Genomic DNA, 130183 nt, shown 5'->3' with positions numbered 1-130183 from the left:
GTGCTGGTTGGTGCCTTGCATGGTTTCCACTTTCCACCGCCATTGGTGTATGAATGTGTGTGTGTGAATGGGTGATGGATGCACAATCTATGTAAAGCGCCTTGGATAAAGGCGCTATATAAATGCACCATTTACCACTTCACCACTTTTCAACCTACCTTCATATAATTGGTCGTCACTAATGTTCATGATAACATGCCACCATTGTTTTTCCTACTTTGTCTGTGTCCCATGGGAGAGCTGTGGGCAGTTCAGAAACCCGTCCACCAGTGACGACATCAATGGGGAATCCAAGCTAATAGAAACTACAGGCTTTCTATTCCTGAAAAGTTGCAATGTGATAATGGAAGCCATTGTTCCCACAATAATACAAATCTAAACATTTATTTAAATGTTGTTTAAAAAAAAAAAAAGCCTAGTGATGATGTCACTGGTGGACAGGTTGCTGAACTGCCCACAGCCCTCCTATGAGACACAGACTGAGTAGAAATGAACATTAGTGAGGACCAATTACAGTATATGAAAATAAGTTGAAAAGTGGTGAAGAAAGAAAGATACAAAGCTACAAATAAGATCAACTGGCTTCAACTTCAGATACAAAGCGACAGCTGTGAATATTTGTATGTTTGCATCTGCCTGCATTAGAATGGCTCATAGGTTTGCAACTAGTCTAGGGACAATTTAAATGTGAGTAAAACAGGATGGATGGGAGAAGAGAAAAAAAGAATAGGAGAGAGACCACGACCAACGGACTGCCTACTATGTGAGTTGGATCTGGCTTGTGGTTACTAATCTATCCCTGTCATTTGTTACCATTTCCCCAAAGCTTGGTGGCAGAAACAGATAAAGCCAGTCAAGGAAAAGAGAATGAATTATGGTCTCACTCAAAGAATATTTAAATGTTAAACCTTATTTTGGTTCTAAATATATAAATATACTACAACTGTTTCTGCTTCTGCACTTTCTTAGACAAGTGGACAGTGTGTCTTAAGTATATGTAATGTTGATATAGCTAAATCGTTCTGTAGTCACACCGATTTTGCAGGGCATCAATCAGTATATAAAATCAAGAGAATGGTAACTGGTTCACAGCATTTGTTATGCAGTGCATATATATAGAATACTTGTATTGGCAAGTAAAAAAAAAAACACCATTCTGCTTAGTAATTAAATGAGTACACAGAAAAGCCTCAGTATTAATTTATCCATTTGTAACTTGAGTGTACATGATGTGTTTACTCTCATACGTGTTTACTCACATACAGATGTTTATATAAATGCAAATATATTTTTTGTTTAATGTAGCATGATGAGACCTAATTTAGGGTCTAAAGGGCTTGCATACTGTACCTGAACTGTACATGTTGTACCCTAGTCAGTAACGGACAGGGAGTGTATGAGTGCCTGTGCCAGCAGCAGGTGGATTCTTCTAGGGTCTGTGGCCTCAGTGATAAGTTATCAGTCATCCACCAGTGCTAAGAAAGTGGCCCCAGCCCTACTCCCCATAATTTATGAACATTTAACACAGTAGCCTACTCAGTGGCTTTATACACTACTGTGTTGTATTTCTGTATTAGTGTTTGTACAGTAACTATAGATAATTTAGATTATATTTGGAGTAAAAGAAAGGACAAATATTAAGGACAACATTAAGCCTCAGTAATGGTCTTCCATTCTTACAATACACTGAATGGCAGAGAGAATCTTAAATAGTACTATCTTTGCACTGTTTGCATTGATTATTCGCTACAGAGAAGCAGTGTGAGATTTGGATTTGGTCTCTTTTCAGACATGCATTTAGATGCAACAAACCGTGTTCGGCATGTAACTATTATGGCTGACGGTACCTGTTACGAATGTTATGAATAGACAAAGTGAGTAGTAGTCACCTGCTTACGGTAAAACAGTCCCAACAGGCTCAGAATGTCCCAGACTGCATACCGGCACATACGTTCTATGTATTATTTAAAAATATATATTTAAAGCTGAATCAGTTATGCACACTTTTTTGTCCAATTTGAATAGGGCTGATCTGATAAATCAAATTGTCTCCTTAAAATAAACATTAAGCCTTTTAAGCGCCATTGTCTGACTTTTGAATCAACTAAAATGTCCTTTTTAGTAGGCCAAATCTGGACCATGCAGGCTTTCTGATCAGGCTTTCTGAACATTTGGTTAACATTTGTTCATTTCAGTTTGCTTAATAGATTAGCTTTGATACCATGAAACAAACAACACTCTAACATTGGTGTGTTTTTGTGATATGTAATTATTGCATATTGCAACACAGCACATTGTGGGCTTCTGGAATGGCAAATTTTGCCATTTCTGAACATTTTTGGAAAAGAGGATTATTATAGCGTGCGTGCATGTGTTCACCGTTCACGTGAATACGCACATGATTGTTTGAGGCCAGGTTTTTGTTTATCAACTGATAACATCACACTAAATATAGAGCCTGGCACAAGAGTTGCATTTAAGTTGAATGTTTTGTCACCTCAGCTTAAAGGCAAATTTGCATGCCCAGTGCACCTGATACTATTAGACTGTCAAATTCAATTATGTGACAAAGACACTATTATAGACTGTTACAGACCACTACTATAGAGGAACTCTCCCCACAGAAGCTGTAGAGATATTGTACATGAACTGGGAATTCTAATCTAACGTACACTTCATAACCAGATATGTTATACATTTTATTTTTAACAAAATTTAAACAGATCATATTGTACAAAACATATGCACACATTTTGCTATTACCATTATAAAAAAAGTTTTTCTTTGTATTTACAAAATACAGCTAAACACTCCCATATACTGTGTTACATAATGCAACAAAGTCAGCCGAGTGATTTCAACTTGACCTCAAACAAGTAGGCTGCTTCAGCGAAATATGCCATTTGCTGAAATATAGTTATAGAAAAATAACACAGATTCTTGATTTAAAATCACCTCTTTCCTTATCACACCCTATACAAAAATATGGACAAATTCACACAAATAATTGGCAAGCAAGGAAGTACTGACTCCAAAAAGTGTTCGGTAAAATAAATCCTGTCTCCTGTTGTACTCACTGGGATTTTTGTCCCCAATGATGCTTGGTGCATAGTAAAATGAATGATGCTGGATGCACTGTTAACCACTTTCAACCCGGCATCCCTATTTTGGACATTATAGCCTGTCATTATTCTGGGCATGTCCCGATGTGAGCTTGTAGGTTGGCTATTTAGTACAAATCTTAAATGATTATGGTTGGGCTTGTCCAGTCATCTCACACCAATGTGGGCACCATGCCAGCATTGGGGTGATGTGTATATGACAAAGTAGCAGAGGGATGCAGGGAGGATGGTTGTTGAAGCAGGTGTGAACTGTGGCTGTAGGGAAGCAGGGAACCTGGGCCAAACGAGAACTGCCCAAGTCCACAGTTTTCATCCAGAGGTGGTGGTGGCTGAGTCAGGTCTGGGTACGGCTCCGGCAGGGCATTCTTCCTGTTCTTCTTGTTCTTGTTCGATACTTTCCGGTTCCTTGTTTGAATGCCATCCTTCTTCATAGTAAGAGGTCTGTTTACCTACATATGTAAAGGAAGGAATTAGGTTTCCACTTTCTACATTATCATTGGGAATGGAAAACAGAATCAAGGTTTATCAATGCCGTGGTTGGTTTTCATGTGTAACTGTGACCGATAGACTATAGACTATAGACTATAGACTATCTATAGACTATAGCACCATTCCATAAATAGACACACTCACGTTGTGTAATTTGAAGTAGAGTCCACAGGCGTTACACACAGGCTCCCCACTGGCATTACGTCTCCACAGTGTTGTCGTGCTTGTGTGACAGTTTGCACATAGCGTACCTGCTCGCTTGCTGACGATCTGAAAAACATAGGACAATTAGGAGTCTGTAGCAAAGTCTGTATTTATTTTAAAAAAAAATATATATATATCAATTATGGAGCTCTGAAATGCTGTTTTCTAAATAAGTGCGGTCTTAACCATATCCACACCAGTTCTCATTTCCCATTTTAGATACTAATCATGTTATATTGCGCCATACCAGTAGTGTCTCATTGTTTACATACCAGTCTTTTCTTTGGCCGGATCAGGGGTCTGTTTTGACCGTTCATCTTGTGGTACAGTCCGCAGGCATTACACAAGTAATGGCCCGTGCCATCCCTGCGCCACAGAGGGGTAGCTGTGGCTCCACAGTTGACGCACTCTCTGGCCTCTGCCAGAATAAAAAATCAAACATTTATTATCCTACAAAGTAAAAATATGGAGTGTTAATATCACTGTATGAAAAAAATCCCCTTATACGGGCCCAGCTCAGAGAAATGGTAAATACAAATGGTAAATGGTGCATTTATATAGCGCCTTTATCCAAGGCGCTTTACATAGATTGTGCATTACATTCACCCATTCACACACACATTCATACACCGATTGCGGCGGAAGCCATGCAAGGTACCAGCCAGCACATCGGGAGCAATTTGGGGTTCAGTGTCTTGCCCAAGGACACTTCGACATGTAGCCAGGAGGAGCCGGGATTCGAACCACCGACCCATGGATCATTGGACGACCTGCTCTACCTCTTGAGCCACAGTCGCCCCAAATGACAAATGACACTATGTTTTTTATTGTGTAGGATTTCAGTATTGCCCAACCAGTCATACACCATGTACAAATTACAAACACCAATATTGACAAAATAGTATTTAGTCATATACTGTATAATTATGATAAACCTTAGTGTGTTTTCACCTGGTGGGGATAGTCTCATCTTGTTGCGTAGTTTGGGCGAATAGGATGGGTTCATCCATGCCCCCGGGCTGGAGTAGAGAGAATTGTAGTCTTGCGGAGAGGTCATGTATGAACCGTAGGTGCCCAGCATATGTGAGTGAGGAGAAGGCGTGTACACGCCTCCAGGCCCAGCTGAGGTAAGATTCAGAAAACTGCTCCCTCCCCCGAGTGGACTCAAGCGCTCAGCCTTCAACGCTTCCTGAAACTGGGGGCTCTCCTTGCCCTCTCTGCTTGGCGAGGAGTATCCATCTCTTGAGGCACTGAAGGATGACATGGCACTGGTAGTGTAAAGGGATGTTGGAGTTTGCGAGTGAAGAGGAGTCTTTGTCAGAGGCATGTTACTCCAAGTGGAGGTTGCCGGGTTGTAGGGAGAACTCAGAGAGTGGCTTCCAGGCCCATCTAGCCACTGCAGGTTGCTTAAGAGCGATGGTGAAGTGTACACCTGGCGAACTGCAGGAGAAAGGAACAGGATACAACCATTGATTTTAAGTTTTTTAAATTCATTCATGAAAGTATACTTGATGAACAGTGGTGGATGGAATAAATGGATGGAGATAAATCGCACCACAGGTGTGAAATGTACCCATTCTACGTACTGTGAAATAAAATGTTCAATCAATCAGGTGGTGGTAATGCTGACCTGAGCTGTGTCTGTAGGCAGATGGGCCTCGGTTATGGCTGGGGTTTGAGAAGTAAGAGGGCAAGCTTGTGTAGTCCATGTCAGCATTGGAGAAGAAGACCTCTCCATCATCTCCTGGTGGTAAGAGACTGGCCTCAGAAGAGAAGCTGGCCAGGGGGTCGGAGCCGATCAGAGCTGGAGACGCCCAGTGGGACTGCTCTGAAGAATCCTCCATGTTGACAGCCTGGGTGGGACAGGACAGACACAATGGGAGAAACTTGCCATGTATTTGGTCGGAATTTTAAATTACCGGTAATCCTATTAGAAACACCTTTACGAGACTGTAATAAGGTTAATAAGAAAAGTGCAAATTAAGATGACTAAACATGATATTGTACAATATGCTGTGTTTTTATTGTTAGCTATTTATACTGTTGTGGTTTCTCGGTGAACTGTGTCCAGTAATATGTAGGCTATATCTGTGCAATGTGTTTTGACAATAACTTTAAAGCAAACCACATACTGTAACTTCAAGTTTATCAGAGATGGGGTCTCTTGATAGGATTCTTTAAACTTCCTTTGTAGGATCCTCATTTGACTGTGGCTGACAGAATGACCTAAAAATAAATGCCCACGTGCAATGAGCACTGATGGAACTGTCACCAGGGCACTTTATTAAATAGGTATGTCTATTTAAAATGTCAGAAAACCCCAAATGTAAATTTAGGAAATGTGAAACTATAAGAATACCACAGCACTCAGATTTGTGTTTATGTATGGACATGCTGTTTGAGAACCTAGAGCAAAACTAAGGTGTGTGAACTGTAAATATTCATATCAATAATAACCTAGAGACACTTTCCCCAAAGAATGTTTCAGACAGGAGGAGAAACACCACAGAGCTCCTTCAACTAATTCATCTCTTAAACCCGATATGGTTTGAGTCCCCCAGGGCTCTATATTAGTGTCCTATTTGTTTTCAGTTATTGTGGGCAAGGCTTTAGCTGAAAACAGCCGATCGACAAGCTCACAATGCATCACAGGGTGCTGGGGTTTAAGTGGTTAAGTACATTTGGAGCTAAACTTGGAGATAACCTGAAAGATCTGCTGAAAACGTGATGCAGGAATTTCATATTAACCAATTCATGTAGGATACATTCATTTGGATAAATCACGATAAATAATCAATAAGTTAAATCATCTTATGTTTAAATGCTAAATGGCCACAGGCATGAATAGTATGCTTGTTATCTAACTTTTGGAAATTATGAAATAATCAATGAAAAAAGAGTAGGCAATAACTATCTATCAATCTATCTTGTTTCCTATCTTTATTAATTTGTGATAAGAGGGAAATGTGGAAGCTGACGACTTCTGAAAGAATCAATCAATAATATACCAATAGATCCAGCACCCTGATAGAACACAAAAGAAACCCTAATCTGATCTAATAGTAGAAAACAAATTATGGAAGGAAAAAAAGCCCCAAAAAATAAAGAAAGCTTAGGTCTCAAGTGCAATTTGGCTCAAATAAGGTTTAATAATAACTTCAGTCATCAAATAACAGTCACTGCCACTCATATCTGTAGAACTTACAGTCAATCAAGCAATAAACAGCCTTGGTTGATACAAAGCCCTCACAGTTGTAGGTTTCAATCTTAATCTGATTCCATTTTTCCCCCCAATTTATTTCCAAGCAAGGAGGAAGACATGGTAACATTGGTAACACAGGAGACAGTGAGGTAGCACCTACCTGAGCAACTGCAATAAAGGCTATGCGAAAGATAAGCAAGGTATGATCCTGATGGATGCTGACTTCTCAGATGGTGGGAAACACTGCTTCAGTCTATCTCGGTATGGAATAATGGACAGAATAACGTATGCCTAGTACCCCCACCAATAACCAGCTATGTTGGGTTAGGAGTAAGGCCGTGGGAGGGGTTGAAGGGAACATTTTAAATGACACACCTCTTTGGTCCTGACATAGCAAGAATGAAGTTGAACGCTCAATTTCAAAATATTGCTCCTCTGCTCTAACTTTATGGTTACGGTAGTAATGATAACACAGATATCTCTGATTATTTCTAGAGAGGAAACACATGCACATTAACAGGATACTAGCGCCAAACACAATTACACAAGTTGGAGATCCTACTTCTCAAATGATGCAAGCATTAGATGCTTTTCTGTTTAAAAAGCTATAATCAGATTTGATTATTCCTGAGATAGATGTGGACTGGAACATAACCCCTTTTCAAGCATGCATTGCAGTGCAGTGCAGCGTTCAGGATGGACAATTTTTTGTCTGTTGATGAACATGCATACAGTCCCTGATAAGACAAAGCCTGCATGGAAAAAAGTTAGATGGGCATTTGAACAAAGCAAATATAAAATGCAAAGACTCAATTTCTCTGTGGTCCCACAAAGCTTAGAATGGAAGACAGTAATGCAAATCAGGAGAGGTGCTGCAATCATGGAGAGAGATATGGTCTGGACACTGCCAGGCCCCACACAAGCCTGACTGTAACAGACATTTGATAGTCAAAACAGGTCCCTAACTTTCCTCTCTCTTTGTTCATATACAGTTTTCAGGGAAATTAGGAGAGAGTAAAGTCTAATGTATGCTTTGTCACGAGTCACGACGGTGTCTGAAAAAAGAAAATCGGTTATTGTCCGTGAGTGACAATGTAGTGCAAGTGCAACAAAGTGTAAATTACACTAAGCAGTAGAAATAATTGAACCCTTTCTTTTTCAAACAGCAGCCGTTGTCAAATTAGGAGAGCTCGTTTGGGATGAATGTGAGGGATCAACAAACTGCCTCCGTAATAATTTCCTGAAGTACTGCATATTACTGCTATACACATAACTAATGCTATTGTCAATACCTATATATATCTATTCTGTCTGTTTGTGAGAAAATGTGTTCAGTAGAGCCTCGATAGTACTTCAAGAGTGATAGAAATCCCCTCTGTCAACTCGGTTAAAGACAAAGAAAAGAGTAGATAGGGGGACGCAGCCAACTTCTCTGTGCATATGGACAGCTGGGTGGCACTCTATGAGCGAACTGTTCTGCTCTGATAAGAGTTTATCAAGATGAAAGGAAGAGGCCAGGAATTACGGGCCTGTCATACACAGCACCATACAGACAGACAGACATACAGACATGGGGGACATTAATGTTACATGTCACAGACGCAAAGACACACACACACACACACACACACACACACACACACACACACACACACACACACACACACACACACACACACACACACACACACACACACACACACACACACACACACACACGATCAGTACGTATATGTATGAGTTGTACATACATGTACGTTATGTACAACTCACAAGTTTGGTTTATTAAATACATTTACAGAGGTGAAACCATTTAAGGTGATTGAAACGGATGTACATATACGTACTGTACAGGAGCATAACTTCTGTATAAATTGATTTTGGGGGATTGTGTGTGTGTGGGGGCCTTTGGGGTCAGCTCTCCAATTCCCAAGAAACATGCTTCTGTGTACACGGCAGTCTTATCTCTGCACTACAGAGTTTGCTGAGCCATTCTCAGACTGCAGTATACACCCACGAGCTCGCTCTCTCTCTCTCTCTCTCTCTCTCTCTCTCTCTCACTCACTCACTCGCACGCACGCACGCACGCACGCACGCACGCACGCACGCACGCACGCACGCACGCACGCACGCACGCACGCACGCACACACGCACGCACGCACGCACGCACGCACACACACACACACACTTTTACCTCTGTATTTACATATGGCTACATTTCTCTTTCCATATCCCCCTAGTTCTATTCCTTCTGCTTTCTCAAAAGCTAGAGTTTGCAGTCAACATAGTGTTACTAAATTAGTAATTTGTATATTTGTTTGTACATATTGCAAACTATTTCGTAAGTACAGCTCAAAAACTTTTTTTGTGTAAAACTAAAGCCTAATTTTAAATACTAGAGCGGTGCCCGTTGGACTCGGAGCCTCTACAGCAGTGCCCGTTTGGCACTGGCCTACTTGGAACGATACAAGTTGGAAATGCATGCCCCACCCAGATATTATATCTGTGTCCCTTTTATGCCCATATATGGAGGTCTTTGTCAGGCATGCCCAAATATGGAGTCTATGCAGACATCAGAATGATGTCAGAACAGGCCAGCTCCATATATGGACACTGGGCAGGGCTCCTGTCCGGGCAGAGGCCTTTTTAAGGCGGTTCTGGACAACCGTGGGTCCCACCGACTCGACACCGGGCACTGCACCCCCTGTAGTGGGGTGGAACGTGTGTGTCGAATTTGAAATCGGTGGGACGAATGGTTCTCGGGTTACATGGATTACAGACGTATACGTACGTACGCACAGACAGAGACTTGGTGCATTTATAGTTAGATAATTGTCTCCACCAGGCCGAAGGCATGGGGAGAGAGTATGTTTTGCACTCTGTCCGTGTGTGTGTGTGTGTGTGTGTCCGTCCTTCCTTCCTTCCTTCCTTCCGTCCTTCCGTCCGTCCGTTATCAGCTAATCTCCGGTACCGTTGGCCCGATCCATGCCAAACTGTGCACACACACTCCATGGATGCCAACGATGAACCTCTGCCCCAAATATTCCTCAACGGCCTGTTATAGCGCCACCATGAGGCCGATTTAGGCAAAACACATTTCTGTAGATTACCCGTACACATTTTATCCATACATCACACAATTCGGTATAGACTATCTACATAGTCATGTGACCAACACGGATTTGCACCATTTCCCATCTTCCATCCTGATTGGCTAATATTGGCTTCCAAAGCTCACATGAATGGTCCGTTTCGAACAAAATGCCACAAATCACAAAAACAGTGTGCAATTTACGTGAAATTATACACGCACATTTCCACTAGGCCGAGGACGACATGCCACACATTATTTTCCAAATCAGCCTCATGGTGGCGCTATAACAGGCCAATTCCTGTTTTTAGCTATAACTGCATCAATCTGTATACAACTTATGTATGCGCACTCCCTAGAGGCCATGGAAAAACATTTTCCCTGCATCCCTCCACATCTGCCGGTTATAGCGCCACCATGAGGCCGATTTCTGCTAAACACATTGCTTATGTTAGTCGCACAGATTTCATCCAAATCTCACGCAAATCGGTACACACGATCTCTGTAGTCATGTGATCAAGACGAGTCTGTTGGATTTCTCAGATTCTACACTGATTGGCTAACATTGCCTTCCAAAGTTTTCAGGAGTGGCCTGTTTCGTTCAAAATGCTGCACATGTCCTGCTCATCCAGAATTCTATCCTCAGAGATGCTATGAGTGATCTGGCTCTGCATTTCCTCAACAAAATGAAGAAAATTGTTGCAAAAAACAAACAAACAAAAACACATGTTTATATTACTCCTAAACATTTTGCCAAACATCACACACAGTCCTATCCTCCTGGTGGAGACCTGTGCCCAGAAGGGCACTTTTTCTAGTTCTACAATGTTCTACAATATTAGTTATGCATGCTTTCATTGATTGCATTTAACGATCTGAAGCTTATATTCTTGATAAGTTCATTACTTGCGCAAGCAGAGAGCGCAAGTACTGTGGTCGGCTGGATCAAAAGTGGTATGCATGGTATATGCGTGGTTATAATTGGCTGTTGATGGTGACGTACTTAAGATATGTTTCAATGTTGGGTGGGTAAAAGGTAACCTATGTATGTATGTGCGTGCGTGCGTGCGTGCGTGCGTGCTTGCCTGCCTGCCTGCCTGCCTGCCTGCCTGCCTGCCTGCCTGCGTGCGTGCGTGCGTGTGCGCGCGCGCGCCTGCCTGCCTGCCTGCCTGCCTGCCTGCCTGCCTGCCTGCCTGCCTGCCTGCATCTATGTATGCATGTATGCATGTATGCATGTATGTATGTATGTATGTATGTATGTATGTATGTATGTATGTATGTATGTATGTATGTATGTATGTATGTATGTATGTATGTATGTATGTATGTATGTATGTATGTATGTATGTATGTATGTATGTATATGTATGTATGTATGTATGTATGTACGCCATGTATGGCCTACTTGTGTGCAACGCGCAAGTTGGCCCCCTGATTATTTGTCCTCAATGCTCACCTGCCTACCACTACCAGTGATATCATTGATGGGGAATCAAAGCTAATAGAAACTGCAGGCTTTCTATTCCTGAAAGTTAGCTTGCTATAATGAAAGTCATTGTTCTCGCATTAATAATGCAGTAAGGCACCCTGAGGGCACGTGCACGCATTTGCCTGTGTGACAGCAGACTGCTGGGTGAGCGCTGGCGCTTTGGCATGGGGGGTCAGATCAACATATGGAATGAATTCTGTACTGGCCATATACTGTATGTGTGTCTATATGAGTGTGACCCGACCCCAATCAGCATCATCCACAGGGGTCAATAGTGTAAACAGCAGGGTCAAAGGTCCTACTCTAAACCGACACACGGACAGACGGACGGACACAGAGACAGCCATGTAAAGGAGCAGTGTGCACCGCTCAAAAAAAGAAAGTTACCCTAACCCTGACACTTTAGACTTACCACCCTCTAGTGGTGAACAGAGAAATTCACCAAAGTTAGCTACAATTATGCTGAAAAATCACACACACACACACACACACACACACACACACACACACACACACACACACACACACACACACACACATCCCCACTTTAAGGAATTAAGTATAGGCTATACACTATAGTATTGACGTGCAATGGAATCTAAGCTATTGAATGAAAATGTATAGTTTAAATAATTGTTTTTATAATTACAAATTAGGCCTACATAATTTTTATGTAGGCTGCATAATTAAATTGCACTACCACTTTAATACACATGTGATAATGTAGCCTACAGAACTTCCTCGTTTACGCAACCCGACTTTGTGACTTTACTTTGTGACTCATAGACTAGCCTACTGTACACAACACAGTAGCACCTTCTTGTTCTTGCACTGAGACGTCGAAACCTCCAATAATGACTGAATGGAATATTCATCCTATTCGTCTGAAAGTAATAGTCATTGGGAACTCAGGGTAAATCAATTGACCTTTTTAAAAGTATGAATAATGACACTAATGATAAACTTTCTATGTTCTGTTCTGTATGACATTTTCTTGGACGTTCCTTTTTCCCTGATTTATAGTCTCTCTAATCTAGATTCTAGAGAGGGAAATTAGGGAAACAATTAATAACTTTCTTGAAATTAGAGATGTAATCTTGTTATGAATGAGGCACATGTTTCAGTTTATCAAAGGGTGTGTGTGTGTGTGTGTGTGTGTGTGTGTGTGTGTGTGTGTGTGTGTGTGTGTGTGCGTGCGTGTGTGCGTGTGCATGTGTCCACTGTGTGTGCGGCGCACAGGGTGGGAAAGTCCTCTCTAATGAACAGATATGTAAACCACCGCTTCACCAACATGTACCGATCCACCGTTGGAACTGACTTTCTCCAAAAAGAAGTAAACATTGGAGGCACCACCATCATCCTGCAGGTGGGCTACTTCTACACGATTTTAAAACCTGTCTGTGATAGCCTGATAGGTGCAATGTTCTGTATCAGTATCATCAGTGTTGGGAGTAACTAGTTACACACAGGCGCGCGCGCGTGCACAGTGACGCGCGCACACACACACACACACACACACACACACACACACACACACACACACACACACACACACACACACACACACACACACACACGCACAACACGGTCAAATGTAAACTGTGTATATATTTTGTGTTGTATTGTTCCACTACATTTCATAATGATATTTGCCACAGAACAACACAAAAACCTTAATTTTTTAGTTGTATTATGCCTTTTTTTAATAAAGTAAAGTAACTAGTAACTAGTTACTTTCATAATTTAGGAACTAGTAAAGTAACTAGTTACTTTAAAAAAAATAACTTGCCCAACACTGAGTATCATACACATCTATATATCTATACATATATCATCATATCAGTATCAAGAGTATCATAAGGGGTTAAATTAATTTCGCATGGAATGTGGAACGCCCTACGAACAGCCGTTAAGAAATGTCATGTGAATCCCTAGCCTCCTTCAAAACCGCAACTGCCTTTTCTGGTTTTATCCAAGTTTTTGTATTGACCTGTACCTTCCTTACCCATTCTGCAATCTGTTAAAAAAAGTTTAAATCATTCATTATATCAATCAAGAAAAGGTTGGGAACCGTTGGTGTATACTAGGAAAAGGAGGGGGCCAAGTACAGACCCCTGAGGGACCCTGGTCAATGAAGTCAACAGGTTGTATCAGGCACTATGACCCTTCAATGTGATTGTTGATACTACTTTGTCTCTCTGACCTAGATTTGGGACACTGCAGGCACAGAAAGATTCCAGTCCCTGGGCACACCCCTTTATAGAGGATCCCACTGTTGTGTCCTAGTATTTGATGTTACGTCAAAGCTGTCTTTCTCTGCTCTGGACATGTGGAGGAAGGAATTCCTGATCCAGGGAGATCCCCCCGATGCAGCGAACTTCCCCTTCATTGTACTGGGGAATAAAACTGACCTGAACCACCGTGAGGTCTGTTCAAAATAGCCTACACAAAAGGTTTAGTTCTACCATAACCTGATAGTTAGAGCCCCAATTCTTCTGTGTTCAAATTTCTTCATCGGTTATTAAATGACTTGCCGTGACTTGTGCCTTTTATGCACAACAGTTATACTTGAATGTTTCCTGTTGCAGGTGTCTCACAAGCAAGCACTGCAGTGGTGTGAAGAGATTGGTGCGCACTACTGTGAGGGGAGTGCCAAGCTAGATGACCATGTGGAGAACACATTCATTAAAGTGGCTCAGGCTGGTCTACAACAGGTAAGTCAGACCTGAACAGATGGATGACTCACAAACCCACTATGTTTAACATGTTTATTTTTGATGATAAAAGATACATTACTCCCTACAGTACAAAAAACACACATTGGAAAATACAGGACATTTCCAGATAACCTGCAAACAGCCAAGGGAAACTCACAACAACTGTGAGTGCTGAGACCAGCACCTGTCCCAGTGTGGGAAGAAAAGTTCTGAGACCTCGGCACAGCGGATGATGACCTATCTAACAAGGGTGCAAAAATAGTGACCCAGCAAAGGTACTGAGGAAGGAAAGGACACATTTGTATATCACATGGAGAGGAACAAACTCATTAAATGTTTTTTTGAGAACCTTCAGTTTATGGTCTAACTTAAGGCATCACTACTTAAATACACTGCTTTTGCATGCATGTCTAGTTTTGTTCAACAGACACACTGACACGCACAAAATTATGAATGCATATGAAGAGAATTTTCAGTATAGAAATAAATCAGGAGAAATCGCAAGATACCCCCATTCAAAACATACAGGTACACACGTCACAGTTAGCTTGCACACCCATCTGTAAAATACAGAGCCGTGAAATAAGAAAAAGAAATGCAAATGTATTAAATGAATTCACATACATCTCATAATTCGATGTGGGAGTCTACCAATAGAATTTGTAAATTAAAAAATAAAAAAAGGGCGTAAAACCACATTCATGAATTAATAAAACGGGACAAATTTAGATGCATGGGGGTTGAGGGGGGCCGTTAAAGAATTGAGAATTTCCTCATTGTACTCCTTAGATTTCCACGTTTGGCAAACGCTAAACAACAAAAGTATTGAGCAAGTTGTGGTAAACAAAGTAAAAGCTTTCCTCTCGCTACATCCACTTCAAAGTTCCCTTCTGTGCTAGAACATCTATGGTCCTAGCTGGAGCAAATACAAAAGGCTCTCTTTCACTCTTGTTAACGAGAAAATACAACCAACTGAACGAAGATTTAAAAGTAGGGTGGCTATCGCAACACAGCTGACCCCTCTTCCCACAACAAACTACAGGGATGAACAAGTTTTTAAAAAGTGTTTTTCGGTTTTTATACTTTTAAAATGCACACTTAACATACAGAGGAGAGAAAAAAAAAAAGCTTAAAAAATACAAAAATAAACTACACAAAGATCTGCATCATTGCTTGCTAATTTTTTGGGAAGATTTTGCAAGATATTTTGTGTGTGTGCTGGAAGTCTCAGTCCTAGCAAAGTCTGTCATTCGTTCTCTACAAATCTCTTCTTCCTGTGTCATTTCTTCTTTTGTCCACTTCATAGCATCGCCCAGCGGTCCTCATCTTGGGGGTAAAAAGCGCACAGTGATGACATACCAGGAGACTGGAAAACTCCAGTACAATGTCTGTACAGAATTGGGTTCTTGATCAAGCAAAAAAAATAAAAAAGGAAAAAAATAAAGATGTCCTCCTCTCTTTGAGGACAAGTGCTTTGTTTTGTTTCCATACTGATTATTCCTCTCATCTAAGCTAATGCCACCACTGCTTTCAGCACTGTACATCCTCATGTAGTCTTTCTCTACAGCCCCCAAAAATACAAAAAAAAAAAAAGTAACATTAAGCTCAGGCTGGCTCCCAGTTTGTGAAAGTTGTAAATGCTTCTCTACACTGCTCAACTACTGTAACTAGCGAAAAATAGATATTTAAAAAGATGGGAGGGAGGTGTGACTGAAAAGGCTATAATGTGCTTCTAAGATTGTGTTGTTCTGGAAATAGTTATGACCAACAGAAAGGGGAGGGGTTTATCTACAAAAAAAAACATCTCAGATTTGACTTTTCATCTTGGTTCCCCGCTGTCTCCATGGCTGGATGGATCTTAGTCAAGGTTGAGGATGAAGGATGAAATTAGGATGAGGATGAAGAGGATGATGGTCAGTCCTCCTGGTAAAAGGACAGCAAGTGGAAAAGGGGACAAGAGACTTGGAAAGGGATGTGGGGGTTGGGGGTTCTGGCCAACCTCACTGGTCCGTCCTTGCTTTCTTTAGACCAGTAGCCTTACTGCAGAGACAGGACAGAAACCAAATTAGGTTCAAATTATTAATCAGTGTCAACTTACATTTTTCAATGTGTGCAATTTAAATCAAAACTAATAAATACTTACGCATCAGGGGAGGTGCGTGGTCTTTTGGGGGCCGGTTTTACAGAGGCAGCATCTTTTCCAGACTGTAAAGCATAAAGATGAGTCCATAAACAATGTTCTAGTGATGATGCCTTTGTCACCAATGACCAATCCAGAAGTTACTTACAGTACATCATAGGATCTCTCTTTAAATCTAAGAAAATAACCCCTGTAGCAAACAAAGGCGGCTGAATAAAAATGTTAAGACAAACAAACTGTTAACACTAATGCTTTCAACACGTACTTGACTCAACAGTATTATACGTAAGTGCAATGTGAACAGGTGTCCTCACCTTGCAGCCATCGGACTTGGGTGGATGGGCCATAGCCTTTTTTGTTGCGGGCAGCAATGCGGAAAATGATGGCTGGCTTGGTGGTGTAGGAGGACTGCACCAGGCAGGAGGGGTTGGGCCCGCGGTACACACGCATAAAAGCCAGCTGGGCTGGTGTTGACGCCTTAGCCTCGGTAGTCTGGTTGCTCTGGATGGCCAGGTACACAGAGTACTCTATAATCTTTCCTGACGTCACAGAGGGCGCCCAGGTCAGGTGGGCCCCAACTGGGCTCTGTGGAAAGTCAAGAAGCACTTTGTTGTCAATTAACACAAGGTACTTGAATTTTTTATTTGTTGCCTATTCCTGCTAGGATGCAAGACATCACACTATTAATCAGTCATGTTGTCACCATGATCAGTACAACTACATCGTCTTCCATTTTAATATTGCTCACCTTGCTGATTTTGATGGCGCAAGGTGCACCTGGGAAGCCTGGTAGACAAGTCTTAAAAGCTGAGATCTCAGAAAAGGTCCCGCGACCGCACGCGTTGATGCCGGCAACACGGAACTTGTAGGCTGTGCCAGGCTGTAGCTTTTTCTTCATTTGACCGTAGTCTGGTATGACACCAGTGTCATCCTATCATGTAAAGATTGGAGAGTGTTAAGTGATTCTCTTGACAAATCATGTTTCCATCTTCCAAGTATGAAAGGAACAATGTGCAATGCACTTACATCTCCGTGAGAGTCATCTGATGGCACATAGAAGAACGTGGCCACCATATTTGTCACCTTGACGATTCCAACGTCAAACCACTGGTTCTCTTTCTTCACAACTGGTTTCACTGGGGCTGGCTGAGGGGTTTGTTTCTATATACAAATAAAAAGGCAAGTTATTTACCTTCTTTCTCTTCTAATAAACCAGTCAGCAGAAGACAGATTAACTGGATGACTCACTCCTCCCTCGATGCCGTTGGCCACTTCTGCAAGAGCGGCTGCTGCTTGCAGTTTAGCTGGACTAGCCACCGATACAGATACAAATGTGCTTGATGGAGCTAGGGCTGTGTAGATAAGATAAGAGGAAGGAATCATTCAGAAAGCTGTATGATCAACAATGAAGGCACAACACGGTTACAGGTAAAAGTGAGGTGAAACTCTTATTCATGCTGGCCTTCAGGAAAAAAGGAATATAAAATACGCATAAAGTACTAGACAGAGCCTTACTCTGAGCTGTTGTACGGAAAATACCAGACAGAGGCAGAGCCTTACTCTGAGCAGTGGTACGGGGCAGCAGTGACGCCACAGCGCTGGTTACAGCCGCGGCCATCTCGTTGTGTCCATTGCTCTCCACAGATGGATCATTCAGGCTGTCAGCGGGGGCGAGACCCTCTGTGGGCAAGCTTGCGTCGACGCTGGCTTGCTGGGCGGCAGCCTGAGCCTCCTGGAGCTGCTGGACCAGCGCTGCTAGCTCCTGCTGGGTCAGTACGATAGGGATGCTTGTTGGCTGCTGGCTCTCCCCACTGGAATCACCTTCATCTGGAGATGCAGACAACATAAAACCTCTCAAGATCATGAAAGACAAACGATGAGTCATCTATGAAAAATGGCCCAATCCTTGGTGGGGTCATTATCTCCGCCCGACCAGGTCGAGATTTGTGCTCAGATTGCACTTTCCTAGTATTATTTAGACCACAAAATGAACGTGACTTAAGGTAGTTAAGTACAAAATCATAAACGCTCTTCACCAAGTTATTTGAACCCAAATACTATACAACTTCGCATTAGTTCACATTCTTCACTTAATACGTCAATCACATTTTCTGATTTCACTTTGACATTGTGGTCAACTTGTAAAGAGCACATTAAATGTGCAAATTAAGCATGAAACATTTACATGATGCATCATTAAAACAGATTTTATAATTAAATCTTTATTCAATTAACTTTCTATCCATCGATTAAATCAAGCACTGGATTAGCCGTTTCACACGATCGGGGAAGAAAAAAAAAACGTACTCATGACGGCTTGTTGAGCTGCCTGGAGGACTGCCTGGATAGCCATGGCCTGGGCTTCTTCAGTGGCAGCTGCCTGAGCTGCTGCTGCCGTTACAGCCAGCTCCTCATCCGACAGCCCTGTTACCATGATGGTGGCCCCTTGGCCCTCCGACATTAGCTCCGAGGGCAGGTTCAATGCAGTAGCAGCTGCCGCCTCTCCCTGGAACAGACACATTGACATTACAGTTCCAAGTCAGTTTTTTGTTTTGCTTTGAAAGTTAGATTCAAGACTCATGTTCACAAATAGCATTTTCTTTATAAATGGCTGTATAAAGTGTGTGCACCTCCGCTTGTGTCTCCATAGCCGTGGGTGCTTCTTCTGCAGCTGCCACAGCGTCTGCCGACGTCTCGGCCTGCATGGGCTCTTCTGTGGTGCTTTCTGCAGAAGTCACTCCCTCTGCAATTGATGAAATAGACTGGGGAGGGAAAAATGTAAATAAAAAAACAACTGAGGAATAGCAGCGTAAACCTCAAACTATATCGACAGATACTAGGATTACCGAACTTCAACTTTTGACGCATTTTTACTGCCCGTTCAAACAAAACTTTCCCTTCAGCCCAAAGACAGGAACCATATGGGTTGGAGGTCGAGTTTCTGTTGTTCTAGAAGGCTAAGAGCATAGTCACTAAATGCACACAAATCAGATTTCTGCAATGTGAAAGACTTTTCCTCATCTGTCAATTAACAATTTATCCAAAAGATAGGATTAGCATCAATATGATTGGCATTTAGAGTCAGATGCAATAAAATACTTTAAACCCCAAGACTTGATTTCTTTGGGTTAAACTAAACTGAGCATGGGTTTGGCTGTGGTATAAGGCCTCATGGCGTTCTTACAGGTACAGGCGTAGTCGACTTTGAAGACTGGGTGACAGTGGTGATGGCCTTGCCCGGAGCGTTTGTAGTTGGGCTGGTTCCTGCTGCAGTAGTCTCTGCACTGCTGGCACCGGCTGTTCCCTCTTCATTTTGTTGAGCTACAGAGATGAGAAATGAAATGCGTCAAATAGACAGCACTGTGACTTTAAGGTTCACAGAAGAGATCTCAGAGTTTGCTAGTGACTTCTTGCCTTTTCAAGCATGGGAAGTCTGCCACGTTATTTCAGTGGAGTGCAACGATATAGACAAGCATTTAAAATACCAGGAACTCAATAACAGTGATAGGTAAATGCTAACTTTTAGCTTAACCCCCTTACTGTTTTCTCCTAAATACTCTCAAAACACATATCGTCGCATTTTGCATCGTACACATCATGCTACTATGGCACCAGGGAGACTGACAATTCTCAAAGGCAGTGTAAATGACAGCCAACGAGAGATCTCAAAACATACTCCGTCTATAAAATCAAATCTGAAAGTCTAATTTCACTTCTGAAGAAAAGCTATTTTTTTAATGTTTTTATCCCACGATTTTGCAACCCAGTGTCAATTATCTAATGTAATCCTGGGCGCTACACATCCTCTGCCAACCTGGGGAGGCAGCGGACAAACCTCATGCTTCCCTCTATGCATGAGGAGTCCAAGCTGCTTCTTTTCACCTGACGGGGGGAGTTTCCCCGGCCGGACGTAGCGCGTGGAAGGAACACGTTATTCCGACCAGTTCCTTTCCCCTCCATCAGGCGCCCCGGCTGGCCAGGGGGAGGTAGTTTAGAGAACAGGATTACTGCATGTTTTTGTGAGGGTACCTACCCTAGGGGACACAGGGAGAACATGCAAACTCCACACAGAAAGGCCCTTTCGCCAACCCCGCCTCAGGTATGGGCACTGATGACACAGAGGAGGGAACACGTCCCCAGCAGGAATTGAACCCAGGACCTTCTAGCTGTGAGGCGACAGCACTACCGACTGTGCCACCGTGCCCCAGAACATAGTTAATTTGACAGTCACATGCTGTACCTGTGCCCTCGCCCGTCTCCATATTGCAGGTAGCGGTGGTGGCTGTGTTGGTGGTTCCTGTCTCGTGGGTTTCACAGGGAATGTTGGAGCAGACCGCTCTCTTTTCCATTCCTGTCTCTGTGCTGGTGGTCTGGTCGCTTCCCATGCTGGAGGTGGATGCGGATGCGGTGTTGGTAGTTCCCGTATTCCCATTGGTCTCGCAATGCTGGTTGGGTTGCCCACTCTGCGTGGTGTCCGTCTGGCCAGCGGGACCCATGTTGGATGCAGACTGGGTAGAAGTGTTGGTGGTGCCTGTCACATGGGTCTCACATGGGGGGTTGGAGCACACCTGCTGCTCCCCACCCATGTTGGCAGAGGCTGTGGTGGCTGTATTGGTTGTCCCGGTTTCGTGTGTCTCACATGGGGGGTTGGAGCACACCTGCTGCGCCCCACCCATGTTGGCAGAGGCCGTGGTGGCTGTATTGGTTGTCCCGGTTTCGTGAGTCTCACAGGGTGGGTTGGAGCACACCTGCTGTACTCTGCCCATGTTGGCAGAGGCTGTGGTGGCCGTGTTGGTTGTCCCGGTTTCATGAGTCTCGCAGGGTGGGTTGGAGCACACCTGCTGTGGTACGGTACCCATGTTGGCGGAAGCCGTGGTGGCCGTGTTGGTGGTTCCCGTCTCGTGGGTTTCGCAGGGCGGGTTGGAGCACACCAGGGTGACGGTCCCAGAGCCCTCACCAGAGCCTCCGGCCTCTGTGGAGCTGGGCTGCTCAGAGGTGGGCGAGGCCAGAATGGAGACAGGTAGGTCCTGTACTGGCTGGGCCTCAACGCCACTGGGAGTGGTGATAAGAGTCACCTGTGTGGGCTGGTTCTGTGAGTAAAGAAGGCAGGAACAATGCAACGGTTATATACATCAGTTTCACTACAAGGAATATCACTACACAAGTTTCACTACAAGGAATATCACTTTAACACATGAATGGCACAATTGTTTTGGTTCTGTGCCTTACTCAATAGCACTTAGCAGGCACTGTAGATGCAGTACCAACAACCCCTCCAATCACCAGTTTATAGCTGAAATGCACCCTTCCTGAGGGTGCAAGTTGTTACCTGCACAGACGAGGGAAGTGCAGAGGTTGTGTTTGTCACTGAGACAGTGATGGCAGTGGGGTTGATGACCTGGCGGGACAAGGTGGCGATGGTGCCCAGTGTTGTGATAGGGGTGGCCAGAGAAGCATTTGCACTGGCCACACTTCCACCTGCCAGGCTAGTGGAGACTGTACCAGTGACTGTCCCCAGAGTGGTGGAGACACCTAGATGATGATGATTTTACAGATGGTATTAGTATGGACAAGCCAGAACACATGGTTTATCACAATCACCAAATCACAAATTGCAAGAATTTCCTTCTTACCTTTGACAACTAGGGTAGTGACCGTGGGCTTAACAGCAGATACCGACACTGGTGTGACAAGTCGCATTCCACCCACTGTGCTCATGGGCACAGTGCGCAGGATGGTACCCGGCTGTCCATGAGCACCTTTCAAACCCACCTAGGGACACCCAAGAAAACTTTAGTGCCAGAACAATGAGGGGGTAGGAAGTCGAACGGTTGAACCTGCAGCTTAACTTTTTAACTGTCAATGAAATATTCAATCAATCAAAACAATAACATAATATCTGTTGGCATAAATCAAAGCTGTTGTCACCAATAAACATATCCAAATGCTAAATGGTGCATTTACAGTGCCTTTCTCCAAAGCGCTTAACAATGTGCAATTGTGCATTACATTCACACACAGACTGCTTGCTACCTTGTAGCTAGACTGTGCTACAAGAAATGTCCAGTGATTTTTTTGCACAACATATTTACAAGTAGGTCAAAACGGGAATAAAGTAAAAAATAAATAAAGGAAATCTACAATTTACACTAGTTCTACTTCCACAACCAGGGTCCTAAACTACTCAAAAAGACATATCTATAATATTTGAAAAGACTGGAGGTTGCGGTTTTCTGGGTATTGTGAGATTTTGCATACCTGAGTCAGTCCCTGCTGGCCAGTGCCAAATTTTGGCATGGTGGTGATGATTTTGCCCGGTGATCCAGACGTCATCATCTTTGTGGTGAGGATTGTGATGGGCGTCCTTGTCCCTGCAGAGCTTGTTATACCTGGACGGAGATAACCCATTAAAATGAATTGTTGAATGCAATATTGTTATCACCACCCATCTACAGTATTGCTCAAAGCACCAATACTGTACTAGTGACTTGTATTGCAGGACTTTATTGGAAATTGCTGTACAAGGTGGGACAATTAACTTAAAGTTTAGGCAATTCATATACCAACATATCATAATGAAAATGTCTGATATGAACTTTTTAATCTCATTTCAGTAGAGCGTTGCCTTAACAATTTGTTCAGGTCAAGGCAAGCAATCATTTTGAACTTTTAAAGCTGCAGTAAACATTTATGCCCTTTAGCAAGCACTAAGTAGGTCTTAACTGGATAGATTTAGTCAAGACAGGGTCTAAGTTACAGTGGCCTCCCTGTTAAATCTTTAGCTATTTGATGTACTAGACCTGTACTTGCCCGTTGGCCACCAGCCTACTTGAGAGCGATGCAACTTGGGAACCTAATAATACCCGCTGTCAACTTGTCGTTTTAACTATCTGTCTGTGTCCCACATGGAGATCTCTGTATTTGTCTGTCTACCTGTGTGTGAAGAGCGCAAACTGACTGTGAAAAGTGGAGTGGTTAAGTAATCAATTTGCAGGTGTGGGGTTGCCATGGCAATCAATTGGCTGAGGCAGAGGCTGGAAATTGCACAGGTGAGGGGATTTAGGCTGATTAGGCCCACTGGCAGAGCCATGTACCGATCCACCATTGGAACTGACTTTCTCCAAAAAGAAGTAAAAGAAGAAGTAAATTGGAGGCACCACCATCATCCTGCAGGTGGGCTACTTCTACACGATTTTAAAACCTGTCTGTGATAGCCTGATAGGTGCAATGTTCTGTATCAGTATCATCAGTGTTGGGAGTATAGTTACACACAGGCGCGCGCGCGCGCACACACACACACACACACACGCGCGCGCGCGGACACGCACAACGGTCAAACGTAAACTGTGTATATATTTTGTGTTGTATTGTTCCACTACATTTCATAATGATATTTGCCACAGAACAACACAAAAACCTTGATTTTTTAGTTGTATTATGCCTTTTTTTAATAAAGTAAAGTAACTAGTAACTAGTTACTTTCATAATTTAGGAACTAGTAAAGTAACTAGTTACTTTAAAAAAAATAACTTGCCCAACACTGAGTATCATACACATCTATATATCTATACATATATCATCATATCAGTATCAAGAGTATCATAAGGGGTTAAATTAATTTCGCATGGAATGTGGAACGCCCTACGAACAGCCGTTAAGAAATGTCATGTGAATCCCTAGCCTCCTTCAAAACCGCAACTGCCTTTTCTTGTTTTATCCAAGTTTTTGTATTGACCTGTACCTTCCTTACCCATTCTGCAATCTGTTAAAAAAAAGTTTAAATCATTCATTATATCAATCAAGAAAAGGTTGGGAACCGTTGGTTCCGTAGGAAAAGGAGGGGGCCAAGTACAGACCCCTGAGGGACCCTGGTCAATGAAGTCAACAGGTTGTATCAGGCACTATGACCCTTCAATGTGATTGTTGATACTACTTTGTCTCTCTGACCTAGATTTGGGACACTGCAGGCACAGAAAGATTCCAGTCCCTGGGCACACCCCTTTATAGAGGATCCCACTGTTGTGTCCTAGTATTTGATGTTACGTCAAAGCTGTCTTTCTCTGCTCTGGACATGTGGAGGAAGGAATTCCTGATCCAGGGAGATCCCCCCGATGCAGCGAACTTCCCCTTCATTGTACTGGGGAATAAAACTGACCTGAACCACCGTGAGGTCTGTTCAAAATAGCCTACACAAAAGGTTTAGTTCTACCATAGCCTGATAGTTAGAGCCCCAATTCTTCTGTGTTCAAATTTCTTCATCGGTTATTAAATGACTTGCCGTGACTTGTGCCTTTTATGCACAACAGTTATACTTGAATGTTTCCTGTTGCAGGTGTCTCACAAGCAAGCACTGCAGTGGTGTGAAGAGATTGGTGCGCACTACTGTGAGGGGAGTGCCAAGCTAGATGACCATGTGGAGAACACATTCATTAAAGTGGCTCAGGCTGGTCTACAACAGGTAAGTCAGACCTGAACAGATGGATGACTCACAAACCCACTATGTTTAACATGTTTATTTTTGATGATAAAAGATACATTACTCCCTACAGTACAAAAAACACACATTGGAAAATACAGGACATTTCCAGATAACCTGCAAACAGCCAAGGGAAACTCGCAACAACTGTGAGTGCTGAGACCAGCACCTGTCCCAGTGTGGGAAGAAAAGTTCTGAGACCTCGGCACAGCGGATGATGACCTATCTAACAAGGGTGCAAAAATAGTGACCCAGCAAAGGTACTGAGGAAGGAAAGGACACATTTGTATATCACATGGAGAGGAACAAACTCATTAAATGTTTTTTTGAGAACCTTCAGTTTATGGTCTAACTTAAGGCATCACTACTTAAATACACTGCTTTTGCATGCATGTCTAGTTTTGTTCAACAGACACACTGACACGCACAAAATTATGAATGCATATGAAGAGAATTTTCAGTATAGAAATAAATCAGGAGAAATCGCAAGATACCCCCATTCAAAACATACAGGTACACACGTCACAGTTAGCTTGCACACCCATCTGTAAAATACAGAGCTGTGAAATAAGAAAAAGAAATGCAAATGTATTAAATGAATTCACATACATCTCATAATTCGATGTGGGAGTCTACCAATAGAATTTGTAAATTAAAAAATTAAAAAAGGGCGTAAAACCACATTCATGAATTAATAAAACGGGACAAATTTAGATGCATGGGGGTTGAGGGGGGCCGTTAAAGAATTGAGAATTTCCTCATTGTACTCCTTAGATTTCCACGTTTGGCAAACGCTAAACAACAAAAGTATTGAGCAAGTTGTGGTAAACAAAGTAAAAGCTTTCCTCTCGCTACATCCACTTCAAAGTTCCCTTCTGTGCTAGAACATCTATGGTCCTAGCTGGAGCAAATACAAAAGGCTCTCTTTCACTCTTGTTAACGAGAAAATACAACCAACTGAACGAAGATTTAAAAGTAGGGTGGCTATCGCAACACAGCTGACCCCTCTTCCCACAACAAACTACAGGGATGAACAAGTTTAAAAAGTGTTTTTCGGTTTTTATACTTTTAAAATGCACACTTAACATACAGAGGGGGGAAAAAAAAAAAGCTTAAAAAATACAAAAATAAACTACACAAAGATCTGCATCATTGCTTGCTAATGTTTTGGGAAGATTTTGCAAGATATTTTTTTGTGTGTGCTGGAAGTCTCAGTCCTAGCAAAGTCTGTCATTCGTTCTCTACAAATCTTCTTCCTGTGTCATTTCTTCTTTTGTCCACTTCATAGCATCGCCCAGCGGTCCTCATCTTGGGGGTAAAAAGCGCACAGTGATGACATACCAGGAGACTGGAAAACTCCAGTACAATGTCTGTACAGAATTGGGTTCTTGATCAAGCAAAAAAAATAAAAAAGGAAAAAATAAAGATGTCCTCCTTTCTTTGAGGACAAGTGCTTTGTTTTGTTTCCATACTGATTATTCCTCTCATCTAAGCTAATGCCACCACTGCTTTCAGCACTGTACATCCTCATGTAGTCTTTCTCTACAGCCCCCAAAAATACAAACACGCACACAAAAAAAGTAGTAACATTAAGCTCAGGCTGGCTCCCAGTTAGTGAAAGTTGTAAATGCTTCTCTACACTGCTCAACTACTGTAACTAGCGAAAAATAGATATTTAAAAAGATGGGAGGGAGGTGTGACTGAAAAGGCTATAATGTGCTTCTACGATTGTGTTGTTCTAGAAATAGTTATGACCAACAGAAAGGGGAGGGGTTTATCTACAAAAAAAACATCTCAGATTTGACTTTTCATCTTGGTTCCCCGCTGTCTCCATGGCTGGATGGATCTTAGTCAAGGTTGAGGATGAAGGATGAAATTAGGATGAAGAGGATGATGGTCAGTCCTCCTGGTAAAAGGACAGCAAGTGGAAAAGGGGACAAGAGACTTGGAAAGGGATGTGGGGGTTCTGGCCAACCTCACTGGTCCGTCCTTGCTTTCTTTAGACCAGTAGCCTTACTGCAGAGACAGGACAGAAACCAAATTAGGTTCAAATTATTAATCAGTGTCAACTTACATTTTTCAATGTGTGCAATTTAAATCAAAACTAATAAATACTTACGCATCAGGGGAGGTGCGTGGTCTTTTGGGGGCCGGTTTTACAGAGGCAGCATCTTTTCCAGACTCTGTAAAGCATAAAGATGAGTCCATAAACAATGTTCTAGTGATGATGCCTTTGTCACCAATGACCAATCCAGAAGTTACTTACAGTACATCATAGGATCTCCCTTTAAATCTAAGAAAATAACCCCTGTAGCAAACAAAGGCGGCTGAATAAAAATGTTAAGACAAACAACAAACTGTTAACACTAATGCTTTCAACACGTACTTGACTCAACAGTATTATACGTAAGTGCAATGTGAACAGGTGTCCTCACCTTGCAGCCATCGGACTTGGGTGGATGGGCCATAGCCTTTTTTGTTGCGGGCAGCAATGCGGAAAATGATGGCTGGCTTGGTGGTGTAGTCAATGTGGGCATTGGAGAGACTGGAGGACCGCACCAGGCAGGAGGGGTTGGGCCCGCGGTACACACGCATAAAAGCCAGCTGGGCTGGTGTTGACGCCTTAGCCTCGGTAGTCTGGTTGCTCTGGATGGCCAGGTACACAGAGTACTCTATAATCTTTCCTGACGTCACAGAGGGCGCCCAGGTCAGGTGGGCCCCAACTGGGCTCTGTGGAAAGTCAAGAAGCACTTTGTTGTCAATTAACACAAGGTACTTGAATTTTTTATTTGTTGCCTATTCCTGCTAGGATGCAAGACATCACACTATTAATCAGTCATGTTGTCACCATGATCAGTACAACTACATTGTCTTCCATTTAATATTGCTCACCGTGCTGATTTTGATGGCACAAGGTGCACCTGGGAAGCCTGGTAGACAAGTCTTAAAAGCTGAGATCTCAGCTTTTTTTGCGGTCCCGCACGTGTTGATGCCGGCAACGCGTAACTTGTAGGCTGTGCCAGGCTGTAGCTTTTTCTTCATTTGACCGTAGTCTGGTATGACACCAGTGTCATCCTATCATGTAAAGATTGGAGAGTGTTAAGTGATTCTCTTGACAAATCATGTTTCCATCTTCCAAGTATGAAAGGAACAATGTGCAATGCACTTACATCTCCGTGAGAGTCATCTGATGGCACATAGAAGTGCGTGACCACCAATTTGACGATTCCAACGTCAAACCACTGGTTCTCTTTCTTCACAACTGGTTTCACTGGGGCTGGCTGAGGGGTTTGTTTCTATATACAAATAAAAAGGCAAGTTATTTACCTTCTTTCTCTTCTAATAAACCAGTCAGCAGAAGACAGATTAACTGGATGACTCACTCCTCCCTCGATGCCGTTGGCCACTTCTGCAAGAGCGGCTGCTGCTTGCAGTTTAGCTGGACTAGCCACCGATACAGATACAAATGTGCTTGATGGAGCTAGGGCTGTGTAGATAAGATAAGAGGAAGGAATCATTCAGAAAGCTGTATGATCAACAATGAAGGCACAACACGGTTACAGGTAAAAGTGAGGTGAAACTCTTATTCATGCTGGCCTTCACGAAAAAAGGAATATAAAATACGCATAAAGTACTAGACAGAGCCTTACTCTGAGCTGTTGTACGGAAAATACCAGACAGAGGCAGAGCCTTACTCTGAGCAGTGGTACGGGGCAGCGGTGACGCCACAGCGCTGGTTACAGCCGCGGCCATCTCGTTGTGTCCATTGCTCTCCACAGATGGATCATTCAGGCTGTCAGCGGGGGCGAGACCCTCTGTGGGCAAGCTTGCGTCGACGCTGGCTTGCTGGGCGGCAGCCTGAGCCTCCTGGAGCTGCTGTTGCTGCTGGACCAGCGCTGCTAGCTCCTGCTGGGTCAGTACGATAGGGATGCTTGTTGGCTGCTGGCTCTCCCCACTGGAATCACCTTCATCTGGAGATGCAGACAACATAAAACCTCTCAAGATCATGAAAGACAAACGATGAGTCATCTATGAAAAATGGCCCAATCCTTGGTGGGGTCATTATCTCCGCCCGACCAGGTCGAGATTTGTGCTCAGATTGCACTTTCCTAGTATTATTTAGACCACAAAATGAACGTGACTTAAGGTAGTCAAGTACAAAATCATAAACGCTCTTCACCAAGTTATTTGAACCCAAATACTATACAACTTCGCATTAGTTCACATTCTTCACTTAATACGTCAATCACATTTTCTGATTTCACTTTGACATTGTGGTCAACTTGTAAAGAGCACATTAAATGTGCAAATTAAGCATGAAACATTTACATGATGCATCATTAAAACAGATTTTATAATTAAATCTTTATTCAATTAACTTTCTATCCATCGATTAAATCAAGCACTGGATTAGCCGTTTCACACGATCGGGGAAGAAAAAAAAAAAAACGTACTCATGACGGCTTGTTGAGCTGCCTGGAGGACTGCCTGGATAGCCATGGCCTGGGCTTCTTCAGTGGCAGCTGCCTGAGCTGCTGCTGCCGTTACAGCCAGCTCCTCATCCGACAGCCCTGTTACCATGATGGTGGCCCCTTGGCCCTCCGACATTAGCTCCGAGGGCAGGTTCAATGCAGTAGCAGCTGCCGCCTCTCCCTGGAACAGACACATTGACATTACAGTTCCAAGTCAGTTTTTTTTTTGCTTTGAAAGTTAGATTCAAGACTCATGTTCACAAATAGCATTTTCTTTATAAATGGCTGTATAAAGTGTGTGCACCTCTGCTTGTGTCTCCATAGCCGTGGGTGCTTCTTCTGCAGATGCCACAGCGTCTGCCGACGTCTCGGCCTGCACGGGCTCTTCTGTGGTGCTTTCTGCAGAAGTCACTCCCTCTGCAATTGATGAAATAGACTGGGGAGGGAAAAATGTAAATAAAAAAAAACAACTGAGGAATAGCAGCGTAAACCTCAAACTATATCGACAGATACTAGGATTACCGAACTTCAACTTTTGACGCATTTTTACTGCCCGTTCAAACAAAACTTTCCCTTCAGCCCAAAGACAGGAACCATATGGGTTGGAGGTCGAGTTTCTGTTGTTCTAGAAGGCTAAGAGCATCGTCACTAAATGCACACAAATCAGATTTCTGCAATGTGAAAGACTTTTCCTCATCTGTCAATTAACAATTTATCCAAAAGATAGGATTAGCATCAATATGATTGGCATTTAGAGTCAGATGCAATAAAATACTTTAAACCCCAAGACTTGATTTCTTTGGGTTGAACTGAACTGAGCATGGGTTTGGCTGTGGTATAAGGCCTCATGGCGTTCTTACAGGTACAGGCGTAGTCGACTTTGAAGACTGGGTGACAGTGGTGATGGCCTTGCCCGGAGCGTTTGTAGTTGGGCTGGTTCCTGCTGCAGTAGTCTCTGCACTGCTGGCACCGGCTGTTCCCTCTTCATTTTGTTGAGCTACAGAGATGAGAAATGAAATGCGTCAAATAGACAGCACTGTGACTTTAAGGTTCATAGAAGAGATCTCAGAGTTTGCTAGTGACTTCTTGCCTTTTCAAGCATGGGAAGTCTGCCACGTTATTTCAGTGGAGTGCAACGATATAGACAAGCATTTAAAATACCAGGAACTCAATAACAGTGATAGGTAAATGCTAACTTTTAGCTTAACCCCCTTACTGTTTTCTCCTAAATACTCTCAAAACACATATCGTCGCATTTTGCATCGTACACATCATGCTACTATGGCACCAGGGAGACTGACAATTCTCAAAGGCAGTGTAAATGACAGCCAACGAGAGATCTCAAAACATACTCTGTCTATAAAATCAAATCTGAAAGTCTAATTTCACTTCTGAAGAAAAGCTATTTTTTTAATGTTTTTATCCCACGATTTTGCAACCCAGTGTCAATTATCTAATGTAATCCTGGGCGCTACACATCCTCTGCCAACCTGGGGAGGCAGCGGACAAACCTCATGCTTCCTTCTATGCATGAGGAGTCCAAGCTGCTTCTTTTCACCTGACGGGGGGAGTTTCCCCGGCCGGACGTAGCGCGTGGAAGGAACACGTTATTCCGACCAGTTCCTTTCCCCTCCATCCGGCTGGCCAGGGGGAGGTAGTTTAGAGAACAGGATTACTGCACGTTTTTGTGAGGGTACCTACCCTAGGGGACACAGGGAGAACATGCAAACTCCACACAGAAAGGCCCTTTCGCCAACCCCGCCTCAGGTATGGGCACTGATGACACGGAGGAGGGAACACGTCCCCAGCAGGAATTGAACCCAGGACCTTCTAGCTGTGAGGCGACAGCACTACCGACTGTGCCACCGTGCCCCAGAACATAGTTAATTTGACAGTCACATGCTGTACCTGTGCCCTCGCCCGTCTCCATATTGCAGGTAGCGGTGGTGGCTGTGTTGGTGGTTCCTGTCTCGTGGGTTTCACAGGGAATGTTGGAGCAGACCGCTCTCTTTTCCATTCCTGTCCCTGTGCTGGTGGTCTGGTCGCTTCCCATGCTGGAGGTGGATGTGGATGCGGTGTTGGTAGTTCCCGTATTCCCATTGGTCTCGCAATGCTGGTTGGGTTGCCCACTCTGCGTGGTGTCCGTCTGGCCAGCGGGACCCATGTTGGATGCAGACTGGGTAGAAGTGTTGGTGGTGCCTGTCACATGGGTCTCACATGGGGGGTTGGAGCACACCTGCTGCTGCTCCCCACCCATGTTGGCAGAGGCTGTGGTGGCTGTATTGGTTGTCCCGGTTTCGTGTGTCTCACATGGGGGGTTGGAGCACACCTGCTGCGCCCCACCCATGTTGGCAGAGGCCGTGGTGGCTGTATTGGTTGTCCCGGTTTCGTGAGTCTCACAGGGTGGGTTGGAGCACACCTGCTGTACTCTGCCCATGTTGGCAGAGGCTGTGGTGGCCGTGTTGGTTGTCCCGGTTTCATGAGTCTCGCAGGGTGGGTTGGAGCACACCTGCTGTGGTACGGTACCCATGTTGGTGGAAGCCGTGGTGGCCGTGTTGGTGGTTCCCGTCTCGTGGGTTTCGCAGGGCGGGTTGGAGCACACCAGGGTGACGGTCCCAGAGCCCTCACCAGAGCCTCCGGCCTCTGTGGAGCTGGGCTGCTCAGAGGTGGGCGAGGCCAGAATGGAGACAGGTAGGTCCTGTACTGGCTGGGCCTCAACGCCACTGGGAGTGGTGATAAGAGTCACCTGTGTGGGCTGGTTCTGTGAGTAAAGAAGGCAGGAACAATGCAACGGTTATATACATCAGTTTCACTACAAGGAATATCACTACACAAGTTTCACTACAAGGAATATCACTTTAACACATGAATGGCACAATTGTCTTGGTTCTGTGCCTTACTCAATAGCACTTAGCAGGCACTGTAGATGCAGTACCAACAACCCCTCCAATCACCAGTTTATAGCTGAAATGCACCCTTCCTGAGGGTGCAAGTTGTTACCTGCACAGACGAGGGAAGTGCAGAGGTTGTGTTTGTCACTGAAAAAAAATCATTAACATGGTGAAACACATCTTGATGACATCATCAAGATGTGTTTCACCATGTTAATGATTTTTTTCATAATTACAGTTCTAGGAAACACAGAATAGGGGGACTTTTTTATTATTTCCACACAACAGCTCTAAGGCATATTAATGGCATAGTAAAATGTTGAAAATGGGTGGTTTTCCCCTTTAGCAATGTGCAATTGTGCATTACATTCACTCACACACAGACTGCTTGCTACCTTGTAGCTAGACTGTGCTACAAGAAATGTCCAGTGATTTTTTGCACAACATATTTACAAGTAGGTCAAAACGGGAATAAAGTAAAAAATAAAGGAAATCTACAATTTACACTAGTTCTACTTCCACAACCAGGGTCCTAAACTACTCAAAAAGACATATCTATAATATTTGAAAAGACTGGAGGTTGCGGTTTTCTGGGTATTGTGAGATTTTGCATACCTGAGTCAGTCCCTGCTGGCCAGTGCCAAATTTTGGCATGGTGGTGATGATTTTGCCCGGTGATCCAGACGTCATCATCTTTGTGGTGAGGATTGTGATGGGCGTCCTTGTCCCTGCAGAGCTTGTTATACCTGGACGGAGATAACCCATTAAAATGAATGGTTGAATGCAATATTGTTATCACCACCCATCTACAGTATTGCTCAAAGCACCAATACTGTACTAGTGACTTGTATTGCAGGACTTTATTGGAAATTGCTGTACAAGGTGGGACAATTAACTTAAAGTTTAGGCGATTCATATACCAACATATCATAATGAAAATGTCTGATATGAACTTTTTAATCTCATTTCAGTAGAGCGTTGCCTTAACAATTTGTTCAGGTCAAGGCAAGCAATCATTTTGAACTTTTAAAGCTGCAGTAAACATTTATGCCCTTTAGCAAGCACTAAGTATGTCTTAACTGGATAGATTTAGTCAAGACAGGGTCTAAGTTACAGTGGCCTCCCTGTTAAATCTTTAGCTATTTGATGTACTAGACCTGTACTTGCCTGTTGGCCACCAGCCTACTTGAGAGCGATGCAACTTGGGAACCTAATAATACCCGCTGTCAACTTGTCGTTTTAACTATCTGTCTGTGTCCCACATGGAGATCTCTGTATTTGTCTGTCTACCTGTGTGTGAAGAGCGCAAACTGACTGTGAAAAGTGGAGTGGTTAAGTAATCAATTTGCAGGTGTGGGGTTGCCATGGCAATCAATTGGCTGAGGCAGAGGCTGGAAATTGCACAGGTGAGGGGATTTAGGCTGATTAGGCCCACTGGCAGAGCCATGTACCGATCCACCATTGGAACTGACTTTCTCCAAAAAGAAGTAAACATTGGAGGCACCACCATCATCCTGCAGGTGGGCTACTTCTACACGATTTTAAAACCTGTCTGTGATAGCCTGATAGGTGCAATGTTCTGTATCAGTATCATCAGTGTTGGGAGTATAGTTACACACAGGCGCGCGCGCGCGCGCACACACACACACGCGCGCGCGCGCGGACACGCACACCGGTCAAACGTAAACTGTGTATATATTTTGTGTTGTATTGTTCCACTACATTTCATAATGATATTTGCCACAGAACAACACAAAAACCTTGATTTTTTAGTTGTATTATGCCTTTTTTTAATAAAGTAAAGTAACTAGTAACTAGTTACTTTCATAATTTAGGAACTAGTAAAGTAACTAGTTACTTTAAAAAAAATAACTTGCCCAACACTGAGTATCATACACATCTATATATCTATACATATATCATCATATCAGTATCAAGAGTATCATAAGGGGTTAAATAGTAGGAAAAGGAGGGGGCCAAGTACAGACCCCTGAGGGACCCTGGTCAATGAAGTCAACAGGTTGTATCAGGCACTATGACCCTTCAATGTGATTGTTGATACTACTTTGTCTCTCTGACCTAGATTTGGGACACTGCAGGCACAGAAAGATTCCAGTCCCTGGGCACACCCCTTTATAGAGGATCCCACTGTTGTGTCCTAGTATTTGATGTTACGTCAAAGCTGTCTTTCTCTGCTCTGGACATGTGGAGGAAGGAATTCCTGATCCAGGGAGATCCCCCCGATGCAGCGAACTTCCCCTTCATTGTACTGGGGAATAAAACTGACCTGAACCACCGTGAGGTCTGTTCAAAATAGCCTACACAAAAGGTTTAGTTCTACCATAGCCTGATAGTTAGAGCCCCAATTCTTCTGTGTTCAAATTTCTTCATCGGTTATTAAATGACTTGCCGTGACTTGTGCCTTTTATGCACAACAGTTATACTTGAATGTTTCCTGTTGCAGGTGTCTCACAAGCAAGCACTGCAGTGGTGTGAAGAGATTGGTGCGCACTACTGTGAGGGGAGTGCCAAGCTAGATGACCATGTGGAGAACACATTCATTAAAGTGGCTCAGGCTGGTCTACAACAGGTAAGTCAGACCTGAACAGATGGATGACTCACAAACCCACTATGTTTAACATGTTTATTTTTGATGATAAAAGATACATTACTCCCTACAGTACAAAAAACACACATTGGAAAATACAGGACATTTCCAGATAACCTGCAAACAGCCAAGGGAAACTCGCAACAACTGTGAGTGCTGAGACCAGCACCTGTCCCAGTGTGGGAAGAAAAGTTCTGAGACCTCGGCACAGCGGATGATGACCTATCTAACAAGGGTGCAAAAATAGTGACCCAGCAAAGGTACTGAGGAAGGAAAGGACACATTTGTATATCACATGGAGAGGAACAAACTCATTAAATGTTTTTTTGAGAACCTTCAGTTTATGGTCTAACTTAAGGCATCACTACTTAAATACACTGCTTTTGCATGCATGTCTAGTTTTGTTCAACAGACACACTGACACGCACAAAATTATGAATGCATATGAAGAGAATTTTCAGTATAGAAATAAATCAGGAGAAATCGCAAGATACCCCCATTCAAAACATACAGGTACACACGTCACAGTTAGCTTGCACACCCATCTGTAAAATACAGAGCTGTGAAATAAGAAAAAGAAATGCAAATGTATTAAATGAATTCACATACATCTCATAATTCGATGTGGGAGTCTACCAATAGAATTTGTAAATTAAAAAATTAAAAAAAGGGCGTAAAACCACATTCATGAATTAATAAAACGGGACAAATTTAGATGCATGGGGGTTGAGGGGGGCCGTTAAAGAATTGAGAATTTCCTCATTGTACTCCTTAGATTTCCACGTTTGGCAAACGCTAAACAACAAAAGTATTGAGCAAGTTGTGGTAAACAAAGTAAAAGCTTTCCTCTCGCTACATCCACTTCAAAGTTCCCTTCTGTGCTAGAACATCTATGGTCCTAGCTGGAGCAAATACAAAAGGCTCTCTTTCACTCTTGTTAACGAGAAAATACAACCAACTGAACGAAGATTTAAAAGTAGGGTGGCTATCGCAACACAGCTGACCCCTCTTCCCACAACAAACTACAGGGATGAACAAGTTTAAAAAGTGTTTTTCGGTTTTTATACTTTTAAAATGCACACTTAACATACAGAGGGGGGAAAAAAAAAAAGCTTAAAAAATACAAAAATAAACTACACAAAGATCTGCATCATTGCTTGCTAATGTTTTGGGAAGATTTTGCAAGATATTTTTTTGTGTGTGCTGGAAGTCTCAGTCCTAGCAAAGTCTGTCATTCGTTCTCTACAAATCTTCTTCCTGTGTCATTTCTTCTTTTGTCCACTTCATAGCATCGCCCAGCGGTCCTCATCTTGGGGGTAAAAAGCGCACAGTGATGACATACCAGGAGACTGGAAAACTCCAGTACAATGTCTGTACAGAATTGGGTTCTTGATCAAGCAAAAAAAATAAAAAAGGAAAAAATAAAGATGTCCTCCTTTCTTTGAGGACAAGTGCTTTGTTTTGTTTCCATACTGATTATTCCTCTCATCTAAGCTAATGCCACCACTGCTTTCAGCACTGTACATCCTCATGTAGTCTTTCTCTACAGCCCCCAAAAATACAAACACGCACACAAAAAAAAGTAGTAACATTAAGCTCAGGCTGGCTCCCAGTTAGTGAAAGTTGTAAATGCTTCTCTACACTGCTCAACTACTGTAACTAGCGAAAAATAGATATTTAAAAAGATGGGAGGGAGGTGTGACTGAAAAGGCTATAATGTGCTTCTACGATTGTGTTGTTCTAGAAATAGTTATGACCAACAGAAAGGGGAGGGGTTTATCTACAAAAAAAACATCTCAGATTTGACTTTTCATCTTGGTTCCCCGCTGTCTCCATGGCTGGATGGATCTTAGTCAAGGTTGAGGATGAAGGATGAAATTAGGATGAAGAGGATGATGGTCAGTCCTCCTGGTAAAAGGACAGCAAGTGGAAAAGGGGACAAGAGACTTGGAAAGGGATGTGGGGGTTCTGGCCAACCTCACTGGTCCGTCCTTGCTTTCTTTAGACCAGTAGCCTTACTGCAGAGACAGGACAGAAACCAAATTAGGTTCAAATTATTAATCAGTGTCAACTTACATTTTTCAATGTGTGCAATTTAAATCAAAACTAATAAATACTTACGCATCAGGGGAGGTGCGTGGTCTTTTGGGGGCCGGTTTTACAGAGGCAGCATCTTTTCCAGACTCTGTAAAGCATAAAGATGAGTCCATAAACAATGTTCTAGTGATGATGCCTTTGTCACCAATGACCAATCCAGAAGTTACTTACAGTACATCATAGGATCTCCCTTTAAATCTAAGAAAATAACCCCTGTAGCAAACAAAGGCGGCTGAATAAAAATGTTAAGACAAACAACAAACTGTTAACACTAATGCTTTCAACACGTACTTGACTCAACAGTATTATACGTAAGTGCAATGTGAACAGGTGTCCTCACCTTGCAGCCATCGGACTTGGGTGGATGGGCCATAGCCTTTTTTGTTGCGGGCAGCAATGCGGAAAATGATGGCTGGCTTGGTGGTGTAGTCAATGTGGGCATTGGAGAGACTGGAGGACCGCACCAGGCAGGAGGGGTTGGGCCCGCGGTACACACGCATAAAAGCCAGCTGGGCTGGTGTTGACGCCTTAGCCTCGGTAGTCTGGTTGCTCTGGATGGCCAGGTACACAGAGTACTCTATAATCTTTCCTGACGTCACAGAGGGCGCCCAGGTCAGGTGGGCCCCAAATGGGCTCTGTGGAAAGTCAAGAAGCACTTTGTTGTCAATTAACACAAGGTACTTGAATTTTTTATTTGTTGCCTATTCCTGCTAGGATGCAAGACATCACACTATTAATCAGTCATGTTGTCACCATGATCAGTACAACTACATTGTCTTCCATTTAATATTGCTCACCGTGCTGATTTTGATGGCACAAGGTGCACCTGGGAAGCCTGGTAGACAAGTCTTAAAAGCTGAGATCTCAGCTTTTTTTGCGGTCCCGCACGTGTTGATGCCGGCAACGCGTAACTTGTAGGCTGTGCCAGGCTGTAGCTTTTTCTTCATTTGACCGTAGTCTGGTATGACACCAGTGTCATCCTATCATGTAAAGATTGGAGAGTGTTAAGTGATTCTCTTGACAAATCATGTTTCCATCTTCCAAGTATGAAAGGAACAATGTGCAATGCACTTACATCTCCGTGAGAGTCATCTGATGGCACATAGAAGTGCGTGACCACCAATTTGACGATTCCAACGTCAAACCACTGGTTCTCTTTCTTCACAACTGGTTTCACTGGGGCTGGCTGAGGGGTTTGTTTCTATATACAAATAAAAAGGCAAGTTATTTACCTTCTTTCTCTTCTAATAAACCAGTCAGCAGAAGACAGATTAACTGGATGACTCACTCCTCCCTCGATGCCGTTGGCCACTTCTGCAAGAGCGGCTGCTGCTTGCAGTTTAGCTGGACTAGCCACCGATACAGATACAAATGTGCTTGATGGAGCTAGGGCTGTGTAGATAAGATAAGAGGAAGGAATCATTCAGAAAGCTGTATGATCAACAATGAAGGCACAACACGGTTACAGGTAAAAGTGAGGTGAAACTCTTATTCATGCTGGCCTTCACGAAAAAAGGAATATAAAATACGCATAAAGTACTAGACAGAGCCTTACTCTGAGCTGTTGTACGGAAAATACCAGACAGAGGCAGAGCCTTACTCTGAGCAGTGGTACGGGGCAGCGGTGACGCCACAGCGCTGGTTACAGCCGCGGCCATCTCGTTGTGTCCATTGCTCTCCACAGATGGATCATTCAGGCTGTCAGCGGGGGCGAGACCCTCTGTGGGCAAGCTTGCGTCGACGCTGGCTTGCTGGGCGGCAGCCTGAGCCTCCTGGAGCTGCTGTTGCTGCTGGACCAGCGCTGCTAGCTCCTGCTGGGTCAGTACGATAGGGATGCTTGTTGGCTGCTGGCTCTCCCCACTGGAATCACCTTCATCTGGAGATGCAGACAACATAAAACCTCTCAAGATCATGAAAGACAAACGATGAGTCATCTATGAAAAATGGCCCAATCCTTGGTGGGGTCATTATCTCCGCCCGACCAGGTCGAGATTTGTGCTCAGATTGCACTTTCCTAGTATTATTTAGACCACAAAATGAACGTGACTTAAGGTAGTCAAGTACAAAATCATAAACGCTCTTCACCAAGTTATTTGAACCCAAATACTATACAACTTCGCATTAGTTCACATTCTTCACTTAATACGTCAATCACATTTTCTGATTTCACTTTGACATTGTGGTCAACTTGTAAAGAGCACATTAAATGTGCAAATTAAGCATGAAACATTTACATGATGCATCATTAAAACAGATTTTATAATTAAATCTTTATTCAATTAACTTTCTATCCATCGATTAAATCAAGCACTGGATTAGCCGTTTCACACGATCGGGGAAGAAAAAAAAAACGTACTCATGACGGCTTGTTGAGCTGCCTGGAGGACTGCCTGGATAGCCATGGCCTGGGCTTCTTCAGTGGCAGCTGCCTGAGCTGCTGCTGCCGTTACAGCCAGCTCCTCATCCGACAGCCCTGTTACCATGATGGTGGCCCCTTGGCCCTCCGACATTAGCTCCGAGGGCAGATTCAATGCAGTAGCAGCTGCCGCCTCTCCCTGGAACAGACACATTGACATTACAGTTCCAAGTCAGTTTTTTTTTTGCTTTGAAAGTTAGATTCAAGACTCATGTTCACAAATAGCATTTTCTTTATAAATGGCTGTATAAAGTGTGTGCACCTCTGCTTGTGTCTCCATAGCCGTGGGTGCTTCTTCTGCAGATGCCACAGCGTCTGCCGACGTCTCGGCCTGCACGGGCTCTTCTGTGGTGCTTTCTGCAGAAGTCACTCCCTCTGCAATTGATGAAATAGACTGGGGAGGGAAAAATGTAAATAAAAAAAAACAACTGAGGAATAGCAGCGTAAACCTCAAACTATATCGACAGATACTAGGATTACCGAACTTCAACTTTTGACGCATTTTTACTGCCCGTTCAAACAAAACTTTCCCTTCAGCCCAAAGACAGGAACCATATGGGTTGGAGGTCGAGTTTCTGTTGTTCTAGAAGGCTAAGAGCATCGTCACTAAATGCACACAAATCAGATTTCTGCAATGTGAAAGACTTTTCCTCATCTGTCAATTAACAATTTATCCAAAAGATAGGATTAGCATCAATATGATTGGCATTTAGAGTCAGATGCAATAAAATACTTTAAACCCCAAGACTTGATTTCTTTGGGTTGAACTTAACTGAGCATGGGTTTGGCTGTGGTATAAGGCCTCATGGCGTTCTTACAGGTACAGGCGTAGTCGACTTTGAAGACTGGGTGACAGTGGTGATGGCCTTGCCCGGAGCGTTTGTAGTTGGGCTGGTTCCTGCTGCAGTAGTCTCTGCACTGCTGGCACCGGCTGTTCCCTCTTCATTTTGTTGCGCTACAGAGATGAGAAATGAAATGCGTCAAATAGACAGCACTGTGACTTTAAGGTTCATAGAAGAGATCTCAGAGTTTGCTAGTGACTTCTTGCCTTTTCAAGCATGGGAAGTCTGCCACGTTATTTCAGTGGAGTGCAACGATATAGACAAGCATTTAAAATACCAGGAACTCAATAACAGTGATAGGTAAATGCTAACTTTTAGCTTAACCCCCTTACTGTTTTCTCCTAAATACTCTCAAAACACATATCGTCGCATTTTGCATCGTACACATCATGCTACTATGGCACCAGGGAGACTGACAATTCTCAAAGGCAGTGTAAATGACAGCCAACGAGAGATCTCAAAACATACTCTGTCTATAAAATCAAATCTGAAAGTCTAATTTCACTTCTGAAGAAAAGCTATTTTTTTAATGTTTTTATCCCACGATTTTGCAACCCAGTGTCAATTATCTAATGTAATCCTGGGCGCTACACATCCTCTGCCAACCTGGGGAGGCAGCGGACAAACCTCATGCTTCCTTCTATGCATGAGGAGTCCAAGCTGCTTCTTTTCACCTGACGGGGGGAGTTTCCCCGGCCGGACGTAGCGCGTGGAAGGAACACGTTATTCCGACCAGTTCCTTTCCCCTCCATCCGGCTGGCCAGGGGGAGGTAGTTTAGAGAACAGGATTACTGCATGTTTTTGTGAGGGTACCTACCCTAGGGGACACAGGGAGAACATGCAAACTCCACACAGAAAGGCCCTTTCGCCAACCCCGCCTCAGGTATGGGCACTGATGACACGGAGGAGGGAACACGTCCCCAGCAGGAATTGAACCCAGGACCTTCTAGCTGTGAGGCGACAGCACTACCGACTGTGCCACCGTGCCCCAGAACATAGTTAATTTGACAGTCACATGCTGTACCTGTGCCCTCGCCCGTCTCCATATTGCAGGTAGCGGTGGTGGCTGTGTTGGTGGTTCCTGTCTCGTGGGTTTCACAGGGAATGTTGGAGCAGACCGCTCTCTTTTCCATTCCTGTCTCTGTGCTGGTGGTCTGGTCGCTTCCCATGCTGGAGGTGGATGTGGATGCGGTGTTGGTAGTTCCCGTATTCCCATTGGTCTCGCAATGCTGGTTGGGTTGCCCACTCTGCGTGGTGTCCGTCTGGCCAGCGGGACCCATGTTGGATGCAGACTGGGTAGAAGTGTTGGTGGTGCCTGTCACATGGGTCTCACATGGGGGGTTGGAGCACACCTGCTGCTGCTCCCCACCCATGTTGGCAGAGGCTGTGGTGGCTGTATTGGTTGTCCCGGTTTCGTGTGTCTCACATGGGGGGTTGGAGCACACCTGCTGCGCCCCACCCATGTTGGCAGAGGCCGTGGTGGCTGTATTGGTTGTCCCGGTTTCGTGAGTCTCACAGGGTGGGTTGGAGCACACCTGCTGTACTCTGCCCATGTTGGCAGAGGCTGTGGTGGCCGTGTTGGTTGTCCCGGTTTCATGAGTCTCGCAGGGTGGGTTGGAGCACACCTGCTGTGGTACGGTACCCATGTTGGTGGAAGCCGTGGTGGCCGTGTTGGTGGTTCCCGTCTCGTGGGTTTCGCAGGGCGGGTTGGAGCACACCAGGGTGACGGTCCCAGAGCCCTCACCAGAGCCTCCGGCCTCTGTGGAGCTGGGCTGCTCAGAGGTGGGCGAGGCCAGAATGGAGACAGGTAGGTCCTGTACTGGCTGGGCCTCAACGCCACTGGGAGTGGTGATAAGAGTCACCTGTGTGGGCTGGTTCTGTGAGTAAAGAAGGCAGGAACAATGCAACGGTTATATACATCAGTTTCACTACAAGGAATATCACTACACAAGTTTCACTACAAGGAATATCACTTTAACACATGAATGGCACAATTGTCTTGGTTCTGTGCCTTACTCAATAGCACTTAGCAGGCACTGTAGATGCAGTACCAACAACCCCTCCAATCACCAGTTTATAGCTGAAATGCACCCTTCCTGAGGGTGCAAGTTGTTACCTGCACAGACGAGGGAAGTGCAGAGGTTGTGTTTGTCACTGAAAAAAAATCATTAACATGGTGAAACACATCTTGATGACATCATCAAGATGTGTTTCACCATGTTAATGATTTTTTTCATAATTACAGTTCTAGGAAACACAGAATAGGGGGACTTTTTTATTATTTCCACACAACAGCTCTAAGGCATATTAATGGCATAGTAAAATGTTGAAAATGGGTGGTTTTCCCCTTTAGCAATGTGCAATTGTGCATTACATTCACTCACACACAGACTGCTTGCTACCTTGTAGCTAGACTGTGCTACAAGAAATGTCCAGTGATTTTTTGCACAACATATTTACAAGTAGGTCAAAACGGGAATAAAGTAAAAAATAAAGGAAATCTACAATTTACACTAGTTCTACTTCCACAACCAGGGTCCTAAACTACTCAAAAAGACATATCTATAATATTTGAAAAGACTGGAGGTTGCGGTTTTCTGGGTATTGTGAGATTTTGCATACCTGAGTCAGTCCCTGCTGGCCAGTGCCAAATTTTGGCATGGTGGTGATGATTTTGCCCGGTGATCCAGACGTCATCATCTTTGTGGTGAGGATTGTGATGGGCGTCCTTGTCCCTGCAGAGCTTGTTATACCTGGACGGAGATAACCCATTAAAATGAATGGTTGAATGCAATATTGTTATCACCACCCATCTACAGTATTGCTCAAAGCACCAATACTGTACTAGTGACTTGTATTGCAGGACTTTATTGGAAATTGCTGTACAAGGTGGGACAATTAACTTAAAGTTTAGGCGATTCATATACCAACATATCATAATGAAAATGTCTGATATGAACTTTTTAATCTCATTTCAGTAGAGCGTTGCCTTAACAATTTGTTCAGGTCAAGGCAAGCAATCATTTTGAACTTTTAAAGCTGCAGTAAACATTTATGCCCTTTAGCAAGCACTAAGTATGTCTTAACTGGATAGATTTAGTCAAGACAGGGTCTAAGTTACAGTGGCCTCCCTGTTAAATCTTTAGCTATTTGATGTACTAGACCTGTACTTGCCTGTTGGCCACCAGCCTACTTGAGAGCGATGCAACTTGGGAACCTAATAATACCCGCTGTCAACTTGTCGTTTTAACTATCTGTCTGTCTGTGTCCCACATGGAGATCTCTGTATTTGTCTGTCTACCTGTGTGTGAAGAGCGCAAACTGACTGTGAAAAGTGGAGTGGTTAAGTAATCAATTTGCAGGTGTGGGGTTGCCATGGCAATCAATTGGCTGAGGCAGAGGCTGGAAATTGCACAGGTGAGGGGATTTAGGCTGATTAGGCCCACTGGCAGAGCCATGTACCGATCCACCATTGGAACTGACTTTCTCCAAAAAGAAGTAAACATTGGAGGCACCACCATCATCCTGCAGGTGGGCTACTTCTACACGATTTTAAAACCTGTCTGTGATAGCCTGATAGGTGCAATGTTCTGTATCAGTATCATCAGTGTTGGGAGTATAGTTACACACAGGCGCGCGCGCGCGCGCACACACACACACGCGCGCGTGCGCGGACACGCACAACGGTCAAACGTAAACTGTGTACTGTGTTGTATTGTTCCACTACATTTCATAATGATATTTGCCACAGAACAACACAAAAACCTTGATTTTTTAGTTGTATTATGCCTTTTTTTAATAAAGTAAAGTAACTAGTAACTAGTTACTTTCATAATTTAGGAACTAGTAAAGTAACTAGTTACTTTAAAAAAAATAACTTGCCCAACACTGAGTATCATACACATCTATATATCTATACATATATCATCATATCAGTATCAAGAGTATCATAAGGGGTTAAATAGTAGGAAAAGGAGGGGGCCAAGTACAGACCCCTGAGGGACCCTGGTCAATGAAGTCAACAGGTTGTATCAGGCACTATGACCCTTCAATGTGATTGTTGATACTACTTTGTCTCTCTGACCTAGATTTGGGACACTGCAGGCACAGAAAGATTCCAGTCCCTGGGCACACCCCTTTATAGAGGATCCCACTGTTGTGTCCTAGTATTTGATGTTACGTCAAAGCTGTCTTTCTCTGCTCTGGACATGTGGAGGAAGGAATTCCTGATCCAGGGAGATCCCCCCGATGCAGCGAACTTCCCCTTCATTGTACTGGGGAATAAAACTGACCTGAACCACCGTGAGGTCTGTTCAAAATAGCCTACACAAAAGGTTTAGTTCTACCATAGCCTGATAGTTAGAGCCCCAATTCTTCTGTGTTCAAATTTCTTCATCGGTTATTAAATGACTTGCCGTGACTTGTGCCTTTTATGCACAACAGTTATACTTGAATGTTTCCTGTTGCAGGTGTCTCACAAGCAAGCACTGCAGTGGTGTGAAGAGATTGGTGCGCACTACTGTGAGGGGAGTGCCAAGCTAGATGACCATGTGGAGAACACATTCATTAAAGTGGCTCAGGCTGGTCTACAACAGGTAAGTCAGACCTGAACAGATGGATGACTCACAAACCCACTATGTTTAACATGTTTATTTTTGATGATAAAAGATACATTACTCCCTACAGTACAAAAAACACACATTGGAAAATACAGGACATTTCCAGATAACCTGCAAACAGCCAAGGGAAACTCGCAACAACTGTGAGTGCTGAGACCAGCACCTGTCCCAGTGTGGGAAGAAAAGTTCTGAGACCTCGGCACAGCGGATGATGACCTATCTAACAAGGGTGCAAAAATTGTGACCCAGCAAAGGTACTGAGGAAGGAAAGGACACATTTGTATATCACATGGAGAGGAACAAACTCATTAAATGTTTTTTTGAGAACCTTCAGTTTATGGTCTAACTTAAGGCATCACTACTTAAATACACTGCTTTTGCATGCATGTCTAGTTTTGTTCAACAGACACACTGACACGCACAAAATTATGAATGCATATGAAGAGAATTCTCAGTATAGAAATAAATCAGGAGAAATCGCAAGATACCCCCATTCAAAACATACAGGTACACACGTCACAGTTAGCTTGCACACCCATCTGTAAAATACAGAGCCGTGAAATAAGAAAAAGAAATGCAAATGTATTAAATTAATTCACATACATCTCATAATTCGATGTGGGAGTCTACCAATAGAATTTGTAAATTAAAAAATAAAAAAAGGGCGTAAAACCACATTCATGAATTAATAAAACGGGACAAATTTAGATGCATGGGGGTTGAGGGGGGCCGTTAAAGAATTGAGAATTTCCTCATTGTACTCCTTAGATTTCCACGTTTGGCAAACGCTAAACAACAAAAGTATTGAGCAAGTTGTGGTAAACAAAGTAAAAGCTTTCCTCTCGCTACATCCACTTCAAAGTTCCCTTCTGTGCTAGAACATCTATGGTCCTAGCTGGAGCAAATACAAAAGGCTCTCTTTCACTCTTGTTAACGAGAAAATACAACCAACTGAACGAAGATTTAAAAGTAGGGTGGCTATCGCAACACAGCTGACCCCTCTTCCCACAACAAACTACAGGGATGAACAAGTTTTTAAAAAGTGTTTTTATACTTTTAAAATGCACACTTAACATACAGAGGGGGGGAAAAAAAAGCTTAAAAAATACAAAAATAAACTACACAAAGATCTGCATCATTGCTTGCTAATGTTTTGGGAAGATTTTGCAAGATATTTTTTGTGTGTGCTGGAAGTCTCAGTCCTAGCAAAGTCTGTCATTCGTTCTCTACAAATCTCTTCTTCCTGTGTCATTTCTTCTTTTGTCCACTTCATAGCATCGCCCAGCGGTCCTCATCTTGGGGGTAAAAAGCGCACAGTGATGACATACCAGGAGACTGGAAAACTCCAGTACAATGTCTGTACAGAATTGGGTTCTTGATCAAGCAAAAAAAATAAAAAAGGAAAAAATAAAGATGTCCTCCTTTCTTTGAGGACAAGTGCTTTGTTTTGTTTCCATACTGATTATTCCTCTCATCTAAGCTAATGCCACCACTGCTTTCAGCACTGTACATCCTCATGTAGTCTTTCTCTACAGCCCCCAAAAATACAAACACGCACACAAAAAAAGTAGTAACATTAAGCTCAGGCTGGCTCCCAGTTTGTGAAAGTTGTAAATGCTTCTCTACACTGCTCAACTACTGTAACTAGCGAAAAATAGATATTTAAAAAGATGGGAGGGAGGTGTGACTGAAAAGGCTATAATGTGCTTCTATGATTGTGTTGTTCTAGAAATAGTTATGACCAACAGAAAGGGGAGGGGTTTATCTACAAAAAAAACATCTCAGATTTGACTTTTCATCTTGGTTCCCCGCTGTCTCCATGGCTGGATGGATCTTAGTCAAGGTTGAGGATGAAGGATGAAATTAGGATGAAGAGGATGATGGTCAGTCCTCCTGGTAAAAGGACAGCAAGTGGAAAAGGGGACAAGAGACTTGGAAAGGGATGTGGGGGTTCTGGCCAACCTCACTGGTCCGTCCTTGCTTTCTTTAGACCAGTAGCCTTACTGCAGAGACGGGACAGAAACCAAATTAGGTTCAAATTATTAATCAGTGTCAACTTACATTTTTCAATGTGTGCAATTTAAATCAAAACTAATAAATACTTACGGATCAGGGGAGGTGCGTGGTCTTTTGGGGGCCGGTTTTACAGAGGCAGCATCTTTTCCAGACTCTGTAAAGCATAAAGATGAGTCCATAAACAATGTTCTAGTGATGATGCCTTTGTCACCAATGACCAATCCAGAAGTTACTTACAGTACATCATAGGATCTCCCTTTAAATCTAAGAAAATAACCCCTGTAGCAAACAAAGGCGGCTGAATAAAAATGTTAAGACAAACAACAAACTGTTAACACTAATGCTTTCAACACGTACTTGACTCAACAGTATTATACGTAAGTGCAATGTGAACAGGTGTCCTCACCTTGCAGCCATCGGACTTGGGTGGATGGGCCATAGCCTTTTTTGTTGCGGGCAGCAATGCGGAAAATGATGGCTGGCTTGGTGGTGTAGTCAATGTGGGCATTGGAGAGACTGGAGGACCGCACCAGGCAGGAGGGGTTGGGCCCGCGGTACACACGCATAAAAGCCAGCTGGGCTGGTGTTGACGCCTTAGCCTCGGTAGTCTGGTTGGTCTGGATGGCCAGGTACACAGAGTACTCTATAATCTTTCCGGACGTCACAGAGGGCGCCCAGGTCAGGTGGGCCCCAACTGGGCTCTGTGGAAAGTCAAGAAGCACTTTGTTGTCAATTAACACAAGGTACTTGAATTTTTTATTTGTTGCCTATTCCTGCTAGGATGCAAGACATCACACTATTAATCAGTCATGTTGTCACCATGATCAGTACAACTACATTGTCTTCCATTTAATATTGCTCACCGTGCTGATTTTGATGGCACAAGGTGCACCTGGGAAGCCTGGTAGACAAGTCTTAAAAGCTGAGATCTCAGCTTTTTTTGCGGTCCCGCACGCGTTGATGCCGGCAACGCGTAACTTGTAGGCTGTGCCAGGCTGTAGCTTTTTCTTCATTTGACCGTAGTCTGGTATGACACCAGTGTCATCCTATCATGTAAAGATTGGAGAGTGTTAAGTGATTCTCTTGACAAATCATGTTTCCATCTTCCAAGTATGAAAGGAACAATGTGCAATGCACTTACATCTCCGTGAGAGTCATCTGATGGCACATAGAAGTGCGTGACCACCAATTTGACGATTCCAACGTCAAACCACTGGTTCTCTTTCTTCACAACTGGTTTCACTGGGGCTGGCTGAGGGGTTTGTTTCTATATACAAATAAAAAGGCAAGTTATTTACCTTCTTTCTCTTCTAATAAACCAGTCAGCAGAAGACAGATTAACTGGATGACTCACTCCTCCCTCGATGCCGTTGGCCACTTCTGCAAGAGCGGCTGCTGCTTGCAGTTTAGCTGGACTAGCCACCGATACAGATACAAATGTGCTTGATGGAGCTAGGGCTGTGTAGATAAGATAAGAGGAAGGAATCATTCAGAAAGCTGTATGATCAACAATGAAGGCACAACACGGTTACAGGTAAAAGTGAGGTGAAACTCTTATTCATGCTGGCCTTCACGAAAAAAGGAATATAAAATACGCATAAAGTACTAGACAGAGCCTTACTCTGAGCTGTTGTACGGAAAATACCAGACAGAGGCAGAGCCTTACTCTGAGCAGTGGTACGGGGCAGCGGTGACGCCACAGCGCTGGTTACAGCCGCGGCCATCTCGTTGTGTCCATTGCTCTCCACAGATGGATCATTCAGGCTGTCAGCGGGGGCGAGACCCTCTGTGGGCAAGCTTGCGTCGACGCTGGCTTGCTGGGCGGCAGCCTGAGCCTCCTGGAGCTGCTGTTGCTGCTGGACCAGCGCTGCTAGCTCCTGCTGGGTCAGTACGATAGGGATGCTTGTTGGCTGCTGGCTCTCCCCACTGGAATCACCTTCATCTGGAGATGCAGACAACATAAAACCTCTCAAGATCATGAAAGACAAACGATGAGTCATCTATGAAAAATGGCCCAATCCTTGGTGGGGTCATTATCTCCGCCCGACCAGGTCGAGATTTGTGCTCAGATTGCACTTTCCTAGTATTATTTAGACCACAAAATGAACGTGACTTAAGGTAGTTAAGTACAAAATCATAAACGCCATCAAAAGTTATTTGAACCCAAATACTATACAACTTCGCATTAGTTCACATTCTTCACTTAATACATCAATCACATTTTCTGATTTCACTTTGACATTGTGGTCAACTTGTAAAGAGCACATTAAATGTGCAAATTAAGCATGAAACATTTACATGATGCATCATTAAAACAGATTTTATAATTAAATCTTTATTCAATTAACTTTCTATCCATCGATTAAATCAAGCACTGGATTAGCCGTTTCACACGATCGGGGAAGAAAAAAAAAAAAAACGTACTCATGACGGCTTGTTGAGCTGCCTGGAGGACTGCCTGGATAGCCATGGCCTGGGCTTCTTCAGTGGCAGCTGCCTGAGCTGCTGCTGCCGTTACAGCCAGCTCCTCATCAGACAGCCCTGTTACCATGATGGTGGCCCCTTGGCCCTCCGACATTAGCTCCGAGGGCAGGTTCAATGCAGTAGCAGCTGCCGCCTCTCCCTGGAACAGACACATTGACATTACAGTTCCAAGTCAGTTTTTTGTTTTGCTTTGAAAGTTAGATTCAAGACTCATGTTCACAAATAGCATTTTCTTTATAAATGGCTGTATAAAGTGTGTGCACCTCTGCTTGTGTCTCCATAGCCGTGGGTGCTTCTTCTGCAGATGCCACAGCGTCTGCCGACGTCTCGGCCTGCACGGGCTCTTCTGTGGTGCTTTCTGCAGAAGTCACTCCCTCTGCAATTGATGAAATAGACTGGGGAGGGAAAAATGTAAATAAAAAAAAACAACTGAGGAATAGCAGCGTAAACCTCAAACTATATCGACAGATACTAGGATTACCGAACTTCAACTTTTGACGCATTTTTACTGCCCGTTCAAACAAAACTTTCCCTTCAGCCCAAAGACAGGAACCATATGGGTTGGAGGTCGAGTTTCTGTTGTTCTAGAAGGCTAAGAGCATCGTCACTAAATGCACACAAATCAGATTTCTGCAATGTGAAAGACTTTTCCTCATCTGTCAATTAACAATTTATCCAAAAGATAGGATTAGCATCAATATGATTGGCATTTAGAGTCAGATGCAATAAAATACTTTAAACCCCAAGACTTGATTTCTTTGGGTTGAACTGAACTGAGCATGGGTTTGGCTGTGGTATAAGGCCTCATGGCGTTCTTACAGGTACAGGCGTAGTCGACTTTGAAGACTGGGTGACAGTGGTGATGGCCTTGCCCGGAGCGTTTGTAGTTGGGCTGGTTCCTGCTGCAGTAGTCTCTGCACTGCTGGCACCGGCTGTTCCCTCTTCATTTTGTTGAGCTACAGAGATGAGAAATGAAATGCGTCAAATAGACAGCACTGTGACTTTAAGGTTCATAGAAGAGATCTCAGAGTTTGCTAGTGACTTCTTGCCTTTTCAAGCATGGGAAGTCTGCCACGTTATTTCAGTGGAGTGCAACGATATAGACAAGCATTTAAAATACCAGGAACTCAATAACAGTGATAGGTAAATGCTAACTTTTAGCTTAACCCCCTTACTGTTTTCTCCTAAATACTCTCAAAACACATATCGTCGCATTTTGCATCGTACACATCATGCTACTATGGCATCAGGGAGACTGACAATTCTCAAAGGCAGTGTAAATGACAGCCAACGAGAGATCTCAAAACATACTCTGTCTATAAAATCAAATCTGAAAGTCTAATTTCACTTCTGAAGAAAAGCTATTTTTTTAATGTTTTTATCCCACGATTTTGCAACCCAGTGTCAATTATCTAATGTAATCCTGGGCGCTACACATCCTCTGCCAACCTGGGGAGGCAGCGGACAAACCTCATGCTTCCTTCTATGCATGAGGAGTCCAAGCTGCTTCTTTTCACCTGACGGGGGGAGTTTCCCCGGCCGGACGTAGCGCGTGGAAGGAACACGTTATTCCGACCAGTTCCTTTCCCCTCCATCCGGCTGGCCAGGGGGAGGTAGTTTAGAGAACAGGATTACTGCATGTTTTTGTGAGGGTACCTACCCTAGGGGACACAGGGAGAACATGCAAACTCCACACAGAAAGGCCCTTTCGCCAACCCCGCCTCAGGTATGGGCACTGATGACACGGAGGAGGGAACACGTCCCCAGCAGGAATTGAACCCAGGACCTTCTAGCTGTGAGGCGACAGCACTACCGACTGTGCCACCGTGCCCCAGAACATAGTTAATTTGACAGTCACATGCTGTACCTGTGCCCTCGCCCGTCTCCATATTGCAGGTAGCGGTGGTGGCTGTGTTGGTGGTTCCTGTCTCGTGGGTTTCACAGGGAATGTTGGAGCAGACCGCTCTCTTTTCCATTCCTGTCTCTGTGCTGGTGGTCTGGTCGCTTCCCATGCTGGAGGTGGATGTGGATGCGGTGTTGGTAGTTCCCGTATTCCCATTGGTCTCGCAATGCTGGTTGGGTTGCCCACTCTGCGTGGTGTCCGTCTGGCCAGCGGGACCCATGTTGGATGCAGACTGGGTAGAAGTGTTGGTGGTGCCTGTCACATGGGTCTCACATGGGGGGTTGGAGCACACCTGCTGCTGCTCCCCACCCATGTTGGCAGAGGCTGTGGTGGCTGTATTGGTTGTCCCGGTTTCGTGTGTCTCACATGGGGGGTTGGAGCACACCTGCTGCACCCCACCCATGTTGGCAGAGGCCGTGGTGGCTGTATTGGTTGTCCCGGTTTCGTGAGTCTCACAGGGTGGGTTGGAGCACACCTGCTGTACTCTGCCCATGTTGGCAGAGGCTGTGGTGGCAGTGTTGGTTGTCCCGGTTTCATGAGTCTCGCAGGGTGGGTTGGAGCACACCTGCTGTGGTACGGTACCCATGTTGGCGGAAGCCGTGGTGGCCGTGTTGGTGGTTCCCGTCTCGTGGGTTTCGCAGGGCGGGTTGGAGCACACCAGGGTGACGGTCCCAGAGCCCTCACCAGAGCCTCCGGCCTCTGTGGAGCTGGGCTGCTCAGAGGTGGGCGAGGCCAGAATGGAGACAGGTAGGTCCTGTACTGGCTGGGCCTCAACGCCACTGGGAGTGGTGATAAGAGTCACCTGTGTGGGCTGGTTCTGTGAGTAAAGAAGGCAGGAACAATGCAACGGTTATATACATCAGTTTCACTACAAGGAATATCACTACACAAGTTTCACTACAAGGAATATCACTTTAACACATGAATGGCACAATTGTCTTGGTTCTGTGCCTTACTCAATAGCACTTAGCAGGCACTGTAGATGCAGTACCAACAACCCCTCCAATCACCAGTTTATAGCTGAAATGCACCCTTCCTGAGGGTGCAAGTTGTTACCTGCACAGACGAGGGAAGTGCAGAGGTTGTGTTTGTCACTGAAAAAAAATCATTAACATGGTGAAACACATCTTGATGACATCATCAAGATGTGTTTCACCATGTTAATGATTTTTTTCATAATTACAGTTCTAGGAAACACAGAATAGGGGGACTTTTTTATTATTTCCACACAACAGCTCTAAGGCATATTAATGGCATAGTAAAATGTTGAAAATGGGTGGTTTTCCCCTTTAGCAATGTGCAATTGTGCATTACATTCACTCACACACAGACTGCTTGCTACCTTGTAGCTAGACTGTGCTACAAGAAATGTCCAGTGATTTTTTGCACAACATATTTACAAGTAGGTCAAAACGGGAATAAAGTAAAAAATAAAGGAAATCTACAATTTACACTAGTTCTACTTCCACAACCAGGGTCCTAAACTACTCAAAAAGACATATCTATAATATTTGAAAAGACTGGAGGTTGCGGTTTTCTGGGTATTGTGAGATTTTGCATACCTGAGTCAGTCCCTGCTGGCCAGTGCCAAATTTTGGCATGGTGGTGATGATTTTGCCCGGTGATCCAGACGTCATCATCTTTGTGGTGAGGATTGTGATGGGCGTCCTTGTCCCTGCAGAGCTTGTTATACCTGGACGGAGATAACCCATTAAAATGAATGGTTGAATGCAATATTGTTATCACCACCCATCTACAGTATTGCTCAAAGCACCAATACTGTACTAGTGACTTGTATTGCAGGACTTTATTGGAAATTGCTGTACAAGGTGGGACAATTAACTTAAAGTTTAGGCGATTCATATACCAACATATCATAATGAAAATGTCTGATATGAACTTTTTAATCTCATTTCAGTAGAGCGTTGCCTTAACAATTTGTTCAGGTCAAGGCAAGCAATCATTTTGAACTTTTAAAGCTGCAGTAAACATTTATGCCCTTTAGCAAGCACTAAGTATGTCTTAACTGGATAGATTTAGTCAAGACAGGGTCTAAGTTACAGTGGCCTCCCTGTTAAATCTTTAGCTATTTGATGTACTAGACCTGTACTTGCCTGTTGGCCACCAGCCTACTTGAGAGCAATGCAACTTGGGAACCTAATAATACCCGCTGTCAACTTGTCGTTTTAACTATCTGTCTGTGTCCCACATGGAGATCTCTGTATTTGTCTGTCTACCTGTGTGTGAAGAGCGCAAACTGACTGTGAAAAGTGGAGTGGTTAAGTAATCAATTTGCAGGTGTGGGGTTGCCATGGCAATCAATTGGCTGAGGCAGAGGCTGGAAATTGCACAGGTGAGGGGATTTAGGCTGATTAGGCCCACTGGCAGAGCCATGTACCGATCCACCATTGGAACTGACTTTCTCCAAAAAGAAGTAAACATTGGAGGCACCACCATCATCCTGCAGGTGGGCTACTTCTACACGATTTTAAAACCTGTCTGTGATAGCCTGATAGGTGCAATGTTCTGTATCAGTATCATCAGTGTTGGGAGTATAGTTACACACAGGCGCGCGCGCGCGCGCACACACACACACGCGCGCGCGCGGACACGCACAACGGTCAAACGTAAACTGTGTATATATTTTGTGTTGTATTGTTCCACTACATTTCATAATGATATTTGCCACAGAACAACACAAAAACCTTGATTTTTTAGTTGTATTATGCCTTTTTTTAATAAAGTAAAGTAACTAGTAACTAGTTACTTTCATAATTTAGGAACTAGTAAAGTAACTAGTTACTTTAAAAAAAATAACTTGCCCAACACTGAGTATCATACACATCTATATATCTATACATATATCATCATATCAGTATCAAGAGTATCATAAGGGGTTAAATTAATTTCGCATGGAATGTGGAACGCCCTACGAACAGCCGTTAAGAAATGTCATGTTAATCCCTAGCCTCCTTCAAAACCGCAACTGCCTTTTCTGGTTTTATCCAAGTTTTTGTATTGACCTGTACCTTCCTTACCCATTCTGCAATCTGTTAAAAAAAGTTTAAATCATTCATTATATCAATCAAGAAAAGGTTGGGAACCGTTGGTTCCGTAGGAAAAGGAGGGGGCCAAGTACAGACCCCTGAGGGACCCTGGTCAATGAAGTCAACAGGTTGTATCAGGCACTATGACCCTTCAATGTGATTGTTGATACTACTTTGTCTCTCTGACGTTGACCTAGATTTGGGACACTGCAGGCACAGAAAGATTCCAGTCCCTGGGCACACCCCTTTATAGAGGATCCCACTGTTGTGTCCTAGTATTTGATGTTACGTCAAAGCTGTCTTTCTCTGCTCTGGACATGTGGAGGAAGGAATTCCTGATCCAGGGAGATCCCCCCGATGCAGCGAACTTCCCCTTCATTGTACTGGGGAATAAAACTGACCTGAACCACCGTGAGGTCTGTTCAAAATAGCCTACACAAAAGGTTTAGTTCTACCATAGCCTGATAGTTAGAGCCCCAATTCTTCTGTGTTCAAATTTCTTCATCGGTTATTAAATGACTTGCCGTGACTTGTGCCTTTTATGCACAACAGTTATACTTGAATGTTTCCTGTTGCAGGTGTCTCACAAGCAAGCACTGCAGTGGTGTGAAGAGATTGGTGCGCACTACTGTGAGGGGAGTGCCAAGCTAGATGACCATGTGGAGAACACATTCATTAAAGTGGCTCAGGCTGGTCTACAACAGGTAAGTCAGACCTGAACAGATGGATGACTCACAAACCCACTATGTTTAACATGTTTATTTTTGATGATAAAAGATACATTACTCCCTACAGTACAAAAAACACACGTTGGAAAATACAGGACATTTCCAGATAACCTGCAAACAGCCAAGGGAAACTCGCAACAACTGTGAGTGCTGAGACCAGCACCTGTCCCAGTGTGGGAAGAAAAGTTCTGAGACCTCGGCACAGCGGATGATGACCTATCTAACAAGGGTGCAAAAATAGTGACCCAGCAAAGGTACTGAGGAAGGAAAGGACACATTTGTATATCACATGGAGGAACAAACTCATTAAATGTTTTTTTGAGAACCTTCAGTTTATGGTCTAACTTAAGGCATCACTACTTAAATACACTGCTTTTGCATGCATGTCTAGTTTTGTTCAACAGACACACTGACACGCACAAAATTATGAATGCATATGAAGAGAATTTTCAGTATAGAAATAAATCAGGAGAAATCGCAAACAGAAGCCAAGGTGTGACACCTACAAGCCCAAGAAAGGGGGCGAAGCCTTGACTCTGTCCTATTGTAGCTGGCTGGCCATTACTATTATGACTGATCCTGTCCTTACTCATGTCCAATCTCAATGGTTCCCCCCCCGCCCCTGTACAAATTTGTAATGACCCTAGCAGTGATTCAGACTCATACAGTGAGTCAGTTTGACAGAAGCAAATTAGAACAATCAGGGAAACTGTATATATTTATATATATATATTTCTGTTTCTTTTATAAGTAAAGACACAAAAGGCAATCAAGAGATGACCAACATGTAAAAACAGTTTGTTACAGGTAATATAAAAGGCCAAGATGTTCTTTTTTTTTATTCTTGCTGTATGAAGGAACTAATTTACAAGTGAGTACACTCTGGCTATGTAAGCTTTCTTCCCAAGATACCCCCATTCAAAACATACAGGTACACACGTCACAGTTAGCTTGCACACCCATCTGTAAAATACAGAGCCGTGAAAAAAGAAAAAGAAATACAAATTTATTAAATGAATTCACATACATCTCATAATTCGATGTGGGAGTCTACCAATAGAATTTGTAATTTAAATAAAAAAGGGCGTAAAACCACATTCATGAATTAATAAAACGGGACAAATTTAGATGCATGGGGGTTGAGGGGGGGCCGTTAAAGAATTGAGAATTTCCTCATTGTACTCCTTAGATTTCCACGTTTGGCAAACGCTAAACAACAAAAGTATTGAGCAAGTTGTGGTAAACAAAGTAAAAGCTTTCCTCTCGCTACATCCACTTCAAAGTTCCCTTCTGTGCTAGAACATCTATGGTCCTAGCTGGAGCAAATACAAAAGGCTCTCTTTCACTCTTGTTAACGAGAAAATACAACCAACTGAACGAAGATTTAAAAGTAGGGTGGCTATCGCAACACAGCTGACCCCTCTTCCCACAACAAACTACAGGGATGAACGAGTTTTTAAAAAGTGTTTTTCGGTTTTTATACTTTTTAAAATGCACACTTAACATACACATACACAGAGGAGAAAAAAAAGCTTAAAAAATACAAAAATAAACTACACAAAGATCTGCATCATTGCTTGCTAATTTTTTGGGAAGATTTTGCAAGATATTTTTTGTGTGTGCTGCAAGTCTCAGTCCTAGCAAAGTCTGTCATTCGTTCTCTACAAATCTCTTCTTCCTGTGTCATTTCTTCTTTTGTCCACTTCATAGCATCGCCCAGCGGTCCTCATCTTGGGGGTAAAAAGCGCACAGTGATGACATACCAGGAGACTGGAAAACTCCAGTACAATGTCTGTACAGAATTGGGTTCTTGATCAAGCAAAAAAAATAAAAAGGAAAAAAATAAAGATGTCCTCCTTTCTTTGAGGACAAGTGCTTTGTTTTGTTTCCATACTGATTATTCCTCTCATCTAAGCTAATGCCACCACTGCTTTCAGCACTGTACATCCTCATGTAGTCTTTCTCTACAGCCCCCAAAAATACAAACACGCACACAAAAAAAGAAGTAACATTAAGCTCAGGCTGGCTCCCAGTTTGTGAAAGTTGTAAATGCTTCTCTACACTGCTCAACTACTGTAACTAGCGAAAAATAGATATTTAAAAAGATGGGAGGGAGGTGTGACTGAAAAGGCTATAATGTGCTTCTAAGATTGTGTTGTTCTAGAAATAGTTATGACCAACAGAAAGGGGAGGGGTTTATCTACAAAAAAAAAAACATCTCTCAGATTTGACTTTTCATCTTGGTTCCCCGCTGTCTCCATGGCTGGATGGATCTTAGTCAAGGTTGAGGATGAAGGATGAAATTAGGATGAGGATGAAGAGGATGATGGTCAGTCCTCCTGGTAAAAGGACAGCAAGTGGAAAAGGGGACAAGAGACTTGGAAAGGGATGTGGGGGTTGGGGGTTCTGGCCAACCTCACTGGTCCGTCCTTGCTTTCTTTAGACCAGTAGCCTTACTGCAGAGACAGGACAGAAACCAAATTAGGTTCAAATTATTAATCAGTGCCAACTTACATTTTTCAATGTGTGCCATTTAAATCAAAACTAATAAATAAAAATGAATAGGTACTTACGTATCAGGGGAGGTGCCTGGTCTTTTGGGGGCCGGTTTTACAGAGGCAGCATCTTTTCCAGACTCTGTAAAGCATAAAGATGAGTCCATAAACAATGTTCTAGTGATGATGCCTTTGTCACCAATGACCAATCCAGAAGTTACTTACAGTACATCATAGGATCTCCCTTTAAATCTAAGAAAATAACCCCTGTAGCAAACAAAGGCGGCTGAATAAAAATGTTAAGACAAACAACAAACTGTTAACACTAATGCTTTCAACGCGTACTTGACTCAACAGTATTATACGTCAAGTGCAATGTGAACAGGTGTCCTCACCTTGCAGCCATCGGACTTGGGTGGCTGGGCCATAGCCTTTTTCGTTGCGGGCAGCAATGCGGAAAATGATGGCTGGCTTGGTGGTGTAGTCAATGTGGGCATTGGAGAGACTGGAGGACTGCACCAGGCAGGAGGGGTTGGGCCCGCAGTACACACGCATAAAAGCCAGCTGGGCTGGTGTTGACGCCTTAGCCTCGGTAGTCTGGTTGCTCTGGATGGCCAGGTACACAGAGTACTCTATAATCTTTCCTGACGTCACAGAGGGCGGCTCCCAGGTCAGGTGGGCCCCATCTGGGCTCTGTGGAAAGTCAAGAAGCACTTTGTTGTCAATTAACACAAGGTACTTGAATTTTTTATTTGTTGCCTATTCCTGCTAGGATGCAAGACATCACACTATTAATCAGTCATGTTGTCACCATGATCAGTACAACTACATTGTCTTCCATTTTAATATTTAATGTTGCTCACCTTGCTGATTTTGATGGCGCAAGGTGCACCTGGGAAGCCTGGTAGACAAGTCTTAAAAGCTGAGATCTCAGAAAAGGACCCGCGACCGCACGCGTTGATGCCGGCAACGCGGAACTTGTAGGCTGTGCCAGGCTGTAGCTCCATTTTCTTCATTTGACCGTAGTCTGGTATGACACCAGTGTCATCCTATCATGTAAAGATTGGAGAGTGTTAAGTGATTCTCTTGACAAATCATGTTTCCATCTTCCAAGTATGAAAGGAACAATGTGCAATGCACTTACATCTCCGTGAGAGTCATCTGATGGCACATAGAAGTGCGTGACCACCATATTTGTCACCTTGACGATTCCAACGTCAAACCACTGGTTCTCTTTCTTCACAACTGGTTTCACTGGGGCTGGCTGAGGGGTTTGTTTCTATATATAAATAAAAAGGCAAGTTATTTACCTTCTTTCTCTTCAAATAAACCAGTCAGCAGAAGACAGATTAACTAGATGACTCACCCCTCCCTCGATGCCGTTGGCCACTTCTGCAAGAGCGGCTGCTGCTTGCAGTTTAGCTGGACTAGCCACCGATACAGATACAAATGTGCTTGATGGAGCTAGGGCTGTGTAGATAAGACAAGAGGAAGGAATCATTCAGAAAGCTGTATGATCAACAATGAAGTCACAACACGGTTACAGGTAAAAGTGAGGTGAAACTCTTATTCATGCTGGCCTTCACGAAAAAAGGAATATAAAATACACATAAAGTACTAGACAGAGCCTTACTCTGAGCTGTTGTACGGAAAATACCAGACAGAGGCAGAGCCTTACTCTGAGCAGGGGTACGGGGCAGCAGTGACGCCACAGCGCTGGTTACAGCCGCGGCCATCTCGTTGTGTCCATTGCTCTCCACAGAGGGATCATTCAGGCTGTCAGCGGGGGCGAGACCCTCTGTGGGCAAGCTTGCGTCGACGCTGGCTTGCTGGGCGGCAGCCTGAGCCTCCTGGAGCTGCTGTTGCTGCTGGACCAGCGCTGCTAGCTCCTGCTGGGTCAGTACGATAGGGATGCTTGTTGGCTGCTGGCTCTCCCCACTGGAATCACCTTCATCTGGAGATGCAGACAACATAAAACCTCTCAAGATCATGAAAGACAAACGATGAGTCATCTATGAAAAATGGCCCAATCCTTGGTGGGGTCATTATCTCCGCCCGACCAGGTCGAGATTTGTGCTCAGATTGCACTTTCCAAGATAGTATTATTTAGACCACAAAATGAACGTGACTTAAGGTAGTTAAGTACAAAATCATAAACGCTCTTCACCAAGTTATTTGAACCCAAATACTATACAACTTCGCATTAGTTCACATTCTTCACTTAATAAGTCAATCACATTTTCTGATTTCACCTTGACATAGTGGTCAACCTGTAAAGAGCACATTAAATGTGCAAATTAAGTATGAAACATTTACATGATGCATCATTAAAACAGATTTTATAATTAAATCTTTATTCAATTAACTTTCTATCCATCGATTAAATCAAGCACTGGATCAGCCGTTTCACCCGATCGGGAAAAAAAACGTACTCATGACGGCTTGTTGAGCTGCCTGGAGGACTGCCTGGATAGCCATGGCCTGGGCTTCTTCAGTGGCAGCTGCCTGAGCTGCTGCTTCTGCTGCTGCCGTTACAGCCAGCTCCTCATCCGACAGCCCTGTTACCATGATGGTGGCCCCTTGGCCCTCCGACATTAGCTCCGAGGGCAGGTTCAATGCAGTAGCAGCTGCCGCCTCTCCCTGGAACAGACACATTGACATTACAGTTCCAAGTCAGTTTTTTGTTTTGCTTTGAAAGTTAGATTCAAGACTCATGTTCACAAATAGCATTTTCTTTATAAATGGCTGTATAAAGTGTGTGCACCTCTGCTTGTGTCTCCATAGCCGTGGGTGCTTCTTCTGCAGATGCCACAGCGTCTGCCGACGTCTCGGCCTGCATGGGCTCTTCTGTGGTGCTTTCTGCAGTCACTCCCTCTGCAATTGATGAAATAGACTGGGGAGGGAAAAATGTAAATAAAAAAACAACTGAGGAATAGCAGCGTAAACCTCAAACTATATCGACAGATACTAGGATTACCGAACTTCAACTTTTGACGCATTTTTACTGCCCGTTCAAACAAAACTTTCCCTTCAGCCCAAAGACAGGAACCATATGGGTAGGAGGTCGAGTTTCTGTTGTTCTAGAAGGCTAAGAGCATCGTCACTAAATGCACACAAATCAGATTTCTGCAATGTGAAAGACTTTTCCTCATCTGTCAATTAACAATTTATCCAAAAGATAGGATTAGCATCAATATGATTGGCATTTAGAGTCAGATGCAATAAAATACTTTAAACCCCAAGACTTGATTTCTTTGGGTTGAACTGAACTGAGCATGGGTTTGGCTGTGGTATAAGGCCTCATGGCGTTCTTACAGGTACAGGCGTAGTCGACTTTGAAGACTGGGTGACAGTGGTGATGGCCTTGCCCGGAGCGTTTGTAGTTGGGCTGGTTCCTGCTGCAGTAGTCTCTGCACTGCTGGCACCGGCTGTTCCCTCTTCATTTTGTTGAGCTACAGAGATGAGAAATGAAATGCGTCAAATAGACAGCACTGTGACTTTAAGGTTCATAGAAGAGATCTCAGAGTTTGCTAGTGACTTCTTGCCTTTTCAAGCATGGGAAGTCTGCCACGTTATTTCAGTGGAGTGCAACGATATAGACAAGCATTTAAAATACCAGGAACTCAATAACAGTGATAGGTAAATGCTAACTTTTAGTTTAACCCCCTTACTGTTTTCTCCTAAATACTCTCAAAACACATATCGTCGCATTTTGCATCGTACACATCATGCTACTATGGCACCAGGGAGACTGACAATTCTCAAAGGCAGTGTAAATGACAGCCAACGAGAGATCTCAAAACATACTCAGTCTATAAAATAAAATCTGAAAGTCTAATTTCACTTCTGAAGAAAAGCAATTTTTTTTAATGTTTTTATCCCACGATTTTGCAACCCAGTGTCAATTATCTACATTACATTACATTACATTACAGTCATTTAGCAGACGCTTTTATCCAAAGCGACTTACAATAAGTCTGACCCATAAGTCTAACCCAAAGTCTAATGTAATCCTGGGCGCTACACATCCTCTGCCAACCTGGGGAGGCAGCGGACAAACCTCATGCTTCCTTCTATGCATGAGGAGTCCAAGCTGCTTCTTTTCACCTGACGGGGGGAGTTTCCCCGGCCGGACGTAGCGCGTGGAAGGAACACGTTATTCCGACCAGTTCCTTTCCCCTCCATCAGGCGCCCCGGCTGGCCAGGGGGAGGTAGTTTAGAGAACAGGATTACTGCATGTTTTTGTGAGGGTACCTACCCTAGGGGACACAGGGAGAACATGCAAACTCCACACAGAAAGGCCCTTTCGCCAACCCCGCCTCAGGTATGGGCACTGATGACACGGAGGAGGGAACACGTCCCCAGCGGGAATTGAACCCAGGACCTTCTAGCTGTGAGGCAACAGCACTACCGACTGTGCCACCGTGCCCCAGAACATAGTTAATTTGACAGTCACATGCTGTACCTGTGCCCTCGCCCGTCTCCATATTGCAGGTAGCGGTGGTGGCTGTGTTGGTGGTTCCTGTCTCGTGGGTTTCACAGGGAATGTTGGAGCAGACCGCTCTCTTTTCCATTCCTGTCTCTGTGCTGGTGGTCTGGTCGCTTCCCATGCTGGAGGTGGATGTGGATGCGGTGTTGGTAGTTCCCGTATTCCCATTGGTCTCGCAATGCTGGTTGGGTTGCCCACTCTGCGTGGTGTCCGTCTGGCCAGCGGGACCCATGTTGGATGCAGACTGGGTAGAAGTGTTGGTGGTGCCTGTCACATGGGTCTCACATGGGGGGTTGGAGCACACCTGCTGCTGCTCCCCACCCATGTTGGCAGAGGCTGTGGTGGCTGTATTGGTTGTCCCGGTTTCGTGTGTCTCACATGGGGGGTTGGAGCACACCTGCTGCGCCCCACCCATGTTGGCAGAGGCCGTGGTGGCTGTATTGGTTGTCCCGGTTTCGTGAGTCTCACAGGGTGGGTTGGAGCACACCTGCTGTACTCTGCCCATGTTGGCAGAGGCTGTGGTGGCCGTGTTGGTTGTCCCGGTTTCATGAGTCTCGCAGGGTGGGTTGGAGCACACCTGCTGTGGTACGGTACCCATGTTGGCGGAAGCCGTGGTGGCCGTGTTGGTGGTTCCCGTCTCGTGGGTTTCGCAGGGCGGGTTGGAGCACACCAGGGTGACGGTCCCAGAGCCCTCACCAGAGCCTCCGGCCTCTGTGGAGCTGGGCTGCTCAGAGGTGGGCGAGGCCAGAATGGAGACAGGTAGGTCCTGTACTGGCTGGGCCTCAACGCCACTGGGAGTGGTGATAAGAGTCACCTGTGTGGGCTGGTTCTGTGAGGAAAGAAGGCAGGAACAATGCAACGGTTATATACATCAGTTTCACTACAAGGAATATCACTACACAAGTTTCACTACAAGGAATATCACTTTAACACATGAATGGCGCAATTGTTTTGGTTCTGTGCCTTACTCAATAGCACTTAGCAGGCACTGTAGATGCAGTACCAACAACCCCTCCAATCACCAGTTTATAGCTGAAATGCACCCTTCCTGAGGGTGCAAGTTGTTACCTGCACAGACGAGGGAAGTGCAGAGGTTGTGTTTGTCACTGAGACAGTGATGGCAGTGGGGTTGATGACCTGGCGGGACAAGGTGGCGATGGTGCCCAGTGTTGTGATAGGGGTGGCCAGAGAAGCATTTGCACTGGCCACACTTCCACCTGCCAGGCTAGTGGAGACTGTACCAGTGACTGTCCCCAGAGTGGTGGAGACACCTAGATGATGATTTTACAGATGGTATTAGTATGGACAAGCCAGAACACATGGTTTATCACAATCACCAAATCACAAATTGCAAGAATTTCCTTCTTACCTTTGACAACTAGGGTAGTGACCGTGGGCTTAACAGCAGATACCGACACTGGTGTGACAAGTCGCATTCCACCCACTGTGCTCATGGGCACAGTGCGCAGGATGGTACCCGGCTGACCATGAGCACCTTTCAAAACCACCTAGGGACACCCAAGAAAACTTTAGTGCCAGAACAATGAGGGGGTAGGAAGTAGAACGGTTGAACCTGCAGCTTAACTTTTTAACTGTCAATGAAATATTCAATCAATCAAAACAATAACATAATATCTGTTGGCATAAATCAAAGCTGTTGATGTCACCAATAAACGTATCCAAATGCTAAATGGTGCATTTACAGTGCCTTTCTCCAAAGCGCTTAACAATGTGCAATTGTGCATTACATTCATTCACACACAGACTGCTTGCTACCTTGTAGCTAGACTATGCTACAAGAAATGTCCAGTGATTTTTTGCACAACATATTTACAAGTAGGTCAAAAATAAATAAAGTAAAAAATAAATAAAGGAAATCTACAATTTACACTAGTTCTACTTCCACAACCAGGGTCCTAAACTACTCAAAAAGACATATCTATAATATTTGAAAAGACTGGAGGTTGCGGTTTTCTGGGTATTGTGAGATTTTGCATACCTGAGTCAGTCCCTGCTGGCCAGTGCCAAATTTTGGCATGGTGGTGATGATTTTGCCCGGTGATCCAGACGTCATCATCTTTGTGGTGAGGATTGTGATGGGCGTCCTTGTCCCTGCAGAGCTTGTTATACCTGGACGGAGATAACCCATTAAAATGAATGGTTGAATGCAATATTGTTATCACCACCCATCTACAGTATTGCTCAAAGCACCAATACTGTACTAGTGACTTGTATTGCAGGACTTTATTGGAAATTGCTGTACAAGGTGGGACAATTAACTTAAAGTTTAGGCGATTCATATACCAACATATCATAATGAAAATGTCTGATATGAACTTTTTAATCTCATTTCAGTAGAGCGTTGCCTTAACAATTTGTTCAGGTCAAGGCAAGCAATCATTTTGAACTTTTAAAGCTGCAGTAAACATTTATGCCCTTTAGCAAGCACTAAGTATGTCTTAACTGGATAGATTTAGTCAAGACAGGGTCTAAGTTACAGTGGCCTCCCTGTTAAATCTTTAGCTATTTGATGTACTAGACCTGTACTTGCCCGTTGGCCACCGGCCTACTTGAGAGCGATGCAACTTGGGAACCTAATAATACCCGCTGTCAACTTGTCGTTTTAACTATCTGTCTGTGTCCCACATGGAGATCTCTGTATTTGTCTGTCTACCTGTGTGTGAAGAGCGCAAACTGACTGTGAAAAGTGGAGTGGTTAAGTAATCAATTTGCAGGTGTGGGGTTGCCATGGCAATCAATTGGCTGAGGCAGAGGCTGGAAATTGCACAGGCGAGGGGATTTAGGCTGATTAGGCCCACTGGCAGAGCCTGACCAGAGCCTTTTGTGTCTGCTAGCCCGTCTCCGGACCCCCCGGGTTGAGCTCCTTTGGACCCCAACCCATAGGGTCCGGTATCACCAAAGCAAAGCTACATGATAATTCTCAAACGCACAATGACACCGTTGCGTTTGATTTTGCTGCGCTGTTCGTGTGTGATGCTGAATATTCTGTGATATTCCAAAAGAAGCATATATCTGCTATAGGAGCCAACGGAAACATCAATGAAACTTTCCTTTGGCGCAGAAGCCGTTAAGTATTTTTAATCTTTGTCAGACCGTTTAGGCAGCTCTGAAATTCTCTCTTTCGTCCTTCCTTGTTGACATCCCATTGTACCGCCTCCAGCATCGGGGTTGGCTAGCTGCGCCTCCCTACGCGCCTCGTAGGCGCAGCTAGCCAACCGAGATGTCAACAAGGAAGGACCGAAGAGAGAATTTCAGAGCTGCCAAAATAGTCAAGCAAAGTTTAAAAACACTTAATGGCTTCTGCGCCAAAGGAAAGTTTCATTGATGTTTCCGTTGGCTCCTATAGCAGATATATGCTTCTTTTGGAATATGTCAGCATCACACACGAACAGCGCAGCAAAATCAAACGCAACGGTGTCATTGTGCGTTTGAGAATTATCATGTAGCTTTGCTTTGGTGATACCGGACCCTATGGGTTGGGGTCCAAAGGAGCTCAACCCGGGGGGTCCGGAGACGGGCTACCAGCCTGCCTGTGTCTGAACTAACAGTGCAAACAGACTGTGAAAAGTGGAGTGGTTAAGTAATCAATTTGCAGGTGTGGGGTTGTCATCATGGCAATCAATTGGCTGAGGCTGGAAATTGCACAGGTGAGGGGACTAATAGGCCTATCTCACAGCATTTCCCAGCCCCCTTTTTACGCCCCCTTTTAGAGCTAGTGGTGTTATTTTTTTTCCGGTCCATAGTCCATGTTAAAAGAGGTATTTTCACAAGCCACAAACTACCGTTTTGTAAAGGTAAGGTTTATTCTACTTATTTGAGTTGTTATACCATTGTGTTTTCTTCATATTATTATCGGTCTTTGACATTTTAACATTAGGAAATGTACTTAGATTCTCCAGAGAAAAAAAGTGTAAATGCATTATGTTAAATGAATCTACCGGAAGTGGGCGTGGAAAGCGGGCTGTGAGATAGGCCTAAAAAGATTGCCTGCCGGCGGATTACGGTCTGGAGAGGCTCAATTGTACGCCCATTTCCTACACCAGAGAACTGGTGTGGCTTTGGTACATTGACGTTCAATGCTTGAGACCTTTGACTGACAGTAGCTCTAACCAATTGCGTCAAAGAGAAAATGTTTGAACCCGCCCCCCCGGGAAACAAGATCCATACACAGCATCTCCAAACTCAAATACCACACGACAGTGTGATTTAAGTCTGGCTTATTAGCCAGGCTACACTGGCAGAGCCTAACCAGAGTCTTTTGTGGTGGTTCTGAACCGTTGATCTGACCGACTCGATACCGGGCACTGCACTCCCTGCGGGGGTGTGGAACGCGTGTCGAAGTTGAAGTCGGTGGGGCAAACGGTTCTCGAGTTACGTGCATTACAACAGTACACACACACACACACACACACACACGCAGAGACGTGGTGCATTTATAGTAGGATATTGCCATGTGTGTAGTTTGTGGCAATGTCAACTAGTTAGTTTCTGGCGACAATCTCCATGGAAATAGCTATATTTATTGCTTACCTACTTTGTGTGTAACTAAGACTCATATTTAATATACATAAACCACAATACAACTTCTCAACTCTTCATTTTTTGCATGTGGTGGAGCTGTCAAAAAGTAGAGCTGATAGATGTATACAGCAGCAGACTGCGGTGCTGATACTTTTGGGGGTCATCAGTTCGTCTCTACATACAATGGTATCAAACATATTGCTTATTTCTTGTTTAAGGATCATTTATCATCTTGTCATTACATTTTCTGCAGCATTTGTTCCCCTTCATATTAAACTAGAGTTATTATGGTTTCTCAGTGATGTACAAGGGGTGCCCAAACCTGTGGCTCCCTGCTGGGACATAATGGCCGACATGGGGATGGTCTTTATGATGGTGGTGCCCTGCTTGGTGGTGGGAGACATGCCACTAATGTTGAGGATGGTGGGCTTGTGTCCTCCTGCTTGGGAGGTGGTGATGATGGTGGTGGGCTTGCCATCAGCAGAGGTAACCAGCTTCAGGATGGTGCCAGCTGGGAGTTGACCCTTGGACTATGGAGAGAGGTGAAGGTTAGGACCGCCAATCAAATAAAAGCTGCCTTTTGCCTGTCTCAGGAGCTTTTTAAAAAGCTACCTCCCGTTTTTAACCACACTCATGCAGATAGCTGACCTGTATGAGCTGTGCGAGAGGGTTAGTGGAAGCCTGGCCTGTGATAGCTGTCTGCACTGGCTTGGTTTGTACCACAGACATCATCTTGCCAAGGTTGGAGATCTGCCGACATAGGAGAGAGACTCAAGTTCATGAGCCACCAGAAAACATTGAGGAGCACTGAACTACAACAGGAAATGTCGGTCCACATTTACTTTATTTCTCCACACACACTTCTGTAAAAGCACTTCCAAAGACCCCTGCATGCATTTGAGCGCCTCTCAGTGTAAATTAAATGTACAGACAGTGCCTCAACAACATTCCCTCTAAATTGTGTTCCCTTACCAGTGTTCCACCGCCGCCCATGGTGAGAGGGCTCTTGACCAAAGTGATGGTCTTGGTGACTCCTCCCACCACAGTGGTTACCACCTGGGCCTGTTGGGCCACTGTCACTGTACCGGACTTGTGCACAGTGATGATGGGCCTGTTGGTAGTGGTGGGAGAGGATATGGCTGTCCCAACCTGGGCTGCAGCCGACTTCAGCATTCGCGTGGCCGGGTTACTCACCTAGAAACAGTGTTGGTTTGTTAGACAATTTAGATAACGGCCAAATAATTATTTATTTAAAACTTAGATATTCGTACCATGAGTGGAGAGGCCATTTTGACTGTGGTTGTGCCGGGAGAAACGGCTACAGTTTTGAGAATGGTGGCACCCACAGGAACGTTGAGCACAGTGCCTGCTGCCGGTGGGATCTTCTGCGTGGCGGCTGCTGCTGCAGCCAAAGCTGCCATGCCACTCATCTGAGGGCTACTACCAATGGGCTGAACAGAAAAATAGCTCCCAATTAATTTACACACATCACTTAAGTTTGCATATGAATCGTTATGTGCCATTTCCAGATTCATAACAGGGGTCATGCTCTGTTGTTCATACCGATCCAGTCTGAGCAGGCACCACCATACGAACACCTGGAGGAAGTGATGTCACAGTGACAGGGGATTTCCCAGCCAGGTTGGGGCGGACAGTGACAATAGAGGTACCAGAGGCAGCCTGAGGTGCAACCTTTAAGATAGCTACAAAAACAAGAAACCAGCTTGTGAGACATGCAATGCAGACCCCCAAGAGGAAAACAATAGGTAGACAGGATAACCCATGCAGTGTATACCCATCATCTTTGTAAGTGCAAATGAGTGAACCCTGGTAAAGTACCCGTTTGTGGAAGGGTCTGAGCTGCGGGTGCTACTGCGGCAGGGGCTGGGCTCTTAGGCGCACCTGTAGGTAGCGACGGGGCGGCGCTCAAGGCTGGCGAGGTTGCGGCTGTAGCTGCTGGGATGTCATATTTTTGGAGCTGCAGCAGGTAGGTGTCTGCAGTGGAGACTGCGCCCCAGCTCACCTCCAGAGAACTGGTGTTGGCACGGACTAATTGCACCCTTGCAGGGGCATGTGGCCGCTCTGGAGAGATGAACATAAAATGAAGCAGTGTGTGATGAGGAGTTTGAATCTCTACTTGAAAATCAATACGTTACCCCTTAAAATAACTATTTTCACTCTTTGTAGATAAACAATACATTAACCTTCATTGTAGCATGTCTTGATTAAAGAAAACATATATGGTCTAATGATTCTTTATTACAAAAGTTGTGATCAGTGAGGAGTAGTCATGGTGATGACTATGATTAGCCATACAATAATTTACGACAACTGCGTAGGCTAACTGATTAAAATATACAGGAATTAAGATCAGTGCATAAGTGGAATAGTGACATTAGAATGAAATAAAATATAATCTTACACATATTAATCAATCACAATTGGGATCAAGTGTGAGTAGCAACATGGCAACACAAGCAAGTAACTTATTGGCGAAGTGACTCGCCGCAGAGTAAGAACACCACCCACCGGTTTCCAGGTACCAGAGATCCTTACAGCAGACTTGGTTGTTCCATGCTTTGCGATAACCATCACGGCCGCTCCAGACGTAGAGTCTGGAGTTGATGGAGACAGAGCAATGACCAGCACGAGCCCTGGGGATGTTATCCTCCAGAGTGTCCATCAGCACCGTCTCCCAAAACATTGAATCTATAAAAATGTAAAACCCAAGACACACTATTAATAATTCAATATATATTATTTTTGAATGACAATGTTAAAATGTGGTCCAGGAGTAGTACATCAAAATAAAATTCATTAAAAACACACCAAGGTTTAGGCAGGCAAGAGTGTTTGTGCACTTCCACTCCTTCTCGTGTGTGGCCACCTTCACGTCATCCATGACTAGAGGAACCCATCCTCCGAAAACATACATCCTGCAAAGTGGCAGATTGAAAACACTGTTAATCATCTTCTCACAACAACAGCATGGAAAACAAATGCAATGACAGAAAATCTAAATCAAATGTTCAGCAATCAAATGTTTCGGTTTCATCAGTCCTCTCACTTGTTTGTGATAGTAGTAGCAGAGTGAAGACTCCTGGGTAATGGTGCAGTACCATTTACTGTGGGTTTACTCCAAGACAGAGTATCTGGGGAAGTAGGAGGAAATGGATCATCTGAAACGACTCATGTAATCTGATACATTTTTGTTTATGCTTTATTTAACCCATTTAGGCCTGACGTCGAATTTTTAAAAAATGTCTTCAATATCCTGACAGTTTTCTGAAAAACCTTGTGTCTGCATCAGTGGTGCTCAATATTTCATGTCAAGGACCCCCAAAAATCATATGTAATATGCCTCCGCCCCCCATTTGAAAATATGTTGTTCCAGGGACCTCCCCAGAAGCAAATATTTGAGTTAAAATGTTCACTCTGTAATAATATATATTCAAAGATTTGAGGCACATTTTCACGTTTTTTCAAAAATAGCAGACATACAAGTTCATAGCGCGGCACTTGGTGCCGCGCTATGAGCTTGTAGATCTGCTATTTTTCAATAGCTAAAGTATAACATAATGCTTTAAAACACCAAATGGGGTTCCCGTCCAAAATGGGTTAAACAAAGAAATCACATATCATTGTCATCAGGTGGAAACTTTGTTTATCTCCAAAACTGTTAATTTTCAGAAAATGGAAAAAAATAACTAGTGTTCTAATAGATCCAATCCAGTGTAGTTATTTGGTTACAAGCTCGTTAATACTTTATTGGTTCAATATTTATAAAAAAAAACACAGACTTAACCACTTTCACTGGATACTTTTTCCTAATAACCAAAGTACATACAGTAGCGACGCAACACGTCTGAGCTTGCAGATCAGCTATTATTTCTATCTTTGTGACACCGTATGACAAATGTAAGTAGCCTTGGAAACCAATTGTTTCTGTAGCATGAGGCGGCTTGATGTACAAGTAAGTACATCCCCTAGACATGATGTACAAGACAAGTACATCCCCTGGATATGTCGCAAGGACCAAGTAGGGAGGCATTGAGTCGCATGTTGTAGTCTTTGGTATAACCCTGACAGGGCATTGAACCCCGACCTCCCAATCTCATTTTTGGAAAAAAAATTAAAATAAATAGTTGCAATATGGATCACCTGCCATTTTGATCAAAATGCACGAAAACTTCTACACATGAACTTTGGACCTATACGGACATGGGAAAGTATAGTATAAAACACAGACTTAACCACTTTCACTGGATACTTTTTCCTAATAACCAAAGTACATACAGTAGCGACGCAACACGTCTGAGCTTGCAGATCAGCTATTATTTCTATCTTTGTGACACCGTATGACAAATGTAAGTAGCCTTGGAAACCAATTGTTTCTGTAGCATGAGGCGGCTTGATGTACAAGTAAGTACATCCCCTAGACATGATGTACAAGACAAGTACATCCCCTGGATATGTCGCAAGGACCAAGTAGGGAGGCATTGAGTCGCATGTTGTAGTCTTTGGTATAACCCTGACAGGGCATTGAACCCCGACCTCCCAATCTCATTTTTGGGGAAAAAAAAAAAAAAATAGTTGCAATATGGAGAGATACAAACATTAAGACATACCCATGTCCTAAAATAAATTTAAAGAACAAACTTCGAAACTGTTAAAGGGGCATTCCACTCATTTCAACATTTTACTATGTCATTAATATACCTTAGAGCTGTAATAAAAAAGTCCCCCCATTCTGTGTTTCCTAGAACTAGAGGTCTGAAAAAAACCATTAACATGGTGAAACACATCTTGATGACATCATCAAGATGTGTTTCACCATGTTAATGATTTTTTCCATAATTACAGTTCTAGGAAACACAGAATGGGGGGACTTTTTTATTATTTCCACACAACAGCTCTAAGGTATATTAATGACATAGTAAAATGTTGAAAATGGGTGGTTCTCCCCTTTAATAAGACGTCTGTAAAAGACAATCGTGATACGTGCTCTCTGACTAAAAGCTGCAGCATACTTCTTGGAGAAACAAAGCTCAGTGTGGTCATACTCAAACTTACCAATGTCAAGTGTCCACAGATCTCCAAGGCGACAGCCACTCATTCCTCCATAGATAATGAGGCGAGATTTCCTGCTGGTCTTTTCTGTGTACACCACAGCAGTGTGGCTCTCACGTGGAGGAGGCAGGACTCCATATGTGATTGGTATGTCCCATCCCACCACACTGGAGCCAGGACGAAGCTCCAGAGTGTACAGATCATTCAGGTATCTAAGAAGCAAAACCAGACACAAGTCAGTCTCAGTCATACTCAATTTGCATCTCCGTACCTACATTAACAGCATGTCCCCCCAATCCCCATCAATGACACAGAAACAATTGTACCTGGGAATGTTGTTTTTGGGGTCTTCACTGTCATTGGCAAGTCCACCAAACAGGTAGCATTTGTTTCCCACAAGAGAAAAACTGTGGCCAAGACGAGGACATGGTGGGGGCCCATTTTTGGGGCTCTTTGCTTTCAATTTTTTCCATTCCCATCTGCTGGCCTATAAAACACATTCAATTAAAAGAAAAAATGTCATGCAAGGGTCTAGTACGTTCCATATAACTTACAGTTAACACAACTATGTTCTGTTAAAATCATAGTTAGAATGCTGAAATTATATAATTATTATTAAAGGACCTAGCAGTCCTGAAAGGACTTGGTCCTTTTTTGGAATTGCTATTTCTTTTCTTCCACCAAAAATAGCAGTTCTGGCTGAACCGTGCGAAATTTGGAGATATGGTAGAGGGCCATGCCAAACGGTGAGGATGCGAAGCCCACAACCATTGGCCAAAGGGTGGCGCTATATTGAAAATGCAAACTTTGACCAGGCATAGCTCATGAACCGTTTGACCGTCGGCAATGAAACCTCGACACACATATGCGTCTCCTCATGCCGAATAAGTTCTGTGCTGTTACTTTTGACCTCTGACCTCTAGATCACCTGCCATTTTGATCAAAATGCACGAAAACTTCTACACATGAACTTTGGACCTATACGGACATGGGAAAGTATAGTATGTTTTTTTAAGTGAAAAAATGAAGGTTTTATGAGCCAATGAAAATTGCCGTTTTGTGAAATTTTGTCTTTACTTTGTTCTGTTGTAGTGCCTGTGGCTTTGCTGACCTCTGCTGGTCTAAAGTGCCTCACCTGTCAATCATCTGAGAGTTCTGGCTACCACACCCTTAGTCAGCTGTTCTTGATTAGTTGCAGGCTATATAAGTGGACCTGTGGCCAGCAGCTCATTGTCTCCCAAACACCCAAACTGAACAGTTGTGTTCCCTTTTTGTTGCCGTTATTAGTTAAGTTTCAGATGGGCTGGTCTTATCCATCAGTCCCTGTTTTGCAATGCAGGATTTTGTAATATCTTTATAAACTTTTGATCTGACTTTGTGTCCTTTTATGTTAGCCCTTGGTTGAGCCAAGTTTAAAGGGCTGTAACAATGCTAGAAACTGATTTGTTTAGTGAGAAACATGTATAAAGAATCAGGTTCTTTACTCATGAATTGATAGATTATTTGATGTTGTACAACACTGATTTTGAAACAAAGACTGATTTGGACAATTGGCCTTTCAGTTCAGGTTTTGTGTGTCCTGAAAGGATTCCCTTGCATGGATGGTTCTGGTACCGGATGGTACCCAGACCTGGCGAGCCGACCCGGAACTCTGAACCCCCCCTTCACCCACAAATGTGGTAATCTGGTTCTCCAAATTGGAGAAAGAGACTGCTTTCCCTGAACTGAATTCTCTTTATTCAGACCGCAGCCATCTTGCCAGCAAGGTGATACCCAGGTGACACTTCCCATAGACAGCCCATTCATCCAAACAGAAAAGTCCTCTAATTATATTAAACAACATCAAAATCACCAACATTGCAGCTGTAGGGAAAGCTTGAATTATCCTCTTTCAATCTGTAAAGTGTTTGTTTCATAAAAATCCACCGTAGACATTTTATGAGCTACTTCCTGTCAATAAATTCCTTGCAGATTTTTTTCTAAGTGCTGGAGTTTGGAAGTGCTCGTTGACAATCACTCAACGGCCGATGCGTACCACCTGTTTTGTATGTGCACATAATGCAGGAAGCAGCAGGAGGTTGCTTTACTGATAACAAGCGCTTCCATACTGATACTTAAAAAATAATCATCTGCAAGGAATTTCTTGACGGGAAGTAGCTCATAAAATGTCTGGATTTTTATTAAGCAAAACTTTCAGATTGAAAGAGGATAATTCAACCTTTCCGTACAGCTGCAATGTTGGTGATTTTGACTGTTTAATATAATTAGCGAGGACTTTTCTGTTTGGATGAATGGGCTCCCTATGGGAAGTGTCACCTAGGTATCACCTTGCTGGCAAGATGGCAGCCGTGTGAATATCATCAATAGGAACTGAACTGGGACTTTTCAAGTCAACAACTTAAAGTGGGCCCCATTTGTTTGTTTTTCATGATTGTTCAAAGCTGTTTATTTTCTCTGAAGTTTAATAATAATTTTTCAGTTAACCTTAATCCCTGTTTCAGACTCATTTCATTGGTTTTCACTCATTGAGCTCATCCGAATCTGGTATATTTTCTGGTTTATACGCAGTCAATTCATAAATCTTTATACCCACCTTTAGTTATCCTTGTGCAACTTGCTACAAAAACAGTAGCCCCTGATTACCCAAAGATTTCCAAATCTGGCATTTATATAAGCACTAACACAACTATGCATTAATGCAACGTAACAAAAGCTTTTTCAAAAGTGTAAACTTCAACAGTGTTTATTAGCAATGAGGCACAGACCATTCACCAAAAACCTACAATAGGAAAAAAGGGAGCTTTATCCTTAGTTTACAAAAACCACACCACCATATTGTGCAAAAGGACATGCACACATGTGGTTAAAAATGTCATATTGCAAGGTATATATTATATATGTCCTTTTCAGTTCTATCTTAGATGTCAACTGCAGTATCATCTGAAATAGACAAAGATGACTACAAGCTTGTAATGTTAAATGTGTCCACTTAAGCTATTAAAAAAAATATATATATATATATCAGGTGCTGCACTGCACTAGATAGAACAGGAAAGCATGAAATGCTGCACAACTCAACCACACCCATGTGCAGTGTGAACAGAGTGAGAGGGGCATTACACACAGACTGCAATATCACCAGTGCACAATATATTAAACAAACATTTTGGTTGTAGAGACTGTCCATTCATTGAGGAAGTGTTATAATATGAACTGTTTAACATTTCAGAAATAAACTATTCAACTTTACAATTAAGACAGGTAAACAAATTAATTACCTGTAGTTCATAGAGGTCGTTGCTGTATTTTCCATACTCCACCATACCACCAAACACCAACAACCTTGTGCCATCACAAACAAAGCCATATGCAGCACAACCAGGGGGAATATCACCTCGAACCGCAGGGATAAACCACTGGTTTGTTGCTGGAGAATGAAAACAAATACAAACAATGACAAACTGAATGATGCCACTATAGGACTATGCATTTTATTGCATTTCAATTTTCAGCTTGCTTAATAGCTTTATACAACGAGCCCAACAGCTAAAGCCATACTTCTGAGTTCTGAATAGATTTCATTAGATTGACCCAATTAAACAGTATAGCACCAACATAAATCATAAATATTTGGTTAGAAACAAGCTATTGGGTTAGCAATAACCTTCACAAAAAAATTGAACAATTCATCTTTCATTTGATACATTTGTGAAATAGAGTACATGCACTGTACTTCGATGAGACGTTCATCCATTTTATTTTAGCCCGCCATTTTTAAAGTGTATAATAACATGTGTCCACTAGATGGCGGCAAGTATAAAGAAGACAGTTTAGCTGGCCTTTTGGGTCCTCTTCTGCCCATACCACGGATGTATACAAAAACAAAGCCACCCATCATTTATTTTATACGAGAAACATACAATTTACACAGTGACAGTTGGAATGCTGTCTATACTCCTTGACAAGTTGAGGATATAACGGCGATCTCACCTGTGTTATAAACGTGTAATTCATCGACAATTCCTTCGTTCCCCCCTCCAAAGACAACCATAAGTTCCTTTATAGCCACAGCTCTGTGTCCGTGTCTGGGCCGAGGGACCGGGCCGGACCAACCGAGGACCCGCTTCCACCGCGGGGTCAGAACAGAACCTGTGGTCCCAGACACAGTGGAACCAGGAGTAGACATGTCTCTGCGAGACGGGAAACATGGAAATAGAAAGACCGCTGGGGTTTAATTTAAGTAAACAACAATGATGTTGAAGACAAGTTAAACTTTTCTCTCCAGTCCACAATTAAATTTACCATCGAGACTGGGAGGCCATTGTGTGCAATTTAAAGGTAAAGCACAATACATGATAACCTAACCACAAACCAGGAAAAAACAACAAAACATTCAGGATTTGTTATCCAGAACCTCGGCTTGTGCCGATCATGTAAGCAGTGCTTTAAAATGATTATTTACACAATGATTTTGGATGTATTGTCACCCACATTGTTATTAATTATCAAACAAAACTGATTGCATGAGAGGCCGCAGGTCAGCTTTAAGCGGCTTGTTCTTTTACATGCTTAATTGAAAAAGAACGGATCTACAAGCCGTCAACGCGTAGCGATGCGCCGCGCTCGCAAGCCTGTAGATCCGTTGTTTTGGGCTGGCGACACCGTCGTATGGCGAGTCATAAATCCATTGAATCCAATCCATGGAAGCCGCCATCTTGCAACCAAACAAACCACCGCTAGTGCCAAGCCGAAAAATGGCGGAAGCGATTGAAAAAGACAAATAAATGTCAGCTCCACTAAAGACAACACCGCCAACAGCCACACAGTCAACTCTTACAGGTCATCGTCTACGTCCACGTATCAATAAACTGAACACAAGCACGACCAGGGGGCTGCATTCGTTCATTACAGTCGTTTACAGGAGACTGCTATTTTCATTTTCATGCCTCTCTGGGAGTCGCCATATTGTAGCTAGCTAGCACTGTATTTATTTCTCGTACTTTCAGCAGTTCAGTACGACCCACACACCGGTTTCAGATCATTCCACACAGGTCTGCACGGGAGCCCAAACACACGTATCGATCCTTGTCGAAAGCGGTAATAACAGTTGGAGAAATGCGTGTTTTTGTACCAACACTGCGCTAGCACTGCTAGCTGGTATTCGGTCAAGGCAATTAGCCCATGCTAACAACGTTAGCATCTGTCAAACCGTCGCCAGAGTTTACAATTAAATGCAACGGGATTAGTCTGCATCTATGCATGCACTGTATACCTGATATAAACCTGGCTGCAGCACGGAGTGCACAACGTAGCTAGATGGAGATCTAACACACAATTAACATGTTATTGTGTTTCATGCCGTCTCTGGAAGCAGCCATCTTTTCGAGTCGACAATCGGCCCTCGTCTAAACTCCCACAAGAAAAAATGGCCGGGCGGTTTGCCACAACAAAACACAGCAACTCCAACGCACGCATGGTAATATCAACGTCACACTTACTCAGTTCGATATAGTGACTGCAAAAAGATGCGTAGGGGGTCTTATCTCGAAACAATATTCCAAATTCATCCGATTTGTGAAGAAGTATCCCCTCTCATGCCTGCCTGCCTGTGGGAATGGAGATACCATTGGATGCGCCCGTGACGTCATGTAGCGGAAACGCTTTCGACTCACGGGGGTCCTTGAACCGCAAAACCTCGCCGTTGTCACGTTGGGCTATTTTATATACATATTTCATTTAGAAGCATACTGTTATACTTAATCGCGAAATCTAATATAAGAGGTTAGTTCCATACTAATCTTCCCAGAATAACGACAGATTGCTTTTTTGTTTGAATTTTGAAATTGCTCAATGTTGTTGCGTGATAATACGTCATTTTTTTTCGAGTGACGCCGAGTGACGCTGGTCAATGGTCATTCGTCACGACTATGGCCCCTGAAACTACGATTGTGATTGTTTATGACGTAGCTGACGCATCCTTGCTATCTTGGTTCTAGATGCCTGCCTGGAAGCTGCCATCTTCTTGACAACCAGAGGCGGAGGAAAATGGCAGAGACTCGGCGTCGCCCCACAGTAAACATGGCGACAAACATAGAACCGCAAACCACCACGGCCATTATTATAGTTTTAGTTTTTCTTGTATATTTACATTTATAACCATGTAACCTATTAAATGAATGTTTAAATATGAAGAAGCAGAGCCATACTAAAAGTTGAATAATATTTCAACAAGTTGTTTCAGCAATACATTGTCCCTTTCTAAATATTTTCAGTTTATAGATTTCAAATAAAAACGACCCACTCCCTATAATAAGTGCGCCCCCTAACGGATCTATTGAATTATATACAGTATAGAAAAATCAATTACAGTGTAATTACCATGTAGCCTAACTATTACATGGTTGGTATGTACATGCAGATATTGCTACAAACCAAAAGTTAGTTATAAATTAGGTGAAGTTTCTGGTAATGGAAGTTGTCTTTTTGATATAAAGTTTTGATTGATTGATTGATTGAAGTATGTATTAACAGTTTGCAGAATTACAGTACATTTCAAGCACAACTCAATACAAAAACTGTTAACCGTGGACCACACCATAAAGCATTACACTTGTTTACAATAGGGTCGTACACTTCTTCTATAGGCTATTTAGTCAATACTTACTAAACTTTTAGATAGTAACTGCGGCTTTCCCTATAAATAGAGTTAGAACGCAGCATTTTTAGTTGAGTCAATTACTTGTGCGAAATTCTATTTATTGCCCAGTTATATCTAGTGCCCACTTCGTTTTAGTGCTCAGTTCGCCTGTGCCCACTTCGTTTTGGTGCCTGGTTCTCTCCAGTGCACACTCCGTTATAGTGCCCAGTTATCTCCAGAGCCAACTTAGTTTTAATAGTTATCCTGTATCCGGGAACTTACAGTGCATTTGGCTGATTTGCTGCAGCCAAATATGCATTCTACCTTCTGGTTGTTGCTATGCTTGTATAAATGTGCCACTATCTACAACCAAATCATTATGTCATCATGAACCGACAGGTTGGTAGGTACCAACACGGAGGTGGCAATGTGATATTTACTACATTGCTCAAAAGTTGTGTGTTTATATGTTATGAGTTTAATATCGGGAAGGAATTTGATTGGAAACTCAAAACTAGATATTTCAATACTATGGAGACCATACACACATTTTTTGGGATTGTCCAATAATTTCAGGGTTCTGGAAAAATGTTAAAAAGGAAATTGAAAAGTGTTTGGGGTTGAATATTCCTTCTGGACCGAGTTATTTCTGCTGGGAATTATACCCGAGGAGTTGCGTGGATGGAGTTACATATTAAGGATACTTTTACTGATTGCTAAGAAAATGATAACAGTAAATTGGAGGGAGGTGAAACCACATACTATAACCCAATGGAAACAGAGACTGAAGCAGGTTTATATAATGGAGGAAATGACGGCAAGGTTACAATTAAAAATGGAAAGTTTCATACTTAAATGGACTTCTGTAATATTGTACTTGGGTGTTTCGGTGTATGTGTAGAGGTCTAAGAGTGCTGAGTAGGGGTTGTTGAGTCTATAAAAATGCTTCGAATGTTGGATATCTGCTGTATATTGTATTGTATTGTGAGTCATGTCTCCTGCTGTTCCCTGCCTTGTCCTGTACTGTCTGAAGAATGCTGTATTTTTGAAGTTTGTCAAGCTGTTTTTCTGTTTTTCTTTAATTTCTTTTATTGTCTCTGTTTTTGTTATGTATTTTTGTTTTCTTGTATTCACATTTATGTTTGATTTCTGTTTCATTGTTCGTGTTTCATTTTTTGAAATAAAAACAAAGTTCAAAAAAAAAAAAGAGTTTAATATCAAAATATTTTACACACCTGAAAGACCTCAGACTGCTGGGTTAGCTCAATATATGGAAATCTAAGGGTGGCAGCGGGGGCAGTGTCTTCAGTGTACATGCAGGGTTTGATGAGGTCTGGCCATATATGGAGCGTCTCTTGAGGTCAGATCAACATGGAATCGGAATGTCAGAACTGGTCAACTCCATAAATGGAGAACTAAGGGTAGCACTGAGCAGCGGGGGCAGAGTCTGTACAGGGCTTGATGAGGGTCCAGGTGGGGCCGGGCCTGTTGAGAACTCTAGTTTCCGCCGGCTGCCGGGCACAGTCTTCATCATCATAAAGTCATAAAGGTGGCAGCATTTGGGGAAGTCTTTAAATACAGGGTAAGGGCTGGGCTTTCAATGAGCCAATGAAAGATGGCCATGCTAATAACCCCATTCTGCCAGCAGTCTATACAAATATGAGTACGGTACGGCTATGCAGAAACACTGTTTAACAGTAAATTAAATAAAGCAAAACAGTGAATCAACCATATAAAAGCCATAACAATTTAAAAACATTAAGTAACAACAACAATGAACATACACATATGTAAAGGCCATGTGCATATAGGGCCAAATATAAAGAATACAAGGGAACAGTGAAATTCATTAATTAATTCATTCATTGAGTCAATGGCAGCATTATTTTGGGGTCACGAGTCAATGGCAGCATTATTTTGGGGTAAAATATCTGAAAAGTATCCACATCAAAGAGAGAGGTCTCCTCTATACTCAAACCATGTTCAAATTTGGCAGATAAAAATCTGTTTCATTCCATCTTTATGTGACAAAACAACAACAATCTTTTCTCTCGGGCGTCTCCCTAGTCCCTATAGGGAGGTCCTCGAGGCACGTCCCACTGGGAGGAGACCCCGGGGCAGACCAAGGCCCAGTTGGAGGCTCACTGGCCTTGGAACGTCTCGGAATATATAATCTAATATTAAATGGACACTTCACCCTTTTTGCAAAAAAAACATATGTTAATGACGTTTAGAACATTTAGAACACTTTCCTGGGGTTCTTTATGTGTGAAATATGTGGTTTTAGATATTTTAGATTTTAGCAGAGAGCCCAGTGTCCATGACATCAGAGACACTGCTCACTGCTAAAATCTAAAATATCTAAAACCACATTTTACACACATAAAGACCCACAGGAAAGTGTTCTAAATCTTCTAAAAGTTATGTCATTAACATATATATTTTTTATTTTATATTTTCGCGTCCGAAATGGTTGAGAAATGAGTTACTGTGTGTGGGTCCCCAGGGGATCCCTCTGTACTGTACTGTACTGTCACTGTACTGTACTGTCACACCCGAAATTATCATATATACTGTGTGTGTGTGTGAGTGTGTGAGTGAGTGAGTGAGTTAGGCTGGGCGACAGTGACACTTGGTGGTGAAAACCAACCGAAACGTGTGCTGGACACAGCCAGTCAGCCAGCCAGGGACTAACAGACATAGTTCCACCACTCAAAAACACAAAACAGATTAGGCCTAATCCGGTAGGCCAAGAAAACTAAAAGTGTTTTGAGAAGTGATTGATCTGATCTCCTCAGGCATTTCTCATTCCAAAGTCCAATAAGGGCCCTGGCAGACAGGCCTGTTAGCCTTGGCCAGAAGGAAGGAGTTGGTGGACTCATGTCTATGGTATGGTGGACTCTACTTTTTCTCGATCTGTAGGGGCAGGGCACCCCAAAGAGTCACAAAGACTCATGTTAAACGTTTTAGCTGGTAAAAAGAGGACTGAACTGGTGGCGTGCGCATGCGCGTCGTGTGTGTGTGTGTGTTATTATTATTATTATTATTATTATTTTCCACAAATAATTTAGCCTACTACACATACACAACAGCTCTTTCCCCCTCTAGGATGTAAAATAGTAACTTTTATTTTCTTTCCAAACAGATAAGTAAACGCCCATTTATTTGTAGGGCGAAGATTTTATTTTGAAGTTTTTACCGGATGTTGTTAATTACGTATTTCAATGCACGTGTCAACGCATTTGCCGCAGACTCGCCGCACGTGAAATGACGTCTAAAACTAGTACGTAATCTTACTTTTATATTGAATATATAACCTTAAACCGTACATGTATTGGCAGATCATATCCGTTTAAAAGTGAATGTTGTCATGTATTGTATTTTACAGAACAAAGGGCGAAACGCCTTGGCTTCCGTGGAAAACCAAAGGTAAATTGCTCATGTAGCTAACATTAGCCAGCTAACTGTAGCAGAAGTAGCATGCTGTCTACAGTCGTTGGCATACTGATCATTATTTATAAATACAGTAGACTGTTGAGACACAAGCATGCAAACATAAGATGAAGTTGACACCATGTGATAGTGGGCTTTTGGGAATACATTTAAGTTTTGTTTTGAGCCCTTCTGGACGTTCTGGTAATCGATTGTTATTTTGAACTGCATGTGGGAGCTTCAAATGTGTCACTGCTCGCTGGGTTTGACTTTGTTGGTTCTGTGTGGTTCTTAAGCATTACACTTGTTTACAACAGGGTCCACCATTTTCAATTAATCAGAAACAGCTATGGAACAGCTGTACAGGTTCAAAATAGTTATTGTTGATTATCCATCATTTAATTATGCTTGTTTGGTTGGTGCCGGTGGTAGTTGGTATAGCCTTTAAAGTCAGACTACAATAGATGAATACATCTTCTTGATCCAAGGCTAGGTTGGTACAATGTTGCTGAATTAAATTAAAAACATTTAGTTTGGGGTGCCTGCTGGCCTAGTGGTCCAGGCGCATGCCACATATATATAATAGGCTCTGGCCTGGCCGCGTGTTCGAGTCGCGTTCATGACTACCTTTGCTGCTTCTCTCCCTCCCTCTTTCCTGTCTGTCTTCACTAATAACTCAAAGCCCCAAAAAAATCACAGTTGTTTTCCCAACATGCTAGTTTTGAGACAGTTGGTGTGCCATTTCTCCTCTAAGGCTCAAGACGGAGGAAAGAGTGATGCCTCTGGTCAGAAAAAAACAGCAGAGCGGTCATCACCAAAGCGTGGCAACCAAAGAAATTCAGAAGACATCAGGAGGCAACGGGTGATTTATTGACACTCTTCATCTCTGTTTTAACTAAAAGGATTTTGCATTGTTTTCTTTATTAGAAGCGTTTTGATTATTATTATTTTTTTGCTATCAGCTGGAAGCCCTCCAAGAAAAGCAGAGAATCTCAAGAGGACAACAGCTGATGAAAAGGAGGAACTTGTTAACCTTTCAAAATGATATTCAACAGCGCCAAAGGCAGTTTGAGCAGAGGGTAATTACTAACTCCTTTAAATAAGGGAGACACAAGAAAGTTATAATTAATGCATATGTAATACGTTTTCTCCTTTGTATTGGCAGGAGACGGAAATGCAGAATTTAGAGAAGCATGTCAATTTTGAGAGTGAAAGTTCAAGAAAGGCTTATTACAGAGAATTCAAAAAGGTAGGTACAGCTATCTGTAATTGTTACAGATAAATACAGGTCTAACATCGTTATTTCTTAAGAGGTCCAACAAGTTGAACACTATATAGCGTTATTTAATAACCAATTTTTCTTCATACGTATTAATAATAATATTCTTAACACTTGCTGTTGATACATTTTGTAATAACAAGTGTAATTAAAACCTTGATTTAAAGTAAATCTGTCAATCTAGTTACAACTTTCTTGTATGGTTTAATTGACATCATTTGAGTGGAGGTGAGTCACTATTTAAATAAACATTTTCTTTTGTTTAAGGTGGTTGAGGCCTCGGACGTTATTTTGGAAGTTCTGGATGCACGTGACCCTCTTGGCTGCCGATGCCCTCAGGTGGAGCAGGCAGTCATCCAGAGTGGAACCAACAAGAAAATAGTTCTAGTGCTTAATAAAATTGGTAGGTGGACAGGAGAAATTCACATAACATGGTTTATTTTACAACATGATGATTTTACAAGGGTTTTATGTCCATCTGAATTTGATCCAATCCCAGTTACCATTATTCAATAACATTTACTTTGTGTTTCTATATAGATCTGGTGTCAAAGGAAATTGTAGAGAAATGGATCAAGTATCTACGCAACGAGTTTCCCACTGTAGCGTTTAAAGCCTCCACTCAGATGCAAAATAGGAACTTGGTATGCAAGTTTAGTCATTATTCCTTTGTTGTGACCGTAGGGCCTGTAACTGTTATTCCTTTTTTTGTTATTATTATAGGGTATGATTAAAGCTATGGAGCAATATTCATATGCAGAAGGTGCAATCCACTTAAACCTTTAATATGTTTTATTTGTTCCCTCCATGAGCAGCAGCGAAGTAACGTACCTGTGACAAAAGCCACGTCAGAGCTCCTTGGTAGCAGTGCTTGCATTGGAGCAGATTGTTTGATGAAACTGCTGGGGAACTACTGTCGTAACGTGGACATAAAGACGGCCATCACTGTGGGTGTTGTAGGTGAGTGCCATATTTCTCATCTGTCATATTGTTGCTCTACAAAAATCAAGACAGATATTAATGCTGTATAGTGTATAATGACCAACCATCAATGTTTTATAGGTTTTCCTAATGTGGGTAAGAGTAGTTTGATAAACAGTCTGAAACGGGCCCGGGCATGCAATGTTGGAGCCACTCCTGGGGTGACAAAGTAAGTATAAATTCTGCGATATGTACTGCAAAAGCTCTGCGTGATGTCTACTTGTAAGACTACTATTATCTGATTTGTTCCAGATGCCTTCAAGAGGTGCATTTGGACAAACACATTAAACTTCTAGACTGCCCCGGCATTGTTATGGCAACTTCAACAACCGATGCAGCAATGATTCTTCGTAACTGTGTAAAGATTGAACAGCTTGTGGATCCCCTACCTCCAGTAGAGGCTATATTGCGGCGCTGTAATAAAGCACAGGTATGTGTTTTGTTTTTAAGTTAGGCCATAACTGGTACCTGCTTTGATTATGTATTGTACATATTGTCACAAATGCAATGTTCCATCCAAAGATCATGGAGCATTACGGAGTTCCAAACTACCAAACAGCTCCTGAGTTCTTGGCATTGCTTGCCCGACGACAAGGCAAGCTGAGAAAGGGAGGCCTACCTGATAGCGACAAAGCAGCAAAGAGTGTCTTAATGGACTGGACAGGGTTTGTAAAATTCTGCCATTTGTATGTCAAGCATTGAAATAACAAAATCTACTTTCTTCTAATGCGGTCTAATGTTGGCATCTCATGTACATTATGTTGTATAGGGGAAAGATCAGCTACTTTACCCATCCACCAGAAACACACACTCTCCCCACCCATATCAGTGCAGAGATCGTTACAGAGATGGGCAAAGCATTTGACTGGGATGAACTGGAGAAGGGAAATCAGGAGGTATTAGCAGGTTGGTGATGAACAGATTATTCTGATAAAAGTGACAATTCATAAAACACATTGTTACATTGCATTGGGATCTAAATCTAACAAAAACATTGTGGGATAGAAAGGAAAATGTAAGGTAATTTGCCTTGATAAATTTGACCCCAAACGCACTAGTAATTCATACATTGTTACATGTTTGTATACAATAACTCTTTCAGGATCATCTTGTGTGGATGTCCAAATGGGATTCTGCATGGAAACGGCTGGAATGACTCAAGGTGGTCAGGATGAACTGAATGATTGCCATGTAGAAGAGCAAGAATTTAAAGATGTACCAGAATCAATGGAAGACCAACAAGACCCAGAGGTATGGCACTCTTTGAAACGTAGGTGGTTAGCAAAAACCACCTATCATTTTCTAGGTTTTGAAAGGGTTTTCTATTCACACATCACCTTTATTCTCTCCCTTTGTTTTTACAAAATAGTTTGGACCAATGACGGTAGAGATAAAATCTCAGAAGTCAAGTAGAAGTGTTTCTGCAGATGATGCTGCAGTCAAGACTCTGGATTTGAGGGACATCTTGAAGGTAGACCCTCTTCAACAGGGCCAGGCACTCCTAGCTGCCAGCAAGAAGAGGAAAAAGAAACAGAAAAGAGCAGGTATTAAACATTTGAATTGACAGGTCATACCAGTAGTTGTTATTCTACCAATTAATTTATGTTAACAATTTATTTTTGTTTTACTCTTTGCAGATAAAATTGCAACCAAACTCTCAGATACCTTGACATCTGCAATGAACTTCACATTTTGAATGGTCTGCATTTCTAAATGCTCTGCTAGTGCCTTTATCTTATGTGCTTGTGCATTACATTTACCCCTTCACACGGTTCACACCGACACTGGACTAAACCAACCTTCTCATTTGGAGCAGTAAGGGGACATTTGCAAACGAGGTGGATACTGAACCACAAACTTTGTGGTTCCCAGACGGCCACTCTTATCTCCTGAGCCACTGCCACAAACTGATGAAAATAAAAGATCATATGACTTCTCCATTGACTGGATCTATTTTGTATCTTCAGTAACATAAATCCCCCATGTACTCCTTTGCAATAGATATTTTTTGATTGAAACGTCCAATGACACACTTTTCATTTTACATATTTATTACAATTTTAATTGCAAATTTGATTGTTAAATGCAAGTTCTCTGTGGCAGGTTCTGAATACTGAAGTAGGCTACATGACATTTAATTGGGGGGGGAAAAATAGACAACGCAAAATGGAATTCCTTTCTAAACTATATCCAGACAGTAGTTGCACAGCTCTGGAGTGGCTGTCTCCTTAGTAGTGGACTATACCGTTCATTATGAAATTATTACTACAGTAACTACACTATGGGTATGGGAAATTTGATAGGGTTGGATTGGAAATGATTATAATATTACAATTGAGATTGTGACAAATATCTTTTTTTTTAAATGACATTTGTAGGAGCAGATTATTCTGTGTGTGATATCTACAGTAGAATACCCTGCCTTTCATTATAACTGAGAGTTGAGTTTTATTTTGACGATCACGTAACCTATCCCATGGCTATGAAACATTTCCGGGTGACGTGCGTCAAATGACCTCAGTGTGGACTAGTAAACAACACGGAGCAGTACAGTTACAGACAGTGCCGTTGTTTCAACACTTTAGTCACATCGAATAACAAACACAATGGCTAAAAAAGCGGAGGATTTGGGTGATTAGTGGAAGAAGTGGTCAAGTTGCACAGATACACCACCACAGTACGTTACTCTTTTACTCTAAATAATTACATAGTAATTACATAGCTAATTTACGCTAACATTAGTTTCATTAAAGCCACTTCCTATTTTCACTTTGCCTTAGCTAGCTGATAGTGATAACACCGCTCGTTTCATCGATCTGGTCGAAATGTATGTAAAGCTCGGTAAATGTGATCAACTTGTTTAGAAAGTGATAAATAAACGCGTATTGTGACACTTGCATATAATTAATAAGTGACATTTTAAAATCAAATCATAACACCAACATTAGCTTCAGCCTGTTAAGCGCGTTAACCAGTAGGCCGCTGTCAATAGACATAAGCTAACATACACATTACAACCAGCTACCTACTAAGGTGCTCGTGTGGATTAGCACCATGACATGGGGAAGTTAATGGAAAAAAACATGGTGGCTTTGGTGCACAGGTTTAGTGACACCCCCACCCCGACCAAATTTGAATAACATGTTGGAACAGGAGGAGGTGTGGATGTTGTCTGTTTGGTCTGTAATAATAGGTTCAGGACTAGTTTTCTGACCAGACTAGTTTTTGTTTTGTTTTCGTTGATGTGTCATATAGACGGGGAAATGCAGCTGAAGGCCCTATTGTAAACAAGTGTAATGCTTTATGGTGTCGTCCACTCACTGTTAACAGTTTTTGTATTGAGTTGTACTTGAAATGTACTGCAATTCTGCAAACTGTAAAACCAAACCAATCAATCAATCAAAAGTGGTGACAGATTTTGTTTTTTTACTAGAGAAGATTTGTTAATTTATTTGTAACTGTGTGACCAGCACAGACAGTAACCTCGATCATGGTCTGACAGCACACAATCACATAAGAAAAAGCTGTTTGGCTTTAGCTGTGTTTACCCTTCTATGGCATGGCAAACTATCTGCTTTGAAAATGACCCTTGGCCTTTGGTTGTATTAAAGTTGTGACTGTAACAAGCATCTATTTGTAATTCATAAAAAAATATATTTTCTTGCCTCATTAATAATAATGTTATTGTTGATTGATCCCAATAGGCATTTTTGACGGGTATAATGCACCTGAAGTTAATGGCATTACTTGTGGTTGTGTTTCCTTTTTGTATTTCTATGTGTGCCAGCTTGAAGTCTACTGTACAGAAGCTGTCGGTATCCGGAGAACTCGCCAGTTTACCAACTCACCGCGATTTAGTGCATTTTAGTTTTACTTCACCTTCATTTAAATTGCATTGAATTGAGAGAGAGAGAGGATAGTTGTTTAGAGTTAACACTAGAGAAAGTAGGAATGCTAAAAGTTTAAACACCAAAGTACCGAAACAATGTAATTCATTAGTAAACAATTCCTGAAATGGTAGGCCTTCTTATCATTGGTATTCACATACTCACCTTTTTATCATCATGTAGCTGACCATTTAATTGCAGAAAATAATTTGATCACTTTGGAAATGAACTATAACATCTGTGAGTTTGACATACTACACTGATGAAGACAGCATGTTAGCATAACGATGAAGACATTGATGAAGAATTTTCACCTTGGCGACTTGGTAAACTGGCGAGTTCTCCGGTATCCAAGCTGTCCATGCTAGACTAGTACACAGTAATAACTAAGACTCAGTTCAACAGTGATTACCTTTAGCTATTAGCTAAATATCTGCTGTGAAAAGGTTCTTAGTTGAGTAAATTTCAGGCAAATAATCTTATTTTTATTGGATAAGTCATCCCAAGTGTGCCGATGAGTGTGGCACACTTGGGATACAGTCTGACTCTGATTGATTAATCGAACTAATGCCAATTAATCTAAAAACAACTAGAATCGGCCGATACCGGTGTGTTTGCCGATTAATCTCCCATCACTAAAACCTTTACACTTAGTAAGCTTGGCCAGGGTCAGCCCTGTCTTTGGTCCTACTGAAAATAGCCGATTTACAAGCTCAGCCTTTTTTGTTTGCACTTGTCTTTCAGTTTCATCCCTAGATCTTGTTTCATTCATACACTCGCCATGTCGTCACGTGTGCTGATGCGGCAGCAGTTGATGCGGGAGCAGGCCCAGGAGCAGGAGAGACGTGAGGCCCAGCATCAGGCCTCTGTCTCTCAGCTCAAGCCTTCTGACTCCACTCCAGCTATCTCTGTCACTCTGCCTCCAAACGCTGCTCGTCCACCTCCAGCACAGGTGCCTGTGGAAGTGCTGAAAGTAAGCTTCTTTTTTTGTTTTGATTAAACATTGACAAACGTTGACACAAGTGGCTGGCAACATTAGTGTTATTTAGAGCTTTGCATAATATTCTTTTATTATATTTGGTCAAGTTGGAACGCCCCGATAGTAACACATGGAAGCTGTGTTGTATAATTATGATAACCTAGCCCGCAAGCAACTCTAGATTCTACTTTTGAATATCTGGAATCTAGAGTTGCAACGCCAACCCTTGACAACCCATACATCCAAACATAAAAGTCCTATCTGATTGTATTAAACAATGTTAAACTCACTAACATTGCAGCTGTACGGAAAAGCTTTAATTATCCTCTTTCTATCTGCAAAGTTTTTGTTTCATAATAATCCACTGTACATGTTATGAGCTACTTTCTGTCAATAAATCTTTCTGAAGTGTTGGAGTTTGGAACCACTATTATGCTGTGACGGGGAGGTTCAGTTAGCAACTATAGTGTTTTTGTTTCAGAATCAGATTCAGCCATTTACGGTAGTCCCTGCGGTTCATGTCACACCAACAACACCAGTAGATGTGGTATCACAATATACGACAGTCCCTTGTGTGTTATTGCTTAATTTTTTGATTAGACTGATTTTCTTTATTTTTTTATTTTTAGGTGCAATCCCACCTGGAGAACCCCACTAAGTACCACATCCAGCAGACGCAGAGGCATCAGCTGAAGCAGTATCTGTCGACCACTCTGGGAAACAAAGTGCTCACTCAAACCCTGGTGGTTTCCCCCGTGCCACAGTCCAGTTCAGCCCCAGAGATGGGTCCTACAGCTAACAGTGTTCCCAACAGTCCCATGGCTCTGCTCAACCTTGGATCCAACAAAGAGGAAGTATGGGATATTATTTTATACCATTGGTACATTTATTTATCTTCAGTGGGGTGGGTTGCTCTAAAAAGGTTCCACATCCTCTTTAGTCCTTGTACGGAAGTTAAATGTCTAACCTACTATTCAGTTCTTGCTCAATTGTGTTTTATTGTCTCTACCAGGCCGAAAGCATGGCCGAGACTATGTTTAATCTCCTGTCGGTCCGTCCGTGTGTCCCTCTGTCTGTCTGTGGACAGCTAATCTCCGATCAACGGGAAACTGTGCACACACTACCTGGGTGCGATGATTTTTCACATCAGCCTTTTTTAGTGCCACCAGGAGGCTGATTTTTGAAGAAAAAAATATTACTCCTACAGATTTCATCCAAACATAACGCAAATCGGACACATTATCACTATAGTCGCGATCAAGACGGATCTGTCAGAGGTTTCATATTCCATCCTGATTGGTTAAGAAATGTGTTTTGAAAGGCAGAGGAAGAAATGCCACCCTTTTCATATAAGCCTATTATTATGCCACCACAAGGCAGATTTTTGCTAAACTTTTTTTTATATTACTCGTACACATTTTGTCCAATATCACCCAAATCGGTACAATAGACACATTATGTCTGTAGTCATGAATTCCGAACATTGCTGCCCCACAATAGCCTACCTGACCTGGCGGAGCCGGAGACCTGCTCCGAGGAGTACTTTTATTAGTTTGTTCTGTAATGATTTGCCGAAGGTCCCACTCTGACGATGCATGCCTTCTTCTGTCATCTTACTCTTGTTGGCCTGGTGTCACAATAAGATGATAAATACTGCACCAACAGCTTAATGATATCAGCACCTCACTTACACACTGTTCCCTCCTTTATGATTAGCCCTTAACTAGTAATGTATGTATATAACTAGTTATATACATTACATTTAAGGCCATTTTATGGAGAGAAAAAAGGTGTATACAGATTATACACACAAATTATAACAATTTGTTTAAAATTTCAATTAAAGAGATGTGTTTTTTTGCTCTGCTTTCCCTCCAGCTTGACGATGTAATCGACAACATCATTAGTCTAGAATCAAGCTTCAATGATGACATCATGTCATTAATTGATTCAGGTCTTCAATTGCCTAGCACGGTATGGACAACATGTATTTATTATACCATCATTACATGTCTTAAGCTGCCATCACAGGCTATGCGTTCCTTCTGTAAATGTAGTTTGCTATAATGAATGGTGTTAATGAATAGTATAGTATTATTGCATATAGGATAGTGTTCTTTGAGTGGAATGGCTCTGTTCCATGTGGAATTCTGAAATGAGTGTTCAGTGTAGGAGTAAATATATACTTTTGGCACTCAGTTACTATTCGTCAGGGAAGTGTTTGCTGGGCGGGGTAGGCTATCAGTGGAGGCATGTTGGAGAGAAGCATCACAGAATGTTGTGCTCTTCAAAATTATCAATTGACCTGCTGCTAGTTTTGTCAAAGTAAAGGGGCTTGTATACATTTAGACAGAAAACGGAAAATGAGGATTATGGTTTTGTTGTTGGATGAAAGGAGAAAGAAGCAATGTAAGGTAAATATCTTATGATTTGGACACCACCTCAGATTAATAGTTTGGTGTGTGAACATTGAGAAAAGTGTAATTTATAGTACATTTTGAGAACTGCTCTATGTGGTTTATATGCATCAATATTTTAAAATGCTTTCTTACCTTGCATGTATCAAAATATTTTGGCATGAGGCAGGCTAGTTAATGTTGAGTATCACATAAATGTTATTGTAAGCCTTTGATCTGGTGCTGCAGAGGTCTATTTTCTTAAACTATAATTCTGCATTAACCATAGAGGAATTGAGAATACAAGTAGCATTCTTTCTCACTATCTGGACTTTTCTTTATTGTGATTCATTGTCCATTTTGATTGCCTATAATACAACAATACGTGTTTCTTGTAGCTCCCTGGGAATCTATTGGATGTCTACCATAGCCCTGGAATGGCAACACCTACTCTCACTGTCAGCAACTCGTGCCCTGCTGATCTTCCAAACATTAAAAGGGAAATCACTGGTACAGTAAAAAACCTTCACCTACCGTATACCTATTCTACTATTTGTGGATGCATGCTTTTCAGAAACCGACAACCTCACAAGAACTTGTTTTTCAGATACTGATGTCAAAGCTCTAGTGAAAGAAAGGATAAAGAAGGACAACCATAACCTTAGTAAGTTATTTTTTGTTTAGAATAGATCCTTTAAGGCCTTTAAATTGTTGTAATGGCAGTGGAGACCAGCAAAGGTAATTGTGTAACACACACACTCAGCCAGATTCAAACCCACACCATCGTGAGAATGCAACATGATACTTTGTCTGAAAGACTAAAGAGCAAACATTTTGTATCATTTCTGTATCATTTCCCTATTTTCTTTACCCCACTAGTGTCTGACTACTTCTTAGATGTGGAAGTAAAATTGTACTGTTCCTTCTTTCTCCCAACTGCCTGGTTACTCCTGCTTGTGTACAGTTGAGAGGAGGCGGAGATTCAACATTAATGACCGCATAAAGGAGCTGGGAGCTATGATACCGAAGTCTAGTGACCCGTGAGTAATGTCTTGTTAATTTGCTCTCAGGAGAACTTTGCATAGCAAACAAAACATACTCTCCCCATGCCTTCGGCCTGGTGGAGACAATTATTTGAAATTCTGAGTAATCAAACAATTTGAATAATCCTTGAACTGTAGGTAGTAGTAGTAGGTAGTAGTTCCCAACCTTCCACCGTAGTCTGAAAACCCACCTCTTCAGACTCCATCATGGCCCGTAGCACTTGCCCTAGCCCCAACATTTTTATGTAGACTTAGATAGCTTTTTATGTAGACATAGCACTATAAAGTATACATGCATAGTTCAATTATATATATATTCCACTGTTACGTATGATTCATGATTTGTTGTTTTTACTTTTCCCTGCCACTGCTGCAACATTTGCTGCCACTCATTACAGGGAGATGCGGTGGAATAAAGGCACCATTCTGAAAGCTTCAGTAGATTACATCAGGAAGTTGCAGAAGGAGCAACAGAGAGCCAAGGAGGTGGAGATGCGCCAGAAAAAGCTAGAGCATGCAAACCAGAGTCTTATGCTACGTATCCAGGTGAGAAATCGACTGCCATTGTTATTCAAAACATATTTGAATAAAGCCCTTTGGGCGCCGGTGTACTCGGGAGCCACACAAGCTGGGAACAATGCAAGTCGGGACTACATAACCACCATAAGTTACACATATAACCTGATGTAGTCATTTTACATGATGTCTGACATGGAGTCTCGACCTCATCCCACATGTTCTCACACTTATACAGGGGTGAGGACACATTTCTTACCATGTGTAATATAACTTGGAGTTGTTGTGTGGGAATAATAAAATAAGTCCCCCTTCTGTTTAACCTAGAACTGGAGGTCTAGAACTTGGGGTCATGTGATCAGTGACATCATGTCGGTGTACTCTTTGGCCTGCAGAGTACACAGACGTGATGTATAGTAATGACATAGTTCAATGTTGAGAATGAGTGGTATTCCCCTTTAAGCAGACGGGTCGTGTTGGCCAATCAGGGCCCCTACAAACACAGAGATTTGGTGCGTCCTCTGCAGACTCGTGGACAGACAGATATTTGTGGTGTTTTGTGAATTAACCCATTTAGACTGGGAAGCCCTATACGTAACTATACCTTTCAATCCGGGAATTCCCTTGTACATCTATTATATGTACAGTATATAGCAACATTAACACAAGTTTTTCAGCAAACTTTTAGGTCAGGATTTAGAGGTTAATGTACAAAGATCTACTCAATTCAAGGAAATAGTTAAAGGCACACTGCCGATTTATTTTATCAGAATCCTATCATAAGTTCATATCAGGCTGTGAGATCTATAGCGCCCTTTGTTGGTGTTTTGCTCAGGAACTGGAGATGCAGGCACGGCTCCACGGCCTCTCAACCTCCACCATGTCTGGGCTGAGCTCGGATCCGTCCCTGCTCCATCAACTGCAGGTATCCCAGAGTGGCCAGCCTCTTTTGCCCAGTGCGGGAGGAGCCTCCCAGAACCTCCTAAATCTGGGATCATCAGCCATGGGACAGACCATCCCCGCCTCCTTCCTCTCCCCGCCCTCCTCGGACTCCCCCACTGGTGTCACCATCAGCAGTCCCTTGGATCTGGGTAGCCTGAGCTTTGCTGAGCTAGATGACCCCTCTGCCCCAGCACTCTACCCAGATGTGGGCTTGGGGGACATTCTCATGGACGACGGATGCACCCTGTCTCCGGAGGGCGTGTTAGAACAAGCACTGTTTTCTCCTTTGTCACCCGGTGCCTCCAAAACGAGCAGTCGTAGGAGCAGCCTTGATATGGACGAAGACTTGTGACAACGTCAAAGTAGTAGTCCCATGGACAGAAGGACAATGGATTTACGGACAAGAATGCAGTCTGCAGCCTGCAGTCTGTCCTTGGATACGATGAGTAGACTTGGTGAACTGTATCATTGAACTTGGAGTAGTAGCCAACAGTAGGATCAAAACTGTGATTCCTGTATCAGCAGGAAATACATTATCTTCTTAAGTTTTCTGCTCTACTTACGCCTAAACATTAATGTTCATACTTGGATCTGTTCAGATGATTGTTTGGCTCATAAATGCAATCTTGTGAAGATGGAATGTTGAGGAATGGGGCATGGGCTTAGCAATAAGATGAATGAATTCTCAAGTCATTTTTTAGTTTTCCTTCAGATAATTAATAATAATTAAGAGAAATATAAAATACAAACGTAAGAGAAGTTTGCTTGAATATACTATTGTAATTTTAGGGATGAAAGCCTTGAGGTTTCTTTTTATTAATATTGGCATGACAAATTAAGAGATTCCATATTTATGTGTGTGTGTGTGTGTGTGTGTGCGTGCGTGTGTGGGTTATACTGTACATACAGTATATGTGTGTATGTGTATCTGTATGTATATACACACGCACACACACACACACTCACTATCTATACAGTATACACTGTGTGTGTATGTGTGTGTGTCAGAGGTCGTGCTAGGATTTTAAGGATTTTTATGTATTAATGACGAGCAGGTGCGTAAATGCAGCTTAAAGGCTTCAGATGGGGAGCGAGTGACGCGCAATGTTATTTTGGATTTAACTATTTGAACATAAACGAGTAATATACAAATATATATATACCGTACACATAATATACACACACGTGAAGGTTCATCTTGCACAAATACATTAATAAGTGACCATTATCAATGCATTGAGCACATGCATTGAGCACAACCATCCGTAATGGATTCTCAATAATACATTGCGAGTTGCACTCGCATTACATCGCAATCAATTGCATTTGAACATATTTTCCAATCAAAGGGCACTGCATCAAAAATGGGCCCTTCAGATTAACCCTTCATAATGTGGCTCAGCTGACCTTTTAAGGCAATATATTATAGGTTACTCACAGGTTATAGTGGTGTAGCTAATAGGCAGTGGTTGCTGTCCGTGTGTCTGGTTGGTACAGCTTTGGGATAGATCAGCGGTCCCCAAACTTTTTTGGCTGTGCGCCCTCTGTTACCTCCTGACCCCCCCAACGCTAAGTCTTGATGTATTTGGCCGAAAATTATAATTCTTTTAATATAATCAAAAATAATCACAGAATGTCACTGCACTGAGACATGCAGCTGCCGTATACTCCCACAGCTGCTCTATACATCTCCTTACAACAGTGTTTTCCCGGATTTTGCTCTTTGTGCTAAATAACCAGAAATACCCTTTTCATGTCACGCATCCGGCCTAGAGTGCGTTTGCGCACCATAAGGGGTGCACGCACCACAGTTTGGGAACCCCTGCGATAGATGATTAAGCATTTGTGGGGGTCTTGTAGTCTCCTCAGAGCTTTTCAGTCCAAGTGGTAATGTTTTATGATTAATGTTGTGTTTCACCTGGATGTAACCATCGCAGTGTGGATAGCTGTTGTGAAGAGTCTTTGGGCATCCGTGTTGGATGTTTAATCTTCAAATGCATGTGCATTGTTGTTTGTGGTAGGACAACTTGCCAATTTTACTCACCAGTGCCCTCTCATTGGAAAATGACCTATTCTAACTCGTAATGATACAACTTGTTTTGAGTGTTCAATACAAACTTTATAACCTGACAGGCGCTCTGCCATTTCGACTCCATCGATAACAACCGACAACTTTGCAGCAACAACTCTCACAATAAAGTAGCCTTGATACCCAGGCTTTCATTTTCGTCCGTGCAAAAAATGAAAACCTGGAGGAACACATTGGCCGCTTTGGGCTAGAAGTGGAAGTCAACCCTTCCGGGTGTGCATCGCTCCAAATGATGTGACGTTGCGCTGCACTAGGGGGGAGGACGGGCCGGGGGTGACGGACAGATCGGTGAGATCCAATCAGGGCGTGCGCACATCTCCGCTGCGACCCACCCCTCTAGACCAGAAACCTTAACACGTTAACAACAACAATAAAGTGTCTCCTGTTAACCTCCCAATGCAGCTCATTTTACACAGGTTATTATTAAAGGTAGTGTAAGGGATTGTCTTTGATTCAAATAAGTGCTATAAAATGTTTGTTCAGTGACATGATTCTCCATGTCTCTCCAGCTGTCACTCCAGCTCTTTATTATACAGAACATATCATTTTCAGGTCAGCCTACCAATTGTATCCAATCAGGATAAGAGAACTCAGTACATACAGATTGGAAGTGATGACACAAATAAATGAGCAGACAAATTTGGAACTGGAACACTAAAAATTAAGCTGATATATTATTATTATTATTATGCTCTCATGATTGGCTGAAATTTTGTAGCCATCCTGAAAATATATTGTCTGATATTGTCTGTTTATTAAAGAGCTGGAGAGACAGGGGGACCCCTGTAACACAGGGGTCCCCCTGTAACAAAGGGGTCCCCCTGTCTTGAAAGCAAGTTGAAAGCACTATATTCTGATAGTGATCATTGCTATAGAGTCTATAGCAATGATCACTATCAGAATATAGTGCTTTCAACTTTTAACAAAAAAAGATTTTGCTTTAATCAAAAAATATCACTTACCAGGAAATATGTGTTACTTAACAGCGAGTATATGTGTTTGTGGGCGAGAGAGAGCTTGCGAAGTAGAGGGTTTGAAATGTGCCAGGTTTGTGGTGATAATTATTATAATGAACTGCTGTGTCATTGTCAACCAGTCAGGATGTCTGGAGAGATTATATTTTCCGGTCTTTGTCATAAACAATCGGTCATAACCGACAATTACCGGACTAACGCAACCTCTGGTATGTATATACTGTACATGGCCTATATATTTTTTCCTTTTTTTTCTACTGACTGGAATCAGGGTTTAATGGCAGCAAGTGCATGCTCATTTTCATTGGGGTTTTCTGACTAAAGGTTAATTTATTCAGGAAAGTGTTATGCAAATTGTTTCTGTTGAGCAACATGTCGTGTGATAATTTTTCGCCAAAGCATTATTTGGCATTATGTTACCAAAGGGATATCCATAAAGTGAATTGGCACACATTTGCAAAGTAATTATTAATCGGAGAATATTTAACTTTGACTTACATTTATAACATTTATATTGCACCTTATTTTATGGTAGTCTATGCATTTTATGAAAGATGTCCATTGTAATACTGAGTCAAGACCTGACACCCATGTTGCTTGCATTTAACAAACAATAATAAATGAGAGGAATCTCTCTTGCTGCTGCAGCTAGTTAGCCAAAGCAGGACAACCATTCAGAGTAGCCAGAAATATATTTCTGCATTTTATTTTTGATTACGATCAATTTAAGTGAATAGAACTGCTTGTAAGTATAACCTAAAAATGCAGAATATGCCATTTCATTATAGTAATGTAGAGCATTTGATATTTTTACTAGATTGACAAGTACTTTCTCCTGACTAACAGCTGTGTTTTTGTGAGTCAGTGTACAAAGTCTATCAATCTCATTGATAGGAAGGCTTTGTTTTTTTGTACTCACAGTAAAGGCTAAGACTAATTTATGCTTCAGAAAAAATGTGTTGTGCAACATACAGAAATGACCTGTTATCTGAAGAAAGGGTAATTTTTGTCTAACAACATTTTTGCTGAAGTGTATATTGGACTAAATATGTGAATGGATTATTAATCATTATTGTATGAACTAGGGGGGCTTTGGCCATCTTTAAAGCAACCACTATCCTCAAGTCTTTCATTTTGAGTTCTGTTTGTTGTGTGAAACCTAAAACAAAATATTCTGTGTGACAGCCATTACCATTGGAACGGCATTGAATACAACAGTATGTACCTGCTTATGTTGAATGTGTTTTGCAGAAGAATTACCCACCTGTAGTTTGTTTTGTTTTTAACATGGATGTGTTTGTGCACAGTTTTACTAATGAATTCGCTTTTTTTAACAAATCTTTTAAAAGTGACACTTGAATTTTATAGTATATTGTGAGCTGTGAAAATATGAAAACAAGTATATGAAAGCAGAATATAAATACTACACTACCATTCATCTTACAGCAGATGAGTTGTGAATTACTCTTATAGTGGATGGTTCTGTTGATTTTCTATTGTTACTATTGTTACGTTCATTTGTTCTGTCATTGATTGGTTGCTTCCTAGAGCCCGATTTATACTGTATACATCACAGTGTTGCAGACCAAAACTAGCTTTAATATTATAGCTATACAAGAGCTAATATATAGCTAACAACTCATCGACATACATGGAAGCTTATAGATCTGTTTTTTCTTTTGTCCACAACACTGTCGTACTTGTACTACAGAGCATAAATTTGGCATTACAGATAAGAAATTAGAACAATTTATATATATCCACTCCACTTATCCTCCACTTAGAGGCACTTTGAAGGGATTGCAGTTTCATCCCAGTAGATTTGATCAAAGTTATTCACTGCTCTCAATGAACTGTAAAATGGAGATGTGCTGCCAATTGTTTTGCACCTGGTCCCATAAGGTTTTCAACAGCTCTTTAGTCACTCTTAGTTGTGCTACCCAAAGTTTTCCATTACTTAACCCTACTGGCACATTTATATTGAGTGCTAAATGGACTGTTCATCATAGAAGTTCCTACACTTATTCAGGACAGGCATCTTGGTTTTTTTTTGTCTTACCAAAATGGCTTTTAGACATGTTTTGTGAAATAAAGGAGTGGCATCCTTCCTTGTGTAAATATGTTTATTTGCTAGTGGTTAATGGAAGAGCATTTCAGATATTTCCATGGCCAGGTCCAGACACTCTGTAGCCTGTATACAGAACTCACACATGGGACAGTCACATAAGCAGGTGCACTCTCCCAGACAGCTACAACAGTTGGCATGGTAAGGCGTGCCCATTAAAGGCTCCAGCGTGGCACTCTCACAGCCACACAGGGTCGTTAGACAGACATTACACCCTCTCACTGAGGCCAACATACAGTCCAGTGGCTGGCAGAACAGGCATGCCAAGAGGAAGGATGCACATGGATCTCATGGAAAGAAAGAAAGGTTGTGAACAGGAGAGTGGACAGACTATACAAGAAGAGCGCTTCAAATACAAGAAAGGGCACAATAGAAGCTGAATACATTGAACAAATCTAAGAGAAATGTATTGTTTGATCTCAAAATATATGTTTATTTGTGTCATCCAGAGTTAACCACATAAGCCCCATATACTTTGTTGTACAACCCATAGTGAAAATAGTTGATCTACAAGCTCACAATGAGCTTGACACATTATGAGCTTGTAGATCTGCTATTTTATTCTCCTATAATGACATGCCCAAAATATGGACGGTTAATGGTTAAATGGTTAAGTGTTCTTACCATCCACATCTGACTGCTGGGTCTGGGCTGTAGATGTGTTGATGCTGCGCTTGCTCCTGCTAATCGATGTGCATGACTGACTCATTTCATAAACTGAACAGTTGCCTTTGGAAGATGGCAGCAGTGACCATAAAGGCTTAGGTTGGTCTTTCTCCACAGACAAAGATGGCAGCAGTGAACATAGAGGCTTTGGTTGGTCTTCCTCAATCTGCACAGACCAAGATGGCAGCTGTGAACATAGAAGCTTGGGTTGGTCTTTTTCCACAGACCATGGCAGCTGTGAGCATAGAGGATTGGGTCGGTCTTCCTCCATAGACCAAGATGGCAGCAGTGAACATTGAGGCGCCTTGTGTAGGTCTTTCTCCACAGACCATGACGGCAGCAGTGAACATAGAGGCTTGGGTTGGTCTTTCTCCACAGACCAAGGGCCGCAGATGATCAATGCTCTGTTTACTCCACATGTAATATTCTGCTGCATTTCGGAATCAGCTGGGATGTTTGAACCTACTGGTAAAGAGAATCATGGTGCACAGACAATAGAGGTTTAGTGCACATTGGTGTGTAATGTCTTTGTTCATATTGAGAGAATAATAAGTCGCATAAATATACCGTGACATGAGGTTTGGTAGAAGCTTTCATTTACACAGATGTCAGTTAAAGACATTTTACTCTCATGAGGTGTCTCCTCTGACAAAAGTGTATATTCAGTCATTGACTCTGGAAAAAGTAACAATGGCCGGGTGTCATTATTAAGAGCAGAGGTTAACATCATTGATGGCTACACACTATCCTTAGTGTTAAGAGCATACAAATGTAACCAGACTGAACCATGCGTACAACAAGGAATTTTACATGTTTGGAGTAATTTATATGGTAGATATTTATTGTAAACATACCTGTTTGACTCATTGTGGAGTTATGCAGTGTATTTGGTGAATCACACAATGTTGGTTTGTCCTCACTTTCCTCATCCATGACCACGAACACAATGTTGTCATCCATCTGTTCCATCTACTTTGATATATCACCAACTTGAATGTCTCGGAAAAACATGAAGGATAACCAATCAAGGGGGATGTGGATGTGGAGGATAGGCCTACATTCTTTCAAAATCACCTGCATGTTGAAGGTGTGATAGATTCATAATTAAAAAAACAAAATAGAAAACTCCAGACAGTCAACTCTTTTCTTTTCAAAATCTTTTTATTCAGGTTTTTTATAACAGAAGCCAAGGGGCAAGTGTTAAACAGACATAACTAGAAAAAGTGCCCTTCTGGGCACAGGTCTCCACCAGGAGGATAGGACTGTGTGTGATGTTTGGCAAAATGTTTAGGAGTAATATAAACATGTTTTTTTGCAACAATTTTTAACGAAACCGGCCACTCCTGAAAACTTTGGAAGGCAATGTTAGCCAATCAGTGTAGAATCTGAGAAATCCAACAGACTCTTCTTGATCACATGACTACAGAGATCGTGTGTACCGATTTGCGTGAGATTTGGATGAAATCTGTGCGACTAACATAAGCAATGTGTTTAGCAGAAATCGGCCTCATGGTGGCGCTATAACCGGCAGATGTGGAGGGATGCAGGGAAAATGTTTTTCCATGGCCTCTAGGGAGTGCGCATACATAAGTTGTATACAGATTTGATGCAGTTATAGCTAAAAATAGGAATTGGCCTGTTATAGCGCCACCATGAGGCTGATTTGGAAAATAATGAGTGGCATGTCGTCCTCGGCCTAGTGGAAATGTGCGTGTATAATTTCACGGAAATTGCACACTGTTTTTGTGATTTGTGGCATTTTGTTAGAAACGGACCATTCATGTGAGCTTTGGAAGCCAATATTAGCCAATCAGGATGGAAGATGGGAAATGGTGCAAATCCGTGTTGATCACATGACTATGTAGATAGTGTATACCGAATTGTGTGATGTATGGATAAAATGTGTACGGGTAATCTACAGAAATGTGTTTTGCCTAAATCGGCCTCATGGTGGCGCTATAACAGGCCGTTGAGGAATATTTGGGGCAGAGGTTCATCGTTGGCATCCATGGAGTGTGTGTGCACAGTTTGGCATGGATCGGGCCAACGGTACCGGAGATTAGCTGAACGGACGGAAGGACGGACGGAAGGAAGGAAGGACACACGGACGGAGTGCAAAACATACTCTCTCCCCATGCCTTCGGCCTGGTGGAGACAATAAAATATAAAAATCACACCTGTGTGAACTGAGTGGTGCAACTCTCCCCTCTCCCCCTGCCTCTCTCTCTCGCTCTGTAATTATAGCAGGCAACAGTGCAACACTATCTCTCTCTCTCTGTTTCTAGCACAACCCCACCCCCACCCTCCCCCCACCCACAATCCCAAGGATAGTCGGAAAAACCGTCTGGAGAAAAAAAAAGGGGGGGGAAATGTATCTATATACACATATACACAAAAATACATGCATACACAATTACAAAAAAAGATCATAGCAGAGCAGATTTTGTTTCTGTTGTGGTTTGGCGCTGGCCGAGGCATAGGCACGGCACACTATGCAGTTTGTGTGTTGTGGTAGAATGTCATAAACGGGTCAACTCTAAACAATAGACTAAATGTTAACTTAACTCTGACTATTTCATTTGATTAATTGATTTAGCACAAATTGTCAAAACAATACAAAAAACTATACATTTTGTTTTTCATTTTGACTCTTAATTGTCCACAACATTATCAACAGTTTGTAGATTATTAGAAATTTTTGTAAAGCTCTGTTTTAATTTACATTTATAAAAGCTCATAGGCTATACAAGCATATTAGTCATTGAAACCTCTGATATCAGTCCTATAGTGTCCCTCAGTGAGGCTTTATATTATGCTGTATTATTTTCTCATTTCCATCCTGTCACAAAGCTGTATCACACATACTGTTCTCCTGAAGCTATAACTGGGATGGTTCATAGTTTGGGGTAGGCTATATAGCTTTAGATTATGTGCAGAATTAATAAAAATCACTATGTGGTCTATGGCGAAATGCCCCATATATTTTATCAATTGATAAAAAAAAGAAAAGAAAATTGATTAATTTAAAGCTACAATCCAAACATTTTATGTCTGTTGATTGTCTCAATGTCTCCGTGTCCTGGTCCTGACAAAGAAAGCTGTCTGAACAGGTAACAAAGTCCTGACTTCAAAGCCCCCCATGCAGTAATGCTTTTTATATTTCATTACCCAAGATAACTCTGTCATACAAATTGGTTAACTATTGTTTTATTCATTAAAATAGGTGCTGTATTGTAAGGCTTTAAGCAAATCATTCTTCATCCACTAAGTGTAACTTAAATTTTTTGTCATTTAAGTTTGCTGTTTGCTGTATCGACCTAACCAGACCCACAATGAGATCTTTACTGGGAAGCCTGTCAGCAAAGAGTAATCCTATTGGAAAATGCAGAGATGTTTATCTATATCTATTATTAATAACCACTTAGAAAACATTTAGAATGTGGATAAAGACCCACACAAAGAAATGCTGATCTAAATTATTTGAGGATGGAGATGCAGAGAACCTGTACACTTCCACCGATTGCCTTCTTGGCTGTGGATGCTGCACTACAGTCAATACTTTGTAGGGGGGGGGGGGGGGGGAGCAGATGAGTGGAAATAGTGGCCACTCCAACATGCTGATGCTCTGGTGAATATAGTTATGCAGATGTGAATGAATCTGAGCTAAAAGTCTTGCATTTTTGCTACATTATTATATTTTTTACAGCTATATGTGATATATGTTGCTGTTGAATTATGCAAGTATATGAACTGAAAATGGTAATGGATGGCGAACTACTAATACGAATAATGATGCTGATTATTGTTTAATTAAGTGCATAAAGCAAAAGTAAAATATATTCATATGGTACTGCTGTAGCTATACAGATTATTGCTTTAAAATAACCTCTCAACTGATTTGTTTAACCTCTTTGAGGTTTGCAGAAAAAACAAATATCTACAAGATGAAATTCTTAGAATATATAAAAATCTATATATTTTTTTACATAATGTCACTATAAGGAGCAGGATAAATTCACACGTGTTCATAACTCTACTTATGTTGTTCAATATATACTACAATTCTTAAGCAAATTTTACTTACAATTCACAACAGAGTGTATTAAAAGTGTCAGTTCAAAATATTATAAGCCAAAGAGTTCTCCTTCATTAATATATTTCCCACCTTGTAATTTAGAAGCGATCGTCCTACTGCATCAGTCTCTCCTTTGCTCCTTATATCTCTCTTCCTCATGGTGTGTGTGTGTGTGTGTGTGTGTGTGTGTGTGTGAGTGAGTGAGTGAGTGAGTGTGTGTGTGTGTGTGTGTGTGTGTGTGTGTGTGTGTGTGTGTGTGTGTGTGTGTGTGACTTTCATCATCATCCTCATCATTATTTTAATACTTTGGAAAAGACATTAGCTTTTTTTTCCCACAGCAACAGTGAAAATGTAAACAAGTCTTAGTGCTTTTGCTGGTTTTGTGTGCCAGTACAGTACAGTACAGTACAGTACAGTACAGTACAGTACAGTACAGTACAGTACAGTACAGTACAGTACAGTACAGTACAGTACAGTAGAGGGACCCCCACACGGTAACTGTCATTTCTCAACCGTTTCGGACGCGGGGCGGCTCGCCGGAATCGGGCCGGCTGTATTGATCTGGACCTTCCTTGGACTGTAGCCTACTATACCCATTTTGCAATCTGTTAATAGCCTACAATTTTAAATCAATCAATCAATCAATTTACAATTTAGGCATTTAGCAGACGCTCTTAATCCAGAGCGATTTACAGTAAACCAGAACTAAAAACATGGTAATACATCGTATACATAAAAAAGTCATCATGGTCCTGGGCCATGGCTACGCGGTCCAGGCACCTTGGCCGGTAGTCCGAGTCTGGCAGTGTGCCGCGGGTTTGACTCCCGATCCTGACGGCCTTTACTGCATGTCACTCCCCCATCTCTAAGCTAAGAACCTAACAGTGGAATATCTATATAATGAAACTATGCATATATACTATATAGTGCTATGTCTACATGAAATGCTATCTAAGTTACATAAGTTTAGCCTTTGCATACATAAGCCTGTAAGGTCGTTGGGGCTAGGGCAAGTGCTACGGGCTAAGATGGAGTCTGAAGAGGTTGGTTTTCAGACTACGGTGGAAGATTGGGAGTGAGTCTGCAGTTCTGATTGCAATGGGAAGTGCATTCCATAGTTTTGGAGCCAGAAGGGAGAATAGTTTGGGAGCGTTGTCCCGACGTTTTTAATGAAGGTACTTCCAGCTTCCCATGCGTTGGCTGATCTGATCTGAGGAGTGTTTGTAGGGTTCGATCAGACTTGCAAGATATGGGGGTGCCATACCTTTGGTTACTTTGAATGCCAGCATCAGAGTTTGCGGGCCAATGGAGGGAGCGGAGAAGGGGGGAGACATGTGAGAATTTTGGCTGGTTGAAGACCAAGCGAGCTGCGGCATTTTGGATCAATTGGAGAGGCGCATGCCGGTAGGCCAGTAATGAAGGAGTTACAATTGTCAAGTTTTGACATGACTGATTCATGACTGATAATTTATGGATGGCAACTTTGCAATGACTGAAAAGATAATGTTTCAGCATAAAACAGCTTTGGCTACATCATTTCTTAACATTGACTCCATACGGTTTCTCAATTTTGGTTTGAAAGAACCACTTTACAATGGTTTACTACTTCATCAGTGGAACAAAAAACAACCAAACTTGTTTTTCTGTCGTAAACTAGGCTATAAAACACAAAGCGACCCTTTTCCCTTTTCACCTCAGGACAACAACCTGTGTGGAGCATAGATGGAGTATGGGGGAGGGTCATAGATGCAAGGGGGTGTGTGAACCCGTGTGGAACTAGCTAGGAAGCTTATTCAAAATAAAAGCTTACTGGTGATGGTTAAAAGTGAATTATCCTCCTTCTAATGTTGAAATAAATAACAGATTTGAAGTTTAACGTAAACATTGGTTATTTATTTCGATACAGTGTGAATTGGCTTCATGTGTTGTGAACACTAAATAAAGAATTCAATCAAATAAATGACTTAAACCCTTAACTTACTTAAGTTGGCCATGGACCATGTACAGGTGGAACAGAAAATAATCTTCTTTGGGTCAAAGTCCTAGGTTTTAAATGCTTATTTATGCATATATTCAGAAATGTATACAACCTACATTTGTGGAATACTACTACTAGGCCTATACTGCTGCTGCAACTATACTACTAAATTACTTGTATATAATAATAATAATAATAATAATAATAATAATAATAATAATAATAATAATAATAATAATAATAATAATAATAATAATAATAATAATAATCTATCTATAAATGCACCACGTCTCTGCCTCCGAGAACTCCATATATAGGAATAAAGGGACAATAAAAGGGACACAGACAGATGCGTGGAGGGTATAGGCCTACTCTGACACAGGTACAACAGGTATTGCATAGTCGTGTGGGGCATAGACCAACTTCCATCGTTATCGACTCAGTGCTCTACAGCTGGGCACCTGTCTAGTAATATAATAATAATAATAATAATAATAATAATAATAATAATAATAATATAATAATAATAATAATAATAATAATAATAATAATAATAATAATAGCAACTAGGCTACATATTTCATTATTATATATTCCAAGCAAGATCTACACTGCCCTTAAATACATATTTTTCATTATATCTGTATTTTTTTTTTAAAACAACCAAACAAACAAACTATAATAACAATCTTATTACATTATTATCTACGTATCTTATTTTGAAGTCTGCTGCCGGACATCTGAATTTAAGCGGCGGAGACTAGAGAGAAAACAGTTCCTAATGGTGAAAACGGATTATTTACATCTTCCATCTTTCGTTTGCATGGTGTAATTCAACAAATACAATGAAACTTCAATAACATCAGTTTTGTATTTTAATACAAGATGCTTTGCTTTTATTCGGTTTCATCCAGAAGAAAAGATAACTCAAAAGTTCCTAACAAACTATTTTAACGTTTTTCATTTGGTGATTGAAAAGAAAAAGGTAAAAAAAAGAAAGAAAAAAGAAGAATGTAGAAAAATGTATGTCTTAATTAGATTGAAATAGCTTTGAGCCTTGGACACAGTCTTCATTGTTGAAGGTATTGGCCTGCATACACGGACTCTTTTTCTTCGGTTTGCATGCTCCTTAAATAATTGTTATATTTCTAATTCATGCGTCGTCCTTTTTCTTCCATTATGAATATTGTCCCCAGGTCACTCTGATCGATCAGCACCACTGTATGATAATGCATTCTGCTGAGGGATGGGAAGAGTGCTCTGCGCTCGGAGAGGGCTGGAAACGCAAAGAAGTTGTCCGACGCTCAGGTTCTAGTGTTGGGCAGAAGGATGTGTATTACCTCAGGTAAAAATAACTAATGTCTCAGTGGCCACTTGATCTTACTTGATTTCACGTCGTGGGGGGGGGGGGGGGGGGGGGGTGTGTGTGTGTGTGTGTGTGTGTGTGTGTGTGTGTGTGTGTGTGTGTGTGTGTGTGTGTGTGTGCGTGTGTGTGTTTGTGTGTGTGTGTGTGTGTGTGTGTGTGATTGTACACTTCCTTCATATTTTAATTTTGACAATAATCACAATCAAATGCATAACAGAACATAGAAATATGCCATTGCCATTCTAATTGTTTTTCTCTTCTTACAGTCCAAATGGTGACAGATTGAGGAGTCGTATAGAATTGGCATCAATCCTGGAGGGCCATGATTTGTCAATGTTTGAGTATAAATCAGGAAGTTTTCTCAGCAGTGATGAAGTGTCAAGCAGAGTGAAGGTAGCCTACTGAGATGTTTGGCCACTTGACTATATTTAAACTGTTGCAGTCCCAATGGACTATGGATGAAAGTATTTTTGACTAAAGCTTGAAGGTATTTACTGTGATTTGTTTTCATATATATATATATATATATATATATATATATATATATATATATATATATATATATATATATATATATATATATATATATATATATATGTATTGAAAACAAATCACAGTAATCCAGTAATCCAGTAGTGGGCGGTAATTAGTCGACATAGGAAGTCAACTGGCATAACAGTCAATGAAGAAGAATACTGGCCAATAGTGCAAAAGATAACTTGTTCCTGACTTTTGTTCATCCGGTGGTGTTTACCGAGAGAGACAGAGACCCTCTAAGCTTACCTTACCCACCCGGCATCTGACAAAAAGCATAGATATTTATTGACTGGCTGACTCGGCCATTAATTCATTGAGATATTTATTTGCTATTTGTTCCAAGGACCAAGTCGATCTCAAAATGGTAATAAACAAAAGCATTCCTTCGCCACACAACGTTACCGTTTGAAATGCTAAACCAATGGGGCTAACGCTAAATTAGCCATGGTACAGGTTTTAATGACAGGAGTTATGTAATAATAATAATAATGCAACACCATTCATGAAAAGCAGTCGCGTCGTTAGCTATACTTCTGGTATGAAAATGTACAGTAACTGTTAGTTAGGTCTTTAGCTAATGATAATATTGCATGACGTGTAAGCTAACTTTAGCAGCTAACGCGGTGTGTAAACAAAGTAACAACCAGCTGCAGGGCGGGCCTTCAACTGTAGCTAACGGAGCTAAATGACAGATACGAAATCATACCATACATAATAGTAACAAGTCACTATCGATTTTTACTATTTATTTTGCTGTCTCGTTTCCCCAAAACACAACACTAACACCAAAGTGTGGTTAAACTCTTAATCGACCCGTCCGATACTAATACAAACGCTGTATAGTGTATTATTTATAGTGTATTATTTTCCTTTGTGGTTAACCCCCCCCCCCCACCAAAATACTAAATACTAAAAAGGTAAACAAGGTCCAGAGACTCCAGAAAGGGGCTAGGGAATCCATGATAGGTGTAACTTCTGAGTTGAGTTGACCTACAAAATAACCCGTGCAGTGATGTGAAGAACTTAGTATCAACATCATAATAACATGTTCACTTGCTTGGATTTGAGCCATTCAATATGCTAATATATTGTGTTAAACAGGATTTGGCCAAGGATGTGATGATGATCGCACTGAACAAAATGATGTTTATTTGATGCATACTTTGTGCTTTTCAGGACAGTGAAATGTCTGACATGGACCCTATGCCCGGGCCTGAGGGCAGCAGCATAGAGGGGGAAAATGCACCACTTTATTGTATCTGCCAGAAACCGGATATCAACTGCTTCATGATGTAAGTATATTCTACTGATTTTGTTGTCATAATTATTAATTTTGTGCAGATGCTGTGATACTCACACATTTGTATCTCTTGTTGAAAGTGGCTGTGATAATTGCAACGAATGGTTCCACGGGCACTGCATCAACGTCACTGAGAAAATGGCCAAGGCGATCAGGGAGTGGTACTGCATGCGATGTAGAGGTGACTACTTTTCACTTATCTTAAAATTATATTTCTGAATGTTATGCTTTGAACATTTTCATCATTCAAATAATTACTTGTTTTCCCATTAACCTAGGTAAGAACTCTTCACTGGAGATAAAGTATCGCTCAAAGAAAACCCGTGACAAGGACCCTGATTCGGATCGATATGAAAAATACAGCAATCCAAGTACTCCTGAATATAAGGGTGAGAGACGACGCGGATCAAAAGTAAGTGTATTTTCAATAAAATTAACCTGCCAACTGCTTCAACTATTTAACTCATATGAATTGCTTCATGCAATGTAAAAACTTACATGGAGATCATAGATATTAGATAGATAGATCTTTCTAATAGATATTGAATTTACCCCTTTTAAAAGTAATTGAGGCTTTTCTGCAAAATAAATGGTTGATATACCTTTGTGACTAAATTCCTTTTGACTCTTAAGGTAAAGCGCTCTGTCCGCATGTGTGGGGAATGTGAGCCCTGCAGAAGGACTGAAGACTGTACCAATTGTGACTTCTGCAAGGACATGAAGAAGTTTGGTGGCCCAAACAAAATAAGACAGAAGTGTCGGTTCAGACAGTGTGAGGTTCGAGCCAGGGTAAGGTTCTTCCTGACACGAAGACATCATCTCTATTTCTTCCTTTATGTAGAAGAATTTTAGGCTTTAAAGATGGGGACATTTTTTCCACTATACATTTGACATAGCCAATTCCAACCCTTTTGGAATTAAGAGTTACGTGTTTAAAGGTGATATAGACAAGTTTCCAGTGTTTGTACCCAAAGTGCGTGAGTATTTCCAAACAAATGCAAATCTAGCTCCACCCCCCTCCCCCCTTCATTCTATTGGCTGAGCCAGGTCACTTCAGGCTATGGGATTGTTGTTGCTGCTGGGAGGGACGCTACGGATATTGCGCTCGTATTGGTAAATATGACATTAAAAAATTATGAATTTCTATCGATATCTTAGTTACAACAATGACATTGAGTTGACATGTTTTTTTAAGGGTAACTGTAGCATAATCGCAATATCACATGACTGACACGACGAGTCCCTCAAATGAGGAAGTAGCGGAGGAGGAGACTCACTGGCTCTCAATTCAATTCTCTTTTATTTGTAATCGTGCATATAAAACATATTGCCCCTCAAATGCCCCAGCCACTACAGCATCGTTCATGTGAACTGCTCTGTCCACGGTTATTCATTGCAATGAAGAAAAATCGCTATGATGATCCGCGACGGCTAGCCTGTCACCGCTGGCGAACACGGGTTGAATGCACGCTTCAAGCCGGCCGGCAGGCAGTCGCCGCGGTGGTCGTGGCTGGTGAAATGATACTATTACTCACTTCCACTTCCACCATTTCAACAAATAAGCACATACAACCCACTCCACATGAACGATATTGATGTAGGCCTAACCAGGAGATTTTATTGGGGTCCGAGTCGTTCTGTGACTAAGGATCCTCCGAGTTCTGAGGGGTGCTTGCTGCTGGTGTTGTTTCACACCACCCAACCATGCACTATACATAGCGATTCTCATAATTTCAATAGGCTTACATATTAAATCATAAACATACTATTTCACATGAACAATGTTAGTGAAACTAAGATATGGGGATAATATTATACATTTTAATTGAAATCGCATCGCGTTTGCATTATAATACTGCTGGGTTGAACACACCGTCACAGCCTCGCGCTGCAATTGGCTAAAAGTTTAAATCCCCTCCGACGTCCCGACTAGTAAACTGTAGTGGATATAAACAGTGCATTCAGCCACAGGGGGGCAAAGGGGGAGTGTGCTGTTGCAGGAGAACACCTCAGCATCATAATATAGGGAAAGATAGAGGGGGAAAAGGTAAAAAAAAATACATTTATATATATTTTAAATTTTGGCTGAAAACTTTTCTATATCACCTTTAACCTGTAGAGTACCACTTTATTGATTTCTGCAGTTCCCTTTAAAGGTGTGTGACCTGTTGCTTCTTGATTTTGGTTCAGAAAATGCTGCGTGTGAAAGACGAGGAGAATGCTTTGCAAGAGAGGCGGGACAATTACCATAGACGTCGGCACTATTCGGACGACTACGACAGTGAGGCAGAGCTCTACCAGCAGTACAAGGCAGGGGAATATGATGACAATACGGTAGGAGAAGCAATAAAGCAGTGTATTTTCAAGGATCTCCATAACTCTCAGAGTTACAGACCTGTCCAGGTACATTTGGAACCCCCCCAAGAAACCCTGATGGTCCCTGTACCCCACTTTGAGAACCACTGCAATAAAGCAAAACAAATCATAGTAGACCCTCTTATTTTCCAGGTCATTCTGTTGAGTATAAGCTTGTTTTCCAGTTTCAATTTAGTCTGCTTATTTATTTGTTTTGGTCACTTCCAATTGCACTTGTTTACCCTGATCCAGATCCGTCTCACCTGATTTGATATTATTGGTATCTTCCTGACCTGAACATTTATTTTCTGTTTACTAAAGAGCTGTTTCTGAACAACACCTTTTTAATAAACTATTTTACTTGTATGAGTTGTCCTGACTGAAATCTTTTCATGCAGCCCTGGCTCAGCGATGAGGACGATGAGCCTCCTTTCAGTCCTGTCATGCGTAAGAAAGCCGTGAAGGTGAAGCATGTCAAAAGACGAGAAAAGAAGTTTGACAAGAAGGTAAGAAAATGTCTTTTCACATGTGGAAATTATTTCGTTTGCACCAGAAAAATGTGTATAGAAAAATGGAAGGCAACTTTCTTTTTTTTTTTACTCGTCCATCAGAAGGAGTCACGACGCCACAAACAGAAGCAAAAACACAAGGACAAAGTTAGGCACAGTGACAAGGTGGAGGGACGTGATAGTGGTGGGCTACGCCAGTGCCTGGGGCCCAGCTGTGTGGCGGCAGCACGTCCCAACTCTAAATACTGCTCTGAAGACTGTGGCATGAAGTTAGCTGCCAAGTAAGAATGGGCTGGAAATCTCTGCCTGTCGCTCACTCTCTTACACATTATGTATGTAGATTATGTATTAATCGTAATTGTATGACATCAAGTAACATTTCATGATTGTGACAGCCCTTTGTGTGTACTGTATGTTTCCTTCAGTCGGATCTATGAGATACTCCCTCAGCGTATCCAACAGTGGCAGCAGAGCCCCTGCATTGCCGAGGAGCACGGTAAGAAGCAGCTGGAGCGAATCCGTCGAGATCAGCAGAACGCTCGCCTACGCCTCACTGAGATGGAGCGACGCTTTCATGAGCTGGAGGGCATCATCACCAAAGCCAAGCAGCAGGTGGCGCAACAGGACGAGGAGGTGAGATATAGCTTGTTGGAGTGAGTTGAGAAGTTGACCTTTTTTTTAATGATATAAATTACACCCGTTAATAACTCAGCAAGTTTTCTTAAGCTGTTGCATGCTTTTCTTTTCTGTTTTACTGGACATTTTTAAATGTGGAGATCATAATCTTGTTGAACAAAGCATAAAGCATGTGAATATCATAAACCTTTATTTGCAACACTCAAGCCCATGATTGAAGTAATTTTCAGGTTATCCTCAAAAAAGACATAATTATCACTAGAACAGTCACTCTGAACAGTATGTGCTTTAATGAATGCAGCCTTTTCACATCATTACTTTACCTTTGTGTTGATTTGTAGGCGAATGAAGGGGATAGTGAGGACACAGACCTGTCGATTTTCTGTGTGTCGTGTAGTCATCCCATCAACCCAAAGGTGGCATTGAGACATATGGAGCGGTGTTATGCAAAGGTAATCTATGTTTTGAATTATGTACAGAAGGAAATTGGAGATAATACATGATGTGCTTGTACACTAGAGATGCATGGATCACAGTTATATGTGGCATGGGCTGATTTGAGTCATAAATAACATAAATAACAGAGGCCAGTGCAATAATACATAATGAGGAAAATATTTATTTGTGTGTCTTCTTCCCATTCTATTGAGCCGTGAGTGCGAGCCACATTAATATGATCGGGTCGGCGACCCATCCACAAGTGATTTTATTTTTGGCCTTAAGGGTCCATTTGGGTCCATTTGTACTCTTGAGTTACAGAAAGCTGCCTATTGTGCAAAAATTGTCATTTGCATTTAATTTAATCTCATAGTACTGATTAATTAGTTATGTCTGTCCCGGTGCGGGCAGATATGTACAGTATCTCGTAAAATTAATTGACACTAATTATGCTAAGGAATCAAGGATACACGTCTTTTCTCTCTCTTTTTCCGTTCACTTCCTTGTTTACGGCCTAAAGTTTCTCTTTACTCTAATTCTATGGCGCTCTCCATGGTTTTGACCAAAATGCTGATGTTCTGTACTAATTTCTGACTTCAGCAAGCATGTCGTTTGGAATATAAACGCTTCTAGAGAGACTTTTTGTGACGGTGTGATGTATTAACCCAAGATTATGCCTTCCGGTTTTGGGGGGTAATGGAAGGCGGGGCTTTTCAGAGTAAAATCTGCCAGATCTGCTTTGCACTCTAGCGCCTTTATTATGAAAAATTGCGGGAGTATGATTTGTACAGATTCAGGTGATGTCAGAGCCCATCCATGCGTACACTCACAAATGCAAGCTTGTATCTTATTAAATATTCTTACATTCATCATAAAGACTCTGTTGTTTTTCATCAACAGTATGAGAGTCAGACCTCTTTTGGTTCCATGTATCCAACAAAGATTGAAGGGTAAGTGTGTGTGTGTGTGTGTGTGTGTGTGTGTGTGTGTGTGTGTGTGTGTGTGTGTGTGTGTGTGTGTGTGTGTGTGTGTGTGTGTGTGTGTGTGTGTGTGTGTGTGTGTGTGTGTGTGTGTGTGTGTGTGTGTGTGTGTGTGTGTGTGTGTGTGTGTGTGTGTGTGTGTGTGTGTGTGTGTGTGTGTGTGTGTGTGTGTGTGTGTGTGTGTGTGTGTGTGTGTGTCACTCAGAGTGAGTGAGTGAGACGAAGATGTTGACTATGTTGTTTTTGTATCCAGAGCAACCAGACTCTTCTGTGACGTGTACAACCCCCAGAGCAAGACTTATTGCAAAAGGCTCCAGGTTTTGTGTCCAGAGCATTCCAAGGACCAAAAGGTCTGTATGGTTTAATAAGCAGAGCAATCAATTGCAACCAATTATAAGACCTATGATTCTGTGCAAAATGTCATCTGCTGCGACTGTTTTAAATGAAGTACTTTTTACCGTTTTCATTTGGTGGTTAGACCCCATTAGATGAGGTGTGTGGCTGTCCTCTGGTCCGGAATGTTTTTGAGCTGACAGGAGACTACTGCAGGGTCCCCAAACGGAAATGCAACAAGCATTACAACTGGGAGAAGCTGAGGAGAGCTGAGGTGGACCTGGAAAGAGTTAGGGTGGTAAGTCAAAACCACCATATCTATGAGAGAGTTAGCAATTATCTCCGCTAGGCCGGAATGGCAGGGTGGAAGTCAAATTGTCACCCCTGTTTGTGCGTCTGTTATTTTTGTGCTTATCTAAAATGTCTTTTGTTTGACTTTAAGTCTTCATGAATAGACACAACTGATCTATCCTTTCATGTCTCTCTCACAGTGGTACAAACTGGACGAGCTCTTTGAGCAAGAACGTAACGTCAGGACGGCTATGACCAACAGGGCTGGTCTGCTCGCTCTCATGTTGCATCAAACTATTCAGCATGACCCCGTGACGACTGATCTCCGATGCAGCAAGGATAGATAGCCTGCATCTGTTACCCATGCTGTGCATAATATAATACTGTACATAATGTGTGAGACTTTGAGCAATAAGAGATTTAACCATAGATTTTACCCCTTTACACCATTTTAAATACACTTTGGTAAATGAATTATTTTGGATTACTCTGTGCTGTACTGAATGCTAAATGGATATATTTTTCTCACTTGCGGTAGATTATGAATGATTGAGTAAGAAATACTTTTTTTCTTATGATTGCCCATAATAAATACTAAACAAACTGCAAACTTTGGGTTACTCCAGATCCTTCCTGTGTGGAAAAATAAGGTACGTTTCTACTATCATGGATACATAAAAGTAATTAGTAGGCCTAGCTGTTGCATCACATTTTTCTATATAATGCCTTTTTGGCAAAATGTCTCCCAACTGCAATGAGGTTACTACATTTATTTTGGACTTGAAATTCTGTATTGTTTTCACATATTGGATTTTAAACTACTGAGCACCATTGGACTTTAAAGGTCTAAATATTTGCGCACCGCTGCACCATATGGACCATCTTGTGACAGCTTGAGATATTAAAATTCGGAATGAGGGAAATCCATAATGCATCCGTAATGGCACCTAGGGAAGTAAAATGTGCTCTGAATGAGCTCTTTGAGCAGGTGTGTAGGTCAGGTCTTGAAGCAAAAACTGCACCACAGGAGGACTTTGGATGAATCCAGTAAGTCAATAGCCAACTCGAGACGGGCTAGGATCAAACAGGATCAGTAATTGGCAGGTGGTATGTGTGGGAACTATGAGCTTTGGATATAGCCTAAGTAAAATAGCTGTAAAAACAGTTAAGTTTTGTTTTGTTTTAGTGCAACATCACCCCAAGAGATTTCTATACACTTCACAACAAAGCATGGAGTTTACATAATTGCAAAAGATAAACCAAGCAAAAAGGAAAACAATTAACTCCCTACTGATTTTGGTGATATGCACACAACACAACTTTGTTCAGTTTTTATTAAATAATTTGAATGATGGTGAAGCTAATTTTCATTCATCTGAGATTTCAATTGAATTCTAAATACATTTTATTTTTTCACCATACATTTTTAAATGTATACCCTATAACATTTTGGAACCAATCCTATTGGATAAATCCTAATAGGATAATATTTCCAAGATTTTGGAACATCCTACAGCATAACAAGGATAATTATTAGGGGGGTGGAATCTATTTGAATCCTATAGGAATAGGATCCAGGCAAACTAGCCGCAATTTGCAACTCTAGATTTTTTTATAATGGGATGAATCTAGAGTTGCAATACCCTCCATTGACTCCCCACTCATCATTTTGCGTTTGCGATCTGCTCGTCTTAAACGACGTTAAACTCACCAACATTGCAGCTGTAGTCCAAGCTTGAATTATTCTCTTTCAATCTGCAAAGCTTGTTTTTCATAAAAATCCCCCGTAGACATGTTATGAGCTACTTTCTGTCAAGAAATTCTGTGCAAGTGATTCTTTTTCTAAGTGCTGGAGCTTGGAAGCGCTCGTCGTAAGTCCCTGAACGTCCCTGCATGCATCTGTTTCGCATTTGCACATAATGCAGGAGGCAGCAGCGCGACCCCTTAATAAAAACGAGCGCTTCCAAACTCCAACATTTCTTCTTCTTGACATAAAGTAGCTCATAACATGTCTACGGGGGATTTTTATGAAAAACAGGCTTTGCAGATTGAAAGAGAATAATTCAAGCTTGGACTACAGCTGCAATGTTGGTGAGTTTAACGTCGTTTAAGACGAGCAGATCGCAAACGCAAAATGATGAGTGGGGAGTCAATGGAGGGTATTGCAACTCTAGATTCATCCCATTATAAAAAAATCTAGAGTTGCAAATTGCGGCTACCAGGCAAACTAGCTAATTTTGGACCTGAATAGTCTAGGTCGACCTAGAGTAGACTATTTAGGTCCAAAAACCAAAATGAGCTATGGTGCTTTGCCTGGACCAACACGCACGCACACGCGCGCACGCAAGTATACTACACACACTCCGTTTCAGCAGGTGGCAGTATAGGCCAGGTTCCGCCAGAGGGCGACTCATATTTCCGCCTCTTCATTCTCTGGAGACGTCCCTCGCGCCCCGGGTTAAACATTGATATCACATAAAGGTAAATTAATAAATGTATGTTTTCATGTTAGATCATTTAAAACAATATATTTCGCACTGGCACATGATTAATATGATAATTTGTATGGCTAAATATCATCCATTGTAACAAGTGGATAAATAAGTACTCCTTTTGGTTTACAACACATTTATTATGTTTCTCACCACACACGCACCGATTTAGTCTATTAAAAACAAAACATAATAGAACGATTTATAGGAATAGAATGTTTGTTTGTTTTTTTATTTATGGCCCTTGTTTTTCAAGTCGTAGCCCCCAAATTGTTCCCATTTGGGTTATTGTCTTGTTTTGTTTTAGTCTGTGCCTGAAGTGTTGTTTATTTATTCTGGCTGTGTATTTTCATAAGGATAGGATGATGGATCCCCGTCTTTTAGTTGTTTGTTTATTTTTCTATGATTACTTTGTTTTGATGGTATTTGTAATGTGTTGTATGTTTTATGTATAGTGTTCTGTTCTTTAATGTGTGTTCAATAAAGAACAAATGGGTTTATTTAAAGTCAGGTGGTACATATGGTGGCGGGGATGTTGTAGTGAAAGAGGTATAGCCAGCAATTCAGATGTCATTTAAAAGGTAAATGACTGTTTTATGATAGTGCTCTCATCTAATGTAAACGATTACAACAAACTCGAAGTAACGTTAGCTGGCTGGCTAATCCATGCTAATGCTAGCTCAGCTGATGCTATGCTATGCTCGCCGTGGGGTTTGATATATATGTAACGTGTCGTTAACGCTGCTGTTATAATACACAATATGTACCATGTGAAACGCTACGGACGTTACTACAAGTCCATATGATGCAGACCGTGGTATGAGGAAGATAGCATGTGGTCAACAACAGTTAACCGGTGAAGCATAACATGTTAGCTGGCTAACATTAGCTACTTATAACAACGTGATGAATGTTATGGTAACAGCCTTAATGTTATCATGCAAAGGGACTTTAACGTGTTGTTATGATTGTATTGTACATTCATATATTGATACCATGATAAATCTGGAACGATGTATTGTTAACATATCCCTCCATGAAATGTCAAATCAGGATATATGGCCCCAATTAACAGGCTTGATTTATTGATGTTGCTCGTGCAATATGGCACTACAACACTGTCACTTATAGACACTCGGCTATTTTCGAATACATTTTTCAGCAACGCCTTTGTGTTATACAGTAGGATGTCATACACGTTTTTAAATGTAAAGGTTTTACCTTTACAGAACTGTCTTGACATAGGTGACAGGTCATCCCTTTACAGAACTGGCTTGACATAGGTGACAGGTCATCCCTTTACCTTTACAGAACTGTCTTGACATAGGTGACAGGTCATCCCTTTACAGAACTGGCTTGACATAGGTGACAGGTCATCCCTTTACCTTTACAGAACTGTCTTGACATAGGTGACAGGTCATCCCTTTACCTTTACAGAACTGTCTTGACATAGGTGACAGGTCATCCCTTTACCTTTACAGAACTGTCTTGACATAGGTGACAGGTCATCCCTTTACCTTTACAGAACTGTCTTGACATAGGTGACAGGTCATCCCTTTACCTTTACAGAACTGTCTTGACATAGGTGACAGGTCATCCCTTTACCTTTACAGAACTGTCTTGACATAGGTGACAGGTCATCCCTTTACCTTTACAGAACTGTCTTGACATAGGTGACAGGTCACCCCAGGCAAGTTTACTTGACCCAGCTTTAACATAATCTTTATCCCTCTAAACATTGTCCTTTTCGTTTCAGGTACTGCCATGGGAAATTGATCAACCGCAGCTCTCTTGGTAGCTAATTTATACAAAATTTGAGGCTGCCACCATCAACTGTATGTACATTATTGTCTGCACACCTTTGCATTGCACAGTGTAAATGAGTCCCTCTTTCAATGGCATGTAAACCTGATCATAGAAGAAGACTTGTTTTATGAAAAGAGGTTGGGACCTTTGACTAGGCACAAGTGGGAAAATGGATGAAGCACAGGCTGTGAATCTGTTCTCTGGAGGAGGACCTGAGGACAACAACACAGAGCAAAGCAGAGAGAAACAAATTAGTGAATCGGAAAATATCTCGGAAATGCCTCCGGAGCCCTCTGCGCCATTGGACAGTCTTGAAGGAACTGTCCCGGCAGTCCTGCCATCTCCTATGGAATTATGCCCAGAAGAGACTAAGCTGGGGGCTAATGCAGCTGCTGACGAGCCTCCTGTTGACTGGTTAGAGCCCGTTGAAGATGACGATGATCCACAGATTTTGGACCACCACTTTTTTGACCACCACTATAGTAGAAAGAAGGATCCAGAAGAAGACAGTCTTGCTGGAGAAAGTGAAAAGAGTGGTGCGAGTGCAAAGAGGAGATTCAGGTAAAGAATTGTTCACTTATGTGTAGTCTTGCTTAATTTCTTTTACTGTTCTATGGATATGTAGCACTGGTACAACATAGAGAATGTGTATGATTTCAGTTTCGTTCATTGGATGTTAATGTTTTTTTCTTTTCAACAAGTCCCTGTTTGTTGTATTGTTATCTGGGTAAGTGCGGTGTTTAGTTTTTCCTGATTGTCATATTGAAGTGAAACACCTGCCATCATGAACACAACATAAACATTTTCGTTGTTGAGGTTGCTTTTCATCTGATCTTGACACATTCAGGCCATTGAGACCAGCTGTACAATAAGGCAAATTATTGTTCTGCTACTAGCATAAAATAATTTGGAAATCAAATGTCCTTAATTCAAGTGCCTCAAGTAGCCTGGTTCTTACTTGTGGCTAATTGGCTATCATGGTTGGATTCTGTGATGACTTAACTCCAGAAGATAATTCTGTCATGGCCCAAAAAAACAACACACCATTCTGTTTCTTAAAGCAAAAAAACAAAAACATGAACATAAACGATAAAATATTGGGTATGGTTTTCAAAGATGGAGAGACTGGCAGAGAAGAGGAGTATGACTAGCATGCTTGTGCCTTGTACCCTAACCCTATGAATATGTTACTTCTAAAATGATTAGGATAAACCAGACCCGGGGTAAGAGAACCCTACCCGATGAGGGATGGGATGACTGCCCAGCGCTTGGAGTAGGCTGGAAACGCAGAGAAGTGACTCGTCGCTCGGGTACAAGTATTGGCCACAAGGACGTTTATTACCTCAGGTAAATGCTGTCTACTGTCTCAGTGCCCAGTTGATGTAGTAAGGGATAATCAACAATGAGCTGTGTGACGCAGTCTCGTTTCCAATGTGTTGAAATGTTTTTAAAGTTATATGAAATCCATGTTGTTTTTAAGGATAGCTTGAAGCTAATGTAGGCTAATAACTGCCACAACTTCGGTCGGCTGTTATCTGAAAGTGTTGTACACTCTTCTGCAATTCAATTATTGATGATATCACAATTAGTTTTGTGCTCTACAATCAGTATTCATGAGATGTTTATTTTTCTTGATTGCAATATGCCAGATTCAGTCTTAATATTTTTTTCTCTCCATACAGTCCACAGGGTGAGCGATTGAGAAGCCGTGTGGAAATGATGACCTTGTTGGAGGGCCGTGTTGATTTGACACAATTTGAGTTCAAAACGGGAAGGTTCCTCGACATTGGTGAAGTGCCACTGAAGCCGAAGAGAGTGAGGGTACAGTCACTCGCCAAAATATTAATTTAACTGTATTAAATTAAAGCATTTGTTTCATAGATGATTTTCCCTGATTTCTCTTTAATTAGAGGAAGCGAGAGGTTCAAGACCACTCTTCCTCAGAATCCAGCTGGTTGGACAGAGGAGAAGGGGCAGAGACTCCCGACTCCGTCCATAGACTCAACCCAGGTGCCAAATTAATCCAGATGAGTCCCTACCTCTTGGGCCACACCAGAGTCAAAGATGAGGATGATGTGAAGGACGATCGAATTAAACTTCCCAATGCCTTTTCATCAAAACCACTCCAATGGGTCAATGGGCTAGTTGACCCAGAGGACACCGTTCTGTGAGTTAACGCTAATTGTTTTTGCCCAAAACACACTAATGATTCGCCATGCAACTCCTTGCAACATGCAACTACTTGCAACCATTATCCACAATGGCAGTTTGCAAGAGTTGCCACTGGGAAATATTAATGACACAGTTGTTCAGTACTTTGACTTGCAAGCCTTCATAGCTTGGACGGAACTTTAAAAAAATCACAAGGTCTGTTTTAGATTTTTGGCATGGTGTTTGTTATGGGTATAAGGTGGGGAGTTCCAGACCCACAGGAACGCACCCAGGGTGCCGGGCCGGTTCCGGCGTGCCGCCCCGCGTCCGAAACGGTTGAGAAATGACAGAGTTACCGTGTGCCGGTCCGTCTACTGTACTGTACTGTACTGTACTGTCACTGTACTGTACTGGCACACCCGAAATCATCATACAGTTAATATGTGCGTGTGTGTGTGTGTTAGGTTGCGCACAGGTGGTGAAAAACAACCATGCTGTTTTCGTGCTCATACCCAGCCAGCCAGGCAGGCACCCACCCACCCACCCACATAACTCCGTAAGGGAGTGGTTGCACCACTCAAAAAGTTAGGAAGAATCACTACTGGAAAGGAATAATTTTCAAGATGGCGTCCACGATGCCTGCCATGAATCTTGGCATGGTTTTGGGTGTGTGTGTGTTAGGTAGGGACTCAACCTATGTGTGTGTGTTAGGTTGCGCATAGGTGGTGAAAAACAACCATGCTGTTTTCGTGCTCATACCCAGCCAGCCAGGCAGGCACCCACCCACACACATAACTCCGTAAGGGAGTGGTTGCACCACTCAAAAAGTTAGGAAGAATCACTACTGGAAAGGAATCATTTTCAAGATGGTGTCCACGATGCCTGCCATGAATTTTGGCATGGTTTTGGGTATGGGCATAAGGTTGGGCTTGCCCAAGTTGATTTGTGATCTTGCCACACGTGGATGCATTTCTCTCACATATTTTCTTTTCTCTGCAGCATCTGCTCCCAGTGTGGCATATCGTTTGTAGGGACATCGTATGATAAACAGCGAAAGAAGCCTTGGTGTCCCAGGTGTTGGGGTATGTCAATAAGTGTATATTGCCCTACAAAGCCAAAGTGAAGTAACTACGAACAAAAAGTCAACTGAAAAATGGGTTTAAAAGTGTTCCAACTGGTCAGTCAAATGAGATATCGGCATATAAATGATATTACGCTAATTGTATATCTGTTCTTGAGGTGATTGTTCATCTCCAAAAATCACGGAGGCTTATTTGACTTCTGGGATGCACAAATAAGTCGGTGTGTCCAAAAACGTAGTTACTGCACTTTGGCTTTGTAGAGCAGTAGTACTTACACATAAAATTGAAAAGTTGTATTCACCATTGAAGAGTAATTCTAAATAATTGAATCAAAATATTTAACAAATATTTTATCTTTCGATGGTAACATACCTTTAGACTTTTGAAGTGGAAGTGAAGAGATATGTGTAAAGACACTAGCTCCTTAGACTAACCTTCCTTTCTTTTTTTAATGATTCAAACAGGCTCGAAAACGAGGGAACACCCCGTAATTCGTTTCAGAAAGGTAATGCTCTCATTAGGTTTTGTGATGTTAAAATCAATAATTGTCACTCATGCCAGCTATTTTAGCCATGCCAGTGGCTAATTTCTGATAGTAATCAATTATTGCTATAAACCATTTTTCAGTAACAGGGATCTCTACATTTCCATCTCTTTAGTAAATTGAAAGATCATGATATCAATTTGATCCAATCAGAAGAGATAAACATACAGGAGAAACTAGTAAAATTGGGAGTGATGGAAAAAAAAGAATAATAGGCAGACAACTGGAACTGGAACACTAAATTATAAACTGAAACGGGTGCATAAAATTGGTGACCCACCTGAACATTTATTTTTGTAGATGCATCATTGTTCATTGATTGACACACACACATTAGACAGAAATGTAAATGGCACAAGGTACAGTCAGACATTAACAACTCGTTTACTGCCAGCATTGATTCTGAAAGGATAACACAAAAAAGTCCTGGGCACTTGTTTCCATTCATTGTGGTCCTATGTTCATTTCATCAATCAACATAGTATAAAACTGTAGTGAATGACACCTCCTTTCTATGGGAAAATTGCATTTACCTCCCCTTGTGGTCTCCTGATAGATGAAGCCTGTTTAGAAAGAAGTCAGTGATTGGTGGCAGAGTAGTAGAATCAAGAATGAGAACTTTCCTATGTTTGTTCTATATTTGGGTAGTACCAGATCGCTCCCTCTAGTATTGTGGATGTGGGTGTCACTCACTCATGCAGTTATTGTGAGGCCCAGTGGCCAATGAGTCCTCTACCTCTCCTATTTATGTCCATGTGCGGACTGCAGGAGTGATGAGGGATGGCCAATTTAAGCAGTCACACCCGGCCTACTGCGGCTGCACACTTGTACATCGAGGTTATGAATGCATACAGGATATATCAGTCATCCACTGTTCATACAGAAGATAACATCTGCTCTCCCTTGCAACAATGTCCTTGGTAGCTATGCAGTAGCTTCATCTAGTTAGTACCACAGCATGGCAAGCAGTGTAAGTTTGTGTATCAATACCGTGGCTGTGTCTGTCCTGCTACTGAACCCGTTACTGAACAAACATTCTATAGCAATGATTACTATCATTCTTTTTAACAATCCTTTTGTTTTAACCAAGAAATCACTTAACAGCAGCACCTTAAAGGACAACTTTAGTTTTTTTCAACCAAGGCTCATGTTTTAGGTTGTTATTAGAGAAAGTAAAAGATGGGTGTTATTTTTTTTTCATTTGCTGCTTTCTTTCGTTTTAGGGATGTTAGCTGTTTTTGACAGGGGGGCGGGGGCATTCGAACATGGGGATAAATATGTATTCTTTTACAAAATATTATTATTTGCTATAGTCCTAATAGACCCCAAGAAATGACATCTGGCCACAGAAGATCGCAGGATCTACTGAATGTGAAGGTGGCCTACTGGGGGCTGCCATACTGTGTGTCATAGTGCAGGGGTTCTCAACGTTTTTGGCTGGGGACCCCCGGAAATGCTTTGGCCGTGTCTCGCGACCCCTCTCCTCCCCACCCCCAATAAAAAAAAACTAAAGTTGTCATTCATCTAATCCCTCTATAATTAGACCACCCAAGAGAAGTACCATTTAACAAGTATCTGTAAATGGTGCATTTATATATCCATAGGTATCTATGTGTACCTTCAGATAAGGATATGCATAACATTGTTTACAACAAGTTCAGAATGTGATGATATCTAGGATGGCAATATCCCAGTGCACAGACACAGTTGGTCACTATTTGGATAGGTTATTATCTATATTAATGAGATGTTAACTTAAAATTATACATTTCCTTTAATCACATTTAAATCACAGGGATTATGTTTTGTCTCCTTTAGTGGATTCCTTGTGGGCAGTGTGTGGCTTGTCGTAACGCAATTAATTGTGGGCAGTGTGCCAACTGCAAGCATGGAATTGAGAGTCCAGAAGCCCGAAAACGCATTTGTAGGAAACGTAAATGCATATGTCCCATTCGCAAGGTAGGCTGAAAGAGGAACATCAGTTATTTGTCGGTTACTTGCATTCTCTAACATTAACCTGTGTATACTTTATGGTAAAATAGAGCCCTGGGATGGGAAACCAGCCACAGCAGAGTCCTCACCTTGATGTTCCAGAGACATACAAGTACAGTATGTATCAGGTAATTACATTGATGTCATCCTTTAAACTATATATATATATCTTCTTATTTCATTTATCATTTTCCAATGAGCAGAGTAATTGGATCCAAGTTGAGCTTTATTTATATTTCATTGTACAACAGTGTCGCTTGCCAACAAGAGCATATAGCAGTTGGCCGATTGCAATGCAAATTATATTATAGTTATTAGTGACTACCTTTGTAAACATTTACACCTGAATAACATTATTTCTTAATGTATGATTTATTTCACAGAATGAAAGTGTAGCACCACAGGTAAGTGTTTTGTTTTAAAGAGAACAACCACCTTTAATTAAATTCAAATACGTGGTTTTTATATTTTTATACTCTCCCCACTCATCAATGTTTATCCCCACAGCAATCAAGCTATCAAAACAGCGATACAGAGGATTTCTCAGTGAACCCTTTTGAGGATTTTGATGATGATGACGATTCAACTGATGACGATGATAATGTGAGACCTTAGGAGTTCTTCCAGTGCCAGGAGAAAAAGGGTTGGGTGGCGACATTAAGCTAAAATGAGTTCTCTCTTTTTTTTCTTTTTTTTTTAAAAATAATCTTTATCCCACGATTTTCTAACCCATTTTTCACCCCTGTGTCAATTATCTAATGTGATCCTGGGCCCTCCGCCAACCTGGGGAGAGCAACGGACTTGAACTCATGCTTCCTTCATGCATGAGTGTCCAAGTTGCTCCTTTACACCTGATAGGGGGGAGTTTCCCTGGTTGGACGTAGTGCGTGGACTTCCTTTCCCCTCCATCAGGCGCCCTAAAATGAGTTCTCTAATAAATAGTACACTGCTCACAGACCAAGTTCAGGTCAATGAAATTGCAAGCCATATTTTTTATGGGTTCCCCAATTACTTTTCCTCAAGGGCCATATTTTGACTAGGGAACCAGGCTGGGGGCCGAGTCCTCACGCGCGAAAAATTGGGTTTTTTATTTTTTCATTAATTAATTAAAAATTGTTCTCAACCAGTGGTCCGGGGACCACCAGTGGTCCTTGAGGGGGTGCCCTGTTTGACATGCATAGGCTACTGACCCCCATTCAATGCCATTTATATCTGGGACACCCCCCCCCCCCCCCCCCCCCAGAACAAAACATCTTTTTTGGAAATTCTTCCAGGGCCTTTGCGGCCCGCGGGCCGCCTATTGGGGAACCCATTGTCTATTTGTCTCCCTCTCCCAACTGAGAGTTAATTGCAATGTCCAAACTACAAAGATGAAGTTGCCATCGAAAAAGAGGTCGAGCATTAGGGGGCCATATATCATGACTTCACTTTGTGTGTATAGCACCTAATTTGGGGATGAATTGTCTCTGTATGTTTCAGTGGCATAAGAAACGGAAGCGGCGTGCCTGTGGAACTTGCAAGGCTTGCCTGTGCAGGAAAGACTGTGGCACTTGCGACTTCTGTATAGACAAGCCCAAGTTTGGAGGCAGCAATAAGAAGAGGCAGAAGTGTCGTCTGCGTCAATGTCAGAGACAGGCAATGGTAGGTGTTGTACAAGTGCTAATTCAGTTGTACATTTGAAGATGGCATAGATTTGTGATGTGATTGTTTAACAACATGAACCGTGACATTCTGGCTCTACAAGTTCATGGTGCATGCATTGTGAGCTTGTAGATCAGCTATTTTTGGTGATATTTTTGGTTGAGATGATAGAGGGAAGGAAGGAGTGGGCCTAATATAGACTGGTAAACAAAGTAAAGTTTTAAGTGGTTAAAAAAGAAAATGGAAAACCTGATGACACTCCAGATACACTCATACAAATGTTCATGTTTGACAGAGACACTTGTTGCCCGGCTTCAGCCAGCATGAAGAGCGTTTAATGATGATGGGTAGGCCTAAACCTCAGTACACATACAGTCGCAAGATGAACCCAAAGAAAAATAAAGGGCGAATAAGTGGTCTGGACTGGACTGACAATGAGGATGAAGATGGTAACCATCCAACAGTGAGTAATGAGAAAAAGTTATGCTCTTAAGATTGTTATTGACTTTTTTTCTTTCCCAGATTGCCTTGCTGTAGATTGAACAAACATAAACTACTTAATTGGCTTCATTATAGTTTCCACATGCTCTTGTTGTAGATGAGTTGGAGCTATGAAAATACCAGTGATGGCAAGTACTCAGAACTGAACTACATTGACCACCAATCAAGTATGCAGGTTTGTTTTGAAATGCTCACCTCAAGCCTCCACCACTGTGCCAAACACCCACATACATATTTCTCATACACCATATCTGTCACAATATAGAAAATCAGAATTACATTTTTATTTTATTGTTCATAAGGTGAATCATTTGGATATCAGACAGAGCAATGGTCTCCACAACAGCGTCTCCAAAATCAACAATGCCATCCTCCAAAAGGTATGTTAAGATCTTGTGAGCATGCTCGTCTGAACATGGGAGTACAGTTTGTAATCTATGTCTGAACCCAGTGGGGCCCAGCCTGACAGTGGTGGTTTGGACTCACATCCTTTCATTTTTCTTTTGGCTTTTGTTTTAATCTCTGCCAGGCCAAAAACAGGGGAAAGAGATGGTGTTTTCAGCCTTGTGCGTGTGTATGTGGTTGAGTTCAGAGTTAATCTTGATTGGTGTCAAACCTTTAGTGCATGCTGCCAGTAGTCCAAGGAAGATACTCAAACAAGCCTTTTCCAGAATCCAAACTCTGTTTCATTATTTTATACCAGGCCGCTTTACGTTTGGTCTATAACTCTTGAACCGTACATCATAAAATCAAGATTTCTTTCCCCTGGATTCTTTGGATCATGACGCAACTCTTCATATAGACCTCAATTCCATTCTGATTGGTTATAATTGACTTCCAAAGTTTGCAGAGGGGTGTATTGTATGACATACTAAAACTGCTTAATGGGTGGATGTCACAAACAGAACATCTGAACTTGCAAAGCGCAATGTTGCGCCAATCCACACCAAACCTGGCACAAACACTGTTCAGGCATCTGCCATAACAATAGTCAACACCAGGGGCCACCAATTTGCACCAAACTTGCCACAGACACTGTCCGGGAGTCTGCCATTGCACCTTTAAACTTGGCATGCACACTGTTCTGGTGCCTGCAATGACTATTGTCACAACAGGAGCCATGTGTTGTATCCAGGGGCCCTGTCAACAACTTGCCACATGCTCCACTACAGAAGTATTTAACACTTAAAATGTAAATGGCGGCAAACAATAGTTACGGGCTATATTAAAAAGACAAATAGGAATTTCAGGCATTGATTCATTAAAAGTTTGGGGGGGAAAAGTAATTAATTACATATATTATAGCTGAGAACATAACATGTGAGTTTACCTTTAATAACCTAGGACCAGCTAAGCAGGTGGGATGCAGACCGATCGAACACTGACAGAGTTGCAGAAAATCATTCTGTAGAATTGGACGGACCCATGGTACCCCAGGTAAGTACAATGGTGCTATACCAGATTATTCCATTTGAGAGTTTTTGCATCAGTTCACTGGTTAAATGAAGCTAATGATTTTCTGGGTGTGTACCTTTCTCGCGTTTGAATCATCGCAGATCACTCAGATCTACAGCATGGCTGAAGATATGGCTGCGGGGAGCGGACCAAACATGGACGACCAGCTCCTAGAGCTTCTGCAGGCATTGCGCATTAGCGCCCTGCCCCATCTTTGGCACATCGTCTTGACAGAGGGGCCTCAACTGCAGCTCATCCAGTGTGCCAAACAGTCCAACATGACTGACACCATGGTGCTGATTGACCCAGGCTTTTGCTATCAGGTCACTGTCCAGAAGCAACCGCTGCTGCTCACACACCCTCTGTATGACGACCACCAATCACGCATGAACACTCCAACCGAGGTGGTGAATCTCCTACTGGACTTGGAGAAGTACAGGGTGTGCCAGGGCCTGCCCTTGTCGGACCAACTATCCCAAAACGGGCTAATAATTTTTGAGCGATCTTCAACATGTGACTTCCTGGTTAAGAAGAATGTGGAGAGCTGTGTAAACTGCAAAGCATTATGTGGGTAATCAAACTGTTAACCTCAGCAGAGTTGGACCATCATAAAGCCCTTTGACCGCAATGGGGTCTGATTTTGATGGGGATGCACAAACTGGATTACATGTACACATTTACCTCTGCACTGAAATAATATGATTTAATCATTTAGTGACTCACCAAAGGCTTTCCAGAAGCACTTATGATACCATTTTCAGTTATAATCTCTGTGTATTTTTACGTTCTGTTATGTTGGCTTAAAGGGGTATTTTACTTTAAAAGGAAGAAATATCTGCACTCTGTAGAAGTTTAGCATTCTTTTTGAGTGGTGCTAGCCACTCCTATAGACACAGTCCCTGACTGTGTCCGTCTGTCCGTCCGAGCACAGAAATAGCGTTTGTTGACTACCAAGTGTCACTGTTGCGCAGCCTAACACACACAGTACTACAGTAGCACTCAGTTCAGACGGGTCTGAGTTTTTTTTAGATAATGTTGAAGATCCGCAGCAGCAGTCAACCAACCAAACAAACGCACATAGGCCTTCCTCAGTGTTCCTTAGTTGCATACATATGTAACCTATGACACTTATTCTAATCATGTATTGAGAGATAATACAGAGATTGTATTTTTTTGTTATAGATGTAATTTAATAATGAGACACAGCTGTATGATTTGAATTGTCCATGAGCTATATGTCACTTCTGCTCGTATGCAACTAGTAACGCCGAGAAAGGCCTGTGTGCCGATACGTGTCTTTTTGATTGACTGCTGCTGCAGATCTTAAACATTCATTCTACAGAGTGTGGATGTTTCTTCCGTTTACGTATTATCAGAATCTGCATCCAATTTATTCAAGACTACATCAAGACTCTCTGGGTTGAGCTTATTCTTTCTTTTAGATTTTATTTTTTTCCTTTTTTAACTTAAAACTGGGGGGGGGGTCCATTAAACAACCCCATTGCTTATCTCTGTTTAGCTAGTTTAGCTAAAAGTGCAAAATTGGATTTTGGTTACTTTTGTCTGTTTTGAGAAGTGTGCCTAGTTTTATGTAAGGTTTTTATTTGCTTTCCAATTCCTTCTAATATTGATTCCCTCACTAAATTCAATGATTTTGTTTTAAATGAAAATTTCTAACCCTGTAATAATGCCTCCACAAATACAATTTAAATAGAAAATAAAGCACTATCATGATGTACATGAGGTTGTAAAGCTTTGTGCAAAATGTAGGATACCTAATGTAAAATACAAGCCTAGTATGACATTGCATACGTTAGTTATGGGCTATATTAAAAAGAAAAATATGAATTTCAGCCATTGATTCATTAAAACAATTTAGAGCTGTTGTAACCTCTGTCTTTTTACCTTTCAATCTTGGGACAGCATCAGTGTCACATTAGTAGTTGCTATATACTGTATTAGCAACTTTTCCCCCCTTTTTCTTTCTTTTCTTTTTTTCTTTTTTCTTTTTTTTTTTTTACATTTTTCAGAAAACTTGGAATTGGGTGTTTTTAGAATCGGCCTTAGGTCTAAGTGGGTTGAAAGTTTGGAAACAATAATTTCAGACCTGGTCATCCACAAATGG

General features: G+C 42.1%; 13 protein-coding genes and 1 pseudogene across 25 annotated transcripts; 8 read left to right on the top strand and 6 right to left on the bottom strand.

Moving 5' to 3' along the window:
• Positions 1 to 2698: 2698 nt before the first annotated feature.
• Positions 2699 to 7287, bottom strand: gata1a (GATA binding protein 1a). The gene is made up of 6 exons (XM_079511016.1): positions 7178 to 7287; positions 5446 to 5668; positions 4767 to 5255; positions 4088 to 4233; positions 3756 to 3881; positions 2699 to 3571 (listed from the first exon to the last, which is right to left on the bottom strand). Exons 2-6 carry the CDS (start codon positions 5657 to 5659, stop codon positions 3275 to 3277), a joined length of 1272 nt encoding a protein of 423 aa, XP_079367142.1. The 5' UTR covers positions 5660 to 5668; positions 7178 to 7287; the 3' UTR covers positions 2699 to 3274.
• A 5121-nt stretch (positions 7288 to 12408) lies between these two features.
• On the top strand, positions 12409 to 15378 carry LOC306930202 (ras-related protein rab7-like). The gene is made up of 5 exons (XM_079511037.1): positions 12409 to 12511; positions 12838 to 12964; positions 13806 to 14024; positions 14187 to 14312; positions 14404 to 15378. Exons 1-5 carry the CDS (start codon positions 12453 to 12455, stop codon positions 14488 to 14490), a joined length of 618 nt encoding a protein of 205 aa, XP_079367163.1. The 5' UTR covers positions 12409 to 12452; the 3' UTR covers positions 14491 to 15378.
• Positions 14353 to 23400, bottom strand: LOC306930162 (host cell factor 1-like). Of its 2 annotated transcripts, none has more exons than XM_079510962.1 (15): positions 23266 to 23400; positions 22714 to 22844; positions 22089 to 22227; positions 21785 to 21987; positions 20696 to 21545; positions 19640 to 19776; positions 19086 to 19217; positions 18763 to 18961; positions 17971 to 18282; positions 17704 to 17807; positions 17482 to 17616; positions 17204 to 17386; positions 16770 to 17040; positions 16459 to 16520; positions 14353 to 16355 (listed from the first exon to the last, which is right to left on the bottom strand). In XM_079510962.1, exons 2-14 carry the CDS (start codon positions 22789 to 22791, stop codon positions 16462 to 16464), a joined length of 2802 nt encoding a protein of 933 aa, XP_079367088.1. In that variant the 5' UTR covers positions 22792 to 22844; positions 23266 to 23400; the 3' UTR covers positions 14353 to 16355; positions 16459 to 16461. The 2 variants fall into 2 exon arrangements, with proteins under 2 accessions (XP_079367088.1, XP_079367089.1); XM_079510963.1 differs by having other exon boundaries at positions 18016 to 18282.
• Positions 23401 to 23607: 207 nt separating this feature from the next.
• On the top strand, positions 23608 to 26478 carry LOC306930210 (ras-related protein Rab7-like). The gene is made up of 4 exons (XM_079511046.1): positions 23608 to 23628; positions 24407 to 24625; positions 24788 to 24913; positions 25005 to 26478. The coding sequence occupies exons 2-4, from the start codon at positions 24527 to 24529 to the stop codon at positions 25089 to 25091; spliced, it is 312 nt and encodes a 103-aa protein (XP_079367172.1). The 5' UTR covers positions 23608 to 23628; positions 24407 to 24526; the 3' UTR covers positions 25092 to 26478.
• On the bottom strand, positions 25970 to 33594 carry LOC306930167 (host cell factor 1-like). Of its 3 annotated transcripts, none has more exons than XM_079510977.1 (13): positions 33462 to 33594; positions 32910 to 33040; positions 31312 to 32164; positions 30264 to 30400; positions 29708 to 29839; positions 29386 to 29584; positions 28582 to 28902; positions 28315 to 28418; positions 28102 to 28227; positions 27824 to 28006; positions 27367 to 27661; positions 27051 to 27114; positions 25970 to 26947 (listed from the first exon to the last, which is right to left on the bottom strand). In XM_079510977.1, exons 2-13 carry the CDS (start codon positions 32985 to 32987, stop codon positions 26908 to 26910), a joined length of 2532 nt encoding a protein of 843 aa, XP_079367103.1. In that variant the 5' UTR covers positions 32988 to 33040; positions 33462 to 33594; the 3' UTR covers positions 25970 to 26907. The 3 variants fall into 3 exon arrangements, with proteins under 3 accessions (XP_079367103.1, XP_079367104.1, XP_079367105.1); XM_079510978.1 differs by having other exon boundaries at positions 28627 to 28902; XM_079510979.1 differs by lacking the exon at positions 33462 to 33594 and adding an exon at positions 32304 to 32403 and having other exon boundaries at positions 32910 to 33043.
• Positions 33595 to 33756: 162 nt separating this feature from the next.
• On the top strand, positions 33757 to 36450 carry LOC306930209 (ras-related protein Rab7-like). The gene is made up of 4 exons (XM_079511045.1): positions 33757 to 33814; positions 34378 to 34596; positions 34759 to 34884; positions 34976 to 36450. The coding sequence occupies exons 2-4, from the start codon at positions 34498 to 34500 to the stop codon at positions 35060 to 35062; spliced, it is 312 nt and encodes a 103-aa protein (XP_079367171.1). The 5' UTR covers positions 33757 to 33814; positions 34378 to 34497; the 3' UTR covers positions 35063 to 36450.
• Positions 34925 to 43570, bottom strand: LOC306930168 (host cell factor 1-like). 3 transcript variants are annotated; one of them, XM_079510980.1, is made up of 13 exons: positions 43432 to 43570; positions 42880 to 43010; positions 41282 to 42134; positions 40234 to 40370; positions 39678 to 39809; positions 39356 to 39554; positions 38555 to 38875; positions 38288 to 38391; positions 38075 to 38200; positions 37797 to 37979; positions 37340 to 37634; positions 37024 to 37087; positions 34925 to 36920 (listed from the first exon to the last, which is right to left on the bottom strand). In XM_079510980.1, the coding sequence occupies exons 2-13, from the start codon at positions 42955 to 42957 to the stop codon at positions 36881 to 36883; spliced, it is 2532 nt and encodes an 843-aa protein (XP_079367106.1). In that variant the 5' UTR covers positions 42958 to 43010; positions 43432 to 43570; the 3' UTR covers positions 34925 to 36880. The 3 variants fall into 3 exon arrangements, with proteins under 3 accessions (XP_079367106.1, XP_079367107.1, XP_079367108.1); XM_079510981.1 differs by having other exon boundaries at positions 38600 to 38875; XM_079510982.1 differs by lacking the exon at positions 43432 to 43570 and adding an exon at positions 42274 to 42373 and having other exon boundaries at positions 42880 to 43013.
• Positions 43571 to 43713: 143 nt separating this feature from the next.
• Positions 43714 to 46410, top strand: LOC306930205 (ras-related protein rab7-like; the record flags this gene model as incomplete). Its single annotated transcript, XM_079511040.1, has 4 exons — positions 43714 to 43788; positions 44346 to 44564; positions 44727 to 44852; positions 44944 to 46410. 4 exons carry the CDS (start codon positions 43714 to 43716, stop codon positions 45028 to 45030), a joined length of 507 nt encoding a protein of 168 aa, XP_079367166.1. The 3' UTR covers positions 45031 to 46410.
• Positions 44893 to 53530, bottom strand: LOC306930166 (host cell factor 1-like). 3 transcript variants are annotated; one of them, XM_079510974.1, is made up of 13 exons: positions 53394 to 53530; positions 52842 to 52972; positions 51244 to 52096; positions 50196 to 50332; positions 49640 to 49771; positions 49317 to 49515; positions 48514 to 48834; positions 48247 to 48350; positions 48034 to 48159; positions 47756 to 47938; positions 47299 to 47593; positions 46983 to 47046; positions 44893 to 46879 (listed from the first exon to the last, which is right to left on the bottom strand). In XM_079510974.1, exons 2-13 carry the CDS (start codon positions 52917 to 52919, stop codon positions 46840 to 46842), a joined length of 2532 nt encoding a protein of 843 aa, XP_079367100.1. In that variant the 5' UTR covers positions 52920 to 52972; positions 53394 to 53530; the 3' UTR covers positions 44893 to 46839. The 3 variants fall into 3 exon arrangements, with proteins under 3 accessions (XP_079367100.1, XP_079367101.1, XP_079367102.1); XM_079510975.1 differs by having other exon boundaries at positions 48559 to 48834; XM_079510976.1 differs by lacking the exon at positions 53394 to 53530 and adding an exon at positions 52236 to 52335 and having other exon boundaries at positions 52842 to 52975.
• Positions 53531 to 53671: 141 nt separating this feature from the next.
• On the top strand, positions 53672 to 56517 carry LOC306930206 (ras-related protein rab7-like; the record flags this gene model as incomplete). Its single annotated transcript, XM_079511041.1, has 4 exons — positions 53672 to 53746; positions 54524 to 54742; positions 54905 to 55030; positions 55122 to 56517. 4 exons carry the CDS (start codon positions 53672 to 53674, stop codon positions 55206 to 55208), a joined length of 507 nt encoding a protein of 168 aa, XP_079367167.1. The 3' UTR covers positions 55209 to 56517.
• On the bottom strand, positions 56047 to 77287 carry LOC306930153 (host cell factor 1-like). Of its 3 annotated transcripts, none has more exons than XM_079510928.1 (28): positions 77149 to 77287; positions 75641 to 75840; positions 74929 to 75077; positions 71977 to 72137; positions 71654 to 71862; positions 69648 to 69732; positions 69410 to 69516; positions 69110 to 69289; positions 68420 to 68662; positions 68144 to 68283; positions 67852 to 68031; positions 67553 to 67774; positions 67229 to 67330; positions 66903 to 67110; positions 64038 to 64168; positions 63408 to 63546; positions 63107 to 63309; positions 62015 to 62867; positions 60865 to 61001; positions 60314 to 60442; positions 59982 to 60189; positions 59183 to 59503; positions 58916 to 59019; positions 58694 to 58828; positions 58413 to 58598; positions 57945 to 58242; positions 57628 to 57691; positions 56047 to 57510 (listed from the first exon to the last, which is right to left on the bottom strand). In XM_079510928.1, exons 2-28 carry the CDS (start codon positions 75834 to 75836, stop codon positions 57471 to 57473), a joined length of 5130 nt encoding a protein of 1709 aa, XP_079367054.1. In that variant the 5' UTR covers positions 75837 to 75840; positions 77149 to 77287; the 3' UTR covers positions 56047 to 57470. The 3 variants fall into 3 exon arrangements, with proteins under 3 accessions (XP_079367054.1, XP_079367056.1, XP_079367055.1); XM_079510930.1 differs by having other exon boundaries at positions 59228 to 59503; XM_079510929.1 differs by having other exon boundaries at positions 68483 to 68662.
• Positions 77288 to 81456: 4169 nt separating this feature from the next.
• LOC306930211 lies at positions 81457 to 94543 on the top strand (annotated as a pseudogene). Its single transcript, XR_013792539.1, has 21 exons — positions 81457 to 81570; positions 81676 to 81716; positions 82474 to 82581; positions 82682 to 82798; positions 82885 to 82968; positions 83266 to 83401; positions 83539 to 83642; positions 83814 to 83958; positions 84061 to 84148; positions 84232 to 84644; positions 84749 to 84885; positions 85082 to 85230; positions 85349 to 85523; positions 88604 to 88839; positions 89475 to 89699; positions 90724 to 90819; positions 91640 to 91751; positions 91849 to 91905; positions 92206 to 92281; positions 92683 to 92830; positions 93636 to 94543. The product of XR_013792539.1 is annotated as an uncharacterized misc_RNA (transcript).
• A 13188-nt stretch (positions 94544 to 107731) lies between these two features.
• On the top strand, positions 107732 to 115004 carry cxxc1b (CXXC finger protein 1b). Its single transcript, XM_079511008.1, has 14 exons — positions 107732 to 107916; positions 108729 to 108844; positions 108933 to 109033; positions 109131 to 109264; positions 109486 to 109641; positions 111043 to 111186; positions 111606 to 111713; positions 111819 to 111997; positions 112142 to 112349; positions 112694 to 112804; positions 113691 to 113740; positions 114024 to 114120; positions 114249 to 114401; positions 114595 to 115004. Exons 1-14 carry the CDS (start codon positions 107914 to 107916, stop codon positions 114739 to 114741), a joined length of 1707 nt encoding a protein of 568 aa, XP_079367134.1. The 5' UTR covers positions 107732 to 107913; the 3' UTR covers positions 114742 to 115004.
• A 1747-nt stretch (positions 115005 to 116751) lies between these two features.
• LOC306930172 (uncharacterized protein) lies at positions 116752 to 129796 on the top strand. 3 transcript variants are annotated; one of them, XM_079510992.1, is made up of 17 exons: positions 116752 to 116875; positions 118643 to 119253; positions 119899 to 120039; positions 120375 to 120507; positions 120603 to 120859; positions 121843 to 121925; positions 122390 to 122430; positions 124288 to 124428; positions 124512 to 124589; positions 124845 to 124865; positions 124969 to 125064; positions 125941 to 126102; positions 126398 to 126565; positions 126701 to 126778; positions 126906 to 126983; positions 127948 to 128040; positions 128160 to 129796. In XM_079510992.1, the coding sequence occupies exons 2-17, from the start codon at positions 118862 to 118864 to the stop codon at positions 128631 to 128633; spliced, it is 2436 nt and encodes an 811-aa protein (XP_079367118.1). In that variant the 5' UTR covers positions 116752 to 116875; positions 118643 to 118861; the 3' UTR covers positions 128634 to 129796. The 3 variants fall into 3 exon arrangements, with proteins under 3 accessions (XP_079367118.1, XP_079367116.1, XP_079367117.1); XM_079510990.1 differs by having other exon boundaries at positions 120375 to 120513; XM_079510991.1 differs by lacking the exon at positions 116752 to 116875 and adding an exon at positions 117368 to 117467 and having other exon boundaries at positions 120375 to 120513.
• Positions 129797 to 130183: the final 387 nt, after the last annotated feature.

Source organism: Electrona antarctica (genome assembly GCF_951216825.1).
Source record: "Electrona antarctica genome assembly, chromosome: 9".
Lineage (NCBI taxonomy): Eukaryota > Metazoa > Chordata > Actinopteri > Myctophiformes > Myctophidae > Electrona > Electrona antarctica.
This window is presented reverse-complemented; position numbering and strand designations above follow the sequence as displayed.

Coding starts and splice junctions, on each gene's coding strand:
- cxxc1b (XM_079511008.1), top strand. Junction 109,642..111,042: donor AGTGTGAGGTTCGAGCCAGG/GTAAGGTTCTTC, acceptor ATTTTGGTTCAG/AAAATGCTGCGTGTGAAAGA. Junction 112,805..113,690: donor TGGAGCGGTGTTATGCAAAG/GTAATCTATGTT, acceptor TTTCATCAACAG/TATGAGAGTCAGACCTCTTT.
- LOC306930209 (XM_079511045.1), top strand. CDS start 34,498: ATGTGGAGGAAGGAATTCCTGATCCAGGGAGATCCCCCCGATGCAGCG. Junction 34,597..34,758: donor CTGACCTGAACCACCGTGAG/GTCTGTTCAAAA, acceptor TTCCTGTTGCAG/GTGTCTCACAAGCAAGCACT. Junction 34,885..34,975: donor CTCAGGCTGGTCTACAACAG/GTAAGTCAGACC, acceptor TACTCCCTACAG/TACAAAAAACACACATTGGA.
- LOC306930153 (XM_079510928.1), bottom strand. CDS start 75,836: ATGTCTACTCCTGGTTCCACTGTGTCTGGGACCACAGGTTCTGTTCTG. Junction 71,863..71,976: donor CCCAAAAACAACATTCCCAG/GTACAATTGTTT, acceptor TTTGCTTCTTAG/ATACCTGAATGATCTGTACA. Junction 69,517..69,647: donor GCTACTACTATCACAAACAA/GTGAGAGGACTG, acceptor GCCACTTTGCAG/GATGTATGTTTTCGGAGGAT.
- LOC306930168 (XM_079510980.1), bottom strand. CDS start 42,957: ATGATGACGTCTGGATCACCGGGCAAAATCATCACCACCATGCCAAAA. Junction 39,810..40,233: donor AGTCGACTACGCCTGTACCT/GTAAGAACGCCA, acceptor TTCCCTCCCCAG/TCTATTTCATCAATTGCAGA. Junction 37,635..37,796: donor GTGCCATCAAAATCAGCACG/GTGAGCAATATT, acceptor GACTTTCCACAG/AGCCCATTTGGGGCCCACCT.
- LOC306930202 (XM_079511037.1), top strand. CDS start 12,453: ATGACTGAATGGAATATTCATCCTATTCGTCTGAAAGTAATAGTCATT. Junction 12,512..12,837: donor ATAGTCATTGGGAACTCAGG/GTAAATCAATTG, acceptor TGCGGCGCACAG/GGTGGGAAAGTCCTCTCTAA. Junction 14,025..14,186: donor CTGACCTGAACCACCGTGAG/GTCTGTTCAAAA, acceptor TTCCTGTTGCAG/GTGTCTCACAAGCAAGCACT.
- LOC306930210 (XM_079511046.1), top strand. CDS start 24,527: ATGTGGAGGAAGGAATTCCTGATCCAGGGAGATCCCCCCGATGCAGCG. Junction 24,626..24,787: donor CTGACCTGAACCACCGTGAG/GTCTGTTCAAAA, acceptor TTCCTGTTGCAG/GTGTCTCACAAGCAAGCACT. Junction 24,914..25,004: donor CTCAGGCTGGTCTACAACAG/GTAAGTCAGACC, acceptor TACTCCCTACAG/TACAAAAAACACACATTGGA.
- gata1a (XM_079511016.1), bottom strand. CDS start 5,659: ATGGAGGATTCTTCAGAGCAGTCCCACTGGGCGTCTCCAGCTCTGATC. Junction 4,234..4,766: donor GATGAGACTATCCCCACCAG/GTGAAAACACAC, acceptor TTATTCTGGCAG/AGGCCAGAGAGTGCGTCAAC. Junction 3,572..3,755: donor TCTACTTCAAATTACACAAC/GTGAGTGTGTCT, acceptor TTACATATGTAG/GTAAACAGACCTCTTACTAT.
- LOC306930172 (XM_079510990.1), top strand. CDS start 118,862: ATGGATGAAGCACAGGCTGTGAATCTGTTCTCTGGAGGAGGACCTGAG. Junction 124,866..124,968: donor ATGAAAGTGTAGCACCACAG/GTAAGTGTTTTG, acceptor TTATCCCCACAG/CAATCAAGCTATCAAAACAG. Junction 125,065..125,940: donor CAACTGATGACGATGATAAT/GTGAGACCTTAG, acceptor TGTATGTTTCAG/TGGCATAAGAAACGGAAGCG.
- LOC306930167 (XM_079510977.1), bottom strand. CDS start 32,987: ATGATGACGTCTGGATCACCGGGCAAAATCATCACCACCATGCCAAAA. Junction 28,903..29,385: donor AGCTCAACAAGCCGTCATGA/GTACGTTTTTTT, acceptor CTGCATCTCCAG/ATGAAGGTGATTCCAGTGGG. Junction 27,115..27,366: donor CCAAGTCCGATGGCTGCAAG/GTGAGGACACCT, acceptor TATGCTTTACAG/AGTCTGGAAAAGATGCTGCC.
- LOC306930166 (XM_079510974.1), bottom strand. CDS start 52,919: ATGATGACGTCTGGATCACCGGGCAAAATCATCACCACCATGCCAAAA. Junction 48,351..48,513: donor TTTCCGTACAACAGCTCAGA/GTAAGGCTCTGT, acceptor TTATCTACACAG/CCCTAGCTCCATCAAGCACA. Junction 47,594..47,755: donor GTGCCATCAAAATCAGCACG/GTGAGCAATATT, acceptor GACTTTCCACAG/AGCCCAGTTGGGGCCCACCT.
- LOC306930162 (XM_079510962.1), bottom strand. CDS start 22,791: ATGATGACGTCTGGATCACCGGGCAAAATCATCACCACCATGCCAAAA. Junction 22,228..22,713: donor GCCAGCAGGGACTGACTCAG/GTATGCAAAATC, acceptor GGGTGTCCCTAG/GTGGGTTTGAAAGGTGCTCA. Junction 18,283..18,762: donor AGCTCAACAAGCCGTCATGA/GTACGTTTTTTT, acceptor CTGCATCTCCAG/ATGAAGGTGATTCCAGTGGG.